Source organism: Mobula hypostoma, chromosome 6, assembly GCF_963921235.1.
Source record: "Mobula hypostoma chromosome 6, sMobHyp1.1, whole genome shotgun sequence".
Classification (NCBI taxonomy): Eukaryota; Metazoa; Chordata; class Chondrichthyes; order Myliobatiformes; family Myliobatidae; genus Mobula; species Mobula hypostoma.
The window spans coordinates 48,431,345-48,575,523 of record NC_086102.1 but is presented as its reverse complement, the minus strand read 5'-3'; the positions used below and the strand labels follow the sequence as shown (position 1 = coordinate 48,575,523).

Genomic DNA, 144,179 nt, shown 5'->3' with positions numbered 1-144,179 from the left:
GTTGTCTACGGGAATGGTACGGGAGGACTGGAGGGAGGCGAATGTTGTCCCCTTGTTCAAAAAAGGTAGTAGGGATAGTCTGGGTAATTATAGACCAGTGAGCCTCACATCTGTGGTGGGAAAGTTGTTGGAAAAGATTCTTAGAGATAGGATCTATGGGCATTTAGAGAATCATGGTCTGATCAGGGACAGTCAGCATGGCTTTGTGAAGGGCAGATCATGTCTAGCAAGCCTGATAGAGTTCTTTGAGGAGGTGACCAAGCATATAGATGAGGGTAGTGCAGTGGATGTGATCTATATGGATTTTAATAAGGCATTTGACAAGGTTCCACATGGCAGGCTTATTCAGAAAGTCAGAAGGCATGGGATCCAGGGGAGTTTGGCCAGGTGGATTCAGAATTGGCTTGCCTGCAGAAGGCAGAGGGTCATGGTGGAGGGAGTACATTCAGATTGGAGGATTGTGACTAGTGGTGTCCCACGTGGGACCTCTACTTTTCATGATTTTTATTAACGACCTGGATGTGGGGATAGAAGGGTGGGTTGGCAAATTTGCAGACGACACAAAGGTTGGTGGTGTTGTAGATAGTGTAGAGGATTGTCAAAGATTGCAGAGAGACATTGACAGGATGCAGAAGTGGGCTGAGAAGTGGCAGATGGAGTTCAACCCAGAGAAGTGTGAGGTGGTACACTTTGGAAGGACAAACTCCAAGGCAGAGTACAAAGTAAATGGCAGGATACTTGTTAGTGTAGAGGAGCAGAGCGATCTAGGGGAAAGTTGCCTCACAGGTGGATAGGGTAGTTAAGAAAGCTTATGGGGTGTTAGTTTTCATAAGTCGAGGGATAGAGTTTAAGAGTTGCAATGTAATGATGCAGCTCTATAAAATTCTGGTTAGGCCACACTTGGAGTACTGTTTCCAGTTCTGGTCGCCTCACTATAGGAAGGATGTGGAAGCATTGGAAAGGGTACAGAGGAGATTTACCAGGATGCTGCCTGGTTTAGGGAGTAAGGATTATGAACAGAGATTAAGGGAGCTAGGGCTTTACTCTTTGGAGAGAAGGAGGATGAGAGGAGACATGATAGAGGTGTACAAGATAATAAGAGGAATAGATAGAGTGGATAGCCAGCGCCTCTTCCCCAGGGCACCACTGCTCAATACAAGAGGACATGGCTTTAAGGTAAGGGGTGGGAAGTTCAAGGGGGATATTAGAGGAAGGTTTTTTACTCAGAGAGTGGTTGGTGCGTGGAATGCACTGCCTGAGTCAGTGTTGGAGGCAGATACACTAGTGAAGTTTAAGAGACTACTAGACAGGTATATGGAGGAATTTAAGGTGGGGGGTTATATGGGAGGCAGGGTTTGAGGGTTGGCACAACATGTGGGCCGAAGGGCCTGTAATGTGCTGTACTGTTCTATGTTCTATGACAAAGCTGAGCTACCACACAACTCTAATAGAGGTGCAATAACAGCAAGTTCTTCCCACGACTCAAACCCTCCTGACAGTGGGTTTCAGATTCCTCAGCCTTCTCTGCTTCCAAGCCGATTTCCTGTTTCGTACTGACAGATGTGACCAATGTACGGCGAACTCCTTTCACCGAGGACAATTGACATCATGCTTCAGGTTTAATCTGCAGTCCTAAATAAGACAGATGTAGAAAGGATTTACAATTCTACAGTTTTATCCCACATTCCAAAAACAAATGGGTTAGTGGGTTAACTGGTCACAGCGGAATAATTGGCCAGCTTCAGCTTGATGGGCTGGGATGACGTAAAGGTGTTGTATTTCTAAATAAAATAATAACATTGAAGACTGGGGAAAATAGTCAGTTTAAAACATAAACTATTACCTTTGATGGGATATGTTGTCAGTTTACCAATACATCAGATCAGGAGTAGACCAGCCCTGACTCCTGAAAAGCTTATTTAAAAATTGGAAAGCTATCTGGTAAAACCACAATAGGCCTAGGGAACATGCTGCTTTCAATGGCCAGAGATTAGCAATTTCACTATGGAGTGAGGTAAAGTGACATCATTAACAATAATATTTATTGGAACTGTTCAAATGATAGGTAATTTACAACAGATGCTGTCTGGCACACTAAGTATTTCCAGCATTTAATGTTTTATTTCAGTCGGAGCTTATTCATTAATAACTAATGTTCCGTGTGGACCATTTGACCTTAGCCCCCATTATAGTATTGGTCCAAATATGCACAAGGCCTGAACGCCAGAGCCAGGCCGAGGGTTTCTGTCCTTCTCAACATGGTGGCATTTGAGAATTTAACGGTTTGAATACAGTGAAGGCTGAGGAATCTGGAACCCACCATCAGGAATGTCATTGGCTAAATGCACTGTCAGGGATTACAGAAGTCAATAGGGAAGTAAATGGGAATCGAGGGGCAGTGTCTTCTTTTGGTGGAATCATAGCCAACATATGATTGTGGTTTTTGGAAGCAAGTCATCTCCAGACTATAGCTGCAGGTGTTCAAAAGAACAGTAATCTCGATTCAACCATTACTAACTCCCTCATCAATACCCTTTGTCCCTTGAGGCCTAAAATGGAGAGGTTCACTGATATTTGTACAATGTTCAATTCCATTCACAGGTCCTTGTATAACAAGCAATGCACACAAAATGCTGGAGGAACTTAGCAGACTAGGCAGCATCTATGATAAATATCAGACTATAATAAATATCAGCACTGATGAAGGGTCTCAGCCTGAAACGTCGACTGTTTACTCTTTTCTAGAGATGGTGCCAGGCCTGCTGAGTTCCTCCAGCATTTTGTGCGTGTTGCTTTGGATTTCCAGCATCTGTAGATTTTCTCCTCCTTTTATAACAAATCAGTCTGGGCCTACATTTTAAGATGGCGTTACTGAACGTGTGTGACAGCTTTCTGGCAGTCAAAAAGCTAAGAAATCTGACTAAAAACATCACTAAAAATATCTTTTCTGAAGTAAATTATCACTGCAAACAGTGAAGGGGTGAGTTTTGGCAAGACGAGCTCAGGAGATGATCCAAGATGGTGTTTTGCAGAATCGTTGCTGATGGTCTGGGAGTGAGGCTGGATCACTCTGGGCACTGCAAGAAGTCGAGGCTCAAGCAGAGGAGATTCGCTTCAATTTTTTTTTTGCATGATTTGTATTTTTTTTCTTTCTCCTGCGCTTTTTATTTTTATTCTCACCCCCCCCCCCCATCGGATTCTTTCAGGTTTCTTACTTTGTGGCTACCTGTGAGCAAGCAAATCTCAAAGTTGTATAACTTACATAATAAATGTACTTGAATTTTGAATGTAGCATGCATGAAATAACTGATGTACAATTTAGTATGAAACTAACGCTCAAGAAACCCAACACCAATTGAAACAAAGCAGTCGACCGATGTGAATACACATTCATTTCAGCAAGGTTATACGGTACCTACATGTTGTACCATCTGGAAAATCTATTGCAGCAAGCTGACCACGCATCTCCATGTCTTAACGTTTCAAGAGATGTCTTGTTATTTGATGTCATCTTAACTCTTGAAATAAATATACCAGCATTATAGTTCTGCCTCCATGAAAGCAGCTGAGTTATCGGGTCCAGTGGTGTGGATCACAGTCTGAATGTGCTTCAGTGGACTGAGGTGAAGGAACTATTCAGGAGAAGCTCTGACCCAAGTCTTGGCACAGATCCAGAATCAGTTATTGTGAATACCAAGTTGGAAGGTGAGAGATGTGAGAGGGGTTGAATTTTGTGGGAATTATCACATAGCTGGCCTAAATTACACTCCTTCATATTTAATGCTGACTTTTTTGCGCATTACAGCAGGGGACATGGCCTGACTATTTTCCCCTCTTGTCTTTTGTGTCTGCTATGAGTGTAAGGTAATGGTAGTTATGGGGCAGAGGTAAAAATGGACCAATTATCCACAAATGGAGATGGTCTAATTCAGACCTAATTAATTTTAAATCTAGCTTCCTCTTTGTTTAGACCAGGGAGGCCAGGGGATCCATGGGCCCCAGATTGGAAACCCCTGGATTAGATTTATAAACTTGTAGTTTATGCATTCAGCCAACTTCTGTCTATCTTCTTCAGTGACATTCCTGCTACTGCACTAACTAAAGTTCAATCAAAGACCTTGCTGCTACTAACTAATTTGATCATAATATCACAGTCAGTTGAATAAGACAGTGAACCCCCCTCCACTCCCCCATTCCATGAACATGAAGGTTAAGATAAGGATTATTATGGTAAGTCTGCCATATCAAGTACATCAACACTTCTCAGCCTATATGTAATATATATTGTATATTATAATTAAATATTATAATAATATTAAATATATATAATGCACCGTCTTCGTTATAGGCTCCAGCACAATATCCAAACAACTGCACTTCAAGTCATCCTGATCTGAATATTATCTCCAAATCACAATCCTGTCAGGGCAGTTAGGGTTACACAAATAAAGCACGGCTTTACCCTCATTGTGAGACATGACACATCTTTTCAGGTTATACTGTGCATTGATTGGCATGGATTTTCATTCTGTGTTGTTGAACAGGACTGGGAAAGTGGCTAAAAATAGCATCACCCACACTGCTACACAGTTGGAGTTGTGGCTGGTTTACTGTTCACGTATGGTCTTTTATATTTAAGTCAGGTTCACACAACAAGCAAACTTACAAACATAGATCTATTTGGATTGAAAATATAACATAATAAATATGGCAATGAGTGGCAAATAAAGAAGATCTTTTCAATTTTCACCAAGCGCAAGTTGGAATTCAACCTATATTTAATTGACAAGTACATGTATATTATACACAAAGATAACTAAATGCTGTACATTCATGTTATATCAATCACAAATTAAATCTCAATAATCTCATTATATGATAAGCTTCACAAAGTATTGCATGAATTTTAACATTTGAATTGTAAATAATGTCAATCATTGATTGGTGATATGCAAATCAGCATACTTCAACATTTCCACAGCTAACCGTCCTCCCCCACAACCATCCTTCCCCCAAAAAAACTAAAGCCCTTGGTAGTTTGCACCATCTCTGTCCTGCAATCAAATTCCCACCTATCTATAGATTGGTTAGAACTCCCAGCTTCCCTCCCATCCAGCACCATCACACAATCCTCTTCACACCAATCACCTACCCTCCCATCCAATTCTTATCTCCTTAATCAGCTTTGCAGCTTCCTTATTGCCATGCTCTTTCTCTGCTGTGTTGTCAGATTGTGGAGGGAAAACTCTTCCAAGCTATCACAAATGCAGTTGCTCACTTGCACACAAAAGGCTGAGTTTTCATGCAATAGAGTTTCGGAGCTTCAATGCCTTGAACCAGACTGGCATTTATTCTCCATAATTACTCTTCAATGACACCTTAAGTCTACCATGTAAGAAGGACATTTGTGACAATCATGGGAAGGTGGTGAACTTACTGGCCAATAACATTGACTGTATTTATCTAGTATCAATAGCACAAAACACCCATGAACCACTACGGGAGAAGCACCAAACAAAACATGAAAACAGGCCACATAAAGTGAAATTAGGGCAGATGACCAAAATGAAAATACTACTGAAATGTCAGAAGTGCAAATTGAAAACAGAGTGCTGGAAAAGTGATGCAGATGACGAATAATCATGGAGAGGGAAACAGGATTAAACAGGCCTTCTAATAATCATTAGAACATGAAATAATACCCATTTTTCCTGTTTTTAAAAGAATTATTTTAACTTGGTCCAAGAGTCTCTTAAGAATCTTAATTGATGCACTAGAAGGAAAGTGGAGATACAAAGTTTTGGATCGGAATTCCAATGTTTATAATCCTGGCAGCTGAGTGCAAAGTTTCTAATAGCCTAGTAAATAAACTGAGCTAATACTCTGGAGGAGTAGCTGTTTAGAGGAAAATAAAGAGGAAAGGAAACAAGGACATGGAGGGATTTAACAATAAGCCAATGCAGGAAGTCCCCACAGGTGCAAGGCTGCATGGAACTTGCAAAAAAGTTCAAACACAGACAGCAGAGTTTTGGATGATTACAGCACAGTTTCAGTAATAGCCTAGACACATTGAAATTCTTGGTAGCCCAAAACTGAGGATTTCCTGAAACCCAACCACTCGCTGTCGCAATGATAGAAATTTAGACACAATAAAGTTTGATATTAATCTTTTTTTTTAAATTTAGAAGACCACTTGGATGGCATTAGGCCCATCGACAGTAAATAAGATGTCCAGGTATTTTTTTTCCTCCTTTCATTGCTCGAGCCAACATCGCTTAACATAACCCATGCATCTTTCATTCTTAGCATGCGGCAACTTGCTTTCATTGCCAGTAAGAGATTGGAATAAACTTAGATGCCCATGTGTTTTAAATAGGCAAGTGATCTGTTAATATTTCATACATGGACTGGAATTGCATGTTAGAATCTGCAGAAAAAAAAACACTTGGCCAGCTGAGATGCCCCAGAAATTCCAAATACTGTATTAAATGAAAGGCATTTTGCTGCCCCCATTTACAAAATTCTTGCACAAATTAACACTGCACTCACTTAAAATTCTCAGCTACTGTCTCTGACAATTGATTTAATGTGGTTACATTTAACAAAGCGTGCAAAACACATTCCTTATGATAGACCATAATGATCCTAGAACAGAATGACGTCTAGCTTGTGCATTATGTTACTATTATTGCAGCATTTAGTTTGGAGAATTTTCAAAGAAATACATTAATATTTCCAGCAGAAAATTCAAAAAGCTTCTGCTTTGGAAATAAATCAAAGAGTGATACTTAGTGTAGGAGCCAGGCATTAAAATTACCATGAGGAATATCATGATGAGGTACTGAATAGAATGCATATTACTTTACTTGGAAAACTCAAGTTTAAATATTTCATGTGTGTACATTCTGTAGTTTTATTCTTTTCTCCATTTCTAATATTCAAAGTGAAGAGCGTAATGGACATTATGTAATAAAATCATACTGCAGTGTTGAAAAGCTAATACGGCAATTTGGTTTTCTGGTGGAATTCATAGTTAAATGCATTAGCAAACCAAAATAAGAAAACATCAGTACAAGTGTGTTTTTTTTATTATTTTTATCCTTTTGTTGATCTTGCAGCACAATGGAAGTAGCAAGTCCAGACCTGGGCAATTATGCACATATTACAAACATGTTTATTATGCCAATGATATGTGCAAAACAATAAGATAATGTTCTGGAGGGAATACTGAAGTGAAAATAGTACTACCCAAGTACTGCCAGGTAGACTAATAGTCTAAATGGCAGGCATATTTTTAACAATGCTAAGACCATTTTATACATTTTAGCAAGGGCTCAAAGCAGAGCTATGTGGTTTCTAGCAAATGAAGAAAAAAGACCAACACAGCCAGTTTTGGAGCTTATCCAATTAACCCACATGACTCCAACCCTCACATCATTAATGTTCAAAGTCATATCTTCCTTTAAGGGAGTACGTGCTCTTTAGAAACTAAATTGAGTTCCTATTACAAAAACCTTAATTTTTTTTTACAGTGCTGCTATTTTATCCGATCAGTAACTGTATTTAATGTAATCACAATTCCTTCCTGAAGAGGCATGAAAGTTAGGAAGTGTAATTTTTGGAAGAAAAATAGACTATACATTTCAATGGCCAGAGGGTAAGCAAGTGCTTGCATATCAATACATTAGGGTAACGATCACACATATGACAGAACTTTATAGATAATGAAATAGCTGCCTATAGGAGGCTGAACAAAACCCTCCTGTACACAGTACATTACAATACACTTCAATAGAACTGGAAGATTTTTCTGTTGAAAGATCACTGAATAAATGTATACTCAAAAAATTGCTTGATAAATCAACATCGTTTGTATATCTGGATTGGCAGTATACAAAACAGTGAAGAAACACAAAAACAATTCTTGAAATAGTATACTAGATTATTATCAGGAGATACCTAGTCTGAAATGAACCTTAAATTTCTTAAAGTGGATGTTGTTATAACTCAAAGAATTTGCCCCACCTTCTTCAGTTTTCTTTTATTATTTATTCATAATAGGCTTCAATGGTTATGGTGGCCTTAATGAATAAATTGGTCTGATGTTTTCTTGCTTTCAATTTGAAGAATGGTGCCTCTAAGTTCATCTTGTACTTGAAAAGCAGGAGTGATAAGTAATTTCTTATGCAACACTAATTTGATGCTTATGTAACATTCTCATGAAACTGGTATCAAGACACAGTATTATAAGAATATAATAAACATCAACAGGATTAAATCACTAAGCCCTTCATGTCCGCCGTGCCATTCAAAATAGGAACTCAGCACCAGCTCCTTGTACCAACCTTGTAATCTCGAGTTTTCCTTAATATAATATTCTCATTCCTTAAGTGTATGCTCTTTAGTTTTAGATTGCCCTACCTTGGGAAATAGATTGTGACTATCCACCCGATTTGCTCCCCTCGTGATTATACACATCTCTACATGGTCATCCTCAGCCTCCTACACTCCAGGAACAAAGGTCCCAGCCTATCAAGCCTCTCAAGCCATCCAGTCCTGATAACATCCTTGTGAATCTTTTTTGCAACATCTTGTGCATGTCTGAGTTAACTTCCATCTCCGAATCTGTGGCTCACTTCCCTACTACATCTATATGTCATCAACAAACCTACTAAAGAACGTTGTCATGCAAACAGTCAATATACAGCAGATGACAAACACGAAGGCAGACAGCACTGATCCCAGTGGCACACCACTGGTCACAGGGCTCCAGTCGGAAAAACAACCCTTCACTACCACCGAGTCCATTATATACAACTGGCCATCTTACTCAGAATCGCATGTGACTTAACATTGCAGACTAGCCTGACAACAGACAATGTCTACCACCCTGCCCTCATCAATCCTCTTGGTCAAAGTTCAAAGTTCAAATAAAATTTACTGTCATACATGTCACCACATATAACACTGAGATTTTTTTTTCTGCAGGCGTACTCAGCAAATGTATAGAACAATAACTGTAAACAGGATCAATGAACAAAAAATATAAATAAACAGCATTAAATAATGAGAGCATGAAAGAACAAGATAGAGAGTCCTTAAAGTGAGATCATTGTGGGAACACCAGAAATAAAATGGGTGTAGTTGTCTTTTTTTGTTCAAGAGCCCAATGGTTGAGGGGTAGTAACTGCTCTTAAACCTGTTGGTGTGAGTCCTGAGGCCCTCGTACCTTCTAACTGACAGCAGCAGCAAGAAAAGAGCATGGCCTGGGTGGTGAGGATCTATGATGATGGATGCTGCTTTTCTATGGCAACGTTTCACGTAGATGTGCTCATGAAGCACTCGGCTAAATCTACTACCTTTAGTGGGATTTTCCATTGAAAGGCATTGGTGTTCCCATGCCAGTCAGCACACTTTCCACCACACATCTATAGAAGTTTGTTAAGGTTTTTGGTGACATGCCAAATCTCTTCAGACCCCTGAAGAAGTAGAGGTGCTGTTGTGCTTTCCTTGCAATGACATTTATATGATGGATCCAAGACAGATCCTCTAATATAGTGATACCCAGGAATTCAAAGTCACTCCATCTCCTGAAGTCTATAATGTGTTCTCTAGTCTTGCTGGCAATCAGTGAGAGGTTGTTGTTATAACACCACTCAGCCAAGTTTTCAATCTCCCTCCTGTATGCTGATACATCACTACTTTTGATACAGCCCACAACAGTGGTGTCATCAGCAAACTTGTATTTGGCGTTGGAGCTGTACTTGGCCATACAGTCATAGGTGTAAAGTGAGTAGAGCATGGAGTTAAGCACACTTCCCTGTGGTGCGCCTGTGCTGATGGAGATCGTGCCAATCCAAACTGACTGGGGTCTACAAGCGAGGAAATCCAGGATCCAATTGCACAAGCCGTGAGGTAATGTTACAGTTATACAAGATCTTGGTCAGACCCCACTTGGAGTATTGCGTTCAGTTCTGGTCACCTCACTGCAGAAAGGATATGGATACTATAGAAAGAGTGCAGAGGAGATTTACAAGGATGTTGCCTGGATTGGAGAATGTACCTTATGAGAATAGGTTGAGTGAACTTGGCCTTTTCTCCTTGGAGTGACAGAGGATGAGAAGTGACCTGATAGAGGTGTAGAAGATGATGAGAGGCATTGATCATGTGGATAGCCAGAGGCTTTTTTCCTGAGCTGAAATGGCTAACATGAGGGGGCATAGTTTTAAGGTGTTTGGAAGTAGGTACCGAGGGGATGTCCAGGTTAAGTTTTTCACACAGAGAGTGGTGGGTGTGTGGAATGCACTGCTGGCGATGGCGGTGGAGGTGGAGGCAAATACAATAGGGTCTTTTAAGCGACTATCAGGTACATGGAGCTTAGAAAAATAGAGGTCCTTTCCTTTCTAAATACTGGTAGATCCAGTCCCTTAGAATCCCCTTTAATAGCTTTCCTACTATAATGTTAGGCTCATTAGCCTGTAGTCCCTGGTTGTACTTACAGGCCTTCTTAAATAAAGGGAAATATTAGTCACCAGTCTTCTGTATCTTACCCACGGCTAAAGGCAATGCAAATCTCTGCAAAGACCCCTGCAATTTCTTCCATAACTTCCCACAATGTTCTAGGATCCAATTGATCAAGCCCCAGCCACTTACCCTTCTTAATATGCCTCCTTTGTTCTAATGTGACCATTTTCAAAAACATCTCGTAATTCCCTGAATTCCTTATATTTGATGAGCTATCAACATCCTGTGGATCACTACTAACCAAAATTGGTGAAAATGTTTTGCAATGTCAGGAGTTGTTGAATATGCAGCCTTCATTCTGAGAAATTAACTTGCACCAAGCAAAGCAACACTTTGATTTTTATCTTTTAATTGTCCAGGATTGTTAAAAGCACAGCACTGGCGAGAAATTAATTAATTCCTTGCAATGCCAAGTGCATTTCTAAGCTACACTGCATAAATTTGAAACAATATCTATAAATTTAGATGCCACTGCATGTGAAGGAAGGCAGTGTTGCTTGCTGAAAATAACAGCTAATTTCTGCTTTCTGGGAGCATCAATCTGGCAGATGGATTGACATAATATGTGTAATAATGTTTCTTTTATATTTCTTAAATAATTAAACTACCATTTAATTTATATGAACAGGTAATATTATGGCTGTGGGTTCGCAAGTAGGAAGTAGTACTGCAATTTTGTTTTGCTTTCTTCTTCATGGATGCAAATTTAATGCCTGAAATATTGTGCCACTAGTTGATGATGAAGAGAAAAAAACAAAAACGGTAGAGATTTATTTCATTAGAGACACTGCAGAGTAACATGCCCTTTCAGCGAAACGAAACCATGCCACCCAATTACACCCACGTAACCAATCGCCTCTTAGAGCCAGAGAACCCTGCGGCACAGAAAGAGGTTCTTGGGCCCATCAGGTCCATCCCAATCTAATATTCTGCCTCGTCCCATCAACCTGCACTTACCATAGCCCTTCATAACCCTCCCATCAATGTACTTACCCCAAGTTCTCTTCACTGTTGACACTGAACCTGCGTCCACTTTGCAGCTCATTCCACACTCTCATCACCCTCTGAATGAAGAAGTTCCTTCTCATGTTCTCCTTAAACATTTCACCTTTCACCCTTAACCCATGATGTCTTCTTCTTGTCTCACCCAACACCAGTGGAAAAGATGGCAGTGTAATGACGACTTCAGTGTGTGAAGGTGAAAAGGCGACTTCAACCTCGGTGATATGGATGTGCGGTATATAGGCGACTTGCTGACATCCAGTAGTCTTCAATGCCCGATGGCAGAAAGTTACCTTTACGCTGCACGTCTATAAAGTTCTGGGTCCATTATCAATTGATTTTAATAGGAAGACAATTTAATAGGTACTAGTTTGCAATCTTCGTTGTCGGACTTTATAAGAAAATTAAATATTAATAATCTCCCAGCAAATGAGCTCCTTTATCTTTTGGTGCTACAGAGAGTCCATTATAGAATTATGTAAAAGGCATGGCAATATAAAATAGAGCATGCACAGACACGCATTAGCCAGAGTAAATGCCTGGAAGGTGACCAGCAGACTTATGAAAATTATTATATCTTATATGCAAGAAAGCATAATGAATTTTTAAAAAACTTGTTTTACAGGCTGATAATGGATGATCTATAATAAGACAAAATCCCTTGTCCAAACACATATTGATAATACATTTATAGAACATAGTCAGACAAAAGGATTGAAGGCTAGTTCCCTTGCACAGCAGATACAATTATCTTATTTTTGGACATGAAAGTACATTTTGGAGATGAATACAACTCCAGCCATAACTATATTTATCTTCATGGTATTCTATTTTCACTGTAACTATTTATTTCAAATCAATAAGTAAATTCTATACAGGCTCTCAAGTTTAAATAAAACTTCACTGAAACTTTAGAGACCTTTTGATGTTCCCATACTGCACAGAGAGGAAATAAGGGACAATGTATCCTTATTCTGAGTAAGACAGCACAGCAGACAAGTGAGCACTTGGGAGGCAGTTACCACCTTACTGTTAGGCTCAATGGATCAAAAGGCAAATTTATAGTGACAAGAAAAAGGTGGAAAGAGTTTGTACTGATTACATTTAAAAATTGGCAAAATAATTGCAATTTGGATGTTAGAAGCATCCCCGTCTGAAACTGACACATTTACTCCATTGACTCGTGTGCATTTTCTTCAATTCTGTAGTCAAATGCCAATTGACCCAAAGTGGGGAGCAGAAAGGATCTAAAATCAGAGCATAGTTACAACATTAGATGTGGCCCCAACGTGCACATCCGCTAGGTTCTGAAAGGTGACCTGATAATGAACATAAATAGCTCAAAAGGATAGGATACCTGCAATTTTAGCAGCAGTGTAATTTCAAAGCCAACCTCCCATGAAGCACTCCACAACCATTAATGCCAATTAATTTTGAACTCCAAGAGTTGTTTCTTATAAAATAAACTGACTTTACTGCATTTCCAGTTGCAGTATCAGTCTATTCGTCCAGTGAAGGTGCTCCTTTCTGGTTGTAGGTGATTTTCCATGATGGGAGCACCTGGTGCTTTCTAATGGATTCCATGAGCTACCAATGATGTAGTAAGTCAGTCATTTTTTAAAAACTTGACCATTGTTCTCAATTGAATTATGACAAGTACTTGAATATTATGCTTCCATTACATCAGACCCTAGAGGCTATGCACTTCTAAAGCATATGCACTATGAAGCAAATATAAAATTAATATTTGAAACATCACTGAATTTAAGTTTCCTCATTTTATTGATTCAATATTCTGTGATGAAAACTACCTCATTGAACGTACCGTCAAGTGTTCCATCTTGACTCATCATCCTCCTCACAACTCTGTAAGCACAATTTTAGCTTTATCATGTCCTTAGCCTATGATAAGATGTGCAGTGTTAAAATGATGTTTCCTCTCCAGTCAAACTACACTGATTATTTGTGACATGATGCTGAAAGCTGGGTAAAATCGTACAACTGTTTCCATGGTAACTCAGGGAAGTCTGCAGTGCATTTTTAGCATCTGTACATAACCACAATAACTAAATATCGAACAGGTTGACTCTTCACAGCTCTAGCAGATCAAAGCTTTCAATCCATGTGGCCATTAATGTAAATTTCAAAATGGCAATACTAATTGTCAGAGTTTTTTCCTGCCCAAGCATATACATTTCAATTTAGGATAATTGCCTGCTTGTATTTCAGATTCTTCATAAACAAGAGATCCTGCAGATGCTGGAAATTTAGAACAACAAACACAAATTGCTGGCAGAACTCAGCAGGTCAGGCAGAATCTATTGGAAATGAATGAACAGTCAACATTTCAGGCCAAGACCCTTCATCATGACTGATGAATTCCATCCTATGCACAGAGTCTCACATCGTCTTATTTTGTCAGGTGCCCTCTTTATCAAGTGAAACGGATTTCCATCATACTTGTAACAATACGGTGGCAGCACAGGAGCGGGTCTGGGAATTTCCTGCCATGCAGATTAATTCTTCTCCAATAAAAGGAGCAAATGTTCATCAATGTTATACTTCAAACCCAAACATCAGAATTTATTCAAGATACAATGTTAATTTCCCTCCCTTAAAAAATACCTGACCATTGTCAAGATAACATAACTGAGGCAAATATACCTTTGACAATTTTGGTGCCTCCTGTGTCAAAGTCAAGTTTATGATCAGAGTACATATATCGATCTTTAATATCTCTATTTTTGAAGATCCTGATCTGAAATTACTCGCTGACTACAGTTCTTTGCGGGAATGGGACCCGCTCTCAGGGCTTCACGAATGGCCATTGTTTGGCATGCCAAGGGCTCGGCCCGAGTTCCGCTCACCTTCGGAGGACTGGCTCTGGAGACGGGGTGGTGGGGGGGTAATGGAGGTCAGTGTCCAAGCAGAAGGCTGGTGTGTCGTGGGAAATGGAAGATCTAAGGCTGTGTGCCCAGAGACCCGAGATCTTTGGGCCCAGAGCTTGGAAAACGACGTAATGGACTTTTAACATCATAAACCAGTGAGTTGTTTGTTATGTCTCCCCTCTCACTGTGAAATGGAGACACCTCTTTTTCCCTTATTAGGGAGAGAGAGAGCTTGTGGTATGTCGAATGCTGGGTGAACAAGAAGTCTTTGGAGTACTGCAAGTCTATGTCTTTGCTAATGCTTTGCTCATGCCTGAGTGCTGGTGGGTGGGGAGGGGGGATTGTTTTTGCTGCCACTTCGCACGGGAGGGAGGGGAGTTGGTGGGGTTCTAACATTTAACTGTCATTCATTCTTTGGGGGCATTCCTCTGATTTCGTGGATGGTTGCAAAGAAAAAGTATTTCAGGATGTATATTGTATACATTTCTCTGACATTAAATGTATCTTTGAAACATGTCACCACATACAACCCCGATATTCTTTTTCTGTGGGTATACTTAGCAAATCTATAGAACAGTAACTATAGACATCAGAAACTAAACAAACTGTGAAAACGCAGAAATAAATAAACGGCAATAAATACAGAGCATGAAATAACAATATAACGGAGTCCTTAAATAGGTGTAGTTATCCCCTTTTGTTCAAGAGCCTGTTGGTTGATGGGTAGTAACTGTTCTTGAACCTGGTGGTGTGAGTCCTGAGGCAATTGTACCTTCTACCTGTTGGCAGCAGCGAGAAAAGAGCCTGGCCTGGGTGGTGAGAATCTTTGATGATGGATGTCGCTTTCCTATGGCAACGTTTCATGTAGATGTGCTCAATGGTACATCAGTGATGTACTGGGCTGAATCCAGTACCTTTTGTAGGATTTTCCTATAGTGTCCCATACCAGGCTGTAATGCACTTTCCACCACACAGCTATTGAAGTCTATCAAGGTTTACAATGACATGCTGAGCCTCTGCAGACATCTGAGGAAGTAGAGGTGCTGTTGTACCTTCCTTGCAATAATATTTGTATGATGTATCCCAAGAGAGGTGGTATAATAAACCATGAAACAGAGCAAAGAACAGTTCCACTCATTCTCAGGCTATTGAGGGCTTTAGGCTTCAGAAGTTGAAAGGAATTTAACACACTTTTCATTGGAGTATTAAATGATCTGGCTGGATGGCACACAAACAAGGGCTTTTCAGTACCTGAGACAAAAATAAATCAAAAGAAATAAAATCTCACTATCAATGTAATTTTATGACTTTAAAAAAAATCCTTTGAAAGAAAACCTGACCCCGATAATGAAGAATAGGTGCATAATGATGCCTCTGTCTGGATTATTTAAGAAGAACTTTTTGACCTGTAATTGTTTTTGTGATCTTGCATTTCTTTTCTGCAGGATGCAAATCATTAAAACCCATTTACTCTTTCCCTGACCTTTAAGCTTTTTCCATTTCTTCCTTCTTTTGTTCAAAATTCTATGGAAATGCTTACTTTGCTTTCTTTTTTGGAGAACTTGCGTGCAGATTTGTTTAATCCAATTGTATACTCATTATACCTTGGCCAATGTACTGAACTGTTTCTACGTCATCAGCGGGAGCACAACTAACAAACTGTCCTACCATACACATCTGAATTAGTCAGTACCACAAGCCACTATCTACCCCACTTACAGAAGAGTATGCTATTCCCACATTGGCCTCATCAGTTACCAGTGAACTACTGGCTAAGAAGAAGAAAACAACATTTAGGTATGAGCTAATAAATGGCATGTAACATTTTGTGGGCAAAATTACCTAGCGATAACCCTCACAACAAAAGACTGTCTAACCATCTACCTTTTACAATTGCCACCTTTCCAGTAGCTACTTGTGGGTTCACTATTGACTGGAACCTTAAAAGATCATTCACATAAACGTTGTGGCTACAAGAGCAGTTCAGAGTCTGGATAAGTGGCAAGTCTGCAAAGCCTTTCTGCCACTTACAAAGCATGCCAGCAATGTGATGAACCACTTCCTGCTTGCCTGAATGAGTGCAGTGTCAACAACTACATGAAACTCAGCAGTAATCAGTAAAAAGCCAACTAGATACGTATTCCATCTTGGACCCTAAACATATTTTCCTTCCACCATTAGCTGCAAAGTTTACAAGCTACAATAATGACTGTAGTTACTCACCTAGACTTTGCGAGTAACACTTCCACAATTTAAGAGATCTATTATCATGAAGGAAAAGGCCAATTACAGGACATGAAAATTATTTGGAACATTTTTTTGATGCAATTTGAATTGTCAAAGTTTTGCAGATGAGGGTGAAAATTTGGAAAGGTAGTTTCACTTTACTGGGCATTTTATCCTATCAGGTTATCAAACAAGCTGTCCAAAGTTGTTCGTGATCCATCATGAAGACAACAGGAAATGTCAAACAAGATGGGGAAAATAAATCCACAAGGGTGGTGCGTGGAAGACCATATTCTGTTGTCTGACGATCCCTCAGGAAATCAATTTGATTATTTTCTACACATTGCATCTCTAAGGTTCTTTGAGCAAACATCTCTGAATAGAAAGACTTCACTTTTAAGGCATATCTGAAGGACTAACATCCTCAGTAATGTCAGATGATGCTGGAAATAGTAGGAATGAATGAAGTCAGTCATTGTTTCAGGTCAGTTTCATTTCAGATTCGTGACATGTTCTAAAGAAAGGTTTCTTTGGGATGTGTCATGAATCTGAAATGTTAGCTATTTCTCTCTCCACATCTTCTGCCTGACCTGCTGAATTACTCCATCTATTCCTTGCTTTTATTTCCAACAAGTGCTTTTGTTTTGCTTTTGTGCAAATAATTTTTTTCGATTCAAGGTCTAATATTTTAACATCAAAGACAATCCACTAAAGTAGGTAGAAAATAATCCCTTTTTTCTTTGCTGTTGCTCTTACAACTAGATTCATACCATCATTTCGAACAAACCCGTCTCTAAGCTTCTAGACCTAGAACTCTGCATCCATCTCTGAAACTAGATCTCTAACTTCCTGACCAACAGATAATAATCATCAAACATAGGCAACACCTCATCCACAATCATCCTCAGTACTGGTGACCTGTAAAGACTGCATGCTCAAGCCTTACTATACTCCCTATACACTCGATTGTGCATGGCTGAAGTTGGCTTTAACTCCATTTACAAGTTCACAGATACCACTGCAGAGGGCCAGTAGTGAGGAGTCAGAATACAGGAAGGAGACTGGTCACTGAAATCAGGAAGGAGTTGGGGTGGGGGGTGGTCGGCTGCACAAATGCTCCCATCTGTGTTGTTGAGTGAAAAACAATTTATATTTCTATATTTTTAATAATTTTTTTGGTATTGCATCTAGGTTAGACTAACAGATTTAAGATGAGGTGGAGAAGGTCGAGAGCTTCAAATTCCTAGATGTAAATACAGACACCCCAACCTGCAAAAACTCATTTCAGGGAGGTCTCAACCTCATAGCAGTCTGTGTCAATGAATTTGTTAATTTTGCAAGACATCAGGTTCACAAGTGTTTTGTGAGACAGCTGACTTCTGAATTCGGTCTTAATGTGACGCACAATGCTGAATGCCCTTTCTACATCACAATTAGAATTTGGCAGCACCAAAAGCAGCTTCATCAATTGGCAGAGCTCTTTGAATTTCAACTGCCCTGTGCTCACGGATTTTACTTTGGACAGCTTCCCCCAGAACTCATCAACTGGCAAACTTTTGAATTTTGGCACCAGTCCTTCAAGGTGAGTTGAGACATAATCTGGGACTCACCTCAGCATGTCTTTTGCAGTCACGTAACCCACCATGGACAATAGAAAAGTCACTGTTGCAAACAGTGCAGCAAGCAACACTGTCATTATTTTTGACCCCTATTAGGCAGGGTTACATTTTAGTGTAGTCTGGGGTGAAGTACGTTTTATATTTTCTTTTTTTGGAAACACTCTGCCATGGCGCTGCAGGACACTAAACTGAACTGATGGACAAGGAAAGAGAGAGAGAGAGAGAGAGAGAGAGGTCGACTGTAAAGCCCACCCACAGAGAAAACCGATAGGTTTACACAGCACAAAAAGAGACCAATCAGGATGCTCTCTCTGTCACTCGCGCTCTCTCTCTCTCTGTGTCCCCCTCTTGCTCAAAAAAAAATCGATTTCTGGGATATTGTATATAATTTGCGGGAGTCAGGGAGCCGCTATCAAATGCAGGAAACTTCCAGAACTTCCAGGAGAGGTGGGATGTCTGTAAATATTACCAACAACTTGTCCTTGTGCAGCTACTGGATGCTGTGTCCAACAAAGCACACAAGTGCATCTAACTCCTCAGAAGGCTAAGGAAATTTGGCATGTCCCTGATGACTGTTATCAATTTTTATAGAAGCACCATAGAAAGCATCCTATCTGGGTGCATCACAGCGTGCTATGTCAACAGGTCTGCTCAAGACCGCAAGAGATTAAATGGGATTGTGAAAACAGCCCAGTCTATTGTGCAAGCCTACCTCCCCTTCTACTGACTCCATTTACACTTCCCGCTGCCTCAGGAAAACAAGCAACACATGGTTGCTACAGTGCCTTGTAAAAGTGTTCAGCCCCCAACCCTTGGTTCACATAAATGAGTATTACAATCAGGGAGTTTGATCAATTTAACTGAGAATTTTATTTGTGAATCACATGCTCCTCTTTTCACAGTAAAGCCCAACAAAATCGGGGGAATTTGTAAAGCATGAAAAACTAAAAAATTCAAAACCTGTCACCAGTTCATCCCCTTTTCTCAGTACTTAGTTCAATCAGCTCGCACAGCTATTACAACCAGTAGTCTTTCTGGACAAGTCTCTATTAGCTTTGCACAATGTGGTGCAGCAAAATTTGCTCATTCCTCTTTGCAAAATTGCTCAAGCTGTGCCAGGTTCAAAGTTCAAACTTCAAAGTAAAATTTATTACCAGACTACATACATGTCATTACATACAACCCTGAGATTCTTTTTTCTGTGGACATACTCAGCACATGTACAGAAATGTAACTGTAAGCAGGATCAATGAAAGAGCAAGAGCACAGAAGACATCAAACTGTTGAAATGCAACTATAAATAAATAGCAATAAATAATGAGAGCATGAAATAACACGATAACACAACAAGCCTGATGGTTTAGTTGGGGAGCGATGTTGGACAGTAATCTTGAGGTCTTCCCAGAGATACTCAATTGGGTTAAGGTCAGGAATCTGAATGGGCCACTCAAGGACATCAATCTTCTTCATTTGAAGCCACTCCATGGTTGCTCTGGCAGTGTGCTTTGTGTCATTGTTGTGCCGAAAGACAAACTTTTTCCCCAGCTTAAGCTTTCTGGCAGAGGCTAGCTGGTTTTTATCCAGGATCTCTCTGTATTTAGCAGCATACATTTTCCAATCAATCCTGACCAGATTTCCTGTCCTTGCTGCTGTAAAGCATTCCTCTAGCATGATGTTACCTCTACCATACCTTACAGTAGGGATGGCTACAACTGGACCACATGTACTGCTTAGTGTTGAGGGCGAAAAGTTCCACTTTAATCTCATCCGATCACAAGACCTTCTTCCATATCACTACAATATCTTTTTCACAATGGACTGTACTGAGCTGAGAGGTATGTTCAGTGCCTTTCAGATGGTCTCACACCCTTCCCCAGATTTGTTCTTCTAGATTATCATTTCCCTGACTTGTCTTGAATTTTCTTTTGTCTTCATTTTGGTTTGGTCTGCTGAAAATCTACCATACTGTTGGACCATACAGAGAGAGAGGAGATTTTTTTCAGTATTCTTACGAATTCAATGAAAACAGGTGATCCTCCAATTTTCTACATCAACAAATTGGGTGAATAGGTAAGATAATATTTTGCTGCTGAGGAAAGTTAACATAATAATTACAAAGGGGATGAATGCTTTTACTTTCTTTTTCAATCTTTTTTTATTGAGTTTCAAATTGATGAGCATAACAATGATAATGATACAAAGAGATCGGGATTACGTTAATAATGGTTAACGTATACAGACACAGACTCCGAGTAACATATTTAACTTAAACCTCCCAATCTCTTAATAACTGAACATGAAAAAGATTTTAAAAGAAGTTTTTACCTCCTACGCTAAAAAAAACAGAAACTGGGCTGCCATATTTCATCGGTTACGATCATTATTTGTCATTAACTCCGCTCCTCTACACACAAACAAAAAGTTATTAAAAAGGATTCGGAAAAGGTCAGCTTACATCATATGAAAATGTTGAATAAATGGCCTCCAAGTTTCTTCAAATTTAACCGAAGGATCAGTGGTACCACTCCTAATTTTTTCCAAGTTTAAACACATTATAGTTTGGGGAAACCATTGAAACGTAGTAGGGGGATTAGAATCTTTCCATTTAAATAAAATGGATCTTCTGGCTATTAATGTAACAAATGCAATCAAATGACAAGCTGAAGGGAATAAATGACTAAATACTTTTTCAGCCTCACAATTTTGGTTTTTACTTTTTAATAAATTGTTGACAGGTGTTGCAATTTGTCTTTTGATTTGACATGATACACAATTATTGTAGATTAACTCAAAAATCCTACTTCAATATATTGGAAATTTAGTAAATGAGAGAGTAAAATGAGAAACTAGTTGTGGGGGCTGAATACTTTTTCAAGGCACTTGGAGCATAGTGTGTAGAGTTGCAGCAGAGGGCTGAGATTTGTACTGCCTATTACTCCTTGGTGTTTACTAAGGAGAATATTGTGGATGCCAAAGAATTTAGGGTAATAAGTAGTGAGATCTAGGATCATATGTATATCATGGAGGAAGAAAGTAGTTGCAGCCTTGAAGTGCATTAAGGGAAAAAATTGGAGAGGCCCTTCTTGAGATATTTGCTTCATCATTAACCACTGGTGAAGTTCCAAAAGACTGGAAGGTAGCTAATGTAATTGCATTGTTCAAGAAGGATAGCAGGAATAGGCCAGGCAACTGCAGTCTGGTGAGCCTGAATCCAGTAGTAGGAAGGGTACCAGAAAGAATTTTGAGGGACCAAGATCTACTATTACTTGGATTGTCAAGGCCTGATCAGGAAGAGTCAGCATGGTTTTGTGCATGGAAGGTCATGTCTGATGAATCTTTTGGAGTTTTCCGAAGAGGTGACTAAGGGGAGAGATGAAGATAGGACAGTGGAGGTTCTCTCCTTGTACTTAGTAAAGCCCTTGACAAGGTCCTGCATGGCCAACTGATCTGGAAGGCTAGGTCGCATGGGATTCAGGGGGAGTTAGCAAAGTGGATTCAGAACTGGCTCGATGATAGGAAGCAGAGGGTGATGGTCGAAGTTCGATTCTCTGATCGGAGGCCTGTAATAAGAGGATCAGTGCTGGGACCTCTGTTATTCATTATTAATGTTAATGATTTAGATATGAAGTACATGGCACTTTTAGTATCTTTTCCAATTATAGTAAATCGAGGGGTCTAGTTGATAATGAAATAAGTCACAATAAATTTCAAAAGAGATCTTGATCAGATAGCAAGATTGTCTGAGGGAAAAGCAAATGGATTTCAACTTAGGTAAGTGTGAAGTTGATGCATTTTCGACAGTCAAACCAGGTAACGACCTATACAGTGAATGGCAGGGCACTGACTAGTGTTGCGAAACAGAGGGGCCCGGGAATTCAAGTGCACAGTTTGCCGAAAGTTGCTATGCAAGTAGACAAGGAGATGAAGATGGCATTTACCATGCTGACCTTCATTATATGGAGCATTAAGTTGAGGAGTAGGAACATTATGTTGTTGTTGTTATATTAGTTATTGGTGAAAGCACATTTACAGCGTTTTGATAGGAAGGGCAATGTCAAGCTGGTGAAGGTGCATAAAAGGTTTATGAGCATGCTGCCTGCATTAGAGGGCTTGAGTTATATGGAGATATTGGCCATAATGGATCTTTATTCCTTGGAGCATGATAGAATGAGGTGTTGTCACATAGAAGTTTATTAAATCATGTGGGTATGGATAAGGTAGATGGTCAAAGCGTTGGGAAGTCCAAGACTACAGTACACAGTTACAGGATAAGAGAGGAGAGATTAAAGAGGTTTGAGAGATGATTTCTTTACACAGAGGGCCGTGAGCATTTGGAATGAACTGCAAGAGGAGGTGGCTGAAGAAGCTATAATTGCGATATCCAAGAGGCATTTGGATAGATATGTGGAGGGTAGGGGTTTGTGGGGTTACGGGACGAACATGCGCAACTAGAACCAACAGGGGAGGATGTTGTCATCACCATGGACCAGTTGCACTGTTTGAATGCCATATGACATAATAAAGGACCCCGTCCTCCTTGGTACTTTTCTCACCGTACCCCCATTCTGTTGGATGGAAAACACAAAAACTTGAGAGCATAAGGCTCAAGGGCACCTTCTATTCCACAGTTTTGAGATACCTTCATGGATTTCTCATTGCTGGAGGAGAACTCTTGGTCTCCTAATCTACCTGTTGTAGCCCTGGCACTTTATTTGTCTACCTGCACTGCAAATTCTCTGGAACTGTGACACTATAGTCTGCATTGTTTCCTTTTGACTACATCAATGTAATTGCATAATGCGATTTATCCAGATGGCACCAAACAAAAGCTTTTCACTGTATCTTAGGATTTTAATAAAACGATTCCAAATAACTGTGCTTACATCCTTATTATGTGTTTCAGTCAAATTATATAATTGGTTTTCAATTCCAAGAGAATGAAATTTCAAAAGAGATCTCCAGACTGCCTGAGCATCAAAAATAGGCAAGAAAATCTTCTTCTGATTACCACCTATTGTCTTCCGCTTGCACAAGAGAATAGACGTTTCTCTTTAATTTCATACCCACATTGTAAATTGCTTCCTGGAAACTATGAAAGTATGAAAAATCCAATAGTTAAAAGAGCAATCAATTTATATCTAAGTTTTGATATGAAATCACAGATAAACCTGGTTTTATCTAAACAAAGATTTAACACTGTAGAAATAATTCTGACATAATATGAGCCGTTAAATATTGATTGGATTTTCACCTATGCAACAGTAAAGCAATGACCTTAGTTTGGAGACATGCAATGCAACGCAAAATTGCACAATTATTTATTAACAATATGTTTTGTCTGTTCTCCAAAGCTGTTAACCTAACCATGGTCCTTAATGCATTTAGTTGCACTATAATGTATAAATTGAGTTTACATAAATAAAGCATTAACCATCTTTGTAATGACAATCACGTAAACTACAATATTGTGATTAAAACCCTTCTGGTTCACTAATATTCTTCGGGGGAAGAAATATGCCACTCTTATCACATCTGATCTACTTGCCCCTCATTCCATGTGGTTGACACACAAGTGGTCTCTGAAGTGGCCCAGCAAGCCATTCAAACCAGCAAACTTAAGCAGAAGGAATAAAACAGAACATGTCACTTCACAATGACCTAGGCATCAAATTAGACATGGTAAAATTGCACCCATGCAAATTGACTTTGCGAAGTTCTTTACACAAATATATTGAGAAAGCTCTCTAAATTGTCCCAATCAAGCAACAGCCTGGCATACTTGTACGCACGAGATTTACACTTTACACACAGTATGCCAAAACCTTCCGTCACAGTCCTTGTACCTGGCGTGGCCACCAGGGCAGACACACTAGAAACCATGGCTCATCAGTTGGAAGGAGGTAACCCTTTGGAGCCCTCAGTATTGACTCCAGACTGCCTTAGCATCAAAAACAGGCAAAGAAATCTTCTGATTACCACCTACTGTCTCCCTCTGCTGATAAACGTTCTCCCTCTATGTTGAACAACACTTGGAAGAACTATAGCAAGTGCACATTGGGTAGGACGTTCAAATTCTATCATCAGGAGTAGCTTGGTAGCACCATCCCACACTTGACTTACTAAGTCACAAGTGACATAGCTGCTGACTCAAGAGGTAAACCAATTTGATCTTATCCTTGCCACTCACTCTTCCTATGGTAGCACTGGCCAAAGTGGAGTAGAAGCTTTCCAGTGATGAAGGAAGGATTGTGTCAGTATTAGCAAGCAGGGAAAATCAAGGGAAAATGCCAGTACAAACTGAGGAATCTGGAGACAGAGAAAGAGCCTTTGTGTGTGCTACAAAGACAAAGTTTGGAAAATAAAAAATATATTTATTTTTATTTAGAGATACAACAGGGAAGAAGCCTTTCTGGCCCAAGAAGCTGCAACATCCAGCAACCCACCTATTTAATACTAGCCTAACCACAGGACAATTTGCAATGACCAATTAGCCTACCAACAGGTATGTCTTTGGACCTTGGGAGCACCTGGAGGAAACGCACGCAGTTATGGGGAGAACATACAAACTCCTCATAAACGGTGTCAGAATTGAACTCTGAACCCCGAACACCCCGAGCTAACGGCTATGCTAAATGGCACTGAAATAGTACAGCTAAAGAGAACAGCGTGAAGTTAGAATATCAGTGGGAAATCTTTAAAAGAGAAATCAACAGGGGGCAAAAGAAATGCACTCCATTTAAAAAGACAAAAAAATCCAAGCAAGTTAATTATGAATGAATAAAGAATACAAGCACAAGCCTATGCCAGCCACGGAGCCCACCTGGCTGGTCCCTATTTTTTTTGCATTCAGCCCATCCTTCTATGTACCTATCCAAGTGCTTCTTCAATAGTACCACTGTACCTGCCTCAACCACTTCCTCTGGAAGGTCATTCCACATGCTCACCACCCTCTCTGTATAACATTTGCTCCTCAGGACCCTTTTAAATCTTTCCCCTCTCATGCCAAACTTGATGCCCCTAGTTTTGGACTCACCTGCTCCGGAGAAAAGACTGTTACCTTCTACCTCATCTATGCCTCTCATAATTTTAAACATTTCTATAAGGTCACCACTAATTCTCCCATGTTTCCAGGCCTATCCTGACCAATATTATGCTCTGATTCAAGCCTTCCAGTCCCAACAACATCCACATAAATCTTTCCTGCGCTCTTTCCAGTTTAACCACATCTACAATAGGGCAACCAAAACCGTACACAGTACTCCAAGCGCCACCTCACCAACAACTTATACAATTACAAGATAATGTCCCATCTCCTTTACTCAGTACCCTGACTGATGAAGGCTAGTGTTCATCTTCTTCACCACGCTTTCTAGCAGTGACGCCACTTTCAAAGAATCATGCACTTGTATTCCTAAGCCTCTCTGTTCCATTACGCTCCCTAGTGTCTTACCATTCATTATAAAAGTTTGTCGATTTGACTTTTTAAAATACATCACACCACACTTATTGAAATCTATTTTCCCCTCCTCAGCCAATACCCTAACTGATCAAGATCCCTTTGTAATCTACAGTAATCGCCTTCATTATCAACCTCCTAATTTTGTATCCTCAAAATTTATCGATCAAGGCTTGTGCATTTGCACCCAAACTATTTACATAATTAGGGAATAATAAGGGCTCTGACACCAACACCCATGGTGCACCACTAATAGTAATTATTATTATAACTATTTATATAGCACTTTTCATATAGTTCAAAGTGCTTTACAATGGGATAAAAGTACAAACATGAAAATAAAAGACAGAAAGATGTTAGTTAAAAGCAAATTTAAATAATAGGCTTTGAGCTGGTGTTTGAAAGTGACAACTGAGTCTGCATCCCTTAGAGTTTTATGTTTTAAATTCCACAGTGTAGGAGCACAATTCAAAAAAGCAGAACTGCCAATCGTCTTTTGAAGGAGATTGTTTAAATTTAGGAGACCGAGAGAAGAAGACCTAAAAGCTCAAGCAGAATTATACTGTAAAATGACAACAATTCTGTGATGTACTCCATTCCCAGACCATGAAAAGCTTTAAAAAACAAGTATGAGAACTTTAAAATCAATTTTAAAATTAGTCACTGGCTTCCCTTCTGAGAAACAACCTTCAACCATGACCTCCTGCTTCCTATCTCTGACTCAGTTTTGAACCCCTAGATTTATGAGACCTTATTTTCCAGACCAATCTACCATGCGGGATCTTGTCAAAGGCCTTTCTCAAATACAAACAGATAACATCTCTAGCTCTACGCTCATCTACCTTTTTGCTTACACTCTCGAAAGTCTCCAGAAAGCTTCATCTAGCACAACGTCCCACACACACAAAGCTATGCAGGTTCCCCCTAATCAAACTTTCTCTCTCCATGTGCTGGTAGATTCCATCCCTCAGAATTCCATCCCCAATACCGATTGCCGGTAGTTCCCTGGCTTGTTCTTGCTACCCGTTTTAAACAATCAGCAAAACTAAAGACAGTACCAACATTTTAATCCAGCTTTGAAGCCAATATTGTTTTGAAAATATTGTGTGAATTTCTCTTAAAAATGATTACATTTGGAACATATTTTAAATTCATTGACTCAAGTTGCTTTTTTGTAAAAAAAAAAGCACTACCTTTGACATCTAGTATACTCAAATGTAACTTTCTTTGTAGGTCCAAATTATGAAAAATCACCACAGTATTACTTATCACATCCTGTGCTCCCATCATAGTCTCCTCTACATCGGTGAGACTGTACACAGACTGACAAGAACCTTCACTCTGTCTGCTTTGGCCATGTGACTGTCCCAAGTGTCAGCCATTTTAATTCTCCTCGCCATTCTTTCGCCAACATATCTGCCCCCGGCCTCCTTTACTGCCAAAATGGGAATAAGTGCAAACTAGAGGAGCAGTACCTCATTTTCCTCTTGGGCAGCCAATAACCTGGCAGCTTTAACATTGAATTCTCCAACCTCCAGTAACTGCCTCCCCTCGGACCCTTGTCTCTTTTCCTGATCTACCTGACCTCCATCACCATGTTTTTTTTCCCTTCCTTTACCCTCTCCATCTACTCATCACCCACACACTCCTTCCACTGGTTCTCCTCCTGTACTACTCCCCTGTTCATCTCCAATCAGATTCCCTCTTCTTCAACCCATCGTCACTTCCCAGCTTCTAACACTGCTCCCTCTATCCCTACCCCATCTGCCTCTCCCCCTCCCCTTCTGATCCACCTGCTAGCTCTTGTTCTACCCCTTCCCTTTACCTGACCTGCTGAGATCCTCCAGTATTATATGTGTTGTCCAGAATCAAGCACCTATAATCTCTTGTAAATCCCCAGCCAGCATTACTCTGAGAAACTCAGTTTCAGCTTGTATTGAAAGCAGAACTGTTTACAAGGCAGCTCATTTCAAGCAATATTTAGAAGATCAATGCACTCCATATAATCTTTGAGCTTAGTGTAGCTCCACAGGTTTCAGAAGAAACCGCTTTCGCTGCGGCTTCAGCCTACATCTGAAATCTTTCAATGTGGAAGCTTTTCTTGTAGTTTAATTGAGGCAAATGTGAAGTGTTGTGCTTTGGGAGGTCAAATGGAAGGAGAAAGTGCACAGTTAATGGGAAGGTACCATAATAACATTGAGGGATGGAAGGATCTTGGGATTCAGGTCCATAGTTACACAGGCAGATTAGGTGGGAAAGAAGATGTGTGGAATGCTTATCTTCATTGGAAGGGCTGCCGAGCACAAGGATAAGCAATTCATGCTGCAGCTACTACATATAAAACTTCAGTCGGATCACTGGAGTATTGTGTGCAGTTCTGGTCACTCCGTTAGAGGAGGGAAAGGATATAGAGGAGGATTGGCAGATGTTGCCTGGAAAGGAGGGTACGAACTATAAGGTTAGACAAAACTGGGTTGTTCTCGTACAACATTAGTTCCTGGGGGGGGGGGGGAGGGAGGGGAGGACTCAAAGGAGGTTTTTAAAATTATGAGAGGCATAGATAGATCAGACAGTCAGAACCTTTCTCACAGGGCAGAAACGTCAAACACCAAAGGACACACTTTAACGTTAGAAGAAGGGTGTATAAAGTGATGTGTGGAGAAAGTTGTTGTTCATTTTTATGCAGAGAGGGGTAGGTGCCTGGAATAGAATATCAGAGATAGCAGTAGAAACAGGCAGCTTGGTGAAGTTAATGAAACATAGATTAGCACATAAATTTGAAGGGAATGAGATGATGTAGACGCTATGCAGGAGGAAGACATTTAGTTTAAATTGGCATCAAGATCAGCACAATGTTGTGGGCCGAATGGCCTCTCCAGTGCTGTACTGTTATATCGTCTATATTCTATATGCAATATATTTCTCTGTTTCCTCACTAAGTTCTGAAGCAGCATTCTAGCAATAGTATAGACTGAATCTGATCTTTGCCTTTAGCTGTACCTTTTCTTTTCTCTTAAGCTGTCTCTCGGGATCTGAAGTGAATCACTTCCACTGCAATTCTCTGGGTTCAGAGGTGATTGAATTTCGCAGCTGAAGTAGGATGTGCCTGACTGAATGGGCAGATGGATATTTTCAAAGGATGGTTCACTTATTTTGCGGTTTACACTGCCTGCATCCTACCCATGGACTTAAGATTCTGAGGACTATCCCAAAAAGATCCTTCTCCTATTTGAGCAGTTATGGGCCAGTGATTCCCAAGAATAATGGAGTTGCAGTTTTTCAAAGAAGACTTTGAGAATATTTTTGATTCATTGCCTCAATCTGTCTGGTATTATCCATGGTCCAGCCATCAGTGGTCATTCTTGCCTCCTGTATAGTATAAAAATCTGATGCACCAAAAACAGGCTCCTTGAGGAACTAGAAAGATACCAACAAGATACTGTCTCAGCAAAATCTACTGCTAGGGTAACGAAACCAATATCAGCGTTGTTGTAATGTGAGTATTATTAAAATTAAGTTAATACTAATTAGAATAATGGGCGGGGGGGGGTTTACTTATGTTCTTTTTACTTCCAGTGTGCTTTGTATGCAGTGTGCCTGCCATGCCATACGGGTTGTGAAAGCCTCTGTATATACAGAATGGTTTTGAAGTTTGAGATAAAGTTGTTTCTTTGGGCATGAAGTTGTCGAGTGTGCCTTTTTCAAAGCAGAAGTTACTACATATTTTTGGCGACGAGGTGAACTGGTTTTTCGAACGGGAGCTTTGCGTTTCAGATGGCTACGTTTGGAACTATCGGTGAATTTCTGGAAGGAAACGAGGACTGGCCCTGAGTATGAGGAAAGGTTGGGACACTTTTTCTGTGCTAATGGAATTACTGAGGAGGCTAAGAAGTGCTCTATTCCCCTGAGCGTGTGTGGGGCAAAGACTTACAAGCTGATAAGGAATTTAGTCACACTGCTGAAACCAGGGGAAATTCCATATGATGAACTGGTGAAACTCGTGGGGAACCACTACAATCCAAAACCTTCTGTGATAGTCCAACAGTGTGAGTTTCACAGCCGTTTCAGGAAGCCAGGTCAGTCTGTGGCTAATCTTGTGGCCGAGCTTCAGCAGCTGTCGGAGCATTGTGACTTCAGAGTGGTGTTGGAAAATATGCTCCGTGATCGATTGGTATGCGGCATTAATAATGCCGACATACAACACCGCCTGTTAGGGGAAACCCCACCGTTGACTTTCAAGAAAGCCTTAGAGATTGCCCAAGGCATGAAGATGGCTGCTAGTAATGTCAAGGATATCCAGAAAGGACATGGGGGGTTGCAGTGGGCGGCAGTGCACCAAATCAGGAAGGAGACTGGTAAACAGGCAAAGCGGGTCGAATGTTTCCGGTGTGGAGGGACGCACTATGCAAATGATTGCAAATTCAAAGACACTGTCTGCTGTGCTTGTAGCAAAAAGGGACATTTAGCTAAAAAGTGCAGACGTTCAAAGGGTAAGATTAAGCCTGGGCAGGGGAAAGCACAACAGGATCAGGCAGCCACACACCATCTAGAAGATGCAGATGAAGAGGCAGCGTGTGTCTACAACATGTTTGCAGTGGAAACAGATGAGGAACCACCTGAACCATATTATGCCACAGTCACTGTCAGGGGAAAGGACATTAAGTTTGAGATTGATTCAGGGGCTACTGCATCGGTCATCAGTGAGGAGACCTACAGGAGGACATGGGGTCCAACCTGCCTCCCATTAGACCGTCAAAGCTCAAACTCAGGACCTATACGGGGCAGCACATACCTCATTTAGGGGTGTTATATGTGGACATTTCAGCCAGGGGTCAGAAGGCTGAAGCCAGGCTGGTGTTAGCTAAGGGCGGGGGGCCCAGTCTTTTGAGTTGTGATTGGCTTTCGCAAAATCCGGCTAAACTGGCATGAAATTAAGTATGCACACACGACGGAGGACATTCTGCAGCAGTACAGTGACATTTTCAGGGACGAGCTAGGAACTGAAGGGTGTGACAGCGAAACTCCATGTCGAGCCTGAGGCTACTCCGTGTTTTTTTAAGCCCAGGTCGATGCCCTATGCCATGAAAGGCAAAGTCGAGGAGGAGCTGGAACGTTTACAGAGGCTGGGCATTATTGAGCCCATCCAGTTTTCAAGGTGGGTGGCTCCACCTTTCCAGTTTTGAAAGCAGACAAAACAGTGAGGATATGTGGGGATTATAATTTTATGGTGAATCAGGTCTCTAAACTGGAGGAGTACCCGTTGCCACGGGTGGATGACCTGTTTGTGACCCTGTCAGGGGGTAAGCTGTTCACAAAGCTGGACATGAGCCACGCCTACCAATAGCTGCTGCTCACTGAGGATTCAAAGGAGTGTCACAATTAATATGCACAAGGGATTATTCAAGTACAATCACCTGGTGTTTGGAGTGGCGTCCAGCCCTGCCATTTTCCAAAGGACAATGGACACTTTGCTGCAGGGGATTCCACACGTAGCAGTGTACCTTGATGATATTTTGATCATGGGGGCCACAGAGGTGGAGCATCTGGCTAACTTAGAACGGGTGCTGAAGAGATTCTCAGACGCAGGGTTGTGGTTGAAACGTAGAAAATGTGTGTTCCTGGCATCGAGTGTGACTTACCTGGGACACAAGATCATAGCTGAGGGGCTTTGCCCTGTGGAGGACAAAGTGAGAGCTGTTAAGGAGGCCCTAAGACCCAAGACTGTCACAGAACTCAGATCATTTTTGGGCATGGTGAATTATTATGGCAAGTTTCTTCCTGACCTCTTAAAGGTTTTGACCCCACTGTATAAGCTGCTTCACAATGACACTAAGTAGCAGTGGAGTGAAGAGCAGGAGAAAGCTTTCAAGGAAGTGAAAGAATTCCTCCATTCAGCGAAGCTGTTTGTTCACTGTGGCCCAGACAAGGAGATCACCCTAGCATGCGATGCCTCACCCTATGGAGTCGGGGCAGTTCTCTCACACGTAATGGAGGACCGTTCAGAGAAGCCTACTGGTTTTGCTTCACAAACCCTGACAGCTGCTGAGAAGGGATATTCACAGCTAGACAAAGAAGGTCTGGTCATTGTTTTTGCAGTCAAACGCTTTCATCAGTACCTTTACGGATGCATATTTACAATTTATACGGACCATAAACCACTGATGAGCCTGTTCAGTGAGACGAGATGCATCCCACTGCTAGCCTCAGCCAGGATACAGCATTGGGCTCTCACATTGTCAGCCTACCGGTATACTATAGTGTACAGAGCGGGTGGGAATAATGCAAACGCCGATGCACTGAGTCGACAACCTTTACCTGAGACACCTGTTGCTACATATGTGCCTCCAGAGACTGTGTTTTCATTGGAGAGGCTGTCAGAGATACCTGTAAAAGCGACCCAGATCAGGCAGTGGACAGAGAGGGACCCAAGTCAAGACTTTTCTTTTACAAGGTTGGCCCAGAGTCGTGGAAGGAGAGGAACTGAGGCTTTATGCCAAACGCAAAACAGAACTCAGTCTGCAGGATGGCTGCATTTTCTGGGGGGCAAGGGTCATCGTGCTTCCCCCTGGCCATTCACAGATCGTGGAGGAAATTCATGAGACTCACCCAGGAGTGTCTCGAATGAAAAGCCTGACAAGATCCTATGTTTGGTGGCCAGGAATGGATCAGGATCTGGAGAACAAGGTAAAATCATGCACACAATGTCAGACTAATCAGAATATGCCACCACCAGCTCCTTTGCACCCATGGGAATGGCCAGACCACCCCTGGTCTAGGCTACATTTGGACTTTGCTGGCCCTTTTATGGGGCACATGTTTCTTGTAATAGTAGATGCGCATTCTAAAGGGATCAAAGCTCACATCATGAGCAACATCACAGCCCCCCTCAACCATAGACAAACTCAGGCAAGTGTTTGCAGTCCACATCAAAGTTGCTGGTGAACGCAGCAGGCCAGGCAGCATCTCTAGGAAGAGGTACAGTCGATGTTTCAGCCCGAGACCCTTCGTCAGGACTAACTGAAGAAAGAGCTAGTAAGAGATTTGAAAGTGGGAGGGGGAGGGGGAGATCCAAAATGATAGGAGAAGACAGGAGGGGGAGGGATGGAGCCAAGAGCTGGACAGGTGATTGGCAAAGGGGATATGAGAGGATCATGGGACAGGAGGTCTGGGGAGAAAGACAAGGGGGGGGGGAATCCAGAGGATGGGCAAGGGGTATAGTCAGAGGGTCAGAGGGAGAAAAAGGAGAGTGAGAGAAAGAATGTGTGTATAAAAATAAATAACCGATGGGGTACGAAGGGGAGGTGGGGCATTAGTAGAAGTTAGAGAAGTCGATGTTCATGCCATCAGGTTGGAGGCTACCCAGACGGAATATAAGGTGTTGTTCCTCCAACCTGAGTGTGGCTTCATCTTTACAGTAGAGGAGGCCGTGGATAGACATGTCAGAATGGGAATGGGATGTGGAATTAAAATGTGTGGCCACTGAGAGATCCTGCTTTCTCTGGCGGACAGAGTGTAGGTGTTCAGCAAAGCGGTCTCCCAGTCTGCGTCGGGTCTTGCCAATATATAGAAGGCCACATCGGGAGCACCGGACGCAGTATATCACCCCAACCGACTCACAGGTGAAGTGTCGCCTCACCTGGAAGGACTGTCTGGGGCCCTGAATGGTGGTAAAGGAGGAAGTGTAAGGGCATGTGTAGCACTTGTTCCGCTTACAAGGATAAGTGCTGGGAGGGAGATCAGTGGGGAGGGATAGGGGGGACGAATGGACAAGGGAGTCGCGTAGGGAGCGATCTCTGCGGAAAGCGGGGGGGGAGGGAAAGATGTGCTTAGTGGTGGGATCCTATTGGAGGTGGCGGAAGTTACAGAGAATAATATGTTGGACCCGGAGGCTGGTGGGGTGGTAGGTGAGGACCAGGGGAACCCTATTCCTAGTGGGATGGCGGGAGGATGGAGTGAGAGCAGATGTGTGTGAAATGGGGGAGATACTGGGAGACCACTTTGCTGAACACCTACGCTCTGTCCGCTAGAGAAAGCAGGATCTCCCAGTGGCCACACATTTTAATTCCACATCCCATTCCCATTCTGACAAGTCTATCCACAGCCTCCTCTACTGTAAAGATGAAGCCACACTCAGGTTGGAGGAACAACACCTTGTATTCCGTCTGGGTAGCCTCCAACCTGATGGCATGAACATTGACTTCTCTAACTTCCGCTAATGCCCCACCTCCCCCTCGTACCCCATCCGTTATTTATTTTTATACACACATTCTTTCTCTCACTCTCCTTTTTCTCCCTCTGTCCCTCTGACTATACCCCTTGCCCATCCTCTGGGTTCCCCCCCCCTGTCTTTCTCCCCAGACCTCCTGTCCCATGATCCTCTCGTATCCCCTTTGCCGACCACCTGTCCAGCTCTCGGCTCTATCCCTCCCCCTCCTGTCTTCTCCTATCATTTTGGATCTCCCCCTCCCCCTCCCCCTCCAACTTTCAAATCCCTTACTCACTCTTCCTTCAGTTAGTCCTGACGAAGGGTCTCGGCCTGAAACGTCGACTGCACCTCTTCCTACAGATGCTGCCTGGCCTGCTGCGTTCACCAGCAACTTTGATGTATGTTGCTTGAACTTTCAGCATCTGCAGAATTCCTGTTGTAAGTGTTTGCAGTCCACGGGTTGCCCGATACTCAGGTCACTGATAATGGCCTGACGTTCACCAGTGAGCTGTTCAGTGAGTTCATGCAGCAGAATGGCATTCATCACATTCAGACGGCCCTTTTCCACCCAGCCTCCAATGGTTTGGCTGAGCGGGCTGTTCAGACAGTGAAGGAAGGCCTGAAGTGGATGACAGGGGACTCTCTTATCATGCTGCTTTCACGTTTCCTGTTTAAATACCACCTCACGCCATAGACTACAACTGCCCGCACTCCAGCAGAGATGCTGATGGGACGTAGGCCCAAGTCAAGATTGGAGCTGCTGCATCCGGACATGAAGGGAAATGTGAGGAGAAGGCAGGAAAAGCAGAAGGAGGGACATGATCAACATGCACAAGAGAGACAGTTAACACCTAATGACAATGTCTTTGTGAGAAACAATCAGCAATGGCTGCCTGGGGTTATTCTTAAGCAGAGTGGTCCCGTCTCCTATGTTGTTAAGCTGACTGATGGGCGTGTTTTCCGCAGGCATCAGGACCATGTGCGTCTGCGTCATGATACCGGCTCAGAGGCAGACAGTTCCATCAATTTTCCATTGGTGAGATAGACTACGGTGGAAGCATGTCCACCAGTGACTTTGCCAGAGGGTGAGATGCTGGCAGAGGGGTCAGGGTCCCCTGAGGAGGATGGACATTCTCACACAGACACACAGACCCCTCTCATGCCCCCAAAACCAGATTCACCCAAAACACCCTCACCAGCGGTGCCTGCTGGGTCACCAGGGGTAGTGCGCAGATCACAGCGCACTTGTAAACCTCTTGACAGGCTGAATCTTTGACGGGACAGTTTTTTTTTTGTTGTTATTAGATTGACAGATTCAACATTCACATTTTCCAGATGTTTTGTGTTGATAAACTGTTGCTGAGATACTAGTACAAGTTTTCAGGGGTACACAAGTTAATAACACCACTGTTTTTATTTCCTAGTTTTTACATTTGGGGAATGTTGGATTTTAAAAGGGGGAGAAGTGTTGTAATGTGAGCATTGTTAGAAGCAAGTTAATACTAATTAGGATAATGGGGGGTTTCTACTTCCGTTCTTTTTACTTCTGGTGTGCTTCGTATATAGTGTGCCTGTCATGCTGTACGGGTTGTGAAAGCCTCTGTATATACAAAACGGTTTTGAAGTTCTAGATAAGGTTGTTTCTTTGGCATGAAGGTGTCAAGTGTGCCTTTTCCAAAGTAGAAGTTACTACAAGCGTCATCTTTCAGGCCAACATTTTGAATATTAAGGCCCTAAATACATTCATTTGGACAGGCCATGTCATTAACTTTCTTGGCACGAGACTCCCAAAGCAGATTCTGTGCTCTGTAACATAAAGAGGTTATCAGGCATACAGCTGTGTGCTACTCCACTGTCGTTACACCGCCTTCCAGATTACAGAAGGTAAGCTGTAAGGGGTTCAATTAAATTCTATGCAGTTGTGCTACTAGAAGTCTGAAACGATATTCTCCTTTCAGATTCTGATGTTTCTATCTTAATTCCCTGCTCCAGTTCAGAACTGATTTTGGTGCATTTTCTATCGTTTCTGACACAGTTACTAAATACCACTGCAACAAAGAACTTGACTGATCTTTGGATCTCAACTTTGATCAACAAATCCTACTGTACATCAGTGAAAATTGCAGCACAGAAGGATATTTAACTCATCTCATCCTTGCTATTTAGAATATATTTTGCACTTTGCAGATCTTGATCCATGCCCCTGCTGGCTACATTACTTCATGTGATCATCCAAACACATTGTAAATTATTGAGAGTTTCCAACTCTCTCAATTTCAGTTAGTGAGTTCCAGACACAGCAATCTTCTTGGTGAAAAATATCCTTCTTCCTTCTAACACTACAATTTGGTTTAAATCTGTACCATTGGTCACCAAACTCCCTTGCTATGAGAAATAAGCGCTTTTTATCCTGTCCATGTCCATCCCTTATTAACTCTCCTATCTAATTCACCCTTCGGTCTGTTCTATTCTGAAGTAAACAAACACAGCTATCCAATCTTTCACCATGCCACTAATGACATTTTCATAAAACCCATCTTGGCCATCCTAGTTCAGGTAAGCCAACACATTCATAAGCAAAGCAAATTCAGAACAGTACGTGTCAAAATACAGCACATCAACAGAACTGCAGGTAAAACATTCCTAAAATGGGAACAAAAAAAAATTCTCAAAATACTCGGCAGGTTGAGGAAGAAATGGAGTTAACTTTTCAGGTCCATAATCCTTCATCAGATTTTGACCCAAAATGTTAACCCTGTTTCACACTTCTCAAGTGCAATCTAGTCTGCTGAGTATTTTTAGTATCTTCTGAGATAGTATATCTGCTATCTTCACTGGTATTTATATTCACCATATTATTCATAAAATCTGCATTCACTATAAGAATTCCAAACAATTCATCATTAAGTTACAATTATCTAATTAATCATATTCAAAGATCTATGCAAATTTAACTGGTTTTGCTTTAAGGTGTGCTTATTGTCCAGTACAAATATGGGATATCGGATTTGGAACAAGAATTTACATCTGCAATGAGTTATCTGATCTAGGTAGCGGAAGAATCACAGGAACTATTAGCTCAGTAGCTCTGAAAAATTTACTGCACATATGCTGGGCCTGGATAAGACCCAACGCAATTCTGATAGCCCAAGAGGCTCAGACCCAACACCCTACAAGACCATAAGACAGAGGAGCAGAATTGGGCCATTTGGCCCATCGAGTCAGCTTCACCATTCTACCAGGCTGATTTATTATCCCTCTCAACTCCATTCTCCTGCCTTCTCCCCGTAACTTTTGATACCCTGACTCATCAAGAACCTACCAAACTCTGCTTTTAATATACCCAATGACTTGGCCTCCACAGCCATCTGTGGCAATGTTCCAAGGGTTCACTACCCACTGACTAAAGAAATTCCTCCTCACCTCTGTTCTAAATGGAAGTCCCTCTATTATGAGGCTGTGCCCTCTGGTCCTGGACTGGACTTCCCCACTAATAAGAAACATCTTCATCACATCCACTCTATGTAGGCCTTTCGATAGCTTGCATTGAAACCAGCCCTCATTCTTCAAAACTCCAGTGAGGATTGTACTAGGAAACCATTCAACAGAAACCGTCCTTGAACCTGGTGATACGCTTTGCCCTTGTGCTCAAGCCCACTTATCTCCAATGCCCGTAGTGCTTTTCCCAAGCTTTATTTGAGACCATCAGACATAGGAGTTGAATTAACACACAACAGGAGATGGAAGACTTCAGCAGATCAGACAACAGGTTATGGTAGTGTAGCGGTTAGCGCATTGTTATGGCAGCGTAGGGCATCAGTGTTCTCTATGAGGGTTTTGTATATTCTCCCCGTGAAATGTGAGGGTTTTTGTTTTCCTCCCACAGTCCAGAGATGAACCTTTGAACCTACTAACTGGTTCATTTATTATCAAAGCATGTATGCATTTACAACTTGAAATTTTCATTCTCTCCAAAAAACACCTTCCCTGCACAGAAAGCTAACAGAACACAACAGAACACCAAGTCACAAACACCCTCCCCTCACGCAACAAAATGGAAAAGGAACAGGTGATTAAAAAAAAACACAGAATATAAAAACCGTTAAGTCTGAAAAAGTCCACGGTCCATAAATGCAATAGACCAATCCATAAACACAGAACTACGATACCATCCTCTGAAATCACCGACATTCATCGAAAGAGAAGAGAGGGACACCACACGAGGCGGAGAGGCCTACCCGCCTGCCACAGTGAGCCACACGGTGATGGGGCCGCTCGTAGACTCGGAGAGTCTGGAGACTCAGAGGCTGCTTGGGGAGGCCTAACCACCTGCCACAGTGAGCCACACGGCGATGGGGCCGTTCGCAGACTCGGAAGCTGCTCGGGGAGGCCTGCCTGCCTACCGCAGTGAGCCACACGGCGATGGGGCCGCTCGCAGACTTGGAGGCTGCTGGGGAGGCCTACCCGCCTGCATCAGCGAGCCACACGGCGATGGTGCCGCTCGGAGAGGCCTACCTGCCTGCCACAGTGAGCCACACAGCGATGGGCTGCTCACAGGCTCCTTCTCCGCAGCGATCAAAAGGAAGGCAGTCGGCATTGAAACTCTTGCTCGCTTCTGCATTTGCCTCAAGGGCAAATGGTCATTGTAAATTGTCCCCTGATAAGGCTAGGGTTAAATCAGAGGGCTGCCAGGCAGCGCGGCTCATTGGAGTGGAAGAGCCTGTTCTGCACTATCAATCAATAAATAAATCAACAAACAAACTAACAAAAAAACAAAAAACATCTATGGAAGGAAATGAACAGTCAACGTTTCAGGCCAAGACACTGTCCTCTAGTGTTAGACTCCATTATTCTGGGAAAAGGACTGTGGCCATCCACCTTATGGATGTCCCTCATGATTTTATAAACTTCCACAGAGTCTCTCCTTAGCCTCTTTCGTTCAGGAAAAACAGTCCAGCCTATTTGGTCTCTGCTTATAACTCAAGCCTCTCCAATCCCGGCAACATCCTCGTGAATCTTTGCTATAACCTCTTCAGGAGATGCTTGGAGCAGATCAGCCAAGATCACATGAAAGATGGGATAGATTCGAGGGGCCGAGTGGCCTGTGCCATTTGCCTGACTGGGGTTTGAACCCACGGACACCCTGCCTCCAACTCCTCCTGCCAGGAATTGCTTCAAGTGTTGTCCTGTGTGGGTTTGCATCGAATCTATTGTTTTTCTTTGTATTTTCTCTGAATTCATGCAATAAAATAAAACTCAGCGTAGTATATGGTGACATGCAGGGTATGTGTTTCTTGATAATGAATTTTCATTGAACTTTTGAGTCTAAACAAATGTCCAAGGGGAAGAGAGACGTCAATACCTCACACACAAAAAATGCACAGGCCCTTTGGTCTACAATGTTGTGCTGACCTCTTTACATACCCATAGAGCAATCTAACATAGCTCCAGTTTCCTTTCATCTGTGTGCCTGTCAAGGTGTCTTTTTTAAAATTTCTTGTCACTTCTGTAGATGTGTGCTGGACAGTACTGCATATTGATTGGTTGTATCATGGCCTGGTATGGAAACACCAATGCCCTTGAATGGAAAACCCTGCAAGAAAAAAAGTAGTGGGTAGGCCCAGTCCATCATGGGCAAAGCCCTCCCCACCACTGAGCACAGCTGCAGCAAAGCAGCATCCACTATCAAGGACCCCCGCCACCAGGTCATGCTCTCTTCTCGTTGCTGCCATCAGAAAGAAGGCACAGGAGCCCCAGGAGCCACACCACCAGGTTCAAGAACAGTTATTATCCCTCAGCCATCAGGGTCTTGAACCAGAGGGGATAACTTCACTTGCACCATCACTACCTATAGACTTACTTTCAAGGACTCTACATTTTAACGTTCTCAATATTTATTGCTTATTTATTTACTAATTATTATTATATTTTTCTTCTTTGTATTTGCACAATTTGGTGCCTTTTGCACATTGGTTGCTTGTCCATCCTGTTGGGTGTGATCTTTCAATGATTCTATTGTGTTTCTTAGATTTACTGTAAATGCTCGCAAGAAGATACATCTCAAAGTTGTACATAGTGACATATATATAGTTTGATAAGAAATTTACTTTGAACTTTTGAACTTTGAACTATACATGCAATAAATAAATCAATAGTGAGAGCCTCTTGGATAGAACGGGTTCAATTGCCACCTCTGTCTGCAAGGAGCTTCTACATTCCCTCCGTGACGGTGCGGGTTTCCTCCGGACACTCCAGCCCCCTCTCACACTCCAAAGACTTACGGGTTAGAGTTAGCAAGTTGTGGGCATGCTTTATTGGCACTGTAAGCATGGCATTACCTGTCGGCTGCCCCCAGCACATTATTGGAATGTGTTGGCTGTTGATGTAAATGACACATTTCACTACATGCTTCAATTTGCGCCTGACAATTAAAACTTATCTTTACTTGCTTGCACTGGTCAACGCAATGAGTTCAAAAGTCAAGAGCTTTGTTGCAACTTTTTAAAACCCTGGTTTGGCTATGTCTGGGGTATTGCATACAGTTCTGCTCTCCGCAATATAGGAAGGATGGCAGCTCGTTCCATGCACCGCCACCCTCAGTGTAAGAAAAGCCCCACCTCTAACGTCTTTCTTCCAATTACCAGAATCAGAACCCCAGAATCATAACCCCAGAATCATAACCTTGTTCACCAGAACTGTTGTAAGCTACTGAAAATACCAAATGACTGGTGGCTCCCTACAATTGCTCACTTTGAAGGAACTGGGATAAGAATGGAAAATTTATGAAAAAAAAATTGAAGGAGAAAAATACTGGCTATCTACGCGGAATTTGGGAACTATTTAATATGGGAACCATGACGCTAATTTAACATTCCAGACCTTTCAAAATTTGAAGATAAAATCAGGTTATAGAGTTTAATCAAAGTAAAATAAAGAGTGTTCAAAAACCACAAAATGTTTTCTCTTTCAGTTTAAATCTCAGCAGCAGGTTATTACAAATACCTACGTATTTTAGTGGTTTTGACAGGTTTCTAAGACCCTGGCTATTTGCTATTGAAACACAAGGTCATATTAAACCTGAAAATGAAATCCTCATAAAGTCTATTGCCAATATATGTACCCCTATATAATCCCAGGTCAGGTGGTCTTGTCTGATTTTAAATTGTTTTGTTTCAGCAGAACAGCAGGGCTGAAAAGACAGTTAAATAACCGAGACAAATTACTCTAATTTTAAATATTTCAAAGAAAAAAAGAGCCTTCTAATGTAGGGAGTAGGGTTTCTTTTTCATAAATTATTCAACATCAGCAGAAACAATTCTAAGACATGTTTTGCATAAATTATGTTTTACATTTAAAGCACATGGGATAACTTGGACACCAGCCAACTGCAAATCTACGATGGGTTAAGCATTCACTTGGAGCTGCAGTAGGCTGCATTAGCTTAGAATGTGGGAAACTTTTATCCTTTGATCCTCAATAGTCCTGAGGCAGTAATATGTCCAATGTATTCATACATGAGCTTCAAACAATACTTATCAATTCAATTCATGATTCACCAACTGAAAATGCACTCTCCTCTAGGTACCTATGACATTTAAAGTCGGCATGCTGCTTTTTGCATAGTTGGTGAGAAAATATTGCAAGCTCTTCCCTGAAAGATGCTTCACTTTTTTTTTGCTTTATTAATGCCTCACTGGGGAAATGCACCATGTGGCTTGGAAGGAAGCAATTTGTTCCTCAGTCTGTGATGAGTTAAATCATCTCAGAGGTATCATCTGGCCTTCTGGAAATAGCCTCAAAGCCCTTTCGGTAGAGGAAGCAATAATTTGGCTGGGAATGCTTCTCTCTGCTGATTAATATCCAATTGGAACTATACTTTTTCTCAGCTGGATTTAGACTTGACACAAGAGTCAATGGTTGTGTTTGTTGAGGTCAGTCATCTCAGTTTTTGGACTTCACTGCCGGAGATCAATGGGACAATGGCTTAGTGGTGCAGTATGCACACATGCAGGAGAGAGCACATGCACTTCAATTAAATTCATTGATATCATTGGGTTCAAATTTTCTAATGCAATGAGGTCAATGATGCCAAGCAGAGTCGATAGGCTGACTGGTCTAATTCTGCTCCTATATCTTATGGCCTAAACAAAACTCGCATTCTTCAGTCGGGATATTGAGTACTTGAATTGGGACAGCTGTACAAGATGTGCTTTAGGCTACATTTGGAGAACTGTGTAGAGTTCTGGTCACCCTGTTACTGGAGGAATGCTATTCAATTGGAAAGGGTGCAAAAAATTTAGTAGGGCGCTTCAGTTATAACAAGCAGCTGGATGGGCTGGGACTTTTTGAGGAGCATGGATAAAGCAAATAGCCAACCTAAGCAGAAGGCACAGGTTGAAAGTGAGAGGGACAGATTTAAGAAGCCCTGACAAGCAGCTTTCCCACACAGAGGATGATCCATAATGGAGCAAACTGCCTGGGGAAGTGGTGGAGGAAGATACAATGGCAACATTTGAAGGCTATTAGACAGGTACATGAATGGAAAAGGTTCAGAGAAATATAGGTTAAATGCAGTCAAATGAGACTAGTTCAAGTGGGCAACTTGGTCAGCATGGACAAGTTGGGCCAAAGGGCCGGTTTTCCTTGCTGTATAGCTCGCTTGCTGAAGATAATTTACGTAAATTAATAAAGCACATCATTATATCCGAGTAAAATTCGTTTGAAATGAATATTCTTAATATCCAGCAAAATTACCCGCTTTAGTCATTTGCAGTAAAACGATCAAGCCAACTGGAAGATAGAAACCATTATTTGCACCAAAAAGGGGCCAGATCTCCAGGTCCTGGCCCAACGCCTAGACATGAGTGCCCGTGCCGGACTGAGAGCAAACCTTCGCCGCCTACAAGCGCACTGTGAGGTAGAGTGGATTCCCTTCTGCGCGTCCACTTCAGGGAGTTTATTCCGAGACCCCACTCCCAGATCATCCAGACAGCTTTCTCAGTTTACTGGCTACGGAAGGCTTTTTAACAGATTTTAAATGCCTTTGATCATCAGGAATATTTGAAAAAGCTACTAAAATCGATTTAAATGTTTTAACAATTTAAAGGATTAAAGTAATTACTTGAACTTCTATTTTTCCTCAGAATCGACGAGTCCACTTCTCACAGGTCCTCTCCAACTCTTGGGTGTAAAGCTGAGCTGAATGTCAAGTGCAACTAGACCCATTATTCCGCGAGCGACTGCTCCGCCAACGGGCTCCACGGTGACTCCAGCGACGGGGTGAATTGCGACGCCCCCTGACCGTTTTCCATGTCTATTTGTGATTCAAGGTGTCCCGAGGCCCGAACGGCAACATTTTATAGGATTAATTTTATTAACACTTTACTGCAAGACCAGGGGATAATTTCCACACTCCGAAAGGGGCGTAAAATAAATACTGTCAATGAGAATGAAGGAAATAGGGGGAGTTGATTACACATAATTTGGGGTTTTGAAACGGAAGAACTTTGAACGAATTTGTGGGGTTATATTCCCGAGTCCTGAATGTTTATGACGTAATTTATCTAAGGTGCTGTTCAAATATTCCTAGCAAACACCTTACGGCAGGTATTTGGCTCGTTTTAAAAAAACAAATTTCCACTCCCTCCCCCCTTAAATTAATTTCTATTCAGCAGAGCATGCGCTGGGCATATTTAGCGCTGCTTGTTCGGTTAAAGCTACTGCTAGAGATTGCTAACAGATTGGCAAGTATTAACTTTTATTTCTTACTTATGCAATCAATTGGGTTGGTAATTTTTCTAGAAATGTGCTGCTAATATTAAGTCCGATTTGTGTGTGTAAAATAACCCTAAAAGGTTTTTTGCTCATTACTGCTTATACTGGTGGGATTATGTTGTAAAACCCTGAGTAAAGTTGAAGAGGATGTTTATCTCAAACGGCGATAAACAGAATGAAATGTTATAAGCCTCAGTGAAAGCTCGAAATAAGAAAAATCATTTAATCGTAAAGATTGTCATCAAGAAGAGTGGATGCTGTATTGATTAATTCCATTAGTAAGGATTTGAGACGAGCAAAGAGAACATGTTAAGAGATGATCTTTATCCACTTTGAGTGATCTCCAAACTGCAACTTACAGGAGTGTGTGGGGATTTTGCATTTCTTCAAGCAGGTCTGTCAGTATATCTTTGAATGTCCATCTGGAAATCTCTTTGTGTGGTAGAGTGTTAGCTTTGGGTGTCTGAAAATGGGCACCCGAGCGTGACGTGCCTGCTGGAAATTAAAAAGTAACTGTGCCTTGCGGTAATTATCTTTGGGATCTGGCACTCATGTTGGTTTGCTGATTTCTCCAGCAAATTGTGAAGACTTTCACCGTTGGTGTTATCTTTACAGTGGGCCAGGTGTCTGCTGTAAATAGTCCAGGTCTCAGAAGCGATTAAGATTCATGGGATCCATGTTGAATTGGCCGTTTAGATTCCAAACTGGCTTGCCCTAGAAGACACAGGGTAATGGTTGCAGGACCCTATTCTAGCTGGGGGTCTGTGGATCTATATAAATGACCTGGATGAGAATATAGATGGGTGGGTGTTGAAGATTGGAGGCGTTGTAGAGATCATTTGTAGAAATAGGCAAGAGAAATAGCAGGTGGAGTTTAACCTGGCCAAATGTGAAGCGTTGCACCTTGGTAGGGCAAATGCAAAGAAACGGTACTCTGACGAGGGCAAGATCATTATCACTGCTGATGAGCAGAGGGATCTTGGCGTCCCAGCTCATAGCCCCCTAAAAGTGGCTGCACAGGTTAATAGGGCGGTTAGGAAGGCATATGGCATGTCTGCCGTTATTAGTTAAGGTACTGAGTTCAAAAGTCAGGAAGTTATGTTGCAGGTTGAGTTGGTGGTGAAGAAGGTGAATGCAATGTTGTCATTCATTTCTAAAGGTATAGAATGTAAGAGCAGGGATGTAATGTTGAGGCTCTATAAGGCACTCCTAAGACCACACTTGGAGTATTGTGTGCAGTTTTGGGGTCCTTATTTTAGAAAGGATATACTGACATTGGAGAGGGTTCAGAGGAGATTCATGAGAATGATTCTAGGAATGAAAGGGTTACCATGTGAGGAATGTCTGGCAGCTCTGGGGCTGTATTCTCTGGAGTTCAGGAGAATGAGGGGGAATCTCATAGAAACATTCTGAATGTTAAAAGGCCTGAACAGATTAGATATGGCAAAGTTATCTCCCATGGTAGAGGAGTCTAGGACAAGAGGGCGCAACTTCAGGATTGAAGGATGTCCATTTAGAACAGAGAAATTACTTTAGTCAGAGGGTGGTACATCTGTGGAATTTGTTGCCACGAGTGGCTGTGGAAGCCAAGTCATTGGGTGTATTTAAGGCAGAGATAGATAGGTTCTTGATTAGCCAGGGCATCAAAGGGTATGGGGAAAAGGCAGGGGAGTGGGAATGACTGGAAGAATTGGATCAGCTCATGATTGAGTGGTGGAGCAAACTTGATGGGCTGAATGGCCTACTTCTGCTCCTCTATCTTGTGGTCTTATGGTCTAACTTTATAAAATTCTGGTTAGGCTGCATCTGGAGTATGCAATGCAGTTCTGGTCGCCCCATTACAGGAAGGATGTCAAGGCTTTGGAGATGATGCAGAAAGGTTACCAGGATGCTGCTTTGATTAGAGGGCACTGAGAATTGGACCGGCATTAGTTGTTTCCTCCAGAGGAGCGGAGGCTAAGTGGAGATCTGACAGAGATTGATAAGATTATGGGAGATGTAGATAGGGTAGACAGATAGTATCTTTTTCCCCAAGCTTGAAATGCCTAATACCACCGGGCAGGCATTTGAGGAGAGAGGAGGTAAGTTCAACAGAGATATGAGAGGCAAGTTTTTTATACAAAGAGGTGGGTGTTGAAATGCTTTGTCTGGAGTGTTGGTGGAGGCAGATACATTAGGGACTTTTATGAGATGTTTAGATAGGTACATGAATGTGATGAAAATAGAAGGATCTGGACATTGTGCAGCCAGAAGAGATTAGTTTTGTTGACTATTTGATTACTAATTGTATGTTTGGCACAACATTGTGGGATGAAGGGGTTGGTCCTGTGCTGTATTGTTCTATGTTTGATGTAGGAAGGCAGGGATCAATACTATGTGACTTTAGTGCAGGTCTGAAGTCTTGATCTTCAATACTCTTTTCCTCAGCAAACCAAGGGTTTGCACATTGAAGATGATGATAAACCACTTGCTAAATACCAAAGATTTTCCTCATGGTGCTCTTTGATCTTGCCTGAAGTCCACAATTACCTATAACTAACTGAGATATAGCTTCCAGAGTATTTATACATTGTAGGTACAAATATATGTTATAATTTTTATACTTTGAGTGTGATATCTTCCTGTTCCCCTTTCATGTCCTGATGATGTAAGAGATGGTGTGAAGTCTTTCAGCAACATGCAGCAGTCACTTTTGAGTAGAAATTAGGAAGAGTTGGAGGTTTGCTTATTAATTCCTTCTTGCCAGGAGGTGCCTTGATGTTTTCCCTGATTGTAAAGCTTTGATCTCATTCATCAATCTGGCTTTTGTCTGTCTGGTTGAAGTGTCACTTCGCTGTGATGATAGCTGCTTTGGGCTCTCTGATCTATTGAGCTCTTCATGTCATTACATTTGTAAGTTTGATTCTGCATTAATTAGTTTTTCATTGAATGGTACTCTATGTAGATGCTAAAACACTTAATCTAATATGCAAAGTACCGAGAGCAACTATCCAGTAGCAAATACAATGATAAGGCTGTGAAGAGTGGGTCAGTTCTAGTTACTTCTCCAGCAGTAGGTAGTAGGTATTAAGCAACTCCATTGTAAAACCAGAAAACCATGCACAGAAATACTCCTCCTAATTTTAATGATTCTATCTCAACATTCGAACTGTAGATGTTCTTGAGGAGGACCAAGATAATTGTGATCATCAAGGTGAGATACGCTACTTCTAATTCTGGTGCCTAATATCAAACATTTTCAAACCTGGTACAACTGGAATTCTAGAGATACAAGTTGGCCACCATCACAAAATGGGGGACAGTGAATTACACTGGACAACAAAGATTTTGCTTCCTGAATACTTTTGATTGTATCTTGTGGATTTTAGGCTGCTGGTCATGAAAATCACCATTTTAAAAAAAGCACCCATATTTACTATTTCAATTCATAATTCAAGTCAATTAAAATGGTGCCCACTATGTAAGCTGAAAAGTCTTCTATCTTGTCCAGGCACACCTGGGTATGCTTCAGCAGGGTGGATGCTGCGTGGGAAGACAGGTTTTAGAGAGGCTATAAATTTCCATGAAGGATTTTGATATTTGAGACAGATGTTTCCCAGAGTAATTGATGCCAAGATTAAGGAACACACATCAAAGTTGCTGGTGAATGCAGCAGGCCAGGCAGCATCTCTAGGAAGAGATACAGTCGACGTTTCAGGCCGAGACCCTTCGTCAGGCATTTTGGTCGGTCCACAAATCAAGCAGGTCATCAGGCAATTTGAAGAACTTCTAGTGGGACCGGAGAAAATCACTTGGAAGGCATTCAAAGACGTTGTTGAAAATTTTGGCAATGACAGAGCACCAAACTATATGCAGCTGGTTAACAACATGCTTCAAGCATACAAAACCATGAAGTGCAACACGTCACCAAAGATTCATTTTCTGCATTCCCATTTAGATTTCTTCCCTGCAGATCTTGGCGCTGTTAGTGACGAACATGGTGAAAGCTTTCACCAGGACATTGGATCATGGAGAAACGTATCAGAGCAATTGGAATCGATCAATGCTGGCTGATTATTGTTGAACTGTTAAGCGAGAAATCTCAGGCACTGAGTAGAAATGAAAATCATCAACTCAACATTTTTAGCTTAGTTGAACTGTTGCAAAGTGTCAGCACCATTATGCAATTAAATGCATTATATGCAATAAAAGTTAGTTTCTTGTTTCTCCAAATTCCCATGTGATAGAAGTGGTCTGAAATTATATTTGTGTTCAGCTTCAATTGGTGTGTCATAAACAACAAGAAAATTCTGAGGAAGCAGTGCTTTTGAAAAGAAAATGTTGTCCAGGTTATTGGCCCATTTTACGGAGTCCTACTTTTATTTTTTCTCTTGGATTGGGCTGTCTTTATCCCTTACAGCCCAAGCCAATATTTTTCTCCTCCACACTAGCAGCTGTATAGCCTTTCTAAACTGTTTTTAGATGGATGTGTTTTTAGTTTGGATTTTGAGAGACAGATGGCTGTGAACTGCTTTCCATAAATGTATCTGCAGTAGTTGTAAGAATTGTGGGCAGGTCTCCAGGAATCCAAACTATATAAAGCGCAACATAAATATACCTTGAGTAGTTCACATCTGGCACTAACTAAATTATTGACAGGTTTGTTCTGTGCATGTGCATTTATTAGGTAAATTGTCCAAAGTGGGCAAGCCCATTTCACTTTATATTTGGAGCTACGAAATGTTCATCAGATCAGTCAAGCTAGATTGAAGTTTATGTATCTTAAACAAAATCACTGAGCTTATGTTCTTGAAATAATGCTAAGGGAAATGCAAGTTAATTTTATTGTGGCCTTGCACATAGAAGGAAATTTAACATTGATTTACCCAAGCATTTTATTTTTTGTCTTTTGTCCTACATCGTGAGAACAATTGAGCCCCAGGATAGAGGAAAGAGAGGGAATAAAAGGTGTTTGCATATTGTACCTTAGCGGTTTGTGTGACATGATTACAGCTCAGGGCGTCAGAGTTCAATTCCAGTGTGTTCTATAAGGAGTTTGTACCTCCTCTCCCTGAATGCTTGGGTTTCCTCCCACAGTCCAAAGACGAACCAGTTAGGTTAATTGGTCATTGTAAACGTCCCGTGATTAGACTAGGGTTAAATCGGTGGATTTCTGGTGGCCAGAAGGGCTTATTCTACGCTAAATTTCTAAGTAGGTAATAATAAATAAATGTGACGGAATAGGGAGGATGTATGGTGTGTGACTGAAGTTGACTTTGCAATGGAGAAGAAAAATGTAACAATACAAAGTGAAAGAGGGAAAAAGCACAAAAATAATAAACTCACCACAAGTCCTAACAACTAGGAGAGGTCAAAGGACAGGGCAAGATAAAAACAATCGGAAAGTAAGAGTTACAGAACGGGAAAATAGAAAGAAATTGACATGGGTTATCAAAATTATAATTCAGGAAGGCTTAAGAATTGATAGCAGAAATAATGGAAGTGTGAAAATAGCATGGATGATGCATTGTGTCAGTAGATGCAATAGTGCAGCTCGAGTACAAAAACATAATTTAGAAGTTATTTTAGCAAGACATACACTGAGCCTGGATGGTCTGCAGCCAACGCAGGGAGGAAGTGCCAGCTCCTTTGAGTGTGAGGTCATGAATGTGTTCTGCTGCAGAAGAACTAATGAGGACTTTGATGGAACAGCATGCCGATTAAAGCTGATGAGTTTGCACAATAAAATTCTCTGGGCAATGGAGTGCTGGCTGAAAGGGTTTACGTGCAGTCAAGAAATGTGGAGATTTCCAGTACTAACTATGCATGGAGTTTTTCAGTCTGGGGTGACTTGGCAATTGCAATCCAATATTCAGGTGAGGCAGTGGAAGTTTATCATATTCTCCTACATCCGCTTGGTAGGATTAATGAGGTAAAAGCATCAGCAAATCTTCAAAGCACAGATTTGCAGTTCTCTTTCAGGTTGATAGCACTGATGAGCCTACTATTATCATTTCACTCTTTGTCCTCTTGTTTTTGCTTCTCAACCAGGTCACATTGAGAAAGTGCCATTCAGCCAGGTCTTCTAGGCTTGTGCTGACTTCAGGATCACCTGCAGTCTTACCCCCTGGAAAACACCAACCTTTCATCAGCCATGCTGCAACCATGGCTACTGGAGACCGCAGCATGTAGAAGTGCATTTAAATGGTCACTCAGGGAAGTGTGATTTTATAGATGTTTCCATACAATTTTGCTTTTTCAGTTTATGAATTTAACTTGTAATGTTTACTTTGTGTTGACTTTAATCGTCTTCATTGATTTAAATGAGAGAGGGGTGGGGTGAAAAAGTCTCCTCTCCTCTCAGACAGAGCAAGGATGTTTTGTGTCCCAGATTTTCACCTGGCCCACTAGCTTCCACATGTTATTACATTTCTCCACAAGACTCATCTTCCTTTTCCCTATCTGCCCCTTTCAGTATTCTGAGAGATCCCTGATCTAGTAAAACAACAGAGGAACGGCCCTTTGGCCCACAATATCTGCACCAAATATGATGCCATTCTGAACTAATTCCATCTCCTTTCCTGTTTATATCTGTCTAAATGAATCTGAAATGTATCTGCTTGTACCACCTCCCTGGGAGCATGTTCCAGGCACTTAGTACTCTGTCAGGCTCATTGGTCTATAACTTCCAGGAATATCGCTGTTGAGTATCTTATACAAAAGAAAACTATTGGCTGTTCTACAGTCTGCTAGCTAAAGAGGATACAAAGATCTCCATTAAGGTCCCAACAATTTCCTCCTGTCCTTTCTTCAATATCCTGGGGTAGATTCCTTTGGGCCTTGGGGAGTTATTTCCCTTAATATCTTTTCTAATACATCCAACACCACCTCCTATGCTCTGGAATATCAACATACCCTTCCCTAATCTCACCTTCATCCATGTCCTCCTTGGTGTATACTGATGTGACATATTCATTTTGGGCCTTGCACACTTCCTCTGGGTCCATGCATAAATTCCCTTGTATGAGCCTGCCCTTACCCTTGCTACTCTCTGGGATTCTCCTTAATCCTACTTACCAAGAATATTTCATGGCTGCTTTCAACCCTTCTAATTCCTTGTTTGTTTTGTGTTGCTTTTTTTTTATTTCTCAGTGGCCTTGTCTGACTTTATTTCCTGAGTTTTACATGTAATTCCTCTTTCTTTTTAATTGAACTTTCAATATCTTTGTCATCCTCACAGGAACGTGGTAGTCCTTAAAGCTAACCAGGTAGTCTTTTTTTTTGAGTAACAAAAACCTTCCACGTGTCTCATATGGATTCATCTGATTTACTAATCTACTTTTCTAGTTCCTATTTAATATGGTTCTGTTAGCCTTCCCCCAATTTAGTACTTGCACCTGTAGACTATTCTTATCCTTAAATATCTTTAAAACCGTTGGAATTATCACTGTTCTGAAAATACTCCTCCATTCAAACTTGAAACGCATGCCAGGCTGATTCCCCAGTACAAGTTTTAGCATGGCCCCCAACCCTTCCTTGATGGGCATCCCCATAAGTCACTCTTTCATCTAAACCTTTACTCACCTTCTCATGGCACTTTTCTACGCATAAGATGCAACACCTGTTCCTTTACTTCAATCCTTCCAATCATCCAGGAAATCCAACAGTCATTTCAGTCATGATTCACTGGCATTTCCACCACTCTGGTATGCTATATGAGATGTTCTTGATGTGATCTCCTGTACATGGAAGAAGCTAGATGCAAAATGGATGATTGCTTTGCATACAGTAGCATACAATCCACGGGGTAACTGCATTTCTTTTTGTTAGACACCTTAATTCTCCATTGCATTCCCTCTCTGACTTGACTTCTTCACTGTTCCGATGAATCCCAGTGTCACCTTGAGTAGCAGCACTTCGGGACTTGACATTGAGTTCTACAATTTCCTTTTACTCGCTCTCACTATATCAAACCTGGCCTGTTCTGCTGTGGGTTATTCAGCTGAAAGATTAATTCAGTTTTTCTCTATGCTGACATTGCTTTTGTTTCGATACAACAGCAAACATTGTTTTGCTTATATCGTATTTCATCTGACAACATAGGTTTTGCTGCACACCTGCTGCTTTTGTAGTTGGTGTGGTTTAGTTTCAGTAACAGACGTGGAGCCGTATGTCACAGAAGCAGGGTCTGTGATCCATCACATCCATGTCACCATTCACCACAGAGAGTGGTGAATATGTGGAATTCTCTGCAACAGGGAACAGTTGAGGCCAGTTCATTGGCTGTATTTAAGAGGGAGTTAGATATGACCCTTGTGGCTAAAGGGATCAGGGGTATGGAGAGAAGGCAGGTACAGGATTCTGAGTTGGATGATCAGCCATGATCATACTGAATGGCGGTGCAAGCTCGAAGGGCCGAATGGCCTACTCCTGCACCTATTTTCTATGTTTCTATGTTGTCTTTACTGCCCGTCTATATTCACCCCACTTGTTTGCCTTCATTGTGAGATGTGTTATCAGCAGTAAGTCATATTGTCCAATAGCCATTCTTTGTCTTCTTCCCGGTGCCCACCAGAAAGCAAATATCACCGTGCTGTGTAACGAGAGCATACTGACTGCTACCAGTTAACACCCCCTTGTTTTGCAGCACTAACTTGCATGGCATGCTGTCTGAGCTCTCAGAGCAGCTGGGTTTTGAGGAAGTAGATTCCTGTCAAGTATCCTTTGGAGCTTGCATGTTGTGCCTACCGAACAAATTGCATTGACCTCAGCTGCAAGCCTTAAAAAATCTGTTTACTGTTTTTGGGGTTCCATGACAGGAGTGATTAAAATGTGGCTTTTGAATAGAGCTTCAGTGACTCCTCTAATGCAGTAGTGAATAGCAGACTGTAGGATATTGCAAGTATTTATTTATTTTTATTTCGAGATATCTTTCTGTAAAAACATCTTCCCAGCTCAACAAGCCTGTGCCACCCAATCACATCTATGTAACCAATTAACCTACTAAGCCATACATCGGTGTAAGGGAACCAGAGGACCTGAAGGAAACCCACGCTGTCCCAGGGAGGAGATAGAAACTGCGGAATTGAACCCTAGTCACTTAATCGTGTTTCACTAACTGCTATACTGCTGTGCAATGCTAGAGCCAGCATTAAAGTAAATTTGGTGGCTACTGTCAATGCAGTTCTGACAGTGGGAGGCAAATTTCAGTGAAGATTTCCTTCTTCGAATCAGAGCCCTCAGACATATTTTGTTGCTTGGGTTTAGGTGAGTAAAATATCCTCTCAAATTCTGAGTTTATATAGCTTCCTGCTCCCCTTCTTCAAGGAGTTTGGCTCTGTGTGCACTATATTTTGTCTGTTTTTCTATATTTCAAAATGTCCTTGAATGCAGCCTTATTCAGAATAACTGAGGTACTCTTTGAAACAATGACCAAATTCTTCAATAGCTGATGCAACACTCCCTGAAGAATTTAGCAACTTTTAAATGACTTTGAAAGCATATGGAATTAATACAACAACTAGCAAAATCTTTAAACAGTCAGTGATTGCTTATAAGGATATAGGTGGCGGTGTCATTGAGCTGCTGAAAGCATGCTACGCACAGTTAAGAAAGGGTTCTAGATAGAGAATAATAAATTTAATTTTTCTTTGTGCAATTCATTCTATTTGTCTGCCTTTGATTGCCATAATGCCAGCATATCACATTTAACAGCAGGGAAAGTCTGGAGAAGGGATAATATAAAGTTTCTGTACCCAGACTCTGCAGAAGCATGCTTCTTAAGCGGTTGTCTTGTCATCCAAACATATAACCAACAATCACCAACAAATTTCCTGTAGATTTTTATCAGTAAAGATACCATAGTTGTAGAAAAACATAGGCCATCGACAGAATACGCAGCATGCATTGCTCATGCAAATATATGATTAGCACCAAAGAGAACACAGAACCAGTGGAAGAGCGAATTAGATTACTAGCTGAATACCCAAAGCAAGAGATCGGAGGTGGAGCTGGCAAGAAATTCTGTGTACACAGATGTACACTTGGACAACCTTTGCCAGGTGTGATATACTTTCACCCCTTCCCTTATTCAGGAGACAGAAGTTCTGCCACGGGAGAGATACGAGTTCCAGTGAAATATGGAGACAATTGTTGGATCCTGTGACTTGGGGTAGTGAAGAGAATGGATACATTATTGGGGTGAAAGTGGCAGGAGCCGGTCAAACTGGTCTGAAGCAAAGGAAGTAGTTTACAACGTGCACTGTTGGGGGGACAATATCCTGGCAGGGAAAGCAGCTAGAGTAAAGCAGCTGGAGACTTTTTACTAGTCTGGCAGGGGTTTATGACAGAATATTGTAACAGATGGGAACGTTGAGGCAAATATAGAAATTAAAGAAAGCAAGTCCAGTAGGCAGGACAAAGAGCAAGGAAAATCTAATAGGCTGAATTCAGACGTCCCACCTCTCCTGGGAGTTCCGGGAGTCTCCCACATATCGATAGCGGCTCCCTGATGCCTGCAAATTATATACAATATCCCCAAAATCATTTTTTCTTAGAGAGGGAGAGGAAAAAAAAGAAAAAGAAAATGAATGAATCCTGCTTGATCTCTCTTTGTGCTAAGTAGACCTATCAGTTTTCTCTGTGGGCGAGCTTTACAGTCCCCCTCTCTCCCCCCTCTCTCCTCCTCCCCCCCCCCCCATCACTTCAGTTACTGCCATCTGTAATGACGCTGAAATGATCCGGACCACTGTCGGTGATGAAGTACAAAAGCCTGGCGAAGAAATTCTCAAGGCTGGTGTTGACAACCTGACTACGCGAGGCTGTCCTATACAGGTGGGGCGCATTGGTGTCTTAAAGGGGATTAGAGCGGGGTTTAAATTGGAAAAGTAAGTTCTGATCCCGACTATTGCAGGCAGTGTGTGTGTGTGTGTGTGTGTGTGTGTGACTACAGATGTACATGCCATCGGACGTTGTCCGAATGGACGTTAAGCGACTCACACCTGTAATAAGGATACACCTTATGCTTTTATTTCTTTTAGGGACCACAACATATTAGGGAGGCTAAGCGCAGGAAAAGCTGCTCAAGTATTTCACAGTTCTTTTCAGCAGAGAACCAAAGTCTGACAGAGAAGGTCACTAGAGCTGAGGTGTACTTTACATCTTTCATCGTTGAGCATAACCTGCCATTCCAGGTGTGTACGCGCACAGGCAAGCTGTTCAGGAAAATGTTTCCTGATTCAGAAATAGCAAAAAACTATGCCTGTTCATCAACCAAGTCAGCAGCTATTGTGAACATGGCACATTAAGACAGAATTCAGAAGGCAGCTGTCTCACAAAACGCTTGTGAATCTGATGTCTTGCAAAATTAACAAATTCATTGACACAGACTGCCATGAGGTTGAGACCTCCCTGAAATGAGTTTTTGCAGGGTGGGATGTCTGTGAACTGTATTTATTTTGGCGCATGATTACACGTAAAGCAATTGAGTTCTGGGTAAGCACATAGAATTGTGAGGTTACAGCTACTGTAGAAGCATTGCTGTGGGATGGGCAGGGTTGAAGGGCTATGTTCTAGAGTACAAATGCTACAAGTGTGATAGAGGTGGAGGTAAGTCGAGGAGGGGGAGTTGCATCACTTTGGGATTGTGCTAAAAGTCCTCAAAAGGCAGGAATTAAAAGAGCGGGATGTGAGGAGATTGCAGATAGCAGTAAGAATGATAAAGTTATAATATGCTTTCTAGTTTTAGACTCCCCTACTCTGGGGAGTTGGGGGGGGGAAGATTGTGACTATTCCCCTTATCTATACACCTCATGATTTTGTATACCTCTATAAAGTTACCCCACAACCACCTGTGCTCCAGGGGAGAATAAAGGTTCCAGCTTATCTAACCTCTCCTTAAAATTCAACCCCACCAGTTCCAATAATGTCCTCATGGATCTTTTCTGCACCCTTTCTGGCTTCATGACATACTGCCTGTAGCTAAGCAACTGAAACTGCACACAGTACAACAAGTGTGGTCTCATCGATGTCCTGTACAGCTATAACATGACATCCCAGTTATTGCTCTCACTGCCCTGACAGATGAAGGCAAGTATGTCACATACCCTTTTACAGCACCCTGTCCTCCAGTGTCACTGCTAATACTCTTGGGTCTCTCTGTTCTAGATCATTCTTCATGGCCACAGCTTTTATTGTGTATTCCCTAACCTGGTTTACTTCATGTTTGTCCGAATTAAATTCCAGCATCCATAATCCAGGACTACTGCACCGTTTGAGTGCATTCAGGTTGGCTGCACTAAAGTGAACAAACAACACTTTCTAGTTTTGACTGACAAGTGGCTGGAAGTATTTTGTACACACCTGACTACAACCGATGGGACTGTGAATCTTCTAAAGCACCCTCTTGCATCTTATGGATTCCCAGGTCAGACAGCTTGTGTCAAACAATGGTTCTCAGTTTTTTGTGCACAAATTTGACCTTCCAAGTCAAAATGGAAACATAGAAGACTCTTGCTTCTGCTTGCTGGACCACAGCAGAATCTGTTCCTTATTGTAATGATAGTCTGTCCTCATCGTTTCTATCACTTCTCAAAGAAGATACCTTTGCTGCAAATGAAAGCACCAGAGGGATTTGACCTATAAATTATAGAATGTATTGCCAACTAATGACCAGGCAGCTAAGTAGTAAGAATAATCCTTGGAAATTTTTCTTGGGTTGAACAAACTACTGGACCCCAAAAGTTAATAAATATTATTTCAATGTTGGTGAATAACTATGACCTGTTTACTCTTGTTAAAGGAAATTTAATTTATTGGGGAGGAGTAAATAAAGTTGTGTGATTTATTTTGTTTCTGATTTGAGTTGCAGTTGTGCTAACTTACTAGAGTTTACCAGTAGGAAAAGTCTGGAGAAGGGGAGTAAGAAAAATGTTTGACCCAGATGAATAGCGCATGTATCTATCTCCCTCTTGATTGTTGCAAATAAAGGTTCTTGCAAATAAAACTCAAATGGGTACATCAGCATTGAATTATCAATGAATGTTCATTGAGATCTCAGGATAATGCCTAATACAATCAGCTGTGTAGACACTAACAGCCTCATTAGTGTGACAGCTGGTAGGATTTGTGCATTGGTTTCCATTTTGAAGCTGTCAAACCCATCAGCTCCCAAAAGTTATCCATCACAACGCCGAATGTTATGGCCTTGGTTTTTAAATCTCAGGTTTTTTTTATCAGGAGTTTCTATATACATTGGAAGAGTTATAAAGATGATTTACAGGTCATCCTAGGTTACAAATGTCTGACTTATGGACTATAGACATGAATGCATTCCGACAGTGTTAGTAAACAGCGAGGTCTGACATGCATGCATATCGTCCCTGTGAACGGAAGGGCTAGTTTCCCTTCCCTTTCTCCACTTCTAGTATTGTTTCTTATCAGTTGTCTGTGATTTTGCATCATCAATCAGAATCCAATTTGTTATCACAGTCTTATGATGTGAGATTGGTTGATTTTCAGCAGTAGTGCAAAGTAAGGACATAAAATTACTATAAATTACCAAATAAATAGTAAAAACCAAAGGGAAATGAGGTAGTGTTCATGGACCGTATAGCAATCTGCTGATGGAGGGGAAGGAGCTGTCCTTGAGTCACCAAGTCAATCTGGACCATGTACTGTACCTCCTCCCTGATGGTGGTGATGAGAGGAGGGCGGGTCTCAGATGCTGTTTGTGTTCCTACATGTATACGTTATAAAGAGCTTGAGTTCCCAGTGGGCAATGCAGGCAGTTCACCCTGGAGCTGGAAATGACGTTGGTGAGCTGGTTGCACGCACTCGGTGTGGAGCTAAAGCCATTCTGTAAATAAAATGTTCTAGCGTTTAAACCCATGTTAAGCTTGTCTTTATTAAGAACAAACATAATAGTATGGGTCCTTCATGATGAGTTTTGCTTCCTTGTGGCACAAAATGTCTACGATGGTGGGGAAGGTTGTGCCTGGAGATGGAACAGCGTTACAATTCTGTGGAGATAGACTTGTTCAGTTATTCTTGTGCGTATGCTAAGACTGGAGCAAAATCAGCTTGAGGATATCTGAGAACATGGAACCAGTTTCTTACCCAAGGGCAGCCTTTATGTGACTTCCACAGAATTGTTAGATGTATTGGTTTAACTGTATTCTGTCTGGAATTTATTCAAGATCTCTGGATGGATGGCTTAATAACGGTCTTCATATTCTAGTTCTTGGTATTAATGGACAAGTCTATTTAAAGCATATTTTTGAATTTAAAAAGTAAAATATGAGGAAACAGTATCTTGTTGCTTCCCATTTCATATGTTCCAATGTAAAATAAAATTCTGCTAGAGTTTTGAATATTGGAGGAACTCAGCAGGCCAGGCAGCATCTGTGGAAAAAGAGTACAGTCAATATTGCCAAGTGTGTGTTGCTTGGATTTCCAACATCTGCAGATTTTCTCTTGTTGTAGAGTTTTTAGACTTTGACATTAGTTTTCATTGCCACGTCTGTCAGTGGAATGCAATAGTTAATGGTTGCAAAATATATTGAGCTGCGCCTGTTCTGTGGTACTTAAAATCCACTTCATGATCCCATTAATTGATTTCCTGTCCTTGAGTATCAATCTCCCTTTTAAAACTGTCACCATTATTCCCTTTATATAAATCCATTATGATCCATTTGCTTTCTCCATCAGATACATGTAGAGTCTTCCTTTTCCCTCATATAAAGCAGTTACTTTCTTGTACTTGGAGATTCAGGCAACGAAGCGGCTTACATATTTGGAGGATTGGTCTCTAAATTAGCCAAGTGTTTACAGACAGTTCCTTGAGCATAGTGTAGTGGGTCATACTAGTGTTGGAGAAGCACAACGGCTACTTGCTGGTAGCAAAAAAAACTACTAACTACTTTATTAATCACAGTTTTTCTGGTAAATGATCACTGCAATCAATAGCCTGTAACTTCCTTTTCGGAGCTGAACTTTTGAACCGGTTGTATGACCTGGCATTTTTGCAATGTGAACTGAAGTCTTGAAGGTGCAGGATGGTTGCAGTGTGGCATGTACAGGCTAAGTTGAGGTGGCAGGGCCTGAGAGCGGAGAGTAGGTCGATGTCTAGCCATTGCTGGAACGGACTTGGAGGCGGTTTGATACGGCAGAACTGAGGCAGAGTCAAGGCAGTAGAGCCTCGGCCTAGGCCCAAGAGCAAGGCAAGACCCAAGGTTTGATCCATTTAAATCGTCTGAGCCTCGGGTTGCTGCTCACTCTTAGATCCAGGCCCTGCTGCTTCGATATGCTCTCAGGCCTGGACACAGGCTCTGCCACCTCAATTCAGGCCCTGTTCAAAATTGAAAAGATCAGGGTGTCGGGTCCGGAGGCAAGGGTTGGGCTGGTGCAGCCTGCTGCTGCACAAGGTGTACTTGTCCCTGCACTGAACTGCGGTTGTGGCCTGCAACTAACAGGCTCCTGGACCGGCTGCAGTGACGACTGTCTTCATGGCTGTGGATTCACTTTTGTGAACTTCAGTTCTGAATGTTAGTTGCTCACTTTTTTTGTTTGCACAATTAGTTTTTTTTCCTGCATGTTCAGTGTTTGACAGTCTTTTTAGTGGGTTCTGTTGGGTTTCTTTGTTTTGTGGCTGCCTGTAAGAATGATGAATCTCAAGGTTGTATATAGTATACATGTTTTGATAATAAATGTACTTTGTACCTGTTGAATTATGCTTGTCTAATACAATAATTCTAAATAAACAAGGCAGCATGTGAAGTAGAAATTGAAATTTCACACAATCATATTTGACTCCCTCAAATTATTTTTCTATGTGGTAATAATCCAAAGAGTTTTAAAAAAGATGTATAACCTAATGAATTTGAATTTTTTGCATACAGTTCACAAAAGAACCACAGACTGATATCTTAGTACATTGACACTTGTATTCTCCAAAGGAGAAACATTATTAGCATTGACATTTACTGTAAGTACACTGAAGAGACAAACAGAGTTGGCCACCCATATCCTATTTATCTTAGAAATGTAAATACACCACCTATGACCAGTGAGACCGATATACTTCTCTTCCTCAACTCTTATTTCATTTGGGTGGTATTCCTTTCTCCCTGGGTTGATCCTTATAGACACTTCACAATTCTTTATGCATGTTTTTGTCTTTCCTGCTGAATATTATGTAAAAAGCTGCTTGTCCTGTTGGTCGGTCTGAAACTGGTAAGTGGGAGGTGAACGAATGTGATGCATGACCAGGTGCAGGGAGTCAAAGGTGGAAGGGTCTGCTTGCTCAGGTTCATGCTTGCAAAGCAAAAGAGCATCATAAAGATGTGTACAGATGATAAAAACTCTTGAAATTGCTTTCGATGCCTTTGAAGTAAAAGGCACAGGAAAGCATGGATTCAGTTAAGAGCATCCAGGATGTGTGGGAATAACAATACCATAACATTCTTATTACATTTGCTGCTGGTTGTTCACAAGCAATTAAAGGAAATCTGGATGTTTGCTCCTGTCTCAATGACTAATGCAGCAACCACTTGGAAAATGCTTTTATATGAGAAGTGGCTAATTCTAAATATGTCTCCTGCTGTCTTTAAAGAACACCTTTGATGCAAAAGGTGACTGTTAATAATAATTTCAATGCCACTAACATTCATCTTTCAGTGTTCAGAGTGTCACTGTGCTGACACAAATCCACTAAATAGTAATGTTACAGATGTCTATGAAACCAGAATGAAGAGAGCCCTCTTCATTATGTCATTTGTTTCTCTGTTTGTGCCTGTGAATGAGAAATAAATCAAATGGGCAAGATGAGAATATGGTGGAAAAGGTCAAAATAATAAAAGAAACTGAAAAAGCCCTGTAAAAATACAAATCAGCATTCTTCTTGTCCCTGATACTTCCATGTGTCGTAACTCTGTGGCTATTCAGGGCTGGAGACGGGATCCTCGCCCTAAAGTTTGATCTTCTTGGAGATATTGATCTCTGGATTAGATGACATCAGACCACAGGTAGCTTCACCTGCACCAGGTGTTTAGAATATGTGGATGCTGTGTGAGGGCGGTAGAGTGAGGCAGTGGGTAGTAGGTAAAAGCCCTTTGTTCAGAGCCCTCACTTCTATGATTCCTCTCCCCATAATCCCTCATAATCTTTTTACAATCCCATCCTAACAACATGCTAGAGAAGACTTTGGTGCAGATCAAAGGGGCCTGGACACCTCAGGCTATGGTGTCATGTAACGTATTAAAGGTGAAGGTCTGCATACAATTCATTGTCTCATTTGATGCCAGTGGAAGTGACTACTACATCTTAAGTGGAAGAAAATTTCATGGCAAAGCTTCATTGCATTACAAATAACATCTTCTCTACGACCTCCATCGACACGGGTGGACCACAGGGTTGTATTCTTAGCCCCCTGTTCTACTCACTTCAGACCTATGACTGTGTGGCGAAGTACAGCTCCAGTGCAATACAGTATTCAAGTTTGCTGATGACCTCACTGTTGTGGGCTAAATCAAAGGTAATGATGAATCAGCATACGGGGGGGGGGGCCGGGGGGAGATTAAAAATTTGGCTAAGTGGTGTCATAACAACAACCTGTCACTCAATGTCAGCAAGACCAAGAAGAGGGAAACCAGAGGTCCATGAGTCAGTCTAATTGGAGGACCAGAGCTAGAGTGGGTTGACAACTTTAAATTCCTAGGTGTTATTATTTCAGAGGACCTGTCCTAGACTTAGTACGTAAGCGCATTTGTGAAGAAAGCACAGCAGCGTCTTTACTTCCTTGGGAGCCTGTGAAGATTCAGCAAGATATCTAAAACCTTGACAAACTTCTATAGATGTGTAATGGAGAGTATCTTGATTGGCTGCATCACGGCCTGGCTAGGACATCATGGTTAAAGCCCTTCCAACCATTGAGCATACCTGTATGAAACACTGTCATAGGAAAGCAGCATCCATCATCAGAGACCCCCACCACACAGGTCATGCTCTCTTGTTGCTGCCATCAGGCAGAACGTACAAGAGCCTCAGGATTTATACCACCAGATTTGAGAACAGTTATTACCCCTCAAGCATCAAGCTTTTGAATAAAAGGGGATAGATACACTCACTTGCCCCATCATTGAAATGTTCCTACAACCAACAATCTCACTTTATGGACCCTATCTCATTATCTCATGTTCTCATAATTTACTTATATTTGTATTTGCACAGCTTGTGGTCTTCTACAATCCAATTGATCTTTCACTGATCCTGTTATAGTTATTATTCTATGGATTTGCTGAGTATGCCCACACGAAAATGAATCTCAGAGTTGTATATGGTGGCATATATGACTTTGATAATAAAATTTACTTTGAACTTTGAACTACAATATCATGACACATTCTCCTGAGATGATCTTCTCCGTTTTCTCTGCTAGCATCTCCTGCACACCTCAGATAACTGTTGTTATATCGCACATTGCTTGTTGTTTCTCCAAAAGGATCCTGGTCTTTGACTGAGGTACAGCATCAGCTGAGCAAGGTGGTGCTCTTTGAGGCAGACTTGCAGCTTTAATGTTCCAGTAAAGTTTGACTACTTGAGCCAGTTGCTGGTCTTCATAAGTTCTGCCTTGGTGCATCTTCAGAGTGAGCAGTTTCCTCTATCTCTGTTCTCTTGCACCACCTCAGCAGGATGGCAGGATGCTTGATGGCGTGGTGGGAGATTAAAAATATTCAAGATTGTACTGAAGAATGAAAATAAATGTAATAGAGAACAAAATGATAGTTGCTCTGGATCTGATGCAGCATAAAAACATTAAGCATGAAAAATACAATAAAAATAAATATAAATGTTAGATGATATGCATAGAGTGACTGCATGTACATAAAGTGACACGAGCTCCAGGAAGTCATAAACACGAGATGTTGGAAGTCCAAAACAACACACACAAAATGCTGGAGGAACTCAGCAGGTCAGGCAACATCTATGGAAAGGAATAAACAGTCAACGTTTTGGGCCAAGACATTTCATCTGACTGGAAAGGAAGGGGGAAGACATCGGAATAAAAAGGTGGAGGGATGGGAAGGAGGATGGCTAGAAGGTGACAAATGAAGCCAGGTGAGTAGAAAAGATAGAGGGCTGGAAAGGAAGGGATCTGATAGGAGAGGATTGTGGACCATAGGAGAAATGGTCACAGGAGGCAACCCAGGAGGAGGTGATAGGCAGGTAAGAAGAGGTAAAAAGTCAGAATGGATAATAGAAGAAGAGGGGTGGGGAGAGAATTTTTTTTTCGCAGAAAGAGAAATTGATACTTATGCTATCAGGTTGGAGACTACCCAAATGGAATATAAGGTGTTGCTCCTTCATCCTGAGGGTGGCCTCATCTTAGCACAAGAGGAGGCCAAGGATCAACATGTCAGAATGGGAATCAGAATTAAAATGTTTGGCCACTGGGAAGCTCCATTTTTAGCAGTTGGAGCGGAAGCGCTCGATGAAGCAGTCCCCCAATTTATGACGTGTCTCACCAATGTAGAGGAGACTGCATTGGGAGCACCGGACACAATAGGTGACCCCAGCAGATTCACAGATGAAGTATTGCCTTACTTTGAAGGACAGCTTGAGGCCCTGACTAGAGGTGAGGGAGGAGGTAATTGGACAGTTGTAGCACCTAGGCCGTTTGCAGAGGTAAGTGCCAGAAGGGAGATTAGTGGGGAGGGACAAATGGACAAGGGATTCGCAGAGGGAGCAATCCCTGCTGAAAGCAGAGGGGTTGGAGGTAAAGATTTGTTTGGTGATAGGATCCCTTTGGAGAATGCGGAAGTTGCAGAGGATGATGTGTCAGATGCGGAGGCTCATGGGGTGGTAGGTGAAGACAAGGGGAACTATCATTGTTAAGGCGGTGGGAAGATGAAGTGAGAGAGGATATTCGGAAATGGAGGAGATGCAGGTGAGCACAGCATTAATGGTGGAGGAAGGGAAACCTCTTTCTTCAAAAACAAATAGGGACAACCCTGATGTCCTGGAAAGAAAAAACTGCATGCTGGAAACAGATGTGGGGGAGATGAAGGAAATGAGAAAAGGGAATAGAATTTTACAGGAGATAGGATAGGAAGAGGTGGAGTTAGGATAACCTGGGGAATTGGAAGGTTTATAAAAGACTTTGACCAACAGTTTGTCTCCAGAGATGAAGACAGAGAGATAGAAGGGTGTTGAAGGGTGGGGTGGGGGGAGATATCAGAAATAGACCAAGTGAATTTAAGGGTAGGGTGGAAGTTGGAGGCAAAGTTGATGAAGTCAATGAGCTCAGCATGGGTGCATGAAGCAGCACCAATGCAGTCATTGATGTAGCAGAGTTGGAGAGCATTACCAGGGAAAGCTTTGGACAAGAAACAGGAAGAGGCAGGCATAGCTGGGGCCCATGTGGGTGTCCACAGCTACCCCTCGAGTTCTGGCGAAAGTAGGGGGAGCCGAAGGAAAAATTGTTGAGAGTGAGGACCAGTTCTGCCAGACAGAGGAAGGTGATAGTGGAGAGGAACTGGATGTTCCTTTTATTGAGGAAAGAAGCAGAGAGTTTTAAGTCTTGATGGGGGATGGAATTGTCTGGGGACTGGACATCCTTGATGATGAAAATGAGGCAGTCAGGGCCAGGGAACTGAATGATACTGAGGAGATTCAGAGCATGAGAAGTGTTGTGGATGTAGGTGAGATGGCACTGAACCAAGTGGGATAGAATGGAGTCAAGGTTTGAGGGCACGTTCAGTGGGGCAGGGGCAGGTAGAGACAATTGGCCTACCCAGACAGTCAGGATGTCAGGTAGGAAGTGTAAGTGAGCAGTGCAGGGTAAGGGAACTATGAATTTGGTGGCAGTGGATGGAAGTTCTGCAGAGTTGATGAGGACAGTGATGATGTCAGAGACAGTTTTCTGATGGTCTGGAGTGGGGTCCTCTTCAAAGGATAGGTATGAGGAGGTGTCTGAGAGGTGAGGACAAGAGGAACTATCACTGTTGAAGATGAAGTGAGAGAGGTCAGTCTGCAAGATACAACAGCACCCCTTTGTGGATTGGATGGTAAGGTTGGGATTGGTGTGGAGAGAGAGGAAGGCCGTGCGTTCAGAGGGGGTAAGGTTCAAGGAGGAGAGAGGAGTGCTGGTCAAGATGGTTGATGAACAATGTTGTTTCAGATTTGGGAGTTTAATATGGAAGTGAAGCTTTGGACATTGTGTATTTTGGCACTATGCTATTAAATCTTTTCTCTATTCCAGAGTTAAACACATTCCTAAGCATTTGCTGTTTTGGAAATCTTGAATTGAATCTTCCTGCCGAAAGCACCTTTGGATTTCTGACATAATTCCCACATCTGGGCTACCTCAGGTAACATTATTTCTCATTCAGCTTCTTTTGCAGTGACACAGGGAAGCTGGGACCAAGGTATGGGATAAGATGTGCTTTAATTGGAGCAACATCAAATTGAGAGGTATATGAAGAAAACTCCAGATTAATCCTCCTCAAACCTATCTCCTCGCTGAACCCCTCACCACCCTTCCTCACGTCAGTATACATCACCACAATAAACCTGAACTCCATTGCAGCTTCCTGATATCCAGATCTCTGAACTGCAAGACTTCAGGAATTTTTGCTGCTCCTCTGACTCAGGTTGGAGGAACAACACCTTATATTCCGTCTGAGTAGCCTCCAACCTGATGGCATGAACATTAACTTCTCAAACTTCCGCTAATGCCCCACCTCCCCCTCGTACCCCATCCGTTATTTATATACACACATTCTTTTTCTCTCTCTCCTTTTTCTCCCTCTGTCCCTCTCACTATACCCCTTGCCCATCCTCTGGGTTTTTCCCCCCTCCCCCTTTTCCTTCTCCCTGGGCCTCCTGTCCCATGATCCTCTCAGACCCCTTTTGCCAATCACCTGTCCAGCTCTTGGCTCCATCCCTCCCCCTCCTGTCTTCTCCTATCATTTTGGATCTCCCCCTCCCCCTCCCCCTCCCACTTTCAAATCTCTTACTAGCTCTTCTTTCAGTTAGTCCTGATGAAGGGTCTCGGCCCGAAACGTCGACTGTACCTCTTCCTAGAGATGCTGCCTGGCCTGCTGCGCTCACCAGCAACTTTTATGTATGTTGCTTGAAATTCCAGCATCTGCAGATTTCCTCGTGTTAGCTTCCCATAGCTCTTTTCCATTTCCAGCCCCATTGTTACGTAGACAACTTTCTCAATTGTCCTTTGTGACACTGGAGGATAGTTGCTCAATTAAGTAAAAGACTTCAGTTATAGAAACACGTACCTACTATGTGCTTGCTACATAGAAGCAGATAGACATTCTAAACCTTGTACTCTAAATGTTCCTGTAACATAGAGAGAGCGAATCACGTAATACAATTTTTGAGCTATTTAGCTGCAAATATTAACTACTGTTAACCAAGATTACATATATTGCATCTGTTGCAATCTTAGGGGCGGAACTTAAGAGGACAATGGCACCTAACGGCAACTTCTTTGCTTGCATCTTTGGAAACAGCTCTATTTCTATCTTTAATATCTCTATTTTTCCCTTTCAGGGTTCTTTTGAAGACCCTGACCTGGAGTTACACGCCGACTTCGGTTCTTTGCAGGAACGGGACCCGCTCTCATGATCTTTCGACTGGCCGCTATTTGATATACCAAGGCCGCAGCCTAGAAGACTAGCGCACCTTCAAGGTTCCGGGATTTGGTGGCTCTGGAGGCGGGCGGACTCGTGGTCAGTGCCGCCGTCTGGTGTGTCGTGGGAGATGGAAGATCGAAAGCAGTGAGCTGGCTGCTGGCTGTGTGCCCAGAGACCTGAGTTCTTTGGGCACAGAGCTCGGAAAAAGCGATGTAACAGGCTTTTAACATCATAAATCAGCGAGTTGTTTGTGATGTCTCCCTTCTCGCTGTGAAACAGGGACACCTCTTTTTCCCTCATTAGGGAGAGATCGAGCCTGTGGTATGTCGTATTACCAGGTGAATGAGTAGCCTTTGAGGTACTGTAAGTCTGTGTCTTTATTGATGCTTTGCTGCACGCTTAAGTGCTTGGTGGGGGAGGGGGATTGTTGCTTTGCTGCTGTTTATGTGTGGGAGGGGGGAGCTGGGGGGCTTTGGGGTTCTAACGTTTAACTGTTGTTCATTCTTTGGGGCACTCCTCTGTTTTCGTGGATGGTTGTGAAGATAAAGCATTTCAGGATGTATATTGTATACATTTCCCTGACATTAAATGTACCTTTGAAACCTGATATACGCCTCTAATAATAGCTCAACAAGAAAAAAAAAACAAATATCCAAAATAACTTTCTAGTTTCTCTATTAGAGGCGTTATTTGTGTTGGGCACGTGGCCAAGTAGTTAGGGCGTTCGTCTAGTGATCTGAAGGTTGCTAGTTTGAGCCTCAGCTGTGGCAGCGTGTTTCTGTCCTTGAGCAAGGCACTTAACGACATATTGCACTTGTATCTGTGCGAGGAGTGGCGCCCTATACAGACCAGACTTCCAATCTGCACCTTGTAAGGCATGAAAATGCCCGATGCAGGCCTCTCATGGTCTGAGTCGATGTTCCTTCCCTTTCTCTATTTTAATTTGGCACATTTTTCCAGTTATATTGGTTTACAGGTGGCTCCTCCAGATGTGGTGCTAATTGGTTGTGGTTCTTCATGGGTGTGTTGCTGAGCTGTGGTGCTCTGCAGTATTCATGATGAATCCTTTGTTAAATCCATGGCAACTTCTGTCCAGCAGGCCTCATTGGAAGCGTTCCTGAGGTGGCCTCTGTTCTTCTAATGTACAGTACCCTCCTCTGTCACGACATGGTACAATGTCAATCGTGATATGTATCATCAAGGTCTTTTGCCACATCAGCCATTGGCCTCCTGTGAGCTTCATCTTCTCTGTTCTCCAGTTCCAAATGGTGGAAGGTTTTGGGCAACTCTTTTGTCACAGGATACCTGTCTGCTGCCTTTGGTTGCCTTCATTTGTATTCCTGCAGCCCCTTGCTCTTTTGACTTCACTGCTTTGTGAACAACATGCATATATTTATCAGTGAATTGCATGGCTGAAGTGTTTGTTTCTACTGAATCAGTTTTCATGATTCTGTCATGGTTACCCTATTATCTGAGTTGCACTATCACCAAGTACAAGTGTGACATCATTCTATTACAGTGAAAAGCATATGCTTCTTTTAATTCTGTAATTCAACCACCATCAGAGAACATTTCACAGCAAGGTTCAGAGTCCCCTTCTATACCAAGAACATCTGATTTATTGGTTGACCTGTCTGATATTGAGATTGATGGCTGGCTTCGGAAGAGCATTTTGCATTGCTGCTGAGTCAAGCTGAAAGATTGTTATATTGGTACTTCTTTTGCTATTTCTTGTTGTGTTGATGGTACTTGTGGGCATGGCGCTGATCTTGGTTGGTTCCACAGGCACTGCATTCAGCTGGTACTCTTACCCTGTCTGTGTCTGCATTTACTCATCTTGTCCTCAAAGTTCAAAGTACATTTATTATCAAGTTATGTATACTGTAAACAATCTTGAGATTAGCCTTCTTGCAGGCAGCCACAAAGCAAAGAAACTAAGAAGCGCTTCAGTGGCTTACAATGTCCTCCTTATCATGATGCTCTTTTTACAGAAATGGTTTTCTGACCAACCAATAAAGAGAATTTCACTTTTCTGTCATTCAAGTTGCTGTCCGCCCAACGGGAATACCCAAGCAAGCACCGTTTGTAGAAATGTGTTGCCAATCCATATTGTGCATACTCTTCCCTAATGCTGGGTGTTCCCTTCCTGATCTCTCACATTGCTTCCCACAGTACCAGCAACCTTGGAGCCAGCTGACTGAACCTCTGTTTACCTGGAAACCCAGTGCCATGGATAGCTTTATTTATGCTGCCAAGCATGACCTCAGTTGAATCATGCCGTCTCTGACTGCCAGTATGCATATTCACACACAAGTTCATTTGGGAAGAATTGCACCTGGCATTTGGTATAGAATCTAATTATCCGAGTTTCAGAGAGCACTTTTGACAAATTATCTTACTTTCTTTCTCAGTCCCTCTCTAAATTACTGCAGGATGTCTGATAAATTAAATTAGCAAAGTATGTCATTACAGAATCTAAGAGAGAGTCAGGGCATCATTCCAAATGTGTGCTTCCTCCATAAAAGGATGCAAACTTGCATAAGTTTCTTTACAGAACTTTTATTTCAGTAAGACCATAAGACATAGGAGTAGAGTTAGGCCACTTGGCCCATTGAATCTGCCCCACCATTCAATCATGGTGGGAAGGATGGTAGCACTGCCCTGAGCGAGTTTAAACTGGAGTTGCAGGGAGATGGGAACTAGGGAACCAGGGAACCAGGGCAGATAGTGGAGTGGTTGTGGGGAAAGATGATGTTAAGCCTACGTACAAAGACAGGAATTGAATAGTTGAGCACAGTGGTAATAATGTCTGAGTTGTGTCTATTTCAATACAAGGAGTATTATAGGATGAGCTTACAGCATGGATCCACACATGGAATTATGACATTGTAGCCATTAGCGCCACTTGATTGCAGGAGGGGCAGGTCTGGCTACTGAATTTTTTTGGGGTTTGAGTCAGTCATAGAAAAATACAGCACAGAAGTTGGCCATTTGCCCCATCTAGTCCATGCCAAACCATTTAAACTGCCTACATCCATCGACCTGCACCCAGAACCAGAGCCTTCATACTTCTACCATCCATGTAGCTATCCAAACTTCTCTTAAAGCTCGTTATGTACTACTTGTGCTGGCAGCTCATTCCACACTCTCACGACCCTTTGAGTGAAAAGTTCCCCTCATTGTACCCCTTAAACTTTTCTCCTTTGATCCTTAACCTATGAACTCTAGTTGTAGTCCCACCCAACGTCAATAGAAAAAGCTGGCTTGCATTTACCCCTCATAATTCTGTATACCACTATCAAATCTCCTCTTAGTCTTCTATGTTCCAAGGAATAAAGTCCAAACCTATTAAATCTTTCCTTATAACTCAGGTTCTCCAGTCCCGACAACATCCTTGTAAATTTTCAAACTTATTTACATACATCTTTCCTGTGGGTAGGTGACCAAAACTGCACACAGTACTCCACATTAGGCCTCACCAGTGTCTTACACAACTTCAACATAACATCCCATCTTATGCACTTAATACTTTGATTTATGTCGGCCAAAGTGTTTGGAAGCCTGAGAAGGCGTGGTTTACTCAGGTTTGTGGATTGAGTAGAAAAGGCAGTGACTTGTGGCATTTTGGAGCTTTGAGCAGCGCTCAGTTGGAGGTCAGAGGCCTGAGAAGACGTAGTTCATTCAGTTTGCCAATTGAATAGAAAAAACAGTGACCTGTGGCAGTTTGGAGTTTTGAGCAGTGAGGCAGGGGCAAATGGAGTGGCCATTGTTGGAGCAGTCATCGTCAGAGTGGTCAGAGTTAGAATTGAGATTTTGAGGCTTTTGCTCTTCGAGGCTTCAGAGAGGAGAAGCTTGAGTGAGAACAGGCAAAAAATCTGTAAATGGATTTCATTTTACCCCACAGTTTATTGTTTTTCCTTCTTTAGCATTGCTCAGTTAGGAACAGTAGAGATGACAGGCAGGATGGTGGAATGCTCCTCTTGTGGGATGTGGGAAGGTGGGGAGATTCCAGGGTCCCTGATGACTACATCTGTGAGAAGTGCATCCAGCCGCAGATTCTAACGCTCCACGTTAAGGAGCTGAGGCTGGAACTGGATGAATTCCGGATCATTCGGGAGGCTGAGGAGTGATAGATAGGACATGTAGGAAGGGAGCTGCGCCCAAGGTGCAGGACAGGTGAAACTGGGTGACAGTCAGGAAAGGGGAAGGGGTTGAACTTCCAGTGTGAGTACCCCTGTGGCCATCCCCTCAACAACAGGTGTATCACTTTGGATACAGTTGGGGGGCATGACTAGCAGAGGAAAGTCACAGGTCCCTGGTACTGAGTCTGGCTCTGTGACTCAGAAGGGAAAGGGAGAGGAGACAAGCTGTGGTGACAGGGGAACAGAAAAGAGGTTCGATGGGCAAGAGCAAGATTTCCGAATGGTGTATTTTCCCCAGGGCTGAAATGGCTAGCACAGTTTTAAGGTGCTTGGAAGTAGGTACAGAGGAGATGTCAGGGGTAAGTTCTTTACGCAGAGAGTGGTGAGTGTGTGGAATGGGCCGCTGGCAACGGTGGTGGAGGTGGATATGATAGGGTCTTTTAAGAGACTCCTGGATAGGTACATGGAGCTTAGAAAAATAGAGGGCCATGGGTAACCTTAGGTAATTTCTAAGGTAAGGACGTGTTCAGCACAGCTTTGTGGGCTGAAAGGCCTATATTGTGCTGTAGGTTTTCTATGTTTCTATGTATGTTTCCTCCCAGGTGCTAGGGTCCGCAATATCTCGGATCGAGCCCTCAGTATTTTTAAGCGGGAGGGTAAACAGCCAGAGATTGTGATTCACGTAGATACCAATGACACAGGTAGGAAGAGTGACGAGGTTCTGCATAGAGAGTTGGGGGATATAGGTGCTGAGTTAAAGGGAAGGACCTCCAGGGTTGTGATCTCAGGATTGCTACCTGCACCACATGCTAGTAAGGCCAGAAACAGGGTGATCATACAGTTTAATATATGGCTAAGGAGTTGGTATAATGGAGAGGGCACAAGATTTTTGGATCATTGGGCTCTTTTCCAGGGAAGGTGGGACCTGCACAGAAGGGATGATTTGTACCTGAGCTGGGGGGGTGGGGGGTGGAGCTCTAATATCCTAGCAGAAGTTTGCTAGTGCTGCATGGTTGGGTTTAAACTAGAGTTGCAGGGGGATGGGAACCAGAGTGCCAGAATAGTTAGTGATGAGGTTGTGGAGACAGATGTTGTTAAGACCTCAAACAAGGTCAGGAATCAAAAGGCTTAGCATGGTGTGACTAATGTCCTGAGCAGGGGTCATGCATGGTGGGGGGTGGAGGGGGGGGGGGGTTGTCAAGAAGGTTCTGTCACTACCACTCTCTGGCTTCTCCCACAAGGCCAAAATTGAAAAGGGCAGATACAGGTCTGAAGGTGTTACATTTGAATGCGAGCAGCATACGGAATAAGGTAGATGAACTTGTAGCACAGTTACAGATTGGCATGTATGATGTTGCAGGCATCACTGAATCATGGCTGAAAGAAGATTATAGCTGGGAGCTTAATGTCCAAGGATATATATCGAATTGAAAGGACAGGCAGGAAGGTAGAGAGGGTAAAAAACCCTTGATGGGAGTTGTATACACACCCCAAACAGTAGTAAGGATGTGGTGTGCAAATTACAATGGGAGATAGAAAATGCATGCCAAAAGGGCAATGTTACAACAGTTATGGGGCCTTCAATATGCAAGTAGATTGGGAAAATCAGGTTGGCGCCGGATCCCAAGAAGGAGAATTTCTAGAGTGCCTACAAAATGGATTTTTAGAGCAGCTCGTGGTTGAGCCCATGAGGGGATCAGTTATTCTGGATTGGGTGTTGTGCAATGCACCAGAATTTATTACAGAGCTTAGGGCAAAAGAATCCTTAAGGGCCAGTAATCATAATATGATCAAATTCACCCTGAAATTTGAGAAGGAGAAGCTAAAGTCAGATGTAGCTGTATTACCATGGAGTAAAGGGAATTACAGAGGCATGAGAGAAGAGTTATAACATATAACCATATAACAATTACAGCACGGAAACAGGCTATCTTAGCCCTTCTAGTCCGTGCTGAATGCTCACTTTCACCTAGTCCCACCGACCTGCACTCAGCCCATAACCCTCCATTCCCTTCCTGTCTATATATCTATCCAATTTTACTTTAAATGACAATATCGAGCCTGCCTCTACCACTTCCGCTGGAAGCTCGTTCCACACAGCTACCACTCTCTGAGTAAAGAAGTTCCCTCTCGTGTTACCCCTAAATTTTTGCCCCCTAACTCAACTCATGTCCTCTTGTTTGAATCTACCCTACTGTCAATGGAAAAAGCCTATCCACGTCAACTCTATCTATCCCCCTCATAATTTTAAATACCTCTATCAAGTCCCCCCTCAACCTTCTACACTGCAAAGAATGAAGACCCAACTTGTTCAACCTTTCTCTGTAACTTAGGTGCTGAAACCCAGGTAACATTCTAGTAAATCTTCTCTGCACTCTCTCTATTTTGTTGACATCTTTCCTATAATTTGGTGACCAGAATTGTGCACAATACTCGTCAACGCCAATCGTGATATGTATCATCAAGGTCTCTTGCCACATCAGTCACTGGTCTCTCGTGAGCTTCATCTTCTCTGTTCTCCAGTTCCAAATGGTGGAAGGTTTTGGGCAACTCTTTTGTCACAGGAAATAACCCATGAAATAAAATGTTATTTCCATGAAGGAAGTGCAACAAAAGTTTACTTGACTGATTCCTGGGTTGACAGGTTTGAAATATTAGAAGAGATTGGGTTGGTTCGATCCATATTCACTGGAGTATAGAAGAATAAAAGGATGGTGCTCATTATGATCTTTCACTTTGTTTAAGTGCATGACACTTTCTCTGTAGCTTTTACACTTCATTCTGCATTGGTATTGTTTTGCCTTGTTCTACCTCAGTGTACTGTGTTACGATTTGATCTGCATGTAAGATGAGCTTTTTACTGTATCTTGCAGCATGTGACAATAATAATCCAAGCCAATGCAATAAATTTGACCTTCTCAGGTTGGCAACTGCGACTAGTAGTGTACTGCATGAATATTTGCTTAGGACTTGACTATTTATAATTTGTATCAACAATTTGGCTGAGGAGTTCAAATATACTATTTCCAAGTATCCTGACCTCATGAAACAAAGTAGGAATGCAAGTTATGATAAGGGTGTAAAGGAGCTTAAAGGATATATACACAGACCAAAATAAACTAGCTAAAGGAATAAGACACAGCATAGACATGGTATAAAATATTGAAAAATGATTGAAAAAAACTGAAATGTAGGGCATTTATTAAATGATTAACCATTACAAAATATTGATATTCAAAGTGACCTAGGTATCCTTATAAAGTAGTTATCAAAAACTAGTGCACATGTGTAGGTGTCTGAACACAGAACATAGACATTCTCAGCACATTACAGGCCCTTCAGCCCACAGTGTTGTGCCTACCATTTAACCTACTGTGGAAACTGCCTAGAATTTCCCTACCACATAGCCTTCTATTTTTCTAAGCTTCATGCATCTATCTAAGAGGCTCTTAAAGGACCCTATTGTATCTGCCTCCACCAGCAGTCCATTCCACACACCTACCACTCTCTGTGTGAAAAATTTAACCCTGACATCACCTCTGCACCTATTTCCAAGCACCTTAAAACTATGCCCCCTTGTGTTAGCCATTTCAGCCCCGGGAAGAAGCCTCTGGCTATCCGCACGATCAATGCCTGTCATCATCTTATACACCTCTGTCAAGACTGTTGGAGGGTAAATAGTATACTGGCCATTGTTACTTGAAGAGTGGAGTACAAGAACAAGGATGTCAATGTAGGGCCTTAGTGAAATCATAACTGGAGTATTATGTAAATCTTGTATTACTTCAGAAGGATAAGGTTGTTTTGTAGCAAGTGAATATTTACCATTCTGGCTCCTGGGATGGTGAAACTATCATGTGAGGAGTGATTGCATGGGCAAGGTCTTTATTGTCCAGAATTTTGAAGAATGTCTGGTGACATTGGTGATATATGCAAACTTCTTAAAGGGATTGACATGGTAGATATAGACAGGATGTTTCACCTGGAGTCCAGAAACTGGAGGTCACAAAGTAAGCAAATTAGATCTGAAATGAGACACTTCTGAAGGTGGTGAATCCTTGGGATTCATTCAAAATAGAGGTCAATAGATTTCAGGTTATTAATGGAATTGCAGTATATAAGAGTGGTGTAGTTAAATGCTGTAGACATCATCTTGTCAAAGAAGACTTGAGGGGTCAAAATGCCTCCTGTTTTTATTTCTTATACTCTAGTGGTAACATTTCTGACATTGTACAAAAGAGCAAAGTGTTTTCATCATTTTCACATTTTGTTTTAGATTATTAGCACCTCCATTTTCAAATTCTTAAATATTCTGTTTGACTATTACATGATAAGGAATAGTGACATGTGATTTGTGTCCCAAGTGTGGGCTGGTGTAATGTCAGAAATTAAGTTTGAGGATAGTGCTTTGAAAATTCTCATGATTTTTGTTACCATGATGGCAACAGGAAATTAGCCTTGTATGCTCTGAATTTTTTCAATGATTTTAAGTTCCCTGGCCCTCACCGCTTTATTTTCACCGTGGATGTCCAGTCCCTATATACCTCCATCCCCCAGCAGGAAGGTCTCAAAGCTCTCCGCTTCTTTTTGGATGCCAGATCTAACCAGTTCCCCTCTACCACCACTCTGCTCTGTCTAGAGGAATTAGTCCTTACTCTTAATAATTTCTGCATTGGCTCCTCCCACTTCCTCCAAACTTAAGGTGTAGCTATGGACACCCGTATGGGTCCCAGCTATGCCTGTCTTTTTGTTGGCATCCATGTTCCAAGCCTATACTAGTACCCGTCCCCCACTTTTCCTTCGCTACATCGACGACTGCATTGGCGCTGCTTCCTGCACGCATGCTGAGCTCTTTGACTTCGTTAACTTGTCTCAACTTTCACCCTGCCCTCAAGTTTACCTGGTCCATTTCTGACACCTCCCTCCCCTTTCTTGATCTTTCTGTCTCTATCTCTGGAGACAGCTTATCCACTGATGTCTACTATAAGCCTACGGACTCTCACAGCTACCTGGACTATTCCTCTTCTCACCCTGTCTCTTGCAAAATTGCCATCCCCTTCTCGCCATTCCTCCGTCTCCGCCACATCTGCTTTCAGGATAGGTCTTTTCATTCCAGGACGAAGGAGATGTCCTCCTTTTTTAAAGAAAGGGGCTTCCCTTCCTCCACCATCAACTCTGCTCTCAAACGCATCTCTCCCATTTCACGCACATCTGCTCTCACTCCATCCTCCCACCACCCCACTAGGGATAGGGTTCCTCTTCTCCTCACCAACCACCCCACCAGCCTCCGTGTCCAATATATAATTCTCCGTAACTTCCGCCACCTCCAACGGGATCCCACCACTAAGCACATCTTTCCCTCCCCCCTCTCTGCATTCCACAGGGATCGCTCCCTACGCGACTCCCTTGTCCATTCGTCCCCCCCATCCCTTCCCACCAATCTCCCTCCTGGCACTTATCCTTGTAAGCGGAACAAATGCTACACATGCCCTTACACTTCCTCCCTCACTACCATTCAGGGCCCCAGACAGTCCTTCCAGGTGAGGCGACACTTCACCTGTGAGTCGGCTGGGGTGATATACTGCGTCCGGTGCTCCCGATGTGGCTTTCTATATATTGGCGAGACCCAATGCAGACTGGGAGATCGTTTCACTGAACACCTACGCTCTGTCCACCAGAGAAAGCAGGATCTCCCAGTGGCCACACATTTTAATTCCACGTCCCATTCCCATTCTGATATGTCTATCCACGGCCTCCTCAACTGTTAAGATGAAACCACACTCAGGTTGGAGGAACAACACTTTATATTCCATCTGGGTAGCCTCCAACCTGATGGCATGAACATTGACTTCTCTAACTTCCATTAATGCCCCACCTCCCCTTCGTATCCCATCCATTATTTATTTATTTATTATTATTATTAATTTTTTTTCTCTCTCTCTCTCCTTTTTCTCCCTCTGTCCTTCTCACTATACTCCTTGCCCATCCTCTGGGCTTCCCCCCTCCCCCTTTCCTTCCCCCTGGGCCTCCTGTCCCATGATCCTCTCATATTCCTTTTGCCAATCACCTGTCCAGCTCTTGGCTCCATCCCTCCCCCTCCTGTCTTCTCCTATCATTTTGGATCTCCCCTTCCCCATCCCACTTTCAAATCTCTTACTATCTCTTCTTTTTGTTAGTCCTGACGAAGGGTCTCAGCCCGAAACATCGACTGTGCTTCTTCCTATAGGTGCTGCCTGGCCTGCTGCGTTCACCAGCATTTTTTGTGTATGTTGCAGGAAATTAGCCCTTCAAGGTTTGTTCTTTCAGTAGTTTATATTTTTTGATTTCAGTAATATAACTGATATTCCAGTAGAATGGAAATCTGTGACTAAACCAGCTAACGTGCACCAACTTTCCATTGGTTCATGGCCTGAATGTCTACTTAATGTTTTGTTCTAGCCCTATGTACCCTTCTTGTCAACCTGTAACACTGCACTCAAAGTTAGGTTGCTTCCTTGAAAAGAACAATTTTACACGGTAGTTATAACAGAATTGTTGTACATTATCACCAATCACTGATTTGTTGCTGAAAGATGCTTCTGTGATAGCTAACATAAGCCCGCAGGAATATGTTTTCTTTACAAAGCTCTGCCAGCAACAATTTGCTTGTGAAATTGTACATTTTAGGATAGCAAAAAAAAACTAAATGTGAACAGGATTGGTTCAAGTGTCAGTAATGATAGGCCAGCTGGAACAGTATGATGGCTGCAATTGCTAAACTATTGCTGCTGTTCTGGGACATAATTCTAGCTAGTCCTTGTGCTCTTTTTAAATTCTTCCTACTATCGAAGGTTAAACAAGGTAAAGGATACTCAGTAAATCAGAAGGTGTTGCAAGGTGTGGATGAACTGAGGGACATCTAAGTGATTATCCACACACCATTAATCGTAGCATTAATGTTCATTAAAATAATTGAGAAAGGTACATGGGACACTTCCTTTTGTAAGCTGTAATATAGTATACCACAGCAGAAAACTTGTACTAGAATCATAAATGACACAACTTGAGTGTTGTAGAACATGCTGGTTACAGCATTGTTACCAGGAAGGTGAATTGAACCAGTGAGGGTACAGAGGAGATTTGAGAATGTTGTCAGGAATGAAAAACCAGCTATATGGAAAGCGCAAACATGAGGAAATCTGCAGGAGCTGGAATTTCAAGTAACACACATAAAAGTTGCTGGTGAACGCAGCAGGCCAGGCAGCATCTCTAGGAAGAGGTACAGTCGACATTTCGGGCCAAGACGTCAGGACTAACTGAAAGAAGAGATTTGAAAGTGGGAGGCAGAGGGGGAGACCCAAAATGATAGGAGAAGATGGGAGGGGGGAGGGGATGAAGCTAAGAACTGGGAATTGATTGGCAAAAGGGATACAAGGCAGGAGAAGGGGGAGTATCATAGAATGGAAGGCCTAGGGAGAAAGAAAGGGGGAGGGGAGCACCAGAGGAAGATGGAGAACAGGCAAGGAGTTATTGAGAGAGGGAAAGAGAGGAAAAAAAATTAGGGATGGGGTAAGAAGGGGAGGAGGGGCATTAACGGAAGTTAGAGAAATCAATGTTCATGCCATCAGGTTGGAGGTTACCCAGATGAAACATAAGCTGTTGTTCCTCCAACCTGAGTGTGGCTTCACCTTTACAGTAGAGGAGGCCGTGGATAGACATGTCAGAATGGGAATGGGATGTGGAATTAAAATGTGTGGCCACTGGGAGATCCTGCTTTCTCTGGCGGACAGAGCGTAGATGTTCAGCAAAACGGTCTCCCAATCTGCGTCGGATCTCACCAATATATAGAAGGCCACACCGGGAGCACCAGACGCAGTATATCACCCCAGCCGACTCGCAGGTGAAGTGTTGCCTCACCTGGAAGGACTGTCTGGGGCCCTAAAAGGTGGTGAGGGAGGAAGTGTAAGGGCATGTGTAGCACTTGTTCCGCTTACAAGGACAAGTGTCAGGAGGGAGATCGGTGGGAAGGGATGGGGGCGACGAATGGACAAGGGAGTCGCGTAGGGAGCGATCCTTGAGGAAAACAGAAAGGGGGGGGAGGGAAAGATGTGCTTAGTGGTGGGATCCCACTGGAGATGGCAGAAGTTACAGAGAATTATATGTTGGACACGGAGGCTGGTGGGGTGGTCGGTGAGTACAAGGGGAACCCTATCCCTAGTGGGGTGGCAGGAGGATGGGGTGAGAGCAGATGTGCGTAAAATGGGGGAGATGCAATTGAGGGCAGAGTTGATGGTGGAGGAAGGGAAGCCCCTTTCTTTAAAAAAGGAGGACACCTCCTTCGTCCTGGAATGAAAAGCCTCATTATGAGAACAGATGCGGCGGAGACGGAGGAATTGAGAGGAGAGGATGGCATTTTTACAAGTAACAGGGTGGGAAGAGGAATAGTCCAGATAGCTGTGAGAGTCCATGGGCTTATAGTAGACATCAGTAAATAAGCTGCCTCCAGAGATAGAGACAGAGAGATCAAGGAAGGGGAGGGAGGTGTCAGAAATGGACCAGGTAAGTTTGAGGGCAGGGTGGAAGTTGGAGGCAAAGTTGATGAAGTCAACGAGCTCAGCATGCATGCAGGAAACAGTGCCAATGCAGTCGTTGACGTAGCGAAAGAAAAGTGGGGGACAGATACCAGTATAGCCCTGGAACATGGACTGTTCCACATAGCCAACAAAAAGGCAGGCATAGCTGGGACCCATACGGGTGCCCATGGCTACACCTTTAGTTTGAGGGAGGTGGGAGGAGCCAAAGGAGAGATTATTAAGAGTAAGGACCAATTCTGCGAGATGAAGGAGAGTGGTGGTAGAGGGGAACTGGTTGGGTCTCGAATCCAAAAAGAAACAGAGAGCTTTGAGACCTTCCTGGTGCGGGATGGAGGTATATAGAGACTGGACATCCATGGTGAAAATAAGAAGATGGGGGCCAGGGACCTTGAAATCATTGAAAAAATCCAGAGTGTGAGAAGTGTCACGAACATAGGTGGGAAGGGGTTGAACAAGGGGGGATAAAACAGTGTCGAGGTATGCAGAAACGAGTTCAGTGGTGCAGGAGCAAGCTGAGACAATGGGTCTACCTGGACAGGCAAGTTTGTAAGACCTGACAGAGATTGGAAGACTGCTTCACTGAACTCCTACGCTCTGTCCGCCAGAGGAAGCAGGATCTCCCAGTGGTCACACATTTTAATTCCATGTCTCATTCCCATTCCGATATTTCAATCCATGGTCTGCTCTATTTTTGAGATGAAGCCACACTCAGGTTGGAGGAACAACACCTTATATTCCATCTGGGTAACCTCCAACCTGATGGCATGAACATTGATCTCTCTAACTTCCGTTAATGCTCCTCCTCCCCTTCTTACCCCATCCCTAATTTTTTTTTCCTCTCTTTCCCTCTCTCAATAACTCCTTGCCTGTCCTCCATCTTCCTCTGGTGCTCCCCTCCCCACTTCTTTCTTCCAAGGCCTTCCGTCCTATGATACTCCCCCTTCTCCAGCCTTGTATCCCTTTTGCCAATCAACTTCCCAGCTCTTAGCGCCATCCCTCCCCCTCCTGTCTTCTCCTATCATTTTGGGTCTCCTCCTCCCCCTCCCACTTTCAAATCTCTTACTAGCTCTTTTTTCCGTTCGTCCTGACGAAGGGTCTCGGCCCGAAACGTTGACTGTACTTCTTCCTATAGATGCTGCCTGGCCTGCTGCTTTCCACCAGCATTTTGTGTGTGTAAATTGGAAGGGCCTATTTCTCAAAGTAAACTTGTTAGAACCAGTCACAATCAAGAGAAAATCGGCAGGTGCTGGAAATCTGAACAACACATACAAAATGCTGAGTTCCTCCAGCATTTTGTGTGGGTTGTTAGAACCAGATGCAGTCTCTTAAACTAATTGATGGAAGAATTAGAAAAGAGGTGAGGGAGCAAAAAAAAGTCACACAGAAGATGTCAGGAATCTGGAACTCACTGTCTGAAATGATAGTAGTGCAGGGGTTCCCAACCTCCTTTGTGCCATGGACCCCTACCATGAAGCAAGGGGTCCATGGAGTAGAGGCAGAAACTCTCATCATGTTTAAAAGGTACTTGGATGTGTTTTTTTTAGGGCTTCTGATCTGGTGCCAGGAGTGGTTAGGGTTGGTGGCTCTTTTTCACCCAGCATGAATGTAATAGAATGAATCATGTCCATCTCTGATCTGAATGTTCTGATTCTTTGAGATTAATACCAAATAGTAAAATTTCATTTCGAGTCACTGGTCTAAGTAAAAATAACCCATCGTAAGAAGAGGGTGAGATGAAGGTTAAACACTAGATTAATAGATATGCGGAATATGTCTGTTGTATTTTGCTTACTTTGTTGTATTTATCAGGCATTTGGACACCCCATAGGTTATCTCATTTGGTCTTCCATAGTAAATTGAGAACATGATTTAAAAATTACTGTCAGTGCATATGATTTCCAGGGACTGGTAAAGCTACTTATGAAAAATAGGTGTGAATTTCCAAGTTAAGTGAATAACCAAGGACGTGTAGAAATGGGGAGAGAATAAAAGGTCCAGCACATAATTCTGCATACCTCCCCTACCACCCCACTATCCTCCACATCTAGAACATAATCCTCAGTAACCTCCACTATCTCCAAAGGGATCCCACCACCAAGCACGTCTTTCCCTCCCCCCACATTCCACTTTCCGCAGGGATTACTCCCTCCGTGACTCCCTTGTCCACTTGTCCCTCCCACTGATCTTCCTCTTGGTACTTATCTTTGCAAGTAGATTGAATGCCACACCTGCCTCTAAACCACTTCCCTCACTACCTTTCAGGACCCCAAACAGACTTCCAGGTGAGGCGACACTTCACCTGTGAGCCTGTTGGGGTCATCTACTGTATCTGGTGCTCCCAGAGCGGCCTCCTGTTTATGGGTGAGACCTGGTGTAGATTGGGAGACTGCTTCACTGAGCACCTATGCTTCATCCGCCAGAAAAAGTGGGTTCTCCCTGTAGCCACCTATTTTAATTCCACTTCCTACTCCCATTTCAACATGTCCATCCATGGCTCCTCTACTGTCATGATGAGGCCACACTCAGGTGGAGGAGCAACACCTTATATTCTGTCTGGGTAGCCGCCAACCTGGTGGCATGAACATCGATTTCTTGAACTTCCGGTAATGGTCCCGCCCCCCCCCTTCACCATTCTCCATTCACATTTCCCTCTCTCACCTGTCTCTTTACCTGTCCATCACCTCCCCCGGTGCTCCTTCTCCCTTCCCTTTCTTCCATGGTCTTCTCTCCTCTCCTATCAGATTCTCCATCCTCCAGCATTTTATCTCTTTCACCTATCAACTTTCCAGCTCTTTACTTCAACCCCTCCCTCCCTCCTGCCACCTTGTACTTCTTCACCTTGTGGAGGGCAGGGTTGGCAAGATTAAGAAACGCTGATTTACAGGGAGATTGAGACTCCTATTGGGAAATAAGAGGTATATGTCAGGTGATTCCTATTTAAAATTTCTATATCTACAATTTTACAATTAGTTGAATGTAATGATAAGAATTTCCACACTGGGTACAATCAGCACAATGCTCAAAATGTTTTTAGATTTGCAAAGTATATTTATGTGCTCAGATTTTGCAATATTCAATTGAACTAAACTAGGATGTGCGCAGATTTGACAGAGAAAGCTCTTCCAGTTGGCAAAGGGTTGTAAACCAGAACACACATGTAAGGGGGTTTCGTCTTTTATGTTACTGCGTAGGCTAATTAAAATGGCTTCTTTGTTATGTTATACTTGGGAATACTTCTTTGTTATGTTAAACGCTGAGAAAGTTCTTGCGCTGGCAGCTTGTTTTGGGTTAGAGTGTGATAAGAATATGTTATGAACCAATTGGGATAGTTGTTATGTTTTTGGTGTATTTGAAGATATTGTATGCGTGGGGTTTTGGGAAGAAGGCGGGAGAGAGAGACAGAGGATGGACCAGGTGCTGTGAGTCCGCTAATGGGGTCGGACCCTGAGCGGGGTGTTTGGTGAGCAGAGGAGACCGAGACCGAGACAGACTCATGTGGAGCGTCTGGTCAACCACCGTTGTTGGTCCCAGGCGGCCGGTCGAAGTGGTCCGAGGGGTAGCAGGGTGAAGAAGAAGGTCCTTGAGCTCCAATTGTTTGTGCACGAAGAGATTGAACTTTGATAAGTGTGGCGCCTTTCATTTTCCTTTTATATTTTATTCTCTATTAATTATATAGTTCCAATAATATCTATAAACTGTAGATCATTTAATCGTATCTGGTGTATTGTCTGTTATTTGGATGGGGTGGGATACATCACACAGCATCCACACAAAGTAATTACCCAGTTTGGCGGGGCCGTGGGCTGTTTCTCTAGACGACAGCGAGCCGAGTGACCCTGAGACTGGCCAGGGGGGCTACACCATAGGAGGAGACAATGGGCAAAAGGATCAATAGTGTCCTGAGGACAAGTTCCTTTGGTACAGAATGTGATTAAGTTCTGGTTTCTGGGGGACAAATGGATGGAAATTCAGTTATGATTTTTACAATGTAACTAGATAAATATTTAAAAGGGGAGTAAAATATTGCAGTTTTGAAAGTGCGTAGGGCATCGGGACTTGTTGGATATTTCCTGCACGCTGTTTGCACAGATCGATGTCGCCATTTAGAGACCTCCTATGGTGTAAACTTTGGGTGAATCTGTAAAAAAAATATGCCAGAAGGAAAGGTAACTGGCTGGCATTGAGGAGAATGCAAGTTAGAACTTAATCCTGAAGAGATGAAAGAAATAAAATTTTAATTTCCCTCGTGTGAAGCATTGTGGAGATTGAGATTTTGAAAATTAGTCACGACATTGCAAAAGGGATAAGTGTAAGTTTTATTGAGAAACCAAGATGAGTATGCAGGGTTTAGAGAATGCCAAATATGAAAAAGATAAATGAGAACTGAAGTCAAATTAGAATCAAGTGATTAGCTGAAGAAGAGTGGAGAAAGCTAAGCGGGACCATGAGATACTGTGATTTAAAGTTCATGGAAAGAACAGCGTTCAAATAAAAATGTGGAGAATCAGGCAGAGAAAGTAAAAGTTACAATATAGTCTAGAAAAGAAAATTAAAAGACAAGAGTTAGCCACCAATCCACCAACCTTTTAGAAGTTTCAGTGAAGGGCTGTTTTTTCAAATCCACGTGAATGATGCTTGAGTTGCTGATATATTCAGTTGATTAACAGAAGCATTTTCAAATTCTGGCAGTGCTGTTTCTAATAGCAAAATACTAAATGTGCTCTAAATCTAAAGTAAAAGTAGAAAGTGCTGGAAATGCTGCTCAGGCAATATCTGCAAAGAGAGAGAGGACTATTATGTTTTGTGTCCTTGGCTTACCAACCAATATTGGGAAAAAGCTAGAAATCAAGCAAGTTATAAATCACAGAAAAAATAGCGGAGGATCCTGGTTGGATAGGGGTTGAGGAAAGTATGGAGAGAATAAAAGGGATAGCCTTTGCTATGAGGTGAGAAGAAGAGAGACTGATGATACAGGTGTTAATGATGGCAGTTAAAAGAAGGTGGCACGGTAGCTTAGCAGCTAGTGTAAGGTTTTACAGCGCCAGTGATCAAGGTTCAATTCCCTTCACAGTCTGTAAGGAGTTTGTACTTTTTCCCTGTGAATGCGTGGGAGAACATTTGTATGTTTCGATCTGCATGTGCTAAATAAAGCTTATCTTTACTCTTTAAAGATGTGTCCTGAGGAGGTGTTAATTCAAGGAGAAGAGTAAGATCACAATTCTACCTCTGATCACAGAGTGTGCATGGTCTGAAGGATGCTGGCAAATTAATGGGATAGGTTTGGATGAGTGAAGATGGCTTTTAAAAGACAGGGATAGAAGTAAACCCAATAATGAAAGCAAGTGTTACAATGTACTCCATTTATATCACATGGAAAAAGTGGAAAGAAATATCGGGCGTAGATAATTTGAGAGAGAACATTTCTCATAAGTTTAGAAAGAGCAATCAAATTATAGATAGATAGGAAAGACACACATTCTTCCTGAGGGAGAAATTGAACAGTCAGAATTTTCCGGAAGCTGAAATGTAAGAAAGATTAAAGTGACAGTAAAGAACAAGGCAAATCCAAAACCAGTGCATTTCATTTGAGTTTTTAATGCTGCTAAGTGTCCCGAGGCACTTTAGATCTGTGGAAGGGGCTGACATGAGCAAGTACAGCAGGGAGAATCAGACACACAAATCTGGAAAATAAATGGAAGAACATTGCGAACAAATGTCTTGCAGGTGAAGGAGCAGATAATCTCACTAGCTTGGCAAAAATAAAATCTCAATGATTATTTGAAAAGAATGGATAATTTAGAAGAAAGTTCTATGGCAGGGTCATTGAAATTAAGAGGCGAAATAAGCAAAAATGATGACTAGATCAAGGCTTGGAGCTGACATTTTGTCATATTTGGGCATGTTTGGTATAGAACACTGGTACGCTGCTGAGCATCAGACTTGAAAATTACTGCATCCTTAGACAAAAAAACAACACTCATTTTTCTGCTTCAATAAAAATGAGGCAGGAGCTTACTTGAGTTTCATAATCAATGACCCATGCTGGAGATGAAGACCATGGAAACAAAATAATTTCCTTATATAATAATTGGGTTATATTAAAATCAACACTTTAGTGATCAAGAGAGATGAAAATATAGTACTTGTAAAATATTGTTCAAAATGCAAGCACAGAAAAATAACCACCAGTTCTAAATCAGAGAAGAAAAAAATAAAGCGAAATCCTGAAAAGTAGATGATCTCAAGCATACATTATCCAGCCTTCTGGGTTTTTGATTTATATCCCATGAATGGGCCAAGCGAATTATGTAGAAACAAAGAAATTGCAACCAAGCTACAAATATTAATAATAATCACTTGATAATGCATTCTTACATGAAAAACAAAGTAATTCGACAAAGAATGAGGAAAATAGTGAAAATGTGGGTTGAATAGTTTACTTTGATTTTTACGTGCCTTGCTTCCAGACCAGTGATTTGCTTTGAGACAGCAAGAATTAATTAATCTATTGTTATGTGACTCTGGGTCAAGAATATCTATACTCTGACTAGTTTACTATCATAGACATTCCCCGCACAGATGGAGACCATTCAGCTCCTCCTTTCCATGTGGCCCAACAAATTACAAACTTTTCTTTACTCTATTAGTATGTTCCAGCAATGGGTTCATAGTCTTTCTCAAAGTTAGAGCATTCTAAGGAAGATAAACCCAAAGTTAGAGCATTCTAAGGAAGATAAACCCAACCTATTCAATCTCTCCTCATAACTGAGATGCTCCATTCCATGCAATATTGTGATGAATCTTCTCTACACTCTTTCCAGAGCAGTCACACTCTTTCTATACTGATGTAACCAAAGCTGCTCTCAATATTCTGGATGCAGTCTCACCACTGTTTTACCATCAACATACATCAAAGTTGCTGGTGAACGCAGCAGGCCAAGCAGCATCTATAGGAAGAGGTGCAGTTGACGTTTCAGGCCGAGACCCTTCGTCAGGACTAACTGAAGGAAGAGTGAGTAAGGGATTTGAAAGCTGGAGGGGGAGGGGGAGATGCAAAATGATAGGAGAAGACAGGAGGGGGAGAGATAGAGCCGAGAGCTGGACAGGTGATAGGCAAAAGGGGATACGAGAGGATCATGGGACAGGAGGTCCGGGAAGAAAGACAAGGGGGGGGGTGACCCAGAGGATGGGCAAGAGGTATATTCAGAGGGACAGAGGGAGAAAAAGGAGAGTGAGAGAAAGAATGTGTGCATAAAAATGAGTAACAGATGGGGTACGAGGGGGAGGTGGGGCCTTAGCAGAAGTTAGAGAAGCCGATGTTCATGCCATCAGGTTGGAGGCTACCCAGACGGAATATAAGATGTTGTTCCTCCAACCTGAGTGTGGCTTCATCTTTACAGTAGAGGAGGCCGTGGATAGACATGTCAGAATGGGAATGGGATGTGGAATTAAAATGTGTGGCCACTGGGAGATCCTGCTTTCTCTGGCGGACAGAGCGTAAATGTTCAGCAAAGCGGTCTCCCAGTCTGCGTCGGGTCTCACCAATATATAAAAGGCCACATCGGGAGCACCGGACGCAGTATATCACCCCAGTTGACTCACAGGTGAAGTGATGCCTGTTTGGGGCCCTGAATGGTGGTAAGGGAGGAAGTGTAAGGGCATGTGTAGCAGTTTAAGAGCAGAGTTGATAGTGGAGGAAGGGAAGCCCCTTTCTTTAAAAAATGAAGACATCTCCCTCGTCCTAGAATGAAAAGCCTCATCCTGAGAGCAGATGCGGCGGAGACGGAGGAATTGCGAGAAGGGGATGGCGTTTTTGCAAGAGACAGGGTGAGAAGAGGAATAGTCCAGATAGCTGTGAGAGTCAGTAGGCTTATAGTAGACATCAGTGGATAAGCTGTCTCCAGAGACAGAGACAGAAAGATCTAGAAAGGGGAGGGAGGTGTCGGAAATGGACCAGGTAAACTTGAGGGCAGGGTGAAAGTTGGAGGCAAAGTTAATAAAGTCAATGAGTTCTGCATGCGTGCAGTAAGTAGCACCAATGTAGTCGTCGATGTAGCGAAGGAAAAGTGGGGGACAGATACCAGAATAGGCACGGAACATAGATTGTTCCACAAAACCAACAAAAAGGCAGGCATAGCTAGGACCCATACGGGTGCCCATAGCTACACCTTTAGTTTGGAGGAAATGGGAGGAGCAAAAGGAGAAATTATTAAGAATAAGGACTAATTCCGCTAGACGGAGCAGAGTGGTGGTAGAGGGGAACTGATTAGGTCTTGGAATCCAAAAAGAAGCGTAGAGCTTTGAGACCTTCCTGATGGGGACTGGAAGTATATAAGGACTGTTTTACCATAATGTCTCTGCTGTTTTATTAATTTCCCTGGCTATTAAATCCTGTATGCCTTCTTCACCATTTTCTCCAGATGTGCTGCTACTTTAAGTGATCTTTGAATTTGTACACAATGGTGCTCTGTATATCAATGGAATCAGAGTCAAGTTTAATATGAATGGCTTATGTCATGAAATTTATTGTTTCATGGCAGCAATACATTTTTTAAAAAAGTGTAAGTATATACATATAACAAATTAAATAGCGCAAGAAGAGAGCAAAAAGAAGAGAAAAAATTTTGAGGTAATGTACTTGGCTTCATTGTCCATTCAGAAATCTGATTCCGGAGGGAAAGAAGCTGTTCTTAAAATGTTGAGTACAGTATGTGTCTTTAGGCTCCTGTACCTCACTGAGAAGAGGGTATGTCCTGGGTAATGGGGATCTGCAATGATGGATGCAGCCCTTTTGAGGCTCACCTTTTGAAGATGTTCTCTATGCCGGGGGGCTAGCGTCCATGATGAAGCTGGCTGAGTTTGCAACTTTCTGCGTTTTTTTTCCGATCATGTGCAATGGACTCTCCATACCAGATGGTGATGCAACCAGTTAGAATGCTCTCCATTGTACATTTGTTGAAATTTGCAAGAGTATTTGGTGACATACCACATCTCCTCAAACTCCTAATGAAATACAGGCGCTGTTGTGCCTTCTTTGTAATTGCATCAATATGTTGGGCCTAGGAGAGATCTTCAGAGATAATAATACCCTGGAACTTGAAACTGCTCATCCTTTCCACTGCTAATCCCTCTATGAAACCTGGAGTGTATTCCCTTGAATTTCCCTTCCTGAGGTCCACAATCAATTCCTTGGTCTTACTGACATAAAGTGCAATGCTGTTGTTGTAACACCACTCCACAAGCTGATCTACCTCACTCTTGTATGCCTTCTTATCACCATCTGAAATTCTGGCAATAATGGTTACATCATCAGCAAATTATAGATTGTGCTTGAGCTGTGCCTATTCCACAGTTATGGGTATAGAGAGAGTAGAGCAGGCAGCTAAGCATATACCCTCGTCAAGTGCTAGCGTTGCTTGTCAGTGAGGAGGAGATGTTATTTCTGGTCTGCACTGACTGTGCTCTCCCAATGAGAAAGTCAAGGATCCAGTTGCAGGGGGACACAGAACCCCAGATTTGAATCTTGTTAATTAATACTAGTGATACAATGGTGCTAAATGCTAAACTGTAATCAATAAACAGCAGCCCGATGTAGGTATTACTCTTGTCCAGGTGATCCAAAGCTGAGTGGAGAGCCAGTGAGATTGCATCCACTTTAGACCAATTACGGCATTAGTCAAATTGCAGTGGGTCCAGTCCTTTCTTGGGCAGGAGTTGATTTTAGCTATCACTAACGTCTCAAAGCACTTCATCACAGTAGATGTGAGTGCAACTGGGTAATAATCATTGAGGCAGATCACTCTGCCCTTCTTAGGCACTCGTATGATTGTCATTCTTTTGAAGCAGGTAGGAGCCTCTGACTACAGCAGTGAGAGATTGAGATTGGTTGGCACAGGTTTTCAGTGCCCTACCAGGTACACCATCATGGCCTGACGCCTTGCCAGGGTTCATCCTCTTGAAAGATATTCTGACATTTGCCTCCAATACAGAGATCACAGGGTTACCAGATACTACAGGGATTTGCGCAGGTGTAGTTCTACTCACGCTTCCAAAGCATGCATAAAAGGCATTGAGTTCTTCTTGGGATGAAGCATCACAGATGCATCACATATATGGTGGTAGGTTTAGCCTTGTAGGAATTAAAGGCCTGCAAACCCTGCCAGAGCTGACGTGTATCTGATTCTGTCCCTAACTTCATCGTTTTTTTTGTTCTTAAGATAGCCTTTCATAGGTCGTACCTGGACATCTTGTATAGTTCTGGATCACCGATCTTGAATGCCACAGATCTAGCCATCAGAATACTATGTCCCTGGTTCATCCACAGCTTTTGGTTCAGGTATGTCTGGTATGTTCGTGAAGGCACACACTTATCCATACACGTCTAGGTGAAGTCAGTGACATCTGCCATATTCAGTCAGATTTGAAGATGACTCCCTAAATATTGTCCAGTCCACCAACTCAAAGCAGTTCTGCAGGCACTCCTCTGCCTCCCTCGACCATGCCTTCATGGTCCTCATTACTGGTGCTGCAGTCTTTCGTCCCTGCCTGTCTGCCAGGAGTAGAAGTACAGCCAGGTGATCAAACTTCCAAGCTGCAGGCGTGGGATGGCTTGGTAAGCGTTCTTGATGATGGTATAACAGTGATCACATGCGCTGGTTCTTCTGGTACCATAGATGGTAAGCTGGTGGTAGTTGTCAGAGACTTCAAGCTGGCTTGGTTGAAATTTCCCGCAATGATAGTGAATGCATCAGGGAGAACCGTTTCATGTCTGCTGATCATGGTGCTCAGCTCTAGTGCCTACTGACGTTGGCCTGAGGTGGAATGTTACCGCTACCAGGATGATGATAGAAAACTCCCTCAGTGGAGAAAATGTTCCAAGTCAGGTGAGCAGGACTGAGACAGAGCTACTACATCTGTGCGCCACAATGAGTTAATCATGAAGCATACTCTGCCTCCCCTACCTTTAAAAGACTCTGCGTCTTTTGTCCTGTCTTTGTGGTGGATGGTGACGTCTTCAGGCTGCAGTGCTGGATCTGAAATGGTGGGGGTGAGCCATATTTCGGTGAAGCAAAGTACACAGCAGACCCTGATGTCACTTTGGTACTGCAATCTTGCTCTGAGATCTTCAATTTTATTTTCCAGAGACTGTACATTTGCAGCAGGATAGAAGGGTGTAGGGATCTGAGGGCTCTGCATTTCGGTTGTGCTTGCAGACCAGCACACTCTCCTTGCTTCCTTTTTCCTAAAGACCTGAGTGTACAGTCCAGGGTACCCGTGAGTTTCAGCAGTAGTAGTTCTAACTGAGAATATTTGATGATTCTCTTTGGAGAATTTGGCATTTATCAGCGCCATCTTGAATCTATTAATTCTCTGCATTAATATTTAAAGGATCCTTGAGGAACGTTCCTGATCACAGGCTTCCAATAATAAAAGCAACCCTTCACTATCACCTGGTATCAAGCCAATCGTGGGACTTTGTCAAATGAACAACTAAAGTGCATTTAGACTACAGCAATTGCACATTCCTAATCAATACCTAATGATAAATGCCGATTCTCCAAAGGGAATCATCAAATATTCTCAGTTTACCACATCTTTGAAAAAAGTCAATCATATTCACTTCCGGGGCAACTTCCAAGTTGCCCCGGAAGTGAATATAAACAAGGCAACTCGAGCAAGCAGCTCCGATGAAAACCATCCAATACTCGTGTTTCAGTCCTCTGCAGCTGAGAATTACAGCTACATCTAAGGTCTGTACAGTTAGTAACATTGTTTTAAGGTAATTGTTAAAAAATCTATTGCTACTTAAAATCGACAGAACTTGAATGGACTCTGGTCGTGGTTCCCCTTTACGACAGCGGAAGAGAGAATGCCACTCTGGTCTTAAAGTTGGTCTAAGAAAGCGCAAATTTCGACTTCCAATTCCGACCATCTTGCTGGAAAACGTACAATCTCTGGTAAATAAAACTGAAGCTCTCGGAGCTAGAGTGCTGCACCAGGGGTACATTAGGACCAGGTGCGTTTTTTGTTTTATGGAATCTTTGTTAACCCCTTCCATTTCAGCTGCAGTGATTCAGATTGATGGGTTCACAACACACTGCCAAGATAAGACTGTTGAGTCCTTAAAGGCAGAGGAGGTGGAGTATGCTTAATAATGAAGTCCTTGTGGTGTACAAATGTTGCGATGATGTCCCAGTCATGCCCACTCAACCTGGAACACCTTGTGATTAGGTGTCGTTCATTTTATCTGCTGTCGGAGATTTCAGCGATCATCTTGGTGGCCACGTACATCCACCTCAGGCCAGTGTAAAACAGACTGTAGATGACCAAAACGATGCAATCAACAAGCATGAAACAGCACATCCTAATGCCTTCCCCATCATTCTGGGGGATTTTAACCAAGACAGCTGGAAAAGGTCTCTAAATAACTATTACCAACAAATCACTTGTAGTTCCAGAGGAACCAACACACTAGACCACTGTTACATCACCATCAATGGTGCTTACCATACTATTCCACGTCCACACCTTGGAAAGTCTGATCACCTAGCTGTACTTCTACTCCCCGAGAGCAGGCAGAGATTGAAGACCGCAGCAGCAGTAGTGAGGACCATGAAGCTATGGACAAGGGAGGCACAGGAACACTTATAGTTCTGCTTTGAATTGGCGGACTGGACTGCATTCAGGAATTCATCTCTGAGTCTGGACGAGTATGCCGCAGTTGTTACAGACCTCATTAAAACCTGTGTAGATGAGCTTGCTCCTTGGAAGCGATGGAGGATGAGAGGTGACCCAACAGAGGTGTATAAAACGATGAGAGGCATTGATTGCGTGGACAGTCAGAGGCGTTTTCCCAGGGTGAAATGGCTAACATGAGAGGGCATAGTTTTACGCTGCCTGGAAGAGGGGATGTCAGGGGTACATTTTTCAAACAGAGAGTGGTGGGTGTGTGGAATGCACCGCCGGTGATGGTGTTGGAGGCAGATACAGTAGGGTCTTTTAACAGACTCGTAGATAGGTATATGGAGCTTAGAAAAATGGAGGGCTGTGTGGTAGGGAAATTCTAGACAGCTTCTAGAGTAGGTTACGTGGTCGGCACAAAATTGTGGGCCGAAGGGCCTGTAATGTGCTGTAGATTTCTATGTTTCTGTGCCTGTGAGAATTTACTGTAGTACCCAAATCAAAAGTCGTGGATGAAGCAGGTGGTTCGTATTCTGCTGAGGGCTAGATCTCTGGCATTCAAGTCTGGCGACCCAGGTCTGTACAAGAAAACCAGTTCCGATCTGCGGAGAGCTATTTCAAGAGCTAAGGAACAATTCTGAATGAGGTTGGAGGGGAAATCGGATATACGTCAGCTCTGGCAGGGTTTACAGGCCATTACTTCCTACAAAGCAAAACCTAACATCATGAATGGCTGTGATGTTTCACTCCCAGACGAGCTCAACAACTTTTATGCTGTCTTTGACAGGGAGAATAAAACTACAGTTCTGTAGATCACTGCAGCACCCGGTGACCCTGTGATCTCTGTCTCAGAGTCTGACATCAAGCTGTCTTTCAAGAGGGTTAACTCTCACAAGGCCTTGGGCCCCAATGAGTACTTGGTTGGCCTCTGAAAACCTGTGCCAGCCAACTGACAGGGGTGTTCAAAGACATTTTCCATCTCTCATTGCTACTGTCAGAAGTTTCCACCTGCTTCAAAAAGGCAACAACTATACCAGTGGCCAAGAAGAGCTGGGTGAGCTGCCTTAATGACTATTGTCCAGTAATACTCACATCTATGGTGATGAAGTGCTTTGAGAGGTTGGTTATGGCTAGAAGTAATTCCTGTCTCAGCAGGGACCTGGACCCACTGCAACTTGCCTATCGCCACAATACGTCTATGGCGGATGTGATCTCATTGGCTCTTCATGTGGCCTCGGACAATACAAATAGCTATGTCAGGATGCTGTTCATTGACTACAGCTTAGAATTTAACATCATCATTCCTACAGTTCTGGTTGAAAATCTCCAGAACATGGGCCTATGTACCTCCCTCTGCAACTGGATACTCGACTGGTAGGCCATAATCTGTGCAAATTGGAAACAATATCTCTACCTCACTGACAGTCAACACTGGCACACCTCAGGGATGTGAGCTTAGCCCACTGCTGTACTCCCTCTACACCCCATGACTGTGTGGCTAGGCACAGCTCAAATGCCATCTGTAAATTTACTGACATTGTTGGCAGTATTTCAGATGGTAACGAGAGGGCATACAAGGGGCAAGATATATCAGCTAGTTGAGTGGTGTTGCAGCAACAATCTTGCATCCAACATGAATAAGACCAAAGAACTGATTGTGAACTTCAAAAAGGATAAGAAGAAGGAACAAACACCAGTCCTCATAGAGGGATCAGAATTGGAGAGGGTGAGCAATTTCAAGTTCGTGGGTGTCAATATCTCTGGGGATCTACAACAGTGGCTCTGTATCATTAGGAGACTGGGACGATTTGGTATGTCACAAAAAACACTCAAATGTTTACAGATGTACCATAGAGAGCATTCTGACTGGCTGCATCACTGTCTGGTATGGGACGGGGGTGCTACTGCACAGGATTGAATAAGCTGCAGAGACTTGTAAACTTAGTCAGCTTCATCATGAGCACTGGCCTTTGTAGTATCTAGGATATCTTTAAGGAGTGACACCTCGAAAAGGTGCAGTCCATCATTAAGGGTCCCCATCACCCGAGTAATGCCTTGTTCTTATTGCCATCATCAGGAAGGAGGTACAGAAGCATGAAGGCACACACTCGGTGATTCAGGAACAGCTTCTTCCCTTCTGCCAGCCGGTTTCTGAATGGACATTGAACCCACTGAGCGCTACCTCACTACTTTGTATTTATATTTTTGCAACTCTTATTTAATTTAACCATTTAATATCATATACTTGCTGTAATTCGCAGTTTTTTGTCTCTATTGTTGTGTATTGCATTGTACTGCTGCCACAAAGTTAACAAATGTCACGACCTATGCTGGTGACTTATTAAACCTGCTTCTGATTATGATTCCAATATTCACCAGACTGGATTTCCCACTAAAAAGTTGATGCTGCCTATCCTTGTCCAATTCCTGCCTTTCCACGTGTAGATTGATCTGGTTCCTCAGATCTTTTCCTAAAAGATTCTTGGCCAATGACATCTTAAATTATTTTTCATGTTCAAGTTTACAGCCATTGTACCGTATACATGTATACCGCCTAACAAAACAATGTTCCTCAGGACCAAGGTGCATAATGTAGTACATGCACACACAACACATAAAGTAATATTACCACAAATCATAAAATATGTTCCAAAAGATTGAAGTTAGCATGAGGTGCAGTTATGACCTGGGTGATGGCAGGAGTTCAGTAGTCTCTTGGCCTGGGGAAGAAGCTGTTCCCCATTCGAACGGTCCTTGTCCCTAATGCTACGGTACCGCTTGCCTAACGGTAGGGCACCAAAGGGATTGTGTGACGGATGGGTGGGATCCTTGACAATGCTAGCGGCTCTGCATGTGCAGTTCTCCTGTTAAGTATCTTGAATTAGTGGCAACAGACCCCAGTGATCCTCTTAGAAGTCATCGATCTTTTGTAGAGTCTTGCAGTCAGATGCCTTGTTGTTCCTGTGCCAGACGGTAATGCAGCTGGATAGGACATTCCGGATGGCACTCTGGATAGAATGGCGGGGGGAAGGGCCTCACTCACCTCAATCTCCTCAGGAAATGGAGATGCTGTTGTGCTTTCTTGACTAAAGAGACACCAGGTGAGATCACACATTATGTTCGCTCCCAGAAACTTGGTGCTCCTAACGCTCTCCATGGAGGAGCAGTTTATCTGCAGGCTTACTTCCTCAGTTCCAACAAAACAGTTCTAGACTAATCATTGTTTAAATATTTATTCATTGATTACTCAATTGATTTATTTATTGACTGACACTATTGATTGATATACAGCACGGAATAGGCTTTTGTGGCCTTTTGAGCCATGCCACCTAGCAATCCCCCAACTGAATCCTAGCCTAATCACAAGACAATTTACAATGACCAATTGACCTACTGACTGGTAGGTCTTTGGACTGTGGGAGTAAACCGGAGCACCTGGAGAAAACCCACACGGTCACGGGGAGAACATACAAACTCCCTTTAGGCAGTGTTGGGAATTGAATCCGGGTCGCTGGTACTGTAAAGCATTGTGCTAACTACTACGCTACCATGCCTTTTCTCATTAATGTAACTATTCAGCCCTGTATACTCTTTCTGTGGTGTCACCATCTCCATTTTAGAGTGCTAGTGGTCGGAACGCTGTGCAATGGTCTAACCATGCAAGTTTTTATACAATTCTTGCTCAAGCTTGGAGCTCCTATATTCTTTGCAACGCTAAAATGTACCCACTATCTTTTTAACCACCCTATCTGCCTGCCATGATATCTTTAGTGATCTATGGACATGGAGTCAAAGTCACTTTTATACGGCACAGTACCCTGTGATTTACTGTATATTTCTTATCTTGTTGGTGCTCCTAAGTGTATTACCTCATACTTCTCCAAGCTGTATTCATTTGTTGCTTTTCAACTTATCTAATGATTACATTGCTGCCTTCCTGAAATCTACAGCTGTCTTGCCAACCATCAACCACTTGGCTAAAAAAGCAGATTTCCTAATCAAGATCCATTTAATTATTGACAGGGCAACCAGTACTGATCAAAGTAAATCCTATTGAAACAGAATTTCCATCACTAAATGACTTGCAGAATATTATCCTTTGCTTCACGTTACTGGTATTATTTTGGATTGAACTTGCCTCTTTCACTTTGATTGTCTGATAGGATTTTGTTGAAATCGAGACCGGAAAGAATGCAGGTGCTGGAATCTAGAGCAATTTGCTGGAGGAACACAGCTGGATGAGAAGCATCTGTGATGGCTGGGCTGGGTCGGGGGGAATGAATTGTTTGATGTTTTAGGTCAAACCCCTACATCAATATTAGTTGATGCAGGGATTTTGTCAGAAACCTTGCTAAGTTCTCTGTCAAGCACAGAAGATGGGGATACGTTATCTCTTCAAAAACATTAGTCACTTTTTTAAGACCTAGCAATCTCTTCCTTCAGAAACTCATGCTGATTATATAATACACAAGAGATTAGCGCAGGCCCTTTGGCTGACAATGTTGGGTCAACTGTTTAACCTACTCCAAGATCAATCTAACCCTTCCCACACACATAACCCTCCATATTTCTTTCATCCATGTGCCTACCTAATAATCTCTTTAACGTCTCGAATGTATCTGCCTCAACCCATGCACCTACCACTCTGTGTTTAAAAATAAAGAAGCTATCTCTGACATCCACCTGTACTTTCCTCCAATCACCTTAAAATTGGAAGAAATACAATCATCTTTCATATTAGCCATTGCTGTCCAGGGAAAATTACCCTTAATGGTTTGTCTTTTTAAATGATTCCTCACAATTTCACTATTTTCCTATTACCGTTGTTAACTGAACATGCAATTATTGAGATTAGCCCTTTCTCATATTTTAGGTAATAGCTGTTCCCGAGGCCTCCAGAACCGTACCTGTGGCCAGAGTAGACTGAAAAATGATGGCTCGATAGATTGAAAAAAATGCTTCCTGTTTCACCAAACAACTGGAGATGTAGTTAATCTGGTTTTGGCAATTTATTTAAAACCTTTAATCTTTCCTCATTATATTTACCCTTTCTCACAAACCACACAACTTCATTTAGCTACGATGTCTACCTGATTCCCTTACTTATGAAGACGATCAGAAAGTATCCAGAAAGTGCTTGTGTCTTTCACATTTCCTTTTGTTTGCTAACAGTCTCTACTGTTTATCTCTCTCTCTCATATTCTCTATCTTCGGTTTATGATGATTTTCTTCCTGCCATATTTTAAGCACTCGTGCTTTTTATTGTACTTTACCCTTCTATTCCCCCAGCTGTTGTAGAATCTGATATGTTCTCCTCAAATTAATGTTTTCGTAGTGAACAAGGGAGATGTGCAAATGATTAATGCGAATTGTAGTCTGGAATATACTGTCTGAATGGTTGCTAGAGGTAAAGCCATTACGTTATCAAAAGGGATTTAGATAACGAGGTGAAGAAAAACAATATTTACATATGATCAGGAAAGAACAAGAGAACAGAACTAATTGGACATCAAAGTCAGTCACGATGGACCAATGGCATGGAAGAACGAAGCTTAATGTTAACAAAACAGTAACTACTCTGCAAGGCTGTGTGAAATATGTATTACTGTTTATTGAAAGCATTTTGGGTGAAGTTATTGTTGAGTGAGATTAAGTCAGACTGTCAGGTTTGTAAATGTGTTTCCTTGGTACAGGCATAATGCAGCAACTGTTAAAATTGCCAACAAGAAACTGATATGAGTCCGTTACAAGGGTGATTTAACCCTTCTCCCAACTTCTTATTGAGTCAATATTTCATTGGCTAACATTGGGTGGAGCATTAAACCATTGTGTCTACAGGATTGCCAATGTATGGATATAGAAAAATGGAGCAGGTTAAACAATAACTCTTGGGTCTGCTGCACTGTTGAACAAAATCATGGCTGATACAGTCTTGGCCTTATCTCTAGTTTTCTGGCTGCTCCCTGAAATCCAGGACTTCCCTATGGATTGTTGGATCAGGTGATATCGATCCCAGGTTCTTCAGATGTCAAAATGAGACATAAAATATGGTGGTTACAACCATTTTATTAAATGTTACAAGATGAAGAATGAACAAAAAAACCCATAACGATAAAGAAATTGTTGTCATCTCATAGTCAGACTAGAGGTAAACAAAATTCTAGTGGTGACAATTTCTGATAGCCAGAGAAGTGATGACCCCACCGCCCCCCGCCACCCGTTAGACTGTTTGAGGTAACTTATTTTTTTTACTCTTTCTTACTTCTCTTCTAATATTTGTATATGTGTATCTCTGAGCACTTGTAATGCTGCTGTGACACTGTAATTTCCTTTGGGATCAGTAAAGTATCTGTCTATCTATTAACCTTTAAAATAGCCAAATTCAAGTGGTGTGACATCTGCTGCAGAAAAACAAGCCCTGGAAAAATACAATCATCTATACTGTTACTGGAAGATTTACTGAACAATTACATGTATATAGGTGATTATATACAAATACAAGCAAACGTAGGGAAGTTAAACTACCCACACAGGCTTTGCTCATATAACCACTCCTTCATCCCGAGTATCAACCTGGTGAAGCTTCTCTGAACTGCCTCCAAAGTAGTTGTATCCTTCTTTAAATAAGGAGATCAAAACTGTATACTGTATTTCAGGTGTGGTACTATTGTAGCAATTTTTATATTCTATCTCCTGCAATAATGATCAATATTAAATTTGCCTTTCCTAATTACTTGCACCTGCAAGCTAACATTGTGTGTTTTGTGTCTGAGGACCTTCCTCATGAAAGCAGAATTCTATACTCTATTCCCATTCTGCATTTTAATTCATTTATACCTCTTTGCAAATTGCTTCAGGCCATTCCTACATCTTCCTTTCCTGCCTAGCTTTGTACTGTCAACAAATCTTCCTAACCGGTGCTTCTGCAAGGTGGTAAACTGTAATTAGCAGGGTGTCACTGGGTTCCATGCTATATGTCTGATTGCTGAAGGGGCCAAGTGTATCTCTGGCAAAACAAAGATAGGTGGGGAAACAAGTTGTGGGACTGAATCACAAACAAGAGAAAATCTGCAGGTGCTGGAAATCCAAGCAACACACACAAAATACTGGAGGCACTCAGCAGGCCTGGCAGCATCTAAGGAAAAGAGTACAGTCGACGTTTCGGCCTGAGACTCTTCAGCAGGTCCTGGGTCTCGGCCCGAAACGTTGACTGTACTCTTTTCCATAAATGCTGCCTGGCCTGCTGAGTTCCTCCAGCATTTTGTGTGTAGGGATGACAAAGAGATTTGCAAAGGGGTTTAAGTATGCAATTTGTCAGAAACCAGATGAAAGCTTAAAACATGGGCAATGTGAGGTGATTATCCCCTATCTGTCTTTGGTTTGCCAGTCCTCTATCAATGCTTCTCCCAATGCCTTATCAATCTTTTACGTAGCACCTTGGGTTGCTCCACTTGCATTTCTTGGCTACCTTATGGACATGTCACTTCTACCTAAAATGTGGCCAGCTGTCAGAATGTTAAGGAAATTCACATCATTGCCAATTTGTCTGTTATAACTTTAGTAACAGCAAGCACCAACTTATCGAGAGAGTTCTCTGCCGTGACCCTGACTGCAGCTTACATTCCGGCAAAGGCAGATGTCAAGCTAGTGCTCGATGTATTGAGTGCCATGATTAACAAACAAGAAATAGCCTACCCTGATGCCTTTCGCATTCTTACCAGGGACTTCTGTCAGGATAGCTTGAAGAAATCAATAGTCTGAAGAAAGCTTGGGAGCCACAACAGCGTGGTGGTTAGCGTGATGCTATTACAGCTCCGGATTTTCGCGTTCAATTCCAGTGCTGTTCTGTAAAGAGTTTCTGTGGAAGGTGTGGGTTTTCCTCAGGTGCTCTGGTTTCCTCCCTCATTCCAAAGACCATTGCTACACTGACATCAAAAGTTCCAACCTTTCCATCCCTCAACCACATTGCTGGAAATCCGTCCATCTGGCTCTACTGCTGCTCCCTGCATGTAGCCAGAAACCAAAGAGCAAGGTAAAGGCAGCAATGAGGTGGTCACAAGAGGCAGAGGAGTGCCTGCAGGATTGCTTCAAGTTGGTGGACTGGGCCATGTTGAAGAACTCATCAGAGGTCCTGAATGAATGCCCAATGATGGTCACAGGTTTTATAAAGACATATGGATAATTATGTCTCAACAAACTCATTCAGATTCTTCCCCAACCATTAACCCTGGATTAACCAAGAGATTTACAATCTGCTGAGGGCTAGATTGCTAGCATTTAGGACTGGTAGTCTGGGAAAGTATAAGAGTCCAGGTATGACCTCCAGAAGGCCATGTCATGTGCGAAGTGGCAAGTCCAGGCTAAACTTCAATCACAAAGGGATGCTAAACAGAGCTTGAATGCCATCACCTTATACAAAGTGAAACCAAACAACATACATAGTAAACAACAGGAATTCTGCAGATGCTGGAAATTCAAGCAACATACATCAAAGTTGCTGGTGAACGCAGCAGGCCAAGCAGCATCTATAGGAAGAGGCGCAGTCGACGTTTCAGGCCGAGACCCTTCGTCAGGACTAACTAAAGGAAGAGTGAGTAAGGGATTTGAAAGCTGGAGGGGGAGGGAGAGATGCAAAATGATAGGAGAAGACAGGAGGGGGAGGGATAGAGCCGAGAGCTGGACAGGTGATAGGCAGAAGGGGATACGAGAGGATCATGGGACAGGAGGTCCGGGAAGAAAGACAAGGTGGGGGGGGGGGTGACCCAGAGGATGGGCAAGAGGTATATTCAGAGGGACAGAGGGAGAAAAAGGAGAGTGAGAGAAAGAATGTGTGCATAAAAATGAGTAACAGATGGGGTACGAGGGGGAGGTGGGGCCTTAGCGGAAGTTAGAGAAGTCAATGTTCATGCCATCAGGTTGGAGGCTACCCAGACGGAATATAAGGTGTTGTTCCTCCAACCTGAGTGTGGCTTCATCTTTACAGTAGAGGAGGCCGTGGATAGACATGTCAGAATGGGAATGGGATGTGGAATTAAAATGTGTGGCCACTGGGAGATCCTGCTTTCTCTGGCGGACAGAGCGTAGATGTTCAGCAAAGCGGTCTCCCAGTCTGCGTCGGGTCTCACCAATATATAAAAGGCCACGTCCGGAGCACCGGACGCAGTATATCACCCCAGTCGACTCACGGGTGAAGTGATGCCTCACCTGGAAGGACTGTTTGGGGCCCTGAATGGTGGTAAGGGAGGAAGTGTAAGGGCATGTGTAGCACTTGTTCCGCTTACACGGATAAGTGCCAGGAGGGAGATCAGTGGGGAGGGATGGGGGGGACGAATGGACAAGGGAGTTGTGTAGGGAGCGATCCCTGCGGAATGCAGAGAGAGGCGGGGAGGGAAAGATGTGCTTAGTGGTGGGATCCCGTTGGAGGTGGCGGAAGTTACGGAGAATAATATGTTGGACCCGGACGCTGGTGGGGTGGTAGGTGAGGACCAGGGGAACCCTATTCCTAGTGGGTTGGTGGGAGGATGGAGTGAGAGCAGATGTACGTGAAATGGGGGAGATGCGTTTGAGAGCAGAGTTGATAGTGGAGGAAGGGAAGCCCCTTTCTTTAAAAAAGGAAGACATCTCCCTTGTCCTAGAATGAAAAGCCTCATCCTGAGAGCAGATGCGGCGGAGACGGAGGAATTGCGAGAAGGGGATGGCGTTTTTGCAAGAGACAGGGTGAGAAGAGGAATAGTCCAGATAGCTGTGAGAGTCAGTAGGCTTATAGTAGACATCAGTGGATAAGCTGTCTCCAGAGACAGAGACAGAAAGATCTAGAAAGGGGAGGGAGGTGTCGGAAATGGACCAGGTAAACTTGAGGGCAGGATGAAAGTTGGAGGCAAAGTTAATAAAGTCAACGAGTTCTGCATGCGTGCAGGAAGCAGCGCCAATGCAGTTGTCGATGTAGCGAAGGAAAAGTGGGGGATAGATACCAGAATAGGCACGGAACATAGATTGTTCCACAAACCCAACAAAAAGGCAGGCATAGCTAGGACCCATACGGGTGCCCATAGCTACACCTTTAGTTTGGAGGAAATGGGAGGAGCAAAAGGAGAAATTATTAAGAGTAAGGACTAATTCCGCTAGACGGAGCAGAGTGGTGGTAGAGGGGAACTGATTAGTAGTAATGAAGTTTCACTCCCAGATGAGCTCAATGACTTTTATGGTCACTTTGACCAACAGAATATAGAGGCACCTTCTTCACAGCCCCTGATGACCCTGTGATTTCAGTGTTTGAGGCCAACATGAGGGCATCCTTCAACAGAATGAATCTACAGAAAGCATTTGGCCCAGATGGTGTACCTGGCTAAGTTCTGAAGACAAGTGTTAATCAACCAGCTGGAGTACTTACAGACATCTTCAAAGTCTTTCTTCGGCATTCAAGTCTCCCACCTACTTCAAGTGGGCATCAATCATACTGCTGCCCAAGAAGAACATGGTGGCTTTCCTCAATGACTGTTGTCCAGTAGCATTTCCATTCAGCATGATGAAATGCTTCCAGAGGTTGTTCTTGAAGCGCATCAACTCCTGCTTGAAGAGTGACCTAGATCTGCTCCATTTTGCCTACCATCACAACAGGTCAACAGCAGATACAGTTTCATTGGCAATTCACTCGATTCTGGAGCACCTAGACAATGAAGGTGCTTACGTTAGAGTGCTCTTCATTGACTACAGCTCAGCACATTCATTCTTTCAAAACTCATCACTAAGCTCCAAGACATGGGCCTCAGTACCTCCCTGTGCAAATGGATCCTCTATTTCCTCCCTGCCAGATCCCAGTTAGTGTGGATTGGCAACGACACTTCCTCTACACATCAGCACAGGGCTGTGTCCTTAGCCGCTACTCTACTCACATTGTGCAGCTAAGTACAGCTCCAATGCCACATTTGTTTGCTGATGTGATATCACGCTTGTTGGTCGAATCAAAGGTGGTGATTAATTGGCCTAGAGGAGGGAGATTGGAAATCTGAGTGGTGCCACAAAAAAACCTCTTTCTTAATGTCAGCAAAACCAAAGAACCGACTGTTGACTACATGAGGAAGAAGCCAGGGATCCAAGAGTCAGTCCTCATTAGGGAAATGAAGGTGGAGAGGGTCTGTAGCTTTAAATTCCTTGGTATTAACACATCAGAGCAGCTATGCTGGGACAAGCACACAAGTTTCATCATGATGAAGGCAGGTCACCTCTGCTTTCTTAGGAGTTTGAATAGATTTGGCATGCCACCAAAATCGGATAAACTTCTATAGATGCACAGTGGAGTGTATCCTAACTGGAAATGCCAACACCCAGGAATGGAAACGAAACTGCAAACAATGGTGTCTACAGCCCAGTCCATCACAGGCAAAGCCTTCCCCCCACTGAGCACATTTACATGGAACACTGCCACAAGGAAGCAGCATCCATTATCAAATACTCCCACCATCTAGGCCTGCCCTATTCCCACTACTACCACCAGGCAGGAAGTACGGAAGCCAGGTTCTGGAACAGTTATTACCCTGCAACCATCCGGTTCCTGAACCAGTGTCGATAACTTCACTAACCACCACTTTGAACTGATTCTACGACCTACAGACTTACTTTCAAAGACTCTTTAAACTCATGTTCTCAGTAATATTTTTATTTGTGCAGTATGTCTTCATTTACACATTGTCAGTTTTTGTCTGTTTATGTGTATATTTTTCATAAATTTCTATAGAATTTCCTTTTCTTGAAAATGCCTGCAAGAAAATTTATTTCAAGATAGTATATGGCAACATCCAGATACATTGATGATAAATTTATTCTGAACTTTGAAAGTTTGGTACAAGGGCCATTTTAGTACAGAGAAAGCCTTTTCCACAACTACAAAATGAAAGGAGTAGGGAAAAGGTAATAATAAGCACACGAGACTCTGTAGATGCTGGAAATCCAGAGTAACACACACAAAATACTTGAGGAACTCAGCAGCTCAGGCAGCATCTATGGAAAAGAATAAAGAGTCAGACCCTCTGCCTGAATCCAGGACTTATATGCATCTAGAGTCGGGAAGCGAGCAAGCAGCATCATTGTCGACCTATCACACCCTGGACATCACCTGTTCCAACTCCTTCCTTCTGGTAGGCACTTTAGATCACTGTATGCCAGGACAAATAGGTACAAGAACAGTTTCTTCCCTTATGCTATCAGTCTTATGAACACTTGAATTTTAGTCTATTATAAACCAAGTCCACCTGTACATACACAGGTATACCTCATTGTACATAGTTCACGATTATTTCCACTACTGTTTTGTTTGCTTTTTGATTCTGTACAGTGAGAGCTCAGGGAAATCGGCATCAAATTCCCTGTATGTGTCCACATACTTGGCGATAATAAAGGATTCTGATTCGGATTCGGATTCTGAAATGTCGACCGTTTATTCCTTAGATGCTACCTGACCTGTAGATTTCTTCCAGCATTTTATGTGTGTTACTCAAGAAATAACATTTGCTGCAGCAGAAAAATGATGCAACATTTTTAATGGAAATCTCGCTTTAAGAATGTACGTTGAGCTGCCCAGGCTGCAAGGTTAGTCATGTATCCATCTGTGTGAATAATTTACTTTCTGACATGTGTCACACAGAGTGTTAAGCATATTGGCCTGTTCCTTCAATTTTACTGTCTTTTTCTTTAATTTATTCATTCACAGACTGATTGTTGGCACAATTCATCTCCCTTCTCTAATTCTCCTTGAGAAGTGACCTTCTAACCTACTGTAATTTAACAGTGTAGTTAGGGAGGGATTATGTCTTAGTGAAAGAATCATGAAAGATATCCCAACTGAATAATTTAGAGGGAAATTGTCTGCAGTCCTTGTCTTTAGAGGTGGTGAGGAGGTCTTTCTGTAGGAGGTCCTGTTTCTGTGACTTCACCAAAATCCTACACTGTGCTTCATACACAGTACTGCGGTTTGTGTTTTGTGAAAGAAGTAAATGTTTAAAGTGATGCATTGGGTGCCAGTCTAATTGGCTGTTACAGCCGGCAGTAATTTCCTGTGACCTGTGATCGTGAGTTTCCAGCAACTACAGCCATTTTCCATTAGTCCCAACCAGTGGAGACCTTTTCCTTCAGTTTTCACTGACTTCAGTTGACCGGGTTGGGCATTAATCTTTTAACTAATTTAGTATTTTGAAATATGGAGGGCGTTTTCCATCAGTTACTCAAAATATAGCATCAACAGCAGACACTGGAAAAAAAAATTAAAGACAAATGCAGAAGCAAATCCGTAAAAATGTTCTGTCATTGCAATGTTTTCTGACTTTATGCAACAAACATAATGTCAGGATTGTGGTGTATTGGATGGCAATAACTGGACTTATTCTTCAGAGATTTATTTGCTTCCTAGTCACAATGATTATAAGAAGAAAAATATGGAATGTTGAATTTATATTTTAATAAGTTCTAAGACAAAATTTGAGAGCTATGCACAATGTGCCACATCATGTATAGTATTGTCACTGTTTGGAGAACTGTGTGAAGAAATACAGCTGAGCGATAACTGGAGGAAGCTAGTAATTAGCAGGCATTGGTGATAACGGCCTCACAGCCTCTTCAGCTATGTAATGTACAGAGAACCAGATCAAACAAACGTGTCTGAATGTATTATGTCACTGGATTTCTTATGTATAGACGTGGGATATAACAAGGGGTTCCCAACCTGGTGTCCACAGACTTATTGCTTAATGGTTTTGGTGTGTGGCTTAAAAAAGGTTGGGAACCCCTGATGTAACCAAATAATAATACACATGAGAGTACGTATATTTCTAAGTGAAGTAAAGGGTACACCACACTTCAGGATACTCAAATCTTAGCATATATCTCATTAAGTAAAAATGATCACATAATTGGTTTTAACCACAAAACAAGTTTAAGGAATTTGGATGAACAATTTAGGGTTAGTCCAGTGAACTGAGTCAGCCTCTTTTACTCCAGTTTCTAATCTACTATGTTATACTATTTTCTGACATAATAGTGATTTCCACATCATAGTCAATGCATATTCTACAAAAAGTCTTCAATTATCTGCACAAACCCAGAGAGAGACCATCAGAAAATCTATCATTTAGCTGCCAGGAACCTGTATTTGGCTGTGCCATTGCAGAATGTCTTCTCCTTTCTATCCATTGCTAGGTTTCAACAAAGGGCACCGACTTACACAGGAAACAATTTGGCAGTTGCTGTCCATCTTCCAATATCAAAATAAACTAGTTATTCTTCGTATATCAATGAGAAAGGCCGAGTCAGCAGTTCCTGACCTCACCCTTTGTTCACTCACAACAGTGTAAGAGTGACAGCACAGAGATTAAATAACCAATGTTCACCTGTCTTGACTTGGGAAAAGAACTGCAGTCAAAAGGACAGCGCAGCACAAAGCTTAGCCGGACTCAGTTCAGCCTTCTGTTCCGCCTATATTGGACAACACTGGTGTCTTAGTTGAATGGATGCTCAGTGCTCCTAGCTGAACGCATATGAATCTTGTTCATGTGCTGTAACTGAGTTCTGGTAAGCAGCCTGGAGTATTAATTGCCAACATGAGCACATTGTCATGTCAATGGCAATTGCTGCTGGGCCCTCCAATGCAGAGTCTGTGTCACAAGTTACACCATCACAGAGATGCAATATGGTTTCTCCCTCTCTTTTCATGCTGCAGTGAAGATTTAAGAGTTATGGAAATAATGACCCATAGGTTAATAGAAGAGTTAGTTGTTCAATAGGACGTCTACCACTCTCTCTGACTAGGGGAATGATATCACCAGTTTTCAGTTTTCTTGTATTTGCATTATAAGATAATGGATCTAAGTATTTCTAAAATTATTGCTGACAAGTTGCATTTGGTATATTATTTAAGATTATATTTGATCATGTTAATTGCATTATTAATCCCAGCCCATTGTCATAGCACCAGTATTAGTATTATGGCATCAGAAAGACAGCACATGCCTGTTTCAGATCATTGAGCTCCTTACTGCACCACACAGCCGTTATGGCAAACCTTCAGAAACCTTCAGAGTTGCTACCTCAAGTCCTGAGGACTTTATTTGTGCAGAAATGCCAGAAACTTGGTGATTGAGTGAATCTGCATTTCCTACCCTAGTGCTATTATAGCACTTAAAAAATATGAGTTGTATAGAATACAACTGCCTTTAACATCTGATTACCTGAGATAAACACTAATGAGGAAGTTGAAACTTTCAATGTATCCCTAAAGTAGCTCTGATTTCCAGACAAGTTGTTCATTACATTTCTGTAACACACCCTCTTCTCCCTTCCTTCCCAGTGCTGATGAAGGGTCTTGGCCCATTTACGTAGATGCTACCTGACTTGCTGAGTTCCTCCAGCGTTTTATGTGTGTTGCTCTGGATTTCCAGCGCCTGCAGAATCTTTTGTTTCTGAGGCCTAATTTTACTGTTCAGCTCCATTATTTGGGCACAACCTCCTTTCCTCACGCCTCCATCCCCACTTGACTTCTTATATAATTTTGGAGCAGGTGTGCAGCTCCTTTTGACTATTTCTCCCTGTTTTCGTTGTTGAGAAGAGGTAGTAACAATGTGAGCTGAAAAGCATGAAGCAACATGCTTGAAGGCACCAGTTCACTGTGTAAGATATTCAACAGCCCTCTATAGGCAGCACAGGCCCTTTTGAGGACTTTACACAAGGGATCTTCTCAAAGGTTACAGATGCCCAGGGCTGCTGCCGTTGCACCTCACGCGAGCCTTCACTGTTGCCATGATTAAAGCAGTGCTCCCTGTTGCAATGAAAGTGATCACTGCAGTCAGTTGCTTGGCTCTGGATGGTTTGAAAATGCCGCCGGTGATTTGTGTAACACTTTTGACAAGTATGATGTTTTTATTCATAATACCAGTTTCATTGTATACACGTGCCCAGTCTTTGTTGTCACTTATCACCTCCCAACCTCTGACACCATCTCTGCTCTTTTTCAAACGCCGTCTATGAATTCACTGATGACACCACGGTTATTGGTGGAATCTCAGATGGTGACAAGGAGGCTCACTGGAGTGAGAGGGATCCACAGTGACAACCTCACACTCAACATCAACAAGACCAACGGTTTGATTGTAGACTTCAGGAAGGGGAAATCAGGATAACACACACCAGCCCTCATTGAGGGGCCGGCTTCAACTTCCTGAGGACCACCAGCTCAGAGGCTCTATCCTGGGCTGAATGTTGATGCAATCATGAAGAAGGTGTACCAGCAGCTCTACTTCCTTAGGAGTTTGAGGACATTCTGCATGTCACCAAAGACTCTTGCAAATTTCGATAGAAGATCAATAGAGATCAGTCTGACTGGTTTCATTACAGTCTGGTATGGAGATTCCCATGCACAGGATCACAAGAGCATTGCAGACACAGCAGGCTCCATCACGGGCACAGCCCATGCCACCACAGAGGGTATCTTCATGAGGCAGCATCCACCTCGAAAGGCGTTCTCCATCCATGGCATGCCCTCTTCTCACTACTACCACTGGGGACCCACATTCACCAATTTAGAAACAGCTTATTCCCCTTGCCATCAGATTTCTGAATGGTCCATAAATCCATGAACAGTACTTCACTATTCTTTTATTTTGCATTACTTGTCTTGTAATGTATGATATTTATGACCTTGCGCTGTGCTCTTGCTGCAAAACAACACATTTCCTGACCTGCAAGACACTGATAATAAACTGACTCTGACTCCGCCTCTATGTGTCTCCATCTGTCAATCAAATCCCTCCCACCAGCATCCACCTATTGCTTGTCAGCTGCTGCTTAATTCTACCCCCTCGCCCCTTTATACTAACTCTAACCCCTTTACACTCTCTGTCCTGCTGCAGGGTCTCAACCCGAAATGTTGACGATCCCTTTGCCCTCACAGATCTGCTTAACCCTCTGACTTCCTCCAGGAGCCTGCTTTTTATTTATTTCGCTATAGATCTGTAGTTTCTTGGGTCTAGTTTGTTCAGAGTAGGTGATAACTGATAATTTAGATATTGATTAATTGAAATTGTTTCCAGTTAATAAGTATGATTTCTCCAGCCCCTTGGTTTATGGGAAGGGGAATCAATTACCAGAACAAATCACAGTGATCATTAATGCTGGTGTTCATTGTCGTGAAGAAATTGAGATCATTCTCCCAAAGCGGACATTAACAAACTGCTTTATGTATTTACAAAATATAAATTGAGAGGCGCATGAAACATAATGGAAGGAGCCTGAGGCACAGAAGGCAGGACTGCAGCAAATTGCATTGCCTCAGGCAAACCATTGCAATCTGGCCCAGAAGGCAGTAGGGTCTTACCATCTGCAGATATACAGCTTCCTCAAGCACTGCTGTTCGATTAGATTGTTATCCTCAATCTATATCTATGCTCCCTTTTTGACTGGATTTTATGCTGCTTTTGCTGGTTCATCCCTCTATGTTCACATAACCAGAGTAAAGTAACAAAAATTGTGGCCAATAAACACAAGTGATTTCGCAGATTCATCCATCCATCCTTCGGGCTGAGCACGCTACACAGCAACCCATGTATTTTAACGCCAACTTAATCACAGGACAGTTTACAATGACCGGTTAATCTACTAACCGGTACATTTTGGGACTGTGGGAGGAAACCTGAGCACCTGGAGGAAACCCACATGGTCAACGGGTAGAACGTACAAACTCCTTATCCATGGCGCCGGAATTGAACTTCAAACTCCGACACCCCAAGTTGTCCTAACCGCTACACTATCGTCGTGCCCAAAGGTACGGATTTCCATAGATGCTAGAAATTCAGAGTAACACATATGGAATGCTGGGGAATCTGAGTAGGTCAGGCAGCATCTACAGCAAGGAATAAAGAATCGATGGTTTGAGCTGAGACCCGTTATCAGGACTGGTAATTAAGTTGTGTGTTTACTGAAGCCATGGAGGCAGAATATATGTAATCAAAAGAAGCTAAGGCTAACACTTGTATCAATTTACACTTGTATAAATTTATAAATGTATCAATTTATAATGAAAGGAGGCTGGTGGCCTTATTTCCCTCTTGTCTGCAGCAGGACGAAACCTGGCCTGTTTTAATAATAGGGCTTCATTTATGTTTCATCAGTTCACATCCTGCCCACTTGAACAATGTATAGATCTGGTGATCTTCAACAATAAGGGAGCAAATACTGTAGTTCAATTATACATGGGGATCCCTTGGTTGTGAAATGTGATAGGAAGACTTTTAAACTCTGCAACAAATACCAAACAGGAATCAAAAATAATCGAGAAAAAAGAAAGCATAAAACTTAAGGTATCACATAATTTTAATTGAAATTAACTGAATATGAACTTAACTGAAGTAATGGAGGCTGTTGGTGGTGTGTCAAGTAGTGACATAGCCTAATACAGCACAAATGCACACCCTCCAGTCCAACCAGTCCAGACCAATCACTTTGTCTACCCAGCTAGACACAGTTTCCTGCATTTGGCCCATATCCTCCAAGCCTCTCCATGTACCAGTCCAAGTGCTTTTACATGATACTATTATACCAGCCTAAACCACTTCCTCTGGCAGCTCATTCCATATACTCACCTCCCTCAATAAGGATAAAAGTTACCCCTCAGGTCCCTTTTAAATCAATTCCTTTAACACATTAATCCTATGCTCCCTAGTTTTGGACTTCCTTACCATCCCACCTTTCCTATGCTTCTCATAATCTTAAACACCTCTATAAGGTCACCCTTATTTCTACGTCCCAAGGGATTAAAACCTAGCCAGGCCAACCTCTCCCTATTACTCAGGCAAGCATCTTGTCTATCTGTTCCACACTCTTTCTAGTTTAACCACATCTCTCCTATAACAAGATGACCGAAACGGTGCACAGTATTCCAAGTGCAGCTTTAAAAATGGCTTGTACCAATGCGAGGTAGTTTCCCGGCTCCTTCACTCAGTGCCCTGTCTGATGAAGGCCAGCTAAATGTCTTTTTCACCTCCCTGTCCACCTGTGATGCTGCTTTCAGTGAACAGTATATTTGTACTCCTAAGTCCCTCTGTTCCATTACATCCCCCATTGCCCCTTCATACTTAGTATGGTCTATGGTTTTTTGACTTTCCAAAATTCCTCCGCTCATACTTATCTGCATTGAAATCCATGTGCCACTCCTTGGCCAGCTTCCCTAGCAGATCAAGGTCCTCTGTAATCTAAAATAACCTTCTTCACTATTGACAATACATCCTAATGCACTGGAGCATAATTGTATGGTGATAATTAGGGTGGTGTAACCTTTCTACAGGAGAGTGAATGTCTGCTATTCTCTATGTAAGCCTGGCTACACATGTTACCTGCTGTTTCTTATCCTCTTCTTCCTCCAACAATTTGTGAGATCTGAGTCCAGGTAAGATAAAAATGCAACCATTCCCTTCACGTTTACTTCAAGCAGCTAACAGACTGAAAGTCTCCAAGTCAGGAGTTTCCAGAATAATAGGCAAAAAAATGTCTTTCTAGAGACCAATTCAAAGTAACGTTTTGTGTCACTTTTTAACACCGCATGAATTCATCTTTCAAATCCCAACATCATAGGTATTGGTCTAATGTGAAGAAAATGCTGGAAGTAGTCAGCAATTCAGACTACATCTGTGGGAAGAAAAAGTTAACATTCTAGGTTAAATATGTCAATCTGATATTGGCATAGGTTGTTTTCATAGAAACATAGAAAACCTACAGCACAATGCGGGCCCTTCGGCCCACAAAGCTGTCCTGAACATGTCCTTACCTTAGAAATTATCTAGGGTTATCCATGGCCCTCTATTTTTCTGAGATCCATGTACTGTCCAGGAGTCTCTTAAAAGGCCCTATCATATGTGCCTCCACTACTGTCGCCAGCAGCCTGTTCCACGCACTCACCACTCTCTGCGTAAAAAACTTACCCCTGACATTTCCTCTGTACCTACTTCCAAGCTCTTTAAAACTATGCCCTCTCATGCTAGCCATTCCAGCCTTAGGAAAAAGCCTCTGACTATCCACATGATCAATGCCTCTCATCATCTTGTACACCTCTATCTGGTCACCTCTCATCCTCCGTCACTCCAGGGAAAAAAGACAGAGTTCACTCAACCTAATCTCATATGGCATGCTCCCCAATCCAGGCAACATTCTTGTGAGTCTCCTCTGCACCCTTTCTGTGGTTTCCACATCCTTCCGATGGTGGTTTCTTTTGTTTTGTCTACGGAAGTGGAGGATATGTCCAGACCAACCTGCGGGATATGCCTTTCTGTATTGCATTTCATATTCCCTGCATTCTGTTGTCAATCTTCTCCCTCTCTACCTGCTTCCATTTGCCTAGTGACCATATAATCCTGTTGACAGCTTATTCCCAACGTCACCCCAGTTTTACCCTCTTGACCATCTCTTTCTTTTCTCTCCTACCTTTTCAACTTTCATTGGTCTAATGTAACTTGTTTTATATTGGTACAAGTAACGTTTGATTAATTCTAAGGTGTAAATTCTGAAATTAAAGACTGATAATGCCAAGCTGGTCAACGTATACAATTTGTATATGTAGTCCTTGGCTACAATAAACTTACCTTATGACTCACTTGCTGAGGATTCAGAAGTTAAGGCTGAATTTATAACTGATGTATCCTTCAAATGCCATTCACTTCCTTCAAAATTTATGGAACATCAAAGTTCAGGGTTCAGATCATCAGAGTCCTGGGCCTATCAGCTTTATGTACAATTAAGTGATAATACGTATGGCCACATTTAAATTTAGATGGATTGCACTTTCCATCAGATGTCAGAGAGACAAGAGAAAGTGGAAACACACCAATACCACCCGGACTCAGAACAGAGATGGAGACTGTTCTATCTTTCATTACCTCTATTTCTGTTTCTCCTTGCTGATAGAATGATTATTCTGTATCAATGCTGTGGCTAAACCCTGCACGTTTTTATTTGGTGTGCTGGCTGCTCTTTCACTCAAATGGAACAGCAATAACAAAAGCAACTGATACATGTCTACTGCTGTGTGTACAGGGCATGAATTATTAATAAAAGGATGGGATTGCTGAGTGCCTGGTTATACATGTTCTGGAAGGACCATTTATGTCTGTCAGATCAGATATTCAAAGCTAATGACCTTAATTTAATAAATCTACAGTGTCGTATCTAATTTAATGTTATTGAAGAGGAATTCTTCACAATCTTTTGTGACCTCTAGTACGGAGTGAAGTTGTTAATACCATAACAGATGCACTGTAGAAATGAATAAATGGAAAAGGTTGCAGCAGATACTATTAATGTGATATAAAGTAACTGATACAGATTTGCTTCATCATAAATTGAATTCATAATGTCAGAATCATCATGGCCCATCACTATAAAGTCAAAATGGAAAATATTAATCAGATAAGAATTTGTCCAAACTCCATTCCTACATGCTACCCTTCCCCCACCATTTCAAGTATTTCAATGCTTTGTGAATATCATAATTAATCCCTGATTTTCATTTTTTAATGATATTGATGAGGTTCATATGAACTTTGCATTATTATATGACAGAATTTCAAGACCTAGATCTCTCAGAAGATTTAATGACTACTTCTACTGATTCGATACCAATGTCATGGAATGTAGAGATAAAGTTCTAGGACTAGCACAACGTTAAATAAGAGGGGGCGGTTGTCCCACTTTAAAGTTGTACAACTTCCCCCATTGGAGATCAAAGACACAATTGTACATTTATTTTTCCTTCAAATCAACATTTTTTTATCAAAGCTGTTTGTAGGATGTGGTTGTTTTTGTTTTGCTGATTAGTGTTCTGTCAGCAATAAACTCGCAATGAGACTTTTTTTATTGGCCATAGCTATGCATTCCTTGCTGATCTTCTGACAGTTTGCCATTTGGAATTTTTGTGTTCTTAATCTTTTTAATATGGGTGATATGGTACAAGCACCTTAAGCAATCCTTCCACACCATTCACTGTTGGTATCAAAAGTGCAAAGATCTGGCATGAATTTGGTGAATGATTGTACTCTCAGATGTCTTTATTCAGGCCTGCTATGGATACGTACAGATCGTCAACTAGTCTGTTCATAGTTCTGGAACTCACTCCATTCACGTTTAGATACCCATAAGTTAAGTCATGGAGAAATTATATTTATTAGAAAAGGAAATTATTGTAACCTTGAACTCTTCTGCTACATATGTTTGCTTAACAAAAATGGAAAACTATCCAAAGATCTTAATTTAGTGTAAAAGAAGTAACTTTTATTTATATAATGACTAACCCACCCTTGGAATATACCGAAATTCTGCAGGGAGTCTGCAGAAGGACTTAGACAGATTGGGAGAATGGACATAGAAGTGGCAGTGTGTGGTCATATACTTTGGCAGAAGGAATAAAGGTGCAGACTGTTTTCTAAATGGGGAGAAAACTCAAAAATCAGAGGTGCAATGCAACTTGGGAGTCCTTGTGCAGGATTCCCTAAAAGTTAACCTGCAGGTTGAGTTTGTGGTAAGGAAGGTAAATGTAATTCATTTTGAGAGGACAAGAGTAGAAGGTAAGGACGTTATGCTGAGGCTTTATGAGGCATTGGTCAGACCACACTTGCAGTATTGTGAGCCGTTTAGGGCCCCTTATCTAAGAAAAGATATGCCAGCATTGGGGAGGGTCCAGAGGCAGTTCACGAGAATGAAAGGGTTAATGTATGAGGAATGTTTGATGGCTCTGGAGTTTAGAAGAATGAGGGGTAATTTCACTGAAACACGTTGAATATTGAAAGGCCTGAATAGAGTAGATGAGGAGAGGATGTTTCCTACAGTGCGTTGAGTCTAGGACAAGAGGACACAGCTTCAGATTAGAGTGGTGTCCATTTAGAACAGAGATGAGTAATTTCTTTAGCCAGAGGGTAGTGAATCTGTGAAATTCATTGCCAGGTATGGATATGGAGACCAAGTCATTGAGTATATTTAAAGCAGAAGTTGATGGGTTCTTATTAATAAAGGTGTCAAAATTATAGGGAGAAGACGGGAGAATGGAGTTGAGGAGGATAATAAATCAGCCATGATGGATGGCAGAGCAGAGTCAATAGGTTGAATGGCCTAATTCTGCTCTTATGTCTTATGAGCAGATACGAATTGACAATAAACTGGACTGGTCAAAGAACACTGAGGCTGTCTATAAGAAGGGTCAGAGCCGTCTCTATTTCCTGAGGAGACTGAAGTCCTTTAACATCCGCCGGACGATGCTGAGGATGTCCTATGAGTCTGTGGTGGCCAGTGCTATCATGTTTGCTGTTGTGTGCTGGGGCAGCAGGCTGAGGGTAGCAGACACTAACAGAATCAACAAACTCATTCGTAAGGCCAGTGATGTTGTGGGGATGGAACTGGACTCTCTCACGGTGGTGTCTGAAAAGAGGATGCTGTCCAAGTTGCATGCCATCTTGGACAATGTCTCCCATCCACTACATAATGTACTGGGTGGGCACAGGAGTACATTCAGCCAGAGACTCATTCCACCAAGATGCAACACAGAATGTCATAGGAAGTCGTTCCTGCCTGTGGCCATCAAACTTTACAACTCCTCCCTTGGAGGGTCAGATACCCTGAGCCAATAGGCTGGTCCTGGACTTATTTCCTGGCATAATTTACATATTACTATTTAACTATTTATGGTTTTATTACTATTTAATTATTTATGCTGCAACTGTAACGAAAACCAATTTCCCCCGGGATCAATAAAGTATGACTATGACTATGACTATGACTATTATGGTCTGATATGAGGTTATTGCTGTTCTGTTGGGATTATACCTCAAGTTCCGGGTCTGTCTGTCCTTCAGCATCAGTTGTTGATTCTGATTGATAGGTTTTGCTGATTGCAGTATTCAATAATCAAGCTTCTGCAAATGCTTGCACCTTTTGGACTGTTGTGGGTACCACAATTTCATTTTCAAAGGGACAGTAGCGTTTACCTTAATGATTCTAATGTGTGTGTGGTTCTCTTTCTATCAGTGTTCAGGAGCTCTGTTGTGCATTGTGCATTGTGCATATTGATGTTAGGCAATGGGCAGGTAAAGGGTAGTCCTGATCCCTGCCTCCTCTCCCTCCACAGTGCTTGCCACTGAAGTGGGCCGGTGCTTCATGATGAATGCATGAGGAAATCTAACAATCACCAGTGGGAAACAAGAGAAAATCTGCAGATGCTGGAAATCCAAGCAACACACACAAAATGCTGGAGGAACTCAGCAGGCCAGGCAGCATCTAGGGAAAAGAGTAACCAGGCCAAGACCTTCACCTGTGGGAAAATGTTTGCACATTTATGGAGTGGAAATGCTTTGGGTGAAGAAAATGGCTTTGGTTATTAAAGGAGATCTTTATGGGGCACAAGAGCAGTTAGTGGCTGCCTGCCCATATGGGAGGCCAGCAATACTCTCTGGTCCAGTGCCCAGTTGCAGTCCGCTCCGTGCACACACTTGCTGAAGACAATACAGTCAGGCACTGTATCTGCAAAACAGGGGCTAGGAATAGTGTCTGATACTGCAGTCAGAAGCAAATTGGATTGGCTGTGGTCATGGTCAGCGATCCAACAGTGAAGAGGCTCAGTTTCAATGTGATTGGACTTCCACGGACAGAGCATTTCAGGTAGGAGAATATGGCTGAGGTTCCCCTTGCAGCATTGTATACTTCAATGTTATCTTGAAGAAGTAGAGCCTGCAGATATATTTCCATTAGTGAGGTCCAGGATTCAAGATTAATTAATGTTATTTCCCATACACAAATGTAAAAGCGAATGAATTAATTGTAACTCCAAACACAATAAGATAAAGAACACCATAATAAAAAGCATAATAAATGTACATAAGTAGATAAGGTAGCTTACAGCATATACACAGATTGTGTGTACATAAAGTGTTGTAGGCTTAGGATTGTCTGTACATAAGGAGACTGACAGGAAATTGTAAGTAGTAAAGGCAAGAATGTGCAAGAAAACCAGATATGACTTGCGGAGAGCTACCCCAAGAGCGAAGAATCAATTTTGAGCAAGGTTGGAAGGTGAAATCGAATGCACGTCAACTCTAGCAGGATTTGCAGGACATTACTTGCTATAAAGTGAAACCCAATGGCATGAATGGCAGCTTCGCTACGAGACGAGCTCAGCACTTTCTATGCCTGCTTTGAAAGGAGAATGTAAATTCTGGCTGTGAAGATCCCTGCAGCAACCGGTGATGCTGTGATCTCTGTATCAGAGGCTGTCATTGGGCTGTCTTTTAATAGACAATAGACAATAGGTGCAGGAGTAGGCCATTCGGCCCTTCAAGCCAGCACCGCCATTCACTGTGATCATGGCTGATCGTCCACAATCAGTACCCAGTTCCTGCCTTATCCCCATAACCTTTGATTCCGCTATCTTTAAGAGCTCTATCCATCTCTTTCTTGAAAGCATCCAGAGACTTGGCCTCCACAGCCTTCTGGGGCAGAGCATTCCATACATCCACCACTCTGGGTGAAAAAGTTTTTCCTCAACTCCGTTCTAAATGGCCTACCCCTTATTCTTAAACTGTGGCCTCTGGTTCTGGACTCACCCATCAGCAGGAACATGCTTCCTGTCTCCAGCGTGTCCAATCCCTTAATAATCTTATATGATTCAATAAGATCCCCTCTCAGCCTTCTAAATTCCAGAGTATACAAGCCTAGTCACTCCAATCTTTCGACATATGACAGTCCTGCCATCCCTGGAATTAACCTTGTGAACCTACGCTGTACTCCCTCAATAGCAAGAATGTCCTTCCTCAAATTTGGAGACCAAAACTGCACACAGTACTCCAGGTGTGGTCTCACTAGGGACCTGTACAACTGCAGAAGGACCTCTTTGCTCCTATACTCAATTCCCCTTGTTATGAAGGCCAGCATGCCATTAGCTTTCTTCACAGCCTGCTGTACTTGCATGCTTGCTTTCAGGAGGGTGAACCCTTGCAAGGCGGCAAGTCCCATTGGAGTACCTGGTAAGGCTCTGAAAACTTGTGCCAACCAACTGGCAGGAGTATTCAAGGACATTCTCAACCTCTCACTGCGACAGTCAGAAGTTCCCACCTGCTTCAAAAGGGCAGTAGTTATACCAGTGCCTAAGAGAGTAGTGTGAGCTTCCTTAATAACTATTATCCAGTAGCACTCACATCTACAGTGATGAAATGTTTTGAGAGGTTGGTCATGGCTAGAATCAACTGTCTCAGCAAGGACCTGGACCCATTGCTATTTGCCTATCACCACATTAGGTTTACAACAGATGCAATCTCAATAGTTCTTCACTCGGCTCTAGATCAATGGAACAACACATATGTCGGGATGCTGTTCAGCAACTATAGTTCAGCATTTAACAACATTTTCGCTACAATTCTGATTGATAAGCGACAGAACCTGGGCCTCTGTACCTTCCTCTGCGATTCGATCCTTGACCTCCTAAATGGAAAACCACAATCTGTGTGGATTGGTGATAACATATCCTCCTCACTGATGATCAACACTAGTGCACCTCAGGGGTGTGTGTTTAGCCCACTGTTCTATTCTCTGTATACACATGACTGTGTGGATAGGTGTAGCTCAAATGCCAGCTACACACATAAAAGTTGCTGGTGAACGCAGCAGGCCAGGCAGCATCTCTAGGAAGAGGTGCAGTCGACGTTTCAGGCCGAGACCCTTTGTCAGGACTAACTGAAGGAAGAGTGAGTAAGGGATTTGAAAGTTGGAGGGGGAGGGCGAGATCCAAAATGATAGGAGAAGACAGGAGGGGGAGGGATGGAGCCAAGAGCTGGACAGGTGATTGGCAAAAGGGATACGAGAGGATCATGGGACAGGAGGTCCGGGAAGAAAGACAAGCGGGGGGGGGGGACCCAGAGGATGAGCAAGGGGTATATTCAGAGGGACAGAGGGAGAAAAAGGAGAGTAAGAGAAAGAATGTGTGTATAAAAATAAGTAACAGATGAGGTACGAGGGGGAGGTGGGGCATTAGCGGAAGTTAGAGAAGTCGATGTTCATGCCATCAGGTTGGAGGCTACCCAGATGGAATATAAGGTGTTGTTCCTCCAACCTGAGTGTGGCTTCATCTTTACAGTAGAGGAGGCCGTGGATAGACATGTCAGAATGGGAATGGGATGTGGAATTAAAGTGTGTGGCCACTGGGAGAACCTGCTTTCTCTGGCGGACAGAGCGTAGGTGTTCAGCAAAGCGGTCTCCCATTCTGCGTTGGGTCTCGCCAATATATAAAAGGCCACATCGGGAGCACCGGATGCAGTATATCACCCCAGCCGACTCACAGGTGAAGTGTTGCCTCACCTGGAAGGACTGTTTGGGGCCCTGAATGGTGGTAAGGGAGGAAGTGTAAGGGCATGTGTAGCACTTGTTCCGCTTACATGGATAAGTGCCAGGAGGGAGATCAGTGGGGAGGGATGGGGGGGACGAATGGACAAGGGAGTCGCGTAGGGAGCGATCCCTGCGGATGCAGAGAGGCGGGGGAGGGAAAGATGTGCTTAGTGGTGGGATCCCGTTGGAGGTGGCGGAAGTTACGGAGAATAATATGTTGGACCCGGAGGCTGGTGGGGTGGTAGGTGAGGACCAGGGGAACCCTATTCCTAGTGAGGTGGCGGGAGGATGGAGTGAGAGCAGATGTGCATGAAATGGGGGAGATGCGTTTAAGAGCAGAGTTGATAGTGGAGGAAGGGAAGCCCCTTTCTTTAAAAAAGGAAGACATCTCCCTCGTCCTAGAATGAAAAGCCTCATCCTGAGAGCAGATGCGGTGGAGACAGAGGAATTGCGAGAAGGGGATGGTGTTTTTGCAGGAGACAGGGTGAGAAGAGGAATAGTCCAGATAGCTGTGAGAGTCAGTAGGCTTATAGTAGACATCAGTGGATAAGCTGTCTCCAGAGACAGAGACAGAAAGATCTAGAAAGGGGAGGGAGGTGTCGGAAATGGACCAGGTAAACTTGAAGGCAGGGTGAAAGTTGGAGGCAAAGTTAATAAAGTCAACGAGCTCTGCATGCATGCAGGAAGCAGCACCAATGCAGTCGTCGATGTAGCGAAGGAAAAGTGGGGGACAGATACCAGAATAGGCACGGAACATAGATTGTTCCACAAAGCCAACAAAAAGGCAGGCATAGCTAGGACCCATACAGGTGCCCATAGCTACACCTTTAGTTTGGAGGAAGTGGGAGGAGCCAAAGGAGAAATTATTAAGAGTAAGGACTAATTCCGCTAGACGGAGCAGAGTGGTGGTAGACGGGAACTGATTAGGTCTGGAATCCAAAAAGAAGCGTAGAGCTTTGAGACCTTCCTGATGGGGGATGGAAGTATATAGGGACTGGACATCCATGGTGAAAATAAAGCGGTGGGGGCCAGGGAACTTAAAATCATCGAAAAGTTTAAGAGCGTGAGAAGTGTCACGAACATAGGTCGGAAGGGATTGAACAAGGGGGGATAAAACCGTGTCGAGGTATGCAGAAACGAGTTCGGTGGGGCAGGAGCAAGCTGAGACAATAGGTCGGCCAGGACAGGCAGGTTTGTGGATCTTGGTAGGAGGTAGAAACGGGAAGTGTGAGGTGTGGGAACTATAAGGTTGGTAGCAGTGGATGGGAGATCCCCTGAGTGGATAAAGTCGGTGATGGTGTGGGAGACAATAGCCTGGTGCTCCTTAGTGGGGTCACGATCGAGGGGTAAATAAGAGGAGGTATCCACGAGTTGTCGCTGTGCCTCGGCAAGGTAGGGGTCAGTATGCCAGACTACAACAGCACCCCCCTTATCGGCGGGTTTAATAATAAGGTTAGGATTAGTGCGGAGGGAGTGGAGAGCAGAGCGTTCCGAAGGAGTGAGGTTGGAATGGGGACAAGGTGCGGTGAAGTTGAGACGGTTGATGTCCCGTCGGCAGTTAGCAATGAAGAGATCCAGAGCAGGCAGAAGACCAGAGCGGGGTGTCCATGAAGAAGAGGAGGGCTGAAGATGGGAGAAGGGGTCATTGGTGGGGGTGGAAGAGTCCTTGCCGAAGAAGTAGGCTCGGAGACGGAGACGGCGGAAGAAAAGTTCCCCATCCCTCCCCACTGATCTCCCTCCTGGCACTTATCTGTGTAAGCGGAACAAGTGCTACACATGCCCTTACACTTCCTCCCTTACCACCATTCAGAGCCCCAAACAGTCCTTCCAGGTGAGGCAACACTTCACCTGTGAGTCAGCTGGGGTGATATACTGCATCCGGTGCTCCTGATGTGGCCTTTTATGTATTGGCGAGACCCGACGCAGACTGGGAGACCGCTTTGCTGAACACCTACGCTCTGTCCACCAAAGAAAGCAGGATCTCCCAGTGGCCACACATTTTAATTCCACATCCCATTCCCATTCTGACATGTCTATCCACGGCCTCCTCTACTGTAAAGATGAAGCCACACTCAGGTTGGGGGAACAACACCTTATATTCCATCTGGGTAGCCTCCAACCTGATGGCATGAACATCGACTTCTCTAACTTCCGCTAATGCCCCACCTCCCCCTCGTACCCCATCTGTTACTTATTTTTATACACACATTCTTTCTCTCACTCTCCTTTTTCTCCCTCTGTTCCTCTGAATATACCCCTTGCCCATCCTCTTTCTTGTCTTTCTTCCCGGACCTCCTGTCCCATGATCCTCTCGTATCCCTTTTGCCTATCATCTGTCCAGTTCTTGGCTCCATCCCTCCCCCTCCTGTCTTCTCCTATCATTTTGGATCTCCCCCTCCCCCTCCAACTTTCAAATCCCTTACTCACTCTTCCTTCAGTTAGTCCTGACGAAGGGTCTCGGCCTGAAACGTCGACTGCACCTCTTCCTAGAGATGCTGCCTGGCCTGCTGCGTTCACCAGCAACTTTGATGTATGTTGCTTGAATTTCCAGCATCTGCAGAATTACTGTTGTTTGCGTTTTCAAATGCCAGCTATAAGTTTGCTGATGATAGAACCATTGTTGGTAGAATCTCAGATGGAGATGAGAGGTGTACAGGAGTGAGATATACCAGTAGTTGAGTGGTATTGCAACAACAACCTTGCATTCAACGTCATTAAGACCAAAGAGCTGATTGTGGACTTCGGGAAGGGTAAGATGAGGGAACATGAACCAATCCTCACAGAGGGATCAGAAGTAGAGAGAGTGAGCAGCTTCAAGTTCCTGGGGTGTCAAGATCTCTGAGGATCAAACCTGGTCCCAACATATTGATGCAGCTATAAAGAAGGCAAGACGGCGGATATATTTCATTAGGAATTTGAGGAATTTTGCTTTGTCACCTAAAACACTCAAATCTTCTACAGATATACCATGGGGAGCATTTTTGAAGGTTGCATCACTGTCTGGTATGGTGGGGGGGGGGGAGAGATAGAGCTGCTGCACAGGATTGAAAGAAGCTACAGAAAGCTGTAAAATTAGTCAGCTCCATCTTGGGTTCTACCCTCCATAGTATCCAAGACATCTTCAAGGAGCAGTGAAAGATGATGTCCATTATTAAGGACCCCTTCATCCAGGACATGCCCTCTTCTCATGGTTACTGTCAGGAAGGAGGTACAGAAGCCTGAAGGCACACACTCAGTGATTCAGGAACAGCTCCCTCCCCTCTCCCATACAATTCCTAAATGGATATTGAACCCATAAACACCACCTCTTTTTAAAATTTTTTTTAAATTTAACTATTTAATATAATATATATATATACCTACTGTGATTGAGTTATTTATTTTTTTTCAATATTATCATGTACTGCTTTGTACTACTGCTGCTAAGTTAACTAATTTCATGAGCTATGTCGGTGATATTAAACCTGATTCTGATTCTGATTCTGATTACTGAATAGAGGTATTCATCAGCCTTACTGCCTGGGGAAAGTACAATGTATTCACCCCCTCCCACCCCAGAAGTTTCATGTTTTATTGTTTTATAGCATTGAATCATGTGGCTTTAATTTGGCTTTTTTGTCACTGATCAACGGAAAGAGACTCTTTCGTGTCAAAGTGAAAACAGATATCCACGAAGTGATCAAAATTAATTATAAACATTAAACACAAAATAATTGATTGCATGAGTATTCACCCCCTTCAAGTTAGTTTTCAGTAGATGCACCTTTAGCAGCAATTACAGCCCTGAGTCTGTGTGGCTAGGTCTCTATCAGCTTTGCACATCTGGACACTGCAATTTTTCTCCATCCTTCTTTACAAAACTGCTCAAGCTCTGTCAGATTGCATGGGAATCATGAATGAACAGCCCTTTCGAAATCCTGCCACAAATTCTCAATTGGATTGAAGTCTGGACTCTGACTTGGCCATTCCAGGACACTAACTTTGTTACTTTTAAGCCATTCCTGCGTAGCTTTGGATTTATGCTTTGGGTCATTGTCTTTGTGGAAAATGTATCTTCTCCAAAGTCATAGCTCTCATGCAGACTGCATCAGATTTTCCTCCAGGATTTCCCTGTATTTTGCTGCATTCATTTTACTCTCTACCCCACAAGCTTTCCAGGGCCTGCTGCAGTGAAGCAACCCACAGCATGATGAGGCAACCACTATGCTTCACGGTGGGGATGGTGTGCTTTTGCTGACCTGCTGTGTTTGGCTTACTTCAAACATAGCATTTAGTCTGATGGCCAAAAAGCTCAAATTCGATTTCATCAGACCATGGAACCTTCTTCCAGCTGACTTCAGAGTGTTCCACATGCTTTCTGGCAAACTCTAGCTGAGGTTTTATGTGAGTTTTTTTCAAATGTGGCTTTCTCTTTGTCACTCTCCCATAAAGCTGTGAAGCACCTGGGCAACAGTTGTTGTATGTGCAGTCTGTCCCATCTCAGCCACTGAAGCTGATAACTCTTCCAGAATTGTCATTGATCTGTTGGTGGTCTCCCTCACTAGTTCCCTTCTTGCACAATCACTCAGTTTTCAGGACTGCCTGCTCTAGGCAGATTTACAGCTGTGCCATATTCTTTCCATTTCTTGATGATCGACTTAACCGTACTCCAGGGGATATGCAGTGACTTGGAAATTTTCTTGTATCCATCTCCTGACTTGTGCTTTTCAATAACCTTTTCATGGAGTTGCTTGGAGTGTTCTTTTGTCTTCATGGTGTAGTTTTTGCCAGGATACTGACTCACCAGCAGATGGACCTTCCAGATTCATGTGTATCTTTACTACAATCAATTGAAACACCTCGACTGCACACAGGTCTCCAAAATCAGATCTTCATTTAACTAAGTATGTGACTTCTAAAACCAATTGGCTGTACCAGAGATGATTTGGTGTGTCATATTAAAGGAAGGGGGGTGAATACTTAAGCAATCAATTATTTTGTGTTTTATATTTGTAATTAATTTAGATCACTTTCTATGGATCTGTCTTCACTTTGACATGTCGAAAATCTTTTTCTGTTGATCAGTGTCAAAAAAAGCCAAATTAAATCCACTGTGATTCAATATTGTAAAACAATAAAACACGAAAACTTCCAAGGGGGCTGTATAGGTAAGTGTATGGTGTATGGGTAGGTGTGTGGGTATGAAAGGGACATGGTTAACAATTAGGAATTTGTGGGTCTGATATGTTGTTGGACAGATTGACCCTTGATACTAGATCAGGGGGGAACAATATGTGACTCTAGTCTACTGGATAACATACCTGAGAGCAAGCTAAAAGTGCAGATTTGTGTAATAGTAATTAATCACCTTGTCTCCAAAGAATGTGTTTTTACATTGTTTGGTTGTAAGATTAATAGGATGCATTGTCCCTAAGGGGGCAAAGGCCGGTTGTTAGGGGTCACCTGACTGTGGTACTTGCAGGTATGGAGGATGTATGTTGGCTTAATATGTGGCCAGGACTTTGACTGGCCCAAGTTAGGGTCGTGTAAGCGTTGGATTGGATGCCTAGCCCCTTCCAGCTGGACTGGGAGGTGGCGATAGTGCTATAAAGGTGGAAGAGTTCTTTCTTGGGTAGACCACTCGCCTGGGTCCCACCTTCGGGCTGAGCAGCTGAACCGGCGTCAAGGACCTCTACCTTTATCACCTGCTTCAGGGGTCACGCAGATGTTGCTAAGTATACTCGGCGGTGTAGACTACTAGGGGTTGCTTAAGTTAGCCCTACCTATTAGTGGTGTAGGTAGTGTACAATAGAAAGCATTTCTCACAACTCTCTATTTTCTTCTCTGTATTAACAATAAAGTGAGTCTCGGAGGAACCTCCGAGTCCGGGTCCATTTGTTCAAGTGAAACCAAATAGTTGCAGCATCCACCCGTCGCGGTTATTCTTATTGGGTACCAGTTTTGTGAAACAGGGGCTGAATACTTTTCATTGGCACTGAAACTGTTTTTGAGTCTGATAATCCTGGTATGGATGCTGCATAGCTTCCTCCCTGATGGGAGTGGAGCAAACAGTCTGTGAGCAGGATGGGATCCTTCATAATGTTACTGACCCATTTCCGACACCTTTCTGTGTGCATATATATCTCCTTGATCGTGGGTAGGCTGGTGTTGGTGACGCATTGGGCAGTTTTGACTGCCTGTTGTAGAGCCTTCCTGTCCGTCACATGGCATGTTAGTTTCCGTACCATGCAGTGATGCAGTATGTTACGATGCATCCTACTGCACATCTATAGAATGATGCAGATACAGGTGTGCATTGTCCAGTTCATTTCAGCCTCCTTTGAAAATAGAGGCATTGGTGAGCTTTCCTGATTGTGTAGAATGAGCTCTGGGCCCATGAGAGGTTGTGCAAGACACTCCCAGGAGTCTGAAACTGCTCACAGTTTGCACTGCTATGCTGCCGATGTAAAGCGGGGTGTGAGTGGTGCGAGTTCTCCTGAAGTCGATTACCATCCTCTTTGTCTTGTTGTCATTGAAGAAGAGGTTTTTTGCCTGGCACCAGGCCTCGAGCTCTTCCACCTCCTCTCTGTCAGCTGTCTCGTCTGTCGTGTGACTGGCGAACCTGACAACTGTGTGGGTGTTCGGCCGTGCAGTCGTGTGAGCAGCGTGTACAGCGATGGGTTCAGCACACTTCCCTTGAGGACACCCGTGTTGAGGAAGATAGGGAGGGAGGAGGCTGGTGTTGTGTTGCATGCCTCATAGGTGCATGGAAGTATCAGGGAGGGAGTTGTCACTGGTACAGTCAATGCTGCTTTTCCTTCTGCAGTCAGTAATGCCCAGGGATCCTTATCAGACAGGTGTTCCTGGATTTTTTGTGTGGAGGCGGTCTTTGCCTTCTCGGTGCCTAAGCTGATATCTCTCCTGGCTGCTCTGAGAGCTATTCTGTCTCCAGACTTGAAGGCAGCATCCATCACTGATGAATACTGTGTTTCTGATGACAGTATTGGAGTTTGCCCATTGCTGATGGCCATATCTTTGCAATATGCCCAGAGCTTCCCGGCCCACCGTGCATGGCCTGTCGTTACCATAACACCTTCAGCAGTGGACTGGTGTCAGCAGGGTGATCACTGAAGCATTCTCTGTAAGAGTATTTCAGCAGTTTGATGCTGGAAAAACATTGTTTAAGTACTCTCTGCAGACACTACAATGCATTTGAATTCTGAAGCTGCCCATTGAAGTTTTCTAGTGTTAATAAAATGTCCATCTACATAGAGGAAAAAACAATGAAACAGGGCAGTGTTCTTTCAGTTATATTCTGACTGTTCCATAACAGGCAGATTCAGATTCAATTTATTAATCAGAATCAGAATCACATGAAATATCACTGGCATATGTTGCGTAATGTGTTTTTCTGCAGCAGCAGTACATTGTAATGATTGATTGTCTGTCGTATCCAATGATACCAGTTAGATTTGTGCAGTTCGGTTGTGTGTTTGTAGCTCTCTGCTGTGTCCCAGTTGAGAATGACGTGGACGATCGTAGTCTACCAAGGCTCTGGCTGGCCTTGCAAATCCTGGCATGCATATTAATAAATTCTATAAATTACAATATATTAAAAAAGAAAATTAAATTCAATAAGTAGTGCAAAAAGGGAGAGGGGGAAAGAAGCACTGAGATAGTGCACATGGGTTCATTGTCATATCAGAAAGCTGATGGTGGAGGGAAAGAAGCTGTTCCTGAAGCATTGAGTGTGCGTCTTCATGGTCCTATACCTCCTCTTCAATGGTAGCAATGAGAAGAGGACACGTCTTTTATGTCCTTAATGATGGATGCCGCCATTTTGAGGCATCGCCGTTTGAAGGTGTCCTTCAAAGTGCATCACACACAAATTGAAACATAGAGTGAAATGCGTCATTTCCGTTAACAGCCAACATTGCTAAGAAGGTGCTGGGGGCAGTCTGAAAGTGTCCAAATTCCAGTGTCAATAGATTGCATCTAATTTATGCCATTAGATTTAGATTATGAGGACACTCAGTCCTCGTTTATTGTCATTTAGAAATGCATGCATTAAAAATGATACATAAAAAATTAAGGGCAGAGTTAGGAAATGTCACTCTGTTAGGTTGAAGTGAAGAATACATGGAAGCGTCTAGTCTAATTTCTTGACTTGGGCTATTTTACCCAGAAATCATTAGCTGTGTAATGCAATCAGCTGAATCACATAAAAAGGGCATAAATTGATTCAATTTTCAAGCTAGTATATTCCTAAATGTGTACTTGATTAAAACCGAGGAGATGACAAGTGGGTAGTCTTGCTCATTGTCCACCTTATTGTAAAGACTATGAGAGATAGAACGTACATAATTTTGATTGAAGCTAAATTAAAATAATTGCCATCTTTTCAGAATACTATATATGTTAAACAGATGCTTTGGCAAGTAGTCATGCATGGGGGTGGTTCAATAAGTAGAGTCTAACCAGATAGTGTCATGAGAAAGTAGATTTTCAGACTAGAATCAAAACTTCTTTTAAAATTAAATAAAATTTAAATGGTTATTTGTAACCTTTAAATATTGAATTATTTGATACCCTTTTTGAAAATATAGAAAACTGATCAAAGGTTCCCTAAACTATGATGCAGTTTAACAGCTAAAGCTTCAAATCTTCTCCAGCAAACCATGAAATATCTCATCTCAATCATTTTTCATCTCATTACGCTGACTAAATACCCAGCTTGCACTGTCTCTGGGGAAATTGCACGACAAAGAAATAATGTAAGAGACGATAGCAAAAAAATCCTAATAAATCAGAAGAAATAAGGGAATAAATAAATCAATCAAAGAATATTTAAAATTAGTTCTTTAACAGGAAGCTGGATCTTGGCTTTTACATTCTCATTGTAGAAAGTCTCATTCTAGTAATCAGTCAGTTACTTTTGGTGTATAAAATTGCTGGATTAAATATTTGCCCAAAGAATTTAAGTTTTTTTTCTTATCTAAATGTCAACACTATAAACACTCTTTTTAGAGTAATTCTGAGAGCATAGTAACCACGAGTTTTCAATGTGTGCTGTTTTCTTTTCTCAAATGAGCAATGATAAATAGAACATCTTATACTATTACAGGTGTTTACAAGCGTTGTAAAAAAGGTGAAGTGCTCTGCCAGTCTGAGCCCTGCCAAATGGAAGAGAGATGTTTCCCAATGTAGAAATTGCAAAGTGAGAGTCACACTTGGGCAGAAAACTTGTGAATCCTGCTATTTTGGTGCAGCCTTTTGCCAGCAGGTCATAAACTTACTCTCTCAAATGCAAGTGGTAGATTAGCCAGCTCAAGACTGTAACAGAAGAGAAATACTGTAAATATTCCGGAAGACTGTGTAAAAATAAGCAGGTTATCATGTAGTTTAGTAACTTGAGATCAGATTTGACTGGTTTTAATGTCCCTGCTTTAAACATGCTCATCATCTTACTTGGCCCTTTTTCTGGAAACACCGTAGTTATAATACAGACTGATGTTTTTGTTCTGATAATGCTAATTTGTCACAATTAGTGTTTCCTTTTTCTAAAGAAAACTTGAAGGCAATAATCAAGGCAAAATTTAGTTTGAACAGGTACAGCAAAATTGCTTTTCCCTCTACTCTGATTGTAGAGAATTAGCCACAAGCAGTTGCTGAATTTAAACTTAGCTGCTCTAACAAAACTTTGCAATATTGATATTGTAATGTATGGATCTATTTCTTTTAGCACATTGACTCCCCTTCACAATAATTATTGACTGATAACTTACCCATGCACATTGATATGTTGCCCTCTCTGCCAAGTGAATAAACACGTTAACGTCACCTCTGAGTGTGTGCCTTTATTTAATTGGTACGTAGCTGCTCAGACACAACAAATTGGCAAAGAGTAAGAATCTGAATGTCAGTAACTATCACCTAGTGCACAGACAGTTATGAAACTACAGAATTCGGAGGAAGGGAGAGAGATAGCTCGAGGGAAGAGTGAACCAGGGGCCAAGAGTGAATTGGAACGGAGCTAAATATGGCACCAGTGGGAAACTTCTCCCAGCTCATCAGCAAAACAGTTAAATTCTTCCTATTCTAATAGCTCTGTTTTCCTTTTCAGGGTGGCTGGGGTCCTATTGGGATCTTTGATCTACGGCAGCATTCAAAAACTATGGTTCTGCATGACAGTGTGTTCCTGTTCTTGGAGCTTGTCGATCGGTTGTGTTTCGGAATGTCCAGGTTCGGCCTGAAGTTGGGAAACTTTGGGACCCGCGAGAGGCCCGTGGACACAAGTTCTCACTGGTGTTGCGTACTGAAGCGTAGTGGGAGCCAGGACATCAAGGACAGCGAGAGTGGCTGTTGGAGGCCTCTGCACTCGGTAATCAGTTTTCCAGTTCCGGAGCTGGAAAGCTCAAAATAAAACACAATGCTTCAGGTGGAATGTAACATTGAAATAGTGACTGTTGTCTACCCTGTTAGTGTAGGGGGAGCAATATCTGTCTCTCCCTTGTTAGTGAAAAAGCCTATGGGATGTCAAAAATGTTTTTAGTGAACGGTTAGCTTTTGATGTACTGCAGATCACGGTCTCATTATTATTAAATTCTAATACCTTCTAATACTATTTCAACAGTTCATTTAAACATATTTTAATGATTTTTTAAAGTGTATTTTTAAATCAATCAGCAGGTTTATCAATTTCTCTGATTAGTTAGATACTTCAAAATAATTTGAAAGTCGTAGTTAACAGCCAGCTACAAAAAAAGTCATGAGAGTTCTAGAGATATGGTCTCAGATTCGAACATATGGAACCTAGCCACTGCTTGTAGTTCCCTCTGCTTCATAGGTTGACTCTCACACACATTGCCCACCCCTTTGTGCAATATTCAGGGCTGCTGTATTGTGGTAGGTACCAGTTTTACAATGAGACTTTATCCAATTTTTCCTTTTTGACCACAAATGACCCAATAGCACTTCAAAATAGTCAGCAATTAGCCTTTATAATGCAGTCAATCCCTCTAGCTCAATGTAATGTTATTTATCCGGTTGCAGATTGTGGCATATTACTGCTTGCAAATTCATTACCTTGTTTTGCCTTCATAAAAGGTGAGAGTTCAATGCAGAAGTAGTTATGACCTCCTGAAGTGTTTTAGGATGTCTAGAGGAAATGATAGATTCTGTATAAATGGGAGTTCATTGTATCTTCTCTCTTTTTAATCATAATCCGGCAACAATCCCAGCACAGTGTAGATCTCATCTTGCTAGGATTGACTGCTGAGATTTCTCTCAAGATCCTGTGTGTTACTGTACTGTCATAAAGCCTTTTAAGAGAATGTTGAACGAATGCATTTTGACCACCATCTAGGGTTAAAGATCGAACACAGGAAGCAAGGTTGGAGGAAGTATTGGATATCTTCAGTCTGTGGTAAAAGAAATCAATATTGGGATGAAAGTGAGGAGCCGTCGCAGAAAAAAGTCTTCTATAGGGCAGAGAATGTTCTTTATAAGAGGAAGTAAGAAACAATAAAATTAATTGTGTTTGGGACAGGTTTGGATCTTTTGCTTTTTGTTTTCATTTAATTTGGCCCTTTCTGGCAACTCTGGGGAAGGAGCATGACAGCTGGTCCGAGGAGACTGCACCCTCTGCCTGTCCCCACCTTTGAGAGGGGAAAATTATGGAAGTTTTAAACAAACATTTAGTAAAAGTGGCAATATAATAAGTCGGTAAATTTAGTCAAATAAGCAGAATCACTGATATTTGACAGAAAGAAGAAATGAAAAATTGATCGTGTATTCAGTCATTTTTAAAGAAAAGCTATGGAGGTTGGAGAGGATGGAAATAGTGCATAATTGTGAAAAGCAGGGGCTTGGTTGGGAGTTGGGGTGGAGTGGGAGAGGGCAGCAGCCTAATATTTTCAGGCTTGTGGGAGCGTAACTGCTCCTCCTGGAGCTATACAAATAACAACACAGTTTCCATTATTTGTGGAATTACTTAAAACATAATTTACATGTTCCAAGACAGACAAAAGACTCGTCAACCAATGGAGAACCTATTTAAAGATTGTAATAATCTTGGCTGATGGTTTCCAATACTGTACAATATAAGTGAATCCACATTTGGTGGATTCTCACCAACAAAGCAGTTACACTATTTGTTGGAAATGTCCATTTCTTATGCAAGTCATTTCATTCAGTTAACAAAACAGCATTCTGGCAATCAACCCCCGTCAATTTTGACATGCATATGAAACAGTTAATGGCAACTCAAGAATTTTAGAAAGAGATGTAAAAGAAACAGGCTGGTACACTTTGTCCCTTTTCCAGCCCTGCCAGAGTTGAATTTGAGCTTTGTATATTTTCCAGTACTACCATTCGTTTTACTCAAGCATTACACTGTTAAATCTCAGTATGTTGCCTACAGTGACCTTTGAGACAGCCTGTCAGGGAGTCATTAATTGCACAACCTAGACTCACAGGCAGCTCTTTTCAAATTCCTAGCCTGGGTGACAGCTGCTAGTTAAGTGCTGGTTTTCCAGCTGTTATTAATTAAAATGCAATTTATAACTGGTGTTAATTTGTTTATTGTGCCATTATTGCACAGATCATGCAACCAGTTTTAAACTGACTGGGAATTAAAGCAATTTGTAAGCCTGCTGCTGTTCCAGCTTCTCATCTCCACAGTGCAGCACATTGTCAAGGTGGAAATAGATGCCTTTCTGACAAACCATTTCAGAGCCAATAAGATCCCACAGAGGAAGAATCATTGCCTTGAGATCAATGGATGCAAGCTAATGTACAAATCTGTCCTGTATGACTGGTGATTGCTGATCTTCAGAAAAACACAAGTGGAACTGTGGGGAAGCACCATTTGCCAAATTACGTCGATTATTACCAACATCTTTAGCTGATGTGAAACAAAAGATACATGTTTGAAAATGAGTTCAGTTTTCTTTATACTAAAGCTATTTAACAGAATCCCTGTTTCACAGATTTATAGTGTCTTCAAACATCCAGTGTCATAAGATTCAAGCAGTTTTTAACTGTGGAACTGGCTGCTAATACATTAGGTACTGTGGAGTCAGGGAAGACATTGTTCTATCGTGACACTGAATATGTTTGGATCTCTGTTTCTCAATTCACACCAACCTGTTTCTCTGTGTCTGCAGTATTACTAACCAGAATGTTAGTAATTCCTGTTTGTCTACTTCGGCGATACTAATAAGACCATAAGACCATAAGACCATGAGACAAAGGAGCAGAAGTCGGCCATTCAGCCCATCGGGTCTGCTCCGCCATTTTATCATGAGCTGATCCATTCTCCCATTTAATCCCACTCCCCCGCCTTCTCACCATAACCTTTGATGCCCTGGCTACTCAGATACCTATTAATCTCTGCCTTAAATACACACAATGACTTGGCCTCCACTGCCGGCCATGGCAACAAATTCCACAGATTCACCACCCTCTGGCTAAAAAAATGTCTTCGCATCTCTGTTCTGAATGGGCACCCTTCAATCCTTAAGTCATGCCCTCTCGTACTAGACTCCCCCACCATGGGAAACAACTTTGCCACATCCACTCTGTCCATGCCTTTCAACATTCGAAATGTTTCTATGAGGTCCCCCTCATTCTTCTAAACTCCAAGGAGTACAGTCCAAGAGCAGACAAATGTTCCTCATATGTTAACCTTCTCATTCCCGGAATCATTCTAGTGAATCTTCTCTGAACCCTCTCCAACGTCAGCACATCTTTTCTTAAATAAGGAGCACAAAACTGCCCACAGTACTCCAAGTGAGGTCTTACCAGTGCCTTATAGAGCCTCAACATCACATCCCTGCACCTATACTCTATTCCTCTAGAAATGAATGCCAACATTGCATTTGCCTTCTTCACCACCAACTCAACCTGGAGGTTAACCTTAAGGGTATCCTGCACGAGGACTCCCAAGTCCCGTTGCATCTCATACAACCTGGTACGGAAGTTGTCCTGTCCAAGACCGGAAGAAGCTGCAGAAGATCGTGCATACAGCCCAGCACATCACACAAACCAATCTTCCATCCTTGGACTCACTTTACACTGTGCTGCCAGGATAATCAAGGACACGACTCACCCAGCCAACACACTTTTCATCCCTCTTCCCTCCAGGAGAAGGCTTAGGAGCTTGAAGACTCGTACGGCCAGATTTGGGAACAGCTTCTTTCCAACTGTGATAAGACTGCTGAACGGATCCTGACCCGGATCTGGGCCGTACCCTACAAATATCCGGACCTGCCTCTTCGCTTTTTTGCACTACCTTACTTTCCCTTTTCTATTTTCTATTTATGATTTATAATTTAAATTTTTAATATTTACTATCGATTTGTACTCCAGGGAGCACGAAGAGCAGAATCAAATATCACTATGATGATTGTACACTCTAGTATCAATTGTTTGGCGACAATAAAGTATAAAGTATCTCAGAACTTTGAATTCTCTCCCTATTTAAATAATAATCTGCCCGTTTATTTCTTCTACCAAAGTGCATAACCATACACTTTCCAACATTGTATTTCATTTGCCACTTCTTTGCCCATTCTCCCAATCTATCCAAGTCTCTCTACAGACTCTGTTTCCTCAGCACTACCAGCCCCTCCACCTATCTTCGTATCGTCAGCAAACTTAGCCACAAAGCCAGCTATTCCATAATCCAAATTGTTGATGTACAACATAAGAAGAAGCGGCCCCAACACGGACCCCTGTGGAACACCACTGGTAACCGGCAGTCAACCAGAATAGAATCCCTTTATTCCCACTCTCTGTTTCCTGCCAGTCAGCCAATGCTCTATCCATATATGTAACTTTCCCGTAATTCCATGGGCTCTTATCTTGTTAAACACCCTCATGTGTGGCACCTTGTCAAAGGCCTTCTGAAAATCCAAATATAAAACATCCACTACATCTCCCTTGTCTAGCCTACTTGTAATTTCCTCAAAAAATTGCAATAGGTTTGTCAGACAGGATTTTCCTTTAAGGAAACCATGCTGAGTTCCGCCTATCTTGTCATATGCCTCCAGGTACTCTGTAACCTCATCCTTGACAATCAACTCCAACAACTTCCCAACCACCGATGTCAAGCTAACAGGTCTATAATTTCCTTGCCCCCTTCTTAAATAGCAGAGTGACATTTGCAATCTTCCAGTCCTCCGGAACCATGCCAGAATCATCGACTTTTGAAAGATCATTGCTAATGCCTCTGCAATCTCCACAGCTACTTCCTTCAGAACACGAGAGTGCATTCCATCTGGTCCGGAAGATTTACCCATTCTTAAGCTATTCAGCTTCCTGAGTACCTTCTCTGTCGTAATTGTGACTGTGCACACTTCTCTTCCCTCTCACTCTTGAGTGTCCGGTATACTGCTGATGTCTTCCTCAGTGAAGACTGATGCAAAATACTCGTTCAGTTCCTCCGCCATCTCCGTATCTCCCATTACAATTTCTCCAGCATCATTTTCTATCGGTCCTATATCTACTCTTACCTGTCTTTTACTCTTTATATACTTGAAAAAGCTCTTTGATATTATTTGCTAGCTTCCTTCCATAGTTCATCTTTTCCCTCTTAATGACCTTCTCAGTTTCCTTTTGTAAGCTTTTAAAAACTTCCCGATCCTCTGTCTTCCCACTAATTTTTGCTTCCTTGTATGCCCTCTCCTTTGCTTTAACTTTGGCTTTGACTTCTCTTGTCAGCCACAGTTGCATCCTTTTTCCATTCGAAAATCTCTTCTTTTTTGGAATATACCTGTCTTGCACCTTCCACACTTCTCGCATAAACTCCAGCCACTGCTGCTCTGCCGTCCTTCCTGCCAGTGTCCCTTTCCAGTCAACTTTGGCTAGTTCCTCTCTCATGCTACTGTAATTTCCTTTACTCTACTGAAATACCGACACATTGGATTTCGGCTTCTCTTTCTCAAATTTCACATTGAGCTCAATCATGTTATGATCACTGCCTCCTAAGGGTTCCTTCACCTCAATCTCCATAATCACCTCTAATAGTCCTTAATGTGAGAAACTATCTACAAATCTGGTTGAAATTGAGTCAATGGACAGCTTAAGTCTCTCAGATCATTTCTCCACCATGAAGTTAGGAGCTGACTATTGAACAAAAATAGAAAATGTAAGAATTACTCAACGGGTGAGGCCATGTCTATGGGAAGAGCCAATATTTCAAATCAGAGACCCTTTGACAGAACTGAAAATGAGACAAATGAGACTTGTAAAGCTGCAGACACTATCCCTTGCAACCGCAGGTGATGTAACACGTGCCCTTTGACCTCTTCCCTTCTCACCGTTTAGGCACCCAAACAGGCTTTCCCGATGAACCAGAGATTCACTTGCTGTACACTCGATTTGAAGAAGTACATGTAGTATTCACAATGCAGTCTGCTTGACACTGGAGAAATCAAATGCAGATTGGGGGGGGGTGGTTCTCTACAGAGCACTTGTGTTCAGTTCACGGGGGTGACTGAGCTTCCTGTTACCTGGCATTTTAATTCCTTATCCCACTCCCACTCTGGCCCATTGGTTTGTGGCTGCCAGTGCACTCACATTGAGGCCTAAAGCAAGCTTGAAGAACCGAACCTCAGTTTCCCTCTGAGCATGTTGCAGCCTTTTAATTATTGAATTCTACAACTTCAGGTGACTTGATTTCTCAGTCAGTATCAGTCATTCATTGCATATTAGGCCAGCTTAATATTTTAATGCTTTTTTTCCTCTTTGAGTGAAGAACATGCCCAGCCTGACCTGCCAGACATCTCTTTGTACTCTGTATTTTGCAGCTTCCACATTCTTTCGTCTATATTATCATTCATTGCTGTCATCCAGTCATTGACTAGATAAAGATAACCTTGTTTACAGCTCATCCCCATAGTTACCCTGGCAGAGGTGTCCTTCTCTCTCACCTTGCTTGCAACATAATAAAGTTCTTTTGTTTCCTTTTCACATCTGACAAAGGGTCTCAGATCTGAAACACCGACTTTGTTTCTCTTCCCACAGATAAAACCTGACCTACTGAGAATTTCCAGTGTGTTCTGCTTTTGTTTTAAATTACCAGCATCTTGAGGTTTTGCTTTTATTTTCTCTGAACAAGCAGAAAAGAAACTTGTGTAGAGCCTGCAGGGCAAAACTAAATGCTCATCACATCATCAAACTTGCCAATTATATCAGATAGTATGAGTGGAAAATGGTGGTGACAATCCTCACTTTAATGTGAGTTGAATTTTTATATTAGAGGAGATTGGTTTTAAGTCTATTTTAAGCTAATTTTCTCCTCCTCCCATCTACAAACGGCCATGAAATCCAACACAGGCACTTAATATGCCAAAAGCTCATTTACTAAATATTAATGAAACCAGTCAATGAAGTCTGAGCAAAGTTGGTCTCTAACCAAGTGGATAGGCAGGAAACTTCTCAGCACACACCTAATCCAAATGATTTGTGTTAAATCCAGCTGCAGTAAGTGAGGAAGATAAAGCAGCATTATTTCAAGCCTAGTATTGGCCTACTCCGTGCATTTTCTCCACCTCATTCCCTCCCTCCCCTGTGAAGTAGTTACACACATTGACAAAAGCATCTATAGAAAACTATGTAAGCTACTAAAACGTTTCAAGGCATTTTCTAATGGAGCATCACCACATGACATATGACAACTATGTTAATAGGATAAATTATGAGATATAATAGATGTGTTGAATAAGTATCTTGTAGTGAAAGTTTCAATTTTAGTATTTGTTAAACATTTTGATTTTTTTTCTACTTTTACTGTTGTTTATTTCTGCCCTCATATCCTCATTCATTACATCTCAAGTCCACATTCAGTAGGATATCAAAACATGAAATTATGGCCTGAAAATTGATTAACTGCTTTATTTTACTGATGTAAAACTGGTGGTCAGGCATCCGGTGTGCAGTCTGTGATGAACAAGCTGATAACAGAACAGATCTCAGTTTATGTTTAAAACCATTCAAAAATCAATTTATCCAAAAGGTGAATAAATAAATCAATAGTAGCCTCACAACTTGATTAGAAAAAAAGTCAATTATTTAATTTGTTAAGTGAGATAAATAGTAAAATGGGAACAAATACTAACTTGCAATTTAATTCTTTGCAAGTATCCTTTGCATTTTTAATGAATTTATCTTAGAAGTCTTTCATTAAGTAAGAATTGAAAATTTTTAAATGTCGCTGATTTATTTCAGCAATTTCAAATTAGATTGCTGTTTGACAGGGAATATTAAATCAGTCTCCTAAATTCAGATGGATTCTGTCATTTATACTTGGGTTTTGAATATTCTACTCCCCATTCACAAAATAATCACGTGACTGTGTTTAAATATCAATTTAATCAGAAACGTAACATTGAGCTAATTTTGAAGCTCTTTCATCTGCAGTTCTGTTTAATATTGCTTGCATACCATGACTGGATTTTAAAAAATCTGAATTGGAAATATTTTATTTTCTCATTCCTGGTCTCTTAAACCCAAATTCATGATTCCCGGTAGTGTATTCTGGTAGGATGCTGGGTATCCTGAGAAGAAACCTCCACTCATGTAGTAAATCCGTCAAGGACATGGCATATAAGACACTCATCCATCCAAAGCTCGAGTATTGCGCGGCCATATGGGATCCCCATTAAGCCAACAATAAGAAGTCCATCGAAACAATCCAGCGCCGTGCTGCTCGCTTTGTGTTAAACGATTACAGCAGGAAATCCAGTGTCACCAACATACTCTCTAACCTTCAATGGGAACCACTTGAAAACCGACGTATTAAACTACAGTTAATATTCATTTTCAAGGAAGTTCACAACTTCACTCCATCAAACATCCAAATTCGACACAGGGTCAGTTCAACTCGACAGCAAACTGGACCTCAGATATTGGTAACTCCTTCATTCATAAGATTTGCTACCAGTACTCCCTCTACCCAAGATCAACAAGAGAGTGGAATCTCCTGCCGCCAGACCTGCGCAGTATTTCTGACATTAATATTTTTAAAGATAGACTCGATCAAATGGATTTAGGGGATTTAGTCAAAAAAGCTTACTTTACAATTTAACTCCCACGCCGTTCACACCGACCGCGCGTTATAACAGCCGTCTGGCATTGCTTGCGCAGTACCAAGCAGAAGCAGAAACAGAAGGAGTCAATTTTATTTCTACCAAATGTAACCATTCTGTTGACCTATTGTCATTGTTAGGCAATAATGTACACTAACAACAGCTAAGTGTTTTTGTTGCTGCCTGCTGATACCCTCCTAGGGCAGTTAATGTTTTAAATCTATGAGCTTCTTCCAACAATATTATAGACTAGCCTTTGCACCCTATCTAAGGAGCAAGTCAAATGTTTTAAGGTAAGCTGACAAGCCACATTGTTGAGCTGATTTATTTAATGAATTCATTAGCTTATTTACAAAAAAAATGTGATTAAAGGGAATTGAACCACAAGCTCAACAATTAAGTGAATGAATAAACAGGACTACCATTTAATGAATTAAACTTGTTGCATGAAGTACACAGGTGGAGGAACCAAAGTTTTTTTTTGCTGAAGTTTCCTGCTACTGAAACACATCTGAAGCGGTCAACATAGTAAATATCGCCCAGGTAGAACCACAGGCAATTGCAGCTACCGGAAGTTCAGTACTTTAACCTTTAGTTGTCACTTTAAACAAAAGCATGCACATATACAGAGGATAAGTGTACATATTTCCTGAGCGTTAGAATCTAAGGAGGTAATTTAATGCAATATTTCTATCTTCACAGTTTTTATCCTATACTTAACTAAAGAGATCCTTCCCCCAGTTTCTCTAAGTGGACTAAAATTCTTTTTACTGATGATCTGCACGCCGTCTTGATGATTTCCTTAGGCAGCAGAATAATTGTTTCAGACTTGGATTGCAGTAGTCAAGAGATGTATCAGAGGAATCATGCCAGGTCCTAACAGGTTTGTTTTAAATGATTTTTGACCAATACTGTCTGCTCATCTGAAAATAAGGGCAGGTGCTAATCAAAAATCACCCCCAAATTCTGCAGAGGTACAGTAGTGCTGGTCTGCTCTTGTATCAACAACAGGAGACCATCGTAAACCCCAGGGAACCAGATTTCCTGCACTGGTGTCTCAACAACTGAAGAGTAGTATTGTATGTACAATGCATTTTATAGCCAAATGAGCTGTGGTGATCCAACTCACATTCAGTTTTTGAACAAAGAGATAGCAAAAAAATGTAAAACTATATACAACATTGCATTATTTCAGAAACATTACCACTACCTTAGGACTGCAGAATTATTTTAACAATCCTCAATAAGCTTCCCAGCAATAGAAGAGCAGAGCAAATTATATACATTTTATAACACTTCCAAATAAAAAAGTTATTGATTTACTGTATGTTACCGGCTACCACTTCAGTAACAAGATAGAACAGATCTTGCCCAACTCACCCAATCACCCTCACTGTGGAACCTGTTTAATGTCTTCCATTTCATCGATTTTTAACTCCTTTATTAATAAAAAGTTATCAATCAATATCATGTCATTTAAGAAGCATCATGCAAGAACAGTTGTGGGATTGTAACATTGCTATAAAATGGTTGGATAAATATAAAAGGCACACAAGGCAGGAAGAAACAATCAATTAAAAGCAAGTAGTGAGAATAAAACATTACAAGAACACAACACAAAATGTATGACAAAGGGGCATGAATGTTGCCAGATGATTTGAGAAAGCAAACAAAGGAAGGTTAAGGAAAGATTACTGAATGTTATAAGAGGGTGCTTAAAATAGTTCTGTTTGCATTTTTTTGGAATCTAGACATTACTGGCAATTGTCCTTGAGAACGTGATGTTATGTTGCGGCATTGAACTGCATGGTTGTATAAGATGATGAAAGGCATTGATCGTCAGATAGTCAGAGGCTTTTTCCCAGGGCTGAAATGGCTAATACAAGAGAGCACAGTTTTAAAGTGCTTGGAAGTAGGTACAGAGGAAATGTCAGGGGCAAGTTTTTTATGCAGAGAATGGTGAGTGCTGGAATGGGCTGCTGGTGACGGTGGTGGAGGCGGATACAATAGGGTCTTTTAAGAGATTCTTAGATAGGTACATAGAGCTTAGAGAAATAGAGAGCTATGGGTAACACTAAGTAATTTCTAAAATAAATACATGTTTGGCACAGCATTGTGGGCCAAAGGGCCTGTATTGTGCTGTAGGTTTTCTATGGTTTTTACGCAACAATCCTTCTGGTGCAGTACTTGTACAATACTGTTCAGTAGCATGTTGCAGGCTTTGAGCCAAACAAATGGTGCGTAAGCTGGAGGAGAATAACCCCTTTTTGGTGTTCCCTTCCCTAAAAGCTTTATTCATTCTAGTGATACACTTATCTTTAGGTATTTGTGTATAAGACTTTACAGATTTGTAAAGGCTACCACCAGCTCTGTCAAATCCAATTTTGGTGACTAAGCCAATGCTGGTTGGTTCACTCGGTATTATTCTTTCTGTTCAAAAGTAAGGAAAGTAAGAAAGCTTTACTAGGTTGTTTCAGAATAATTTACAAGTCAACTATATTGGTGGGACTGGAGTTAAAAGTGTCAGACTTCCTGTCCTGCGGAAAATTACTGAGGCATGTCAGTTTTGAGACGATCGATAATTTTGTGGTAATGAATGATAAAAGAAGTTCCGTTTTTCATTTTGTTTTGCGTTATTCGGAATCTGTGCACTGCTGGCAGTATCAGCATTTATTGCCCATTTGTATTTGCTGCTGAGAAAGCAGCAGTGAGTTGCTGCCTTGAGGTTGAAGATGTAGGCCCTAGTGAGAACGAAGGACCAGATCATGATGGTGCACAGTTTACATAAGAACATTAGAAAATAGGAGCAAGGGAAAATCAATCAGCCTGAGAAACCAACCCTGCTATTCTCCATGATGATGGCTTATCTGTCCTAGGCCACATGTCCTCTTCTGTGTCAGCTCCTTATAGCCCTGATCTTTCAAGAATGTTTCTAAAATATTGTCTTGAAATATTCTGTTCTCTAGATCCACAATGATCTAGTCTCCACAAGCTTATGGGGTAGAGAATTCCAGATGGTCACCAACTTCTATCTGAACAATTTCCTGTGTCCCTTGATTATTAGTGATCACTTCCTATTCTTGTAACTATGTAGACCCCTCTCTTCAAAGACTATCCTACTGGTTGAAATATCTTGACATCTAACCTGTTATATTTCAAGGTAGTGTGATGCTATTGCAACCCAGGGTGTCGGAGATTGGAGTTCAGTTCCGACATCATCTTTACGGAGATTGTATGTCCACCCCGTGAACGTGTGGGTTTCCCCGGGTGCTCCAGTTTCTTCCCACTGTCCAAAGATCTACTGGTTAGAAGGTTAATTGGTCCTTGTAAATTGTCCCTTGATTAGGATAGCACTAAATCGAGGGGTTGCTAGCAGCTTGGCTCAAAGGGCCGGAAGGGCATATTCCACACTGCATCTCTAAATAAAATAAGATCATTCCTCATTCTTCCAAGGAATGTTGATCTAAGTTAATGCAATTTCCGAGCCACTGCTGACTGGAACATGGCAGAGGAAATTACTGAAGTTGCCATTCTGTTGTCCCTGCTGGCTTTGTCTTGGTTATAAGGAACATAGGATATGGGGCAAGTAACTGCATTGCACTTTGTAGATGGTACATAGTGCAGACATTGCACTAGTGACGGAGTAAACGAATACTTAGGGTGGTTGATGGTGCGTAAACCAAGTGAGCCTCTTTGACCTAAGTGATATCACGCTTCTTGAAAGTTGATGGAGCTCCACATCCAGGCTGGTTCAAACTATTCCATTACACTGCTGATTTGTGCTTGATGATGAAAAGGCTTCATGGTGTCAGGGAGTAAGCTATTCCCTGCAGGATACCCACAATTTGTTTTATTGTTGCAGCTAATCCAGATGAGATCCTGGTTAACAGAGCCAGCCTCTACCCTCTCGACAGGTTTTGATGGTGTGGAAGTTGTTAGTGATAGAGTTATTGAATGTCAAGAGGAGTTGGTAAGGCTCTTATATTTTGGAGATGATCATTGCCAGACACTATTACCTAAAGATCGCATGGATGAACTACAACAATTGGTCATCCCAGTTTGGCAAAAGAATAAATCAAGGAAGGTAGTGCACCCGTGGCTGACAAGGGAAATTAGGGATAGTATCAATTCCAAAGAAGAAGCATACAAAATAGCCAGAAAAAGTGGCTCACCTGAGGACTGGGAGAAATTCAGAGTTCAGCAGAGGAGGACAAAGGGCTTAATTAGGAAGGGGAAAAAATATTATGAGAGAAAACTGGTAGGGAACATAAAAACTGACTGTAAAAGCTTTTATAGATACGTGAATTGATTATGGGGAGCAAGGACATGGCAGACCAATTGAATAATTACTTTGGTTCTGTCTTCACTAAGGAGGACATAAATAATCTTCCGGAAATAGTAGGGGACAGAGGGTCCAGTGAGATCGAGAAACTGAGGGAAATACATGTTAGTAGGGAAGTGGTGTTAGGTAAATTGAAGGGATTAAAGGCAGATAAATCCCCAGGGCCAGGTGGTCTGCATCCCAGAGTGCTTAAGGAAGTAGCCCAAGAAATAGTGGATGCATTAGTGATAATTTTTCAAAACTCTTTAGATTCTGGACTAGTTCCTGAGGATTGGAGGGTGGCTAATGTAACCCCACTTTTTAAAAAAAGGAGGGAGAGAGAAACCAGGGAATTATAGACCAGTTAGCCTAACATTGGTGGTGGGGAAACTGCTAGAGTCAGTTATCAAAGATGTAATAACAGCACATTTGGAAAGCGGTCAAATCATCGGACAAAGTCAGCATGGATTTGTGAAAGGAAAATCATGTCTGACGAATCTCTTAGAATTTTTTGAGGATGTAACTAGTAGAGTGGATAGGGGAGAACCAGTGGATGTGGTATATTTGGATTTTCAAAAGGCTTTTGACAAGGTCCCACACAGGAGATTAGTGTGCAAACTTAAAGCACACGGTATTGGGGGTAAGGTATTGATGTGGATAGAGAATTGGTTGGCAGACAGGAAGCAAAGAGTGGGAATAAACGGGACCTTTTCAGAATGGCAGGCAGTGACTAGTGGGGTACTGCAAGGCTCAGTGCTGGGACCCCAGTTGTTTACAATATATATTAATGACTTAGACGAGGGAATTAAATGCAGCATCTCCAAGTTTGCAGATGACACGAAGCTGGGCGGCAGTGTTAGCTGTGAGGAGGATGCTAAGAGGATGCAGGGTGACTTGGATAGGTTGGGTGAGTGGGCAAATTCATGGCAGATGCAAATTAATGTGGATAAGTGTGAAGTTATCCACTTCGGTGGCAAAAACAGGAAAACAGATTATTATCTGAATGGTGGCCGATTAGGAAAAGGGGAGGTGCAACGAGACCTGGGTGTCATTATACACCAGTCATTGAAAGTGGGCATGCAGGTACAGCAGGCGGTGAAAAAGGCGAATGGTATGCTGGCATTTATAGCAAGAGGATTCAAGTACAGGAGCAGGGAGGTACTACTGCAGTTGTACAAGGCCTTGGTGAGACCACACCTGGAGCACTGTGTGCACTTTTGGTCCCCTAATCTGAGGAAAGATATTCTTGCCATAGAGGGAGTACAAAGAAGGTTCACCAGATTGATTCCTGGGATGGCAGGACTTTCATATGAAGAAAGACTGGATGAACTGGGCTTGTACTCGTTGGAATTTAGAAGATTGAGGGAGGATCTGATTGAAACATATAAAATCCTAAAGGGATTGGACAGGCTAGATGCTGGAAGATTGTTCCCGACGTTGGGGAAGTCCAGACCGAGGGGTCACAGTTTGAGGATAAAGGGGAAGCCTTTTAGGACCAAGATTAGGAAAAACTTCTTAACACAGAGAGTGGTGAATCTGTGGAATTCTCTGCCACAGGAAACAGTTGAGGCCAGTTCATTGGCTATATTTAAGAGGGAGTTAGATATGGCCCTTGTGGCTAAAGGGATCAGAGGGTATGGAGGGAAGGCTGGTACAGGGTTCTGAGTTGGATGATCAGCCATGAT

The 144,179-nt window shown here is 42.4% G+C and overlaps 1 long non-coding RNA gene across 1 annotated transcript; it reads left to right on the top strand.

Annotated features, from left to right (window-relative positions):
* The first annotated feature begins 54,047 nt into the window (after positions 1–54,047).
* Positions 54,048–129,663, top strand: LOC134348027 (uncharacterized). The gene is made up of 4 exons (XR_010018328.1): positions 54,048–54,507; positions 64,931–65,039; positions 66,238–66,658; positions 129,206–129,663. It is a non-coding gene; the product is annotated as an uncharacterized LOC134348027 (long non-coding RNA).
* Positions 129,664–144,179: the final 14,516 nt, after the last annotated feature.